Source organism: Tauraco erythrolophus, chromosome 10 (assembly GCF_009769465.1).
Source record: "Tauraco erythrolophus isolate bTauEry1 chromosome 10, bTauEry1.pri, whole genome shotgun sequence".
Taxonomy (NCBI): domain Eukaryota; kingdom Metazoa; phylum Chordata; class Aves; order Musophagiformes; family Musophagidae; genus Tauraco; species Tauraco erythrolophus.
In genome coordinates, this window is record NC_141474.1 from 6,320,825 (window position 1) to 6,437,497 (window position 116,673).

The 116,673-nt window shown below is 47.7% G+C and overlaps 5 protein-coding genes across 11 annotated transcripts; 1 reads left to right on the plus strand and 4 right to left on the minus strand.

Moving 5' to 3' along the window:
• Positions 1 to 2,590: 2,590 nt before the first annotated feature.
• LOC104375990 (regulator of G protein signaling 8) lies at positions 2,591 to 26,023 on the minus strand. 2 transcript variants are annotated; one of them, XM_086617259.1, is made up of 6 exons: positions 25,919 to 26,023; positions 19,227 to 19,276; positions 15,209 to 15,310; positions 14,205 to 14,269; positions 4,492 to 4,658; positions 2,591 to 2,773 (listed from the first exon to the last, which is right to left on the minus strand). In XM_086617259.1, the coding sequence occupies exons 1-6, from the start codon at positions 26,021 to 26,023 to the stop codon at positions 2,591 to 2,593; spliced, it is 672 nt and encodes a 223-aa protein (XP_086473385.1). The 2 variants fall into 2 exon arrangements, with proteins under 2 accessions (XP_086473385.1, XP_009980772.1); XM_009982470.2 differs by lacking the exons at positions 19,227 to 19,276; positions 25,919 to 26,023 and adding an exon at positions 17,224 to 17,249.
• A 14,501-nt stretch (positions 26,024 to 40,524) lies between these two features.
• On the minus strand, positions 40,525 to 56,205 carry DARS2 (aspartyl-tRNA synthetase 2, mitochondrial). Of its 3 annotated transcripts, XM_086617516.1 has the most exons (17): positions 56,124 to 56,205; positions 55,043 to 55,142; positions 53,630 to 53,696; positions 53,236 to 53,337; positions 51,915 to 52,010; positions 50,807 to 50,930; positions 50,130 to 50,176; positions 48,006 to 48,112; positions 47,042 to 47,111; positions 46,282 to 46,461; positions 45,337 to 45,444; positions 44,048 to 44,110; positions 43,715 to 43,867; positions 42,649 to 42,867; positions 42,071 to 42,181; positions 41,788 to 41,863; positions 40,525 to 40,871 (listed from the first exon to the last, which is right to left on the minus strand). In XM_086617516.1, the coding sequence occupies exons 1-17, from the start codon at positions 56,203 to 56,205 to the stop codon at positions 40,684 to 40,686; spliced, it is 1,893 nt and encodes a 630-aa protein (XP_086473642.1). In that variant the 3' UTR covers positions 40,525 to 40,683. The 3 variants fall into 3 exon arrangements, with proteins under 3 accessions (XP_086473642.1, XP_086473643.1, XP_086473644.1); XM_086617517.1 differs by lacking the exons at positions 53,630 to 53,696; positions 56,124 to 56,205 and having other exon boundaries at positions 55,043 to 55,095; XM_086617518.1 differs by lacking the exons at positions 45,337 to 45,444; positions 53,630 to 53,696; positions 56,124 to 56,205 and having other exon boundaries at positions 55,043 to 55,095.
• A 360-nt stretch (positions 56,206 to 56,565) lies between these two features.
• Positions 56,566 to 59,977, plus strand: CENPL (centromere protein L). The gene is made up of 4 exons (XM_086617649.1): positions 56,566 to 56,703; positions 56,911 to 57,162; positions 57,960 to 58,502; positions 59,906 to 59,977. The coding sequence occupies exons 1-4, from the start codon at positions 56,566 to 56,568 to the stop codon at positions 59,975 to 59,977; spliced, it is 1,005 nt and encodes a 334-aa protein (XP_086473775.1).
• A 1,568-nt stretch (positions 59,978 to 61,545) lies between these two features.
• On the minus strand, positions 61,546 to 88,840 carry KLHL20 (kelch like family member 20). 4 transcript variants are annotated; one of them, XM_086617071.1, is made up of 13 exons: positions 88,804 to 88,840; positions 86,591 to 86,651; positions 78,310 to 78,883; positions 73,892 to 74,050; positions 72,634 to 72,728; positions 71,303 to 71,418; positions 70,739 to 70,922; positions 69,416 to 69,559; positions 69,072 to 69,205; positions 67,919 to 68,127; positions 66,199 to 66,305; positions 64,059 to 64,139; positions 63,514 to 63,973 (listed from the first exon to the last, which is right to left on the minus strand). In XM_086617071.1, exons 2-13 carry the CDS (start codon positions 86,611 to 86,613, stop codon positions 63,943 to 63,945), a joined length of 1,857 nt encoding a protein of 618 aa, XP_086473197.1. In that variant the 5' UTR covers positions 86,614 to 86,651; positions 88,804 to 88,840; the 3' UTR covers positions 63,514 to 63,942. The 4 variants fall into 4 exon arrangements, with proteins under 4 accessions (XP_086473196.1, XP_086473197.1, XP_086473198.1 ...); XM_086617072.1 differs by having other exon boundaries at positions 63,514 to 64,139; XM_086617070.1 differs by lacking the exons at positions 63,514 to 63,973; positions 86,591 to 86,651; positions 88,804 to 88,840 and adding an exon at positions 61,546 to 61,606 and having other exon boundaries at positions 78,310 to 78,915.
• Positions 88,841 to 93,744: 4,904 nt separating this feature from the next.
• On the minus strand, positions 93,745 to 112,688 carry UCK2 (uridine-cytidine kinase 2). Its single transcript, XM_086617546.1, has 7 exons — positions 112,590 to 112,688; positions 102,153 to 102,312; positions 101,136 to 101,232; positions 100,137 to 100,279; positions 96,253 to 96,350; positions 94,449 to 94,497; positions 93,745 to 93,884 (listed from the first exon to the last, which is right to left on the minus strand). Exons 1-7 carry the CDS (start codon positions 112,686 to 112,688, stop codon positions 93,745 to 93,747), a joined length of 786 nt encoding a protein of 261 aa, XP_086473672.1.
• Between the last annotated feature and the right edge of the window lie 3,985 nt (positions 112,689 to 116,673).

The following is a 116,673-nucleotide window of genomic DNA, read 5'->3' on the forward strand; positions in this document are numbered from 1 at the left end:
TGACGCCACAGCATCGGGAAGCCGAGCTGCTGTGTTGCAGCAGTTGGATCGCCGGTCGCTGTGCCGTTTTGCGGTCACCGTGACACTGGGAACAACTGGCACCACAGGCTGACCCAAGGGGAACTATTTCAGCCACATCAGCCTGTGCCCTTGGAGATCCCAGCCCATCCTGCACCACGCAGGTGTAGTAAACATAGTGTTTCTTAGAAAGGGGAGTTCTTCCAGCCCCTCTTCAAACGATGCAAAGTCAGTGGCTTCGCGTCCTCCCTTGCAGGTCAAGCATTGAGAGTGTTTCACTGCACTGTGGGGTGGTTTGCCCTCCTCCTTCCCTACCACCTATGGCAGGAGGGGGCTGTATAGGTGATGTGACTCTGTTCCACTTGGTATAGCCTGGATACTACCAGAGACTGCCACTGGATGCATGGCTCTATATCCTTTGCTTCTGTCTTTTAGAGCATTGCACAAGTTTCCCCAGACATCTGTCCCACTGGACCTTCTTTACCAGGTACTTTGTTTGCCATAAAGCTACGGGCCCACGAACACCTAAACTCACGGTGGGTTGAGCCACTGCATGATGTAGACCCCTTGGATGAATCTGAGGCACTTTCCAGTGCCCTCCTTTCACTGACTTTTCCTACAAAACAACTGGAGAATTCTAGAGCTGACCAATCAGGCACTGAAAAGCAGGTTTCTCCACCAAACATAAATTTTGCACTTGCACTGTGTCTTAGAGACCACAGGAACACACCTCCAAAATAAAACAAATGTGCTTACCATCCCTATATTGATCCTAAACCTATTTGTCCAATGTCCTGCACGGCATCCTTAAAAAACGCTTCAAAATCTGCTTCCTACCTGATGCACGGACAGTAACTTTTCATATCCAAGCAGGCTTTTTGTATCTCATTCTGAACACGTTATGCTTAGCTTCAGAATTGAGCCTACCTGGTTTACACCAGATAAGCTAAATCTTCATCATCAGCTTTCTGATGTATCGAACCCACCCACCATCCTAAACTAGAGCAGAGGTTTGCAGCCTCTGATCTGTGGGTGACTGAGAGAAGGAAAAGATCCATGGGGTCACTTCCCAGCCTTTCATAAAACTAAGAAAACAGACCTCTGGTCTGTAGGCTCAAATCCCCGGACAGGCTGTCTGCTTCTCCACTGGAAAATATTGCAAGAATCTGACGGCCAATAAGCTGGAAAAGCAACGCCGTGGAAATGGGGCCGTCGGATGGTATTATTGCACGGCGCAGAGGAGGTGCTGCCCAACTGACATCCGCACAGAGTCCTCTGCTGCAGCTGCCTGTCCAGGCTATGGGAACAGGGCCAAAGTACACCTCACACACCAACCACTTCACACCCGGACACTCGTCCCCCGCTCACCGCACACTTCCCCGTGTCCCGTTTTTAAGCAAGCACCGTGCGGCAGGGTCTGTGTCTTTAGTAGTTCTTTACATGGCATTGAACCCACAGTGGACAATCGGTAGGTAATGACAACAGTCAATAATCAGTAAATAACAAAAATATAATTGCGATTTTTCATGTTACCTCTCCCTGCCATGTGCTGGTCAGGTACGAGATGAAAAACTCTACCTGCCATAGCAGGCAAGTCTTGTGCTCTTCTTACAGCTCAGCGTGGGGCAGATGGGACATTCCTTCTCTCGACTCTTTCCCAACAGCTGGCAGCTTGTTCCCAAGAAGCCACCAAGCCTGTTAAAGTCTCTGGTGGCCGGGAGCCTCTTTGTGTTAGGTTTTGGTACGGTGCCTAGCACAACGAAGCCTGAATGGCGACTGGGTCCCGAGGCTGAACTACAGTACAAATAAATGATATTAATGAAAAATAATCGTTCACACTAGACAACTTGCCTGACCAGGTCTAGCGAGAGCTTTTGGGATTACCTTCCTCATGGGAACAACTCAGCTCCTTGACAAACATATGGAAAATGACTCTTAGTCTCCATCCCTGGAAGATAAGGGGCTGTGATAGGGTGGTGTCACACAGCAGCTGGTGTCATAAGGTGTGCAAACAAAATGGAAAGGTGAGTTGAGCTCACTGATGGTTTCCGCTCCGGGAAGAGCCCTGAATCATGTGCCTTTGCTTTCTCCCTCCCTCCCTTTGGTCTCTGGATCCAGACGCCAGCAGCCAGTGTGGGAGACGATGCTTCGGACTGGACTTGGCTTCACGAGTTTCAGAACTGCCCTTAGGGCCCCTCCAAACACAAGGGAGAGGTGAGAGCCAGGGAGATGGATGGATGGATGGATGGATAAGTGCAGAGGCATTATTTACACACAAACTAACATAGTAATTTTAAAGGAAACCTGCCTTCCCAACAGATGACCACATGACTAGAGAGAATTATGGGCTAGAGAGAGGCAACAACTGCAAGATGCTACTGCTAACCAAAAAAAAAGCACAGAAACTCAGAGAGTCCTAATACCACATCTGGATCACGCTCCGGAAGCCTCCTCTTCCCCTTCTCCCTCTTTTCTCATTCCCACTGCTTTTAATACCAAGAAAAGTTTCACATTGAGAATGGGTTTTGGCTGTTGTGGGAAGCACATGGTTTCTGAGGGCCTCATCGCTGCTCTAGCTGAGCCTCCTCTGGGTTTGAGACAGCAGGTCTGTGTAAATTTTGGATCTCAGGAACCTGGGGTAAGAGTCTTTCTCCATCAGGCTGTGCACCTTCCCCTGAGCTTGGTCAAAGCAAGACAGGGAGGGCTCCTGCATATTTCTTCTTGTCAGCTCCCGCGTCTGGAAGTCTATGTTCACCTGGGAAAAGTAGCAGAAGAGAGTTTGGTACCAAGAGACCAGTTTTCCTGCTTCAAAGGGCATGTTTTGTCTCAGCTGTGGCTATAAATGCAGTGGCAGAACCAAGGTCCTGCCCTGGTCCTTGCCTAACCACCCCCCCAGGCTCTGCAGGGTTTAGGGATCCAGCGCTACGAATCCCGCTCCAAATTTGGAAAAGTTGAGTGAGGTTTATATATTGATCTGAGTACTTCTGAAATCAAATTACTTTTATTCAGGCTCTCAAGCCCAGGTTTATGTAGCACATCCTCTAAAAACGCTGACTCAGCCTAACCTCTCTCCTGTCAACCAAGATGTCTCTAGTCCCTTTTTTCTTCTCTAGATGCGCAGTATAAGGGTGAATGAACTTTTAGCTGGATAGAAACTATTAGGGAATTCTTATTAAATGTTTCTGGACTCTGTTGTTATAAAATAAACTGTTTTATTTTTCCCATGACAGCTTTGAGTTGCAGTATCTCGAGCAGGGACTTGAAAAAATAAACCACCCTGATGTTATGACTGCTGTTTGTTTGCAAAGCCAACACCGTGAGTTTTCCTATTTTCTTTCCCCAACAAAGCAGCCAGGGTTTGTTAGGGTTATGGTTTAAAACCTGTCTGAAAAGCTGTTATTTGTTGTTATTAACCCAGTGTCCAAACTTAAAGGAGTCTCGAAAGTAAAGCTGTCTGCCTTAACTAGGATGACAGCAATGTAGATCAGCTCTCTGCGTCACTCGAGGGTCATTCCACTTTCTAGCATGTCAAAATTATGACAACAGGACCAAATTTTAGGGAAGACCCCATCCAACCTGCGCTCGCATTTCTAATCCAGATTCAGCCCTGCAGTCCTCACCCAGCTTCATGATGAGAGAGTGATGCGGAGCGAAGAGTGCCCCAAGATGCCCACACTGCTTGGTGTAAATCTGGGTGGTTCTCATTGCCCTCGCAATAGCCTTCCTAGACCAAAAGTGGAGTGAACAGAGCCCTTTTAGGGGGATCCCCTCACAGGTACCTGTGTCGTGACAAGCAGCCGTGCAATCTCGCAGGACAACTGCCGTGGGAGAGCGGGTGCAGTACACAACCCTCCTGGTTGCGTTAGGAATACAATAACACAACCCAACATCATGACGCAGGATCTGACAGTTCCCATCAGCCTGTCAGTAAGAGGACTAAACAATTCCAGGCTTTGGGTTGCACCTGCACTTTTTGTTCAGCACTGAGTTATTGCTCCCATCTTTCAGGAGATCTAATTGAGTTGGGAGTTAGTCAGCAGATAAAACACCCCTCCCTGGAGAGTCAACAAGTTAGTCATTTGTGGGATGCTTCTATACAAAATGTCCTGCAAAGAACGAGCCCAATAGCCTGCTCGGGGATTGATAGTGAATGAGAGGAGCGAGGTGAAATACTCCTAGGAAGCTTGTAAAGGTTAGGAATGTAGGTTGCAGTTGCCAGTGAACTCACGGGCTGTGACTAATTCAGTATCGTCAAAGTAGTTGCCCTCACCAGGGGATGAGTCACCACGAGCAGAGGCAGCTCTGGCAGCAGGACGGCATTCCTCTCCTCCCTACCCACTCCTCACCATCACTTCCAGGAGGGAAGACAGCGCTCCCTGACCCCCAGCACACTGCAGGTCCTGGATAGGGTAGATGGATCTGGTCCCTGCGCTGGAGGGATGCTCTGCCTGCCCGGGGTGCTGGCATACCCACCTCTCGAGGAGCCTGCACATCGATGAACTCCTCGAAGATCCGCTGAGCCTTGGAGGCCAGCTTGGCTGCTGAGCGGGTCTTCTTGAAGTCCTCACAGGCCAGCCAGAACTCCAGGTTTTCCTCACTGAATTCCGTCTTCAGGAAAGCACGGAAAGCGGCCAGCCCATCTGCAAAGAAGACATGGAGAGTTACAGTGGGAGGAGAACGAGAGCAGGGAGCAGCCTCTTTAACAGACATCCCTCCATCCACCCCTGCCTACCAAAGACAATTTGATTTTTCTCCCAAGTTCTGTGATCCCTGGACATGTCCATAACTTACACTATTACATCAGCTGTTCTCGTGGGTTGCCACGAAGCCAAACATCATGTGCTGTTGCTCTAAAAAAGCATTTTGCCAGCTAACACAGCAAAAAACTTTCTTGGGTAGTAAGGCACCTGATCTTTGAAAAATTCCTCTTGAAAACATCCAGCTTCAATGATACAGTGTCTTTGCCACAGCATCTCGTGTGTGTTAACGCAGAATTTGTAACGTCCTATCTGTCATTAAGAAAAGCCTTTAACAAAACGTAGCGTTTGTGGACTTGTCTCCTATGTTTTCTGTCACTTCACTTTATTGCCTTGTGACACGTTTTTAGTTCTTATTTAAAGAGAGGAAGGATCTTGGAAAGTCTAACCGTTACAGCTACAATAAAGGGGAGAGGGAAAGGACGCAGCTAATTACTACTTGTCTAGTCAGTGGCAAAAGTGTTCTTATCGCTTGTTAATGCTTAGCAATTGTGACATTTCAGTCATGTAATCTGAGTCAGCGAGGCAGATTAGAAATATGGAAAGATTTACTAGGCAATCTGTGTCCTCTTAAACCCCTGCCTGGGTGTATTTTTGGACATAGCTATTGTGTTTTATTTCCTTTCCCCGAATGGCACCAGCAGAGTTGAAGTAGCTGAAGGTTCCACGCATGCCCTTTCTCCTTCCTTTAGCCCTTTAGGGATAAATTTGGCTCCTAGTTTGTTGTTGGTTTTTTTTTTTTTCCAGTAACATGTTTCTAACTTTACCTGGTCTTTTTCTATAGAGTCTGACTATTTGTAGTTCATAACTGGAAACCCCCTGAGTCAGCACTGGTTACTTCCAAGCAAGCATCTAAAAATATTGATGGAATCAGGAATGCACTCGGCAAGGTCAGGCTGCCCGAAAGGCCGAGGGAGCAAGTGCCTGTGTATGTGGCAGGGACAGCCAAAGGCCAAGGAGGGTTTGTAGGACTTGAACTCCTGCAAGGTGGGGATCCCATCTGCCCCCTTCCTGCTGTAGGAGATCCGGGCAGTGCTGCCTTCCCTCCTTTCTCCCATGGCAGGGGCAATGGGAGCTGGGGTGGAGCCCAAGGGGCAATGTCTGATATTTGGTGTGGGTCGTTTTCACATGTCCACAGCAAGCCCAGGCCCAGGAACAGGGTGGCCGTGTCACAGGATCCGTCACAAACTCCCCTACAGCTTTGTCCTTGTTTTCTTGCCTGCATCAGGTAGGCGAGGAGTAGCAGGAATGTAACACTTCCCTTTTTCTCCCTTTTGTGTCCTAATCTTATTCCTGCTTCTCTCATTTCCAGTAATAACTTTGGACATGGAGATATTTTCCAGTTCCAGGTCCTCATCCTCAAGCCCTAAGAAACAGCCCCAGGTGTTCAACAGAAATGGACAATCCTATTTCTGGCTGCGCATAAGTCAGCGAAGATGTCTGACTGCCAAGGTCTCAAAGGGAAAGGGGAAGAAGATATTAGGCCAGACAGGACTCAACTACAAGCTGAACCCTCTCCCACTCTATGTTTCTCAAAGCTTCTTCATTAATGGGCCCCGCACTGCGGACTGCTCCATCTGCATTGCAAAGAGCACGGCAACCGGCAATGAAAATGGTGCGTCCCATCTCAGCTACCTTTGCTTCTTCTGTGAGCTCCAGGAGGGTGAGAAATGTCTGTATCATACCAGCTTGTCCTACTGCTTCTTAATTAATGCACTGTTAGGAAGAGATCAGGGTTTCAGGCTGCTACCGCAGGCAAAACCAGGGCTTTTATCCATGAGCACTGCAAAGCAACTAATGGTGCAAATTGTGGGTTCAAGCCTGCGGCAATAATGCGACATTAGCCCCGGCGAAGCCTGCAGAGCAGAGAGTGCCAAAGGCATCTCCAGGAGCAGGGTGCCCATCAGGATCCCACTGCCCATGGCTGCTTTGAGCCTCTCGGTGGGTAGATAAATACCGTGAATGAGAGACACAGTTTTAGGGCTGCTTCCTTTCCTGAAATCTAGGAGGCAGAAAAATTTTCCAAAACCTGTGTCCCCCTTAACACCTACTAAATTCACAAGGCTGGCATGGGAGCAGGTGGAGGACTTGAGAATAGAGCAGGGAGCCTTTGCAGGAGGGAACAGAGAGGCCAGAACAGCAGGCTGAGGGGTTTCAGAAAGGAGAAAGCCCAAAAGGGAGAAAGCAGCAGTTCCCCGAGATGTGTGTCATTTTACATATCATCAGCTCCCGGCACATTTGATGTTACATATTCCAGCTCCCAAGCATGCTGTTATGACCATACAGTCTCTACAGGGGTCTTGCTCCCCTTTCTCTATCCTGATCTTTTTCTCCCCTCTCTTTTCTCTACCACAGCCCAGAGCCCCAGCACCAACAGGAGATCGCTTGCAGAAATAGCAGCTTTGCGTGGCAAATATATAATATCTGCAAAACAGAATGTCTGCTAAAAGAAGTGGACTTCTGCGTTACTGATGAGGTGAGAAAGGCATTTGCTTCAGCTCTGCCCTGCTGGGCTCAGGAGGTTTCCATACGCTCTGCCTCCTGCTCTCACGTCAATCAGCTCCTTTTTATCTTTGAAGTAAGTTTAGATGGAGGATAGATAAATAACAGCGTCGGATAAGAGTCTCTGGCTGTTCTCCACTTCTTTATACCCTCCTATCGTGCCCTCCTCACAGCCTTTGGGGAGCTGGAAATGATGAGGCCGGACCTGGGAGGACCTTGCAGAGGTGGCCTTGGATGTAGGAGAGGTCATCCCTGACTCGAGGCTGCCTGCCTCTCCACAGATTTCATCTTTTGGCCTTTGACTGCCTGCCAGCATTTACAGCTGTGCCTGGCAGCAGGAGTGGAGCGACGGGAGCCCAGATGACCGCGCGACAGTAACTCGCTGCCCACAAGTTCATCACGGAACAGCAACAAATCTAATTGAAAGTGCAGGGGGTCAATTAGGTATGGGGACTGTCGCCACCTGAGCTGGAATTTGACCTGGATGTTGACTTAAATCTCCTCCTGCACATGAAGGCTATCAAGGAAGCATCACTCATGAATGATGAGCATTTCAAAGCTCATCCCACCCAACAGGACAGCTTTTTTGCTGGGGCAACCAGCACTGGATTGCAGTGAGGAGGAGAACATCACCTACAAAGTCAGCCTCCTGAAATATTCTGGAAGACGGCTAGAGCAGCTGAGAAGTGGGATTCCAAAGGGATGGTTTACAGAAAAAGCACAGGAATGAAAAGCAGGATTAGAAATCTTCAGATACAGCAGCACAAGATATCCCTAACGTGTAGCCTAAAGGCATAGCCATTCAAGAAGACAGAAATGTACTGGTACAGATGTACAGCCCTTGAAGACAACTACTGGACATGCACTGGTACAGATGTACAGCCCTTGAAGACAACTACTGGACACTTATTCTAGAATTTGACTCAAGAGTGGTGAGCCTTACTTGAAGCCAAAGGAGTAAATCAGTACTGATGGAGCAGATAGGATGAAGGAGAAGAAATGGAGCTCTGCAACTAATTGTCAAGAGTCTGAAAGAGAAGATGACATTTGATTTTTGCTTTCACAGCATAAATGTAAGCTTCAAAGCACCCTGCTCTCTATTCAAATAGACCAAGGGCTTGCAGAAAAGGACTGTCAGGAAGGTCTGTGCAAGTATTTGTACATTATCCATCCCAAGATCTTCTGCAAGACACCAAGTTGGGCAGGAGCGTTGATCTGCTTGAGGGTAGGAAGGCTCACAGAGAGATCAATGGGTCGAAGCCAATTGTATGAGGTTCAACAAGGCCAAGTGCCAAGTCATGCACTCGGGTCACAACAATCCCATGCAACTCTACAGGCTTGAGGAAGAGTGGCTGGAAAGCTGCCTGGCAGAAAAGGACCTGGGGATCTTGGTCCACAGCCAGCTGAATATGAGCCAGCAGTATGCCCAGGTGGCTAAGAAAGCCAACAGCATCCTGGTTTGTATCAGAAATAGTGTGTCCCACAGGTCTAGGGCAGTGTGTACTCAGCCTGTACTCAGCACTGGTGAGGTCGCACCTCAAATACCGTGTTCAGTTTTGGGTCCATCACTACAAGAAAGACACTGAGGCACTGGAGCGTGTCCAAAGAAGGGCAACAAAGGCAGTGAAGAGTCTGAAGCACAAGTCTTATGAGGAGCTGCTGAGGGAACTGGTGGTGTTTAGCCTGGAGGAAGGAGGCTCAGGGGGAAGACCTTATCACTCTCTACAGCTGCCTGAAAGGTGGGTATCAGTCTCTTCTCCCAAGTAACAAGAGATAGGACAAGAGGAAACAGCCTCAAGTTGCTCCAGGGGAGGTTTAGATGGGATATTAGGAAAAAATTCTTCACTGAAAGGATTAATCAAGCATTGGAACAGGCTGCTCTGGGAAGTGGTTGAGTCACCATCCCTGGAGGTATTTAAAAGATGTGCAGATGTGGTGCTTAGGGACATGGTTTAATGGTGGACTTGGCAGTGATAGGTTAATGGTTAGACTAGATATTCAAAGTGTCTTCCAATCTAAATGATCCTATGATTGTATCTTGCAGTGCATGATACAGCTATAACCCTGCAGGTCTCCTGTGAATGAGACAACGACAAGAATTTGTGTTTTATAGGTGGGGACTGCCAGGCAGATCAATGACTATGTGAGGATTTCGACTCAGATGCTCCTGACATCCTATTCAAACGTTGTCCTTCAGGCCATGGAGAGTGGATCCTTTCCAGCAAGAAGGGCTATGGAGGAAGGAACTGAACTGACTAGCACAAAACATGATACAGGTCTTCCAGGCTTCAGCAGCACAAGGAAGAGCCGAGATTAGTGGCTTAAATCATTCAGGCAGACAGCTTAATAACCAAGCATGAGCCACTGCCAGAGAGTAAGAAAGCGATCCACAATCTTATATATTTAATGCGTTCATTTCACGCCATCGGGGCAATCAGCACTTGATGTAGGAAATAAAGGTAGAGTCCTTATGGCTGGTAGAGGAACGGATCGGCTCTATCGGGCATGTTGGGTCCAGGACTGAAGAGAGGAGGCCTCAGTGCTCTGTACAGCACACGTACGTGCTCCGACTGCTGCTTAGCATTGCTTTAGTGAATTTTAACTGCCTGTCACCAGCACAATGCTAATGCTCATGCTGTTCTGGCTTAGAAAGAACCAGGAGTAGGTTGTGATATTCCTGTGCTGTGTAGGAAGAGGAGCAATGTGTAGACAACAGAAGGAGGAGGAGGACAATAAAGTTTGTGCAGAAGAGTAAAGAGATCACAAAACATGGTGGAGGGAGGGGACGGGGTGGGGGGAAATCACCCTCGAGATAGAAATGGAAATTCAGTGCAAAGGTTTTCTTTGTCGGATGTTTCGTTGAAAGTGACTAAGGGTTAAGGACAGACTGTCCTGCTGGATTCTGGACAAATGACAAGCCATGTGCCCAGCCCCGCGAGGGATGCAGAACGAGACATGCCATTGCTTGTATTTCCCTCCAGCCTCCTGTCAAAAGAAATCTCCATCCGGCTGACCAGCCTGTATCTCCTGGGCATGGGTACAGAGCGGGGATTACTCCTCGGTTACTCACACACATGCACACACACTCTGCAGACCACACCGAGCTCCGCTTCCCTGGGAGCCATCACTAATCCACACTGGCACAAAATGGGAAAAGATGCCAAAATCTAGCATGTAAAAACCACCATTTCTGCTCCCAGAGCACCCGGGGAAGCATGCTATATATGATCTGCCTCTTGTTCTCTCAATTCCCTGCTGCAAAGTAGGATCAAACTCCTCTCTCCTGTTGCTTGCGGCGCTCGGAAGCCCTGACCCGAGGGAACACTGCAATGCTGTGCTTGCGTCTCTTGGAGCGAGCTCAGACACGGCTTCTGCTGAAAAAAAAAAATGATCAGCTGGCTGACTCTGTGGTTTCAAGTTGATTTGCTTCACCCATTAGTAAAACCAAGTAGGATATCGCTGCATTGACCTGTTCATCTGTCGACGAAACGGAGCTGAGCTGCATTCAGTGTTGGTTACTCTGAGAGGGCAGGGTGAGGGATGCTGAAGTCCCAATGCCAGTGGAAAAGGAAGGTGGGGGTGTGACAGAGAGCACCTTTCTGCCTTTCCTACTCACAATCTCTTGCTAATGTTGATGCAAATTATTCTTTAAATGACCAGGGAATTAATGTAAGTCAGACCACTGCATACATACCACAGCCTGGGGATCTCTGGAGACATGCAACTGCTTTAAAACCTGGGGTTTTTCAATCCTCCACTCAAAACGCTGCCTGAAGTAGGACGTCAGGATCAAACATTGCTTACAGAAGTCACTCATTAAAACAATCGGGGGAGAGGGAAAGGGAGAGGTCCACTGGGCCAGCACACTTCAAGGGATATTTGACAAAAATGAGCATAATGACACTCTCCATAGAGCCTGTATAAAGCATAATATCTGTTCAGGTCACTTCCATTTAGAAATGTTTTGGAGACTCATTAAAATAGGAGGTTAGGAGGTGGAAGAGTACAAGTTGTTTGCCTTTCCCATAAAGATTACTGAAGCCCCGCAAGCCTCCTCCATGTGCAAGGGCAGCCTGGTCCCTTTGGTACTTCAGAGAGTCTCTTACGGAGCTCTGATCCACTTTCTTGCTCCTTGGAGCTCTTTTTTTGCATCTGTCCAACCGCTTGCAATGCTACCCACAAAGACTGTCCCATTTTCAGCTGCTTTGTCCAGGTCCTGAGTCCTACTTGACCACTCTGTTGGTTCTCCGCCCCCCCCCCCCCCCCCGGCCAAAGAACAGGTTGGCTGGAAAGGACCCGAAACCACTGTAACCATAGAACAGTGCAGGTTGGAAGGGACCTTAAAGATCATCTAGTTCCATGGGTGTCATGGGCAGGGACACCTTCCACTAGACCAGGTTGCTCAAAGCCTCATCCAACCTGGCCTTGAACACTTCCAGGGATGGGGCATCCACAATTCCTCTGGGCAACCTGTTCCAGTGCCTCACCACCCTCAGAGGGAAGAAATTCTTCCTTGGATCTAATAAAAATTTACCCTCTTTCAGTTTAAAGCCATTGCCCCATGTCCTGTCACTACACGCCCCTGTAAAAAGTCCCTTCCTGAAATCAGCATCATGATCTCCCAAAATAGATGAACTGTCCATCTAGCGAAGAAAGAGTTTATGACAGATGTGTCAAGCAGAAGTGATCTACCTGCTGATGCTGTAAGGCCCCAGGGGAAATTCTCCCTGAGCCCAGCTGGTGCCTAGCCCATGCCCCCAAGCATGAATTTCGATTTTCCCTGGAAAACGTTGCTCACCTGGGCAGTCACAGAGAAATTAGGCTGAGATGGTTCTGTCCTTCTCCTGGCTCTAGAAACAGAATATTAGCTAGCAGCTGTTCTACAGACAGATGCAGGCAGGCCAGGCACTGCTCTTCTTACTCTGCAATTTTTGTGGTCAGATAAGGCATGAGACTCCCTGACCTCTCCGACATCAGCACGTGTTTCTAACAGCAAAAACGCCACACTCTTTTCTTCTGTTTTCCCAGCAGATCCTTGGCAATTCTTCTGTGGTTTGGATACAAGTATACATAAACAATTGTACAAGATAATTCCTTTATGGATATACTCTCTTCTCTTCTTTAAACCTGTGTAACTGAAATAACGCTTCTGTTTCAACAGAACTTTTTGTGTTTGCATTGTTATAACCTCTGACTGCCAGGCTAGCAATTCCAGAAACTTCAGGTGCAGAGTAGTTCTAATATATTCCTCTCAAAAGTAGTTTATTATACAACAATTTTTTTTCACTGATCACCAGGCGGTGTCACCATGACTGCTGATAAAAAAAGATTAATTTAAATTTTAAAGATCACCTTCTGTTGCTATTAGGAACTGAATATTTTTCGTTAGTTGTCAGAGAGTTATCAGAACTACTTTCCGTCCTAGAGACAGGAAAAATTCTGATCATTCGTTTATCACTCTATAAGGCTAATTTATTAATAAAACCAGACACTCTTGTGGAGGCTGTTGGACAAAATAATTGAACTAAGGTGTGATTTAGCATTCACAGCAGTCAACTGAAGAGGGAACAATTTGTATAGTGTCGGTACATAGATGCGTAAATTCACTGGTTTTGTAACCAAAGAGCTTTTGCTGTGGCCTGTATCTAGGAAGGAAAATTTCAACTTCTGCACTGGCAAAGGAAGAATAGGGGCTCGAGTACAGAACCGTAACACTGATGTGAGAAACCTGTTCTCCCCCCTCCCCACACAGCCTAGCCTCTTTCACGCATTTTTCCCTTATTGTTTTGAATTTCAACAAAAGAAACATTCCCTCGGAGCCATACCCAGCTACACCATTTTTTTTTCCCCCTAATGGCTGCAAGAGCAATGATCTCAACAAGCTACTGCTGCTAAAATTATATCTTGCTTTTTCTGCCTTGGACAGCCAGCCTGTTTAAAGTTGTCACTTAATCCCCTGCCAAAACTGTTGTCATCTCTGCAGAAATCCAGAAAAATTACACTTTATTTAAAATAATAATATAATTCTACACTTATATTTTAAAATATAAGTGCAGAAAAACCTGAATCTCTGAGAAAGCCAGACAGTTCCTTATCGCAACAAGATAGTTCACCGCCCACATTGACTTCTCCCCAACCTTGACTCGCTCTTGTTTTATTCTCGCAGAAACACTTTAATGAACCTAAGCTGTGAACTTCGCTATCTTGTTTATAATTTCGCAGCATGAAAACGTTGGTGAAGCAGAACAATATTTTCTGAACAGAAGTGATACAATTGACCTACTGAATGGAGCAAGGTGTGCTGATTACACGTTTGCATAAGGTTTCCAGATATGAAATTTTCAGGTTTGCATTGCTAACTGTAAATTAGATTTTGCTAAGGGCTACTGTGCCCGATTTCTCTGCTACAGACCAAGTCGTTCAAGGTTATTGAACCCCACAGAGCGTTGCACCATGGTGCACCCAGCAAAGGCTTCAACACGGCGTAGCTGCACGGCAGCTCAGAAGAGCAGCTGGAAGGAGAGGGAGACAAGCTGGTGTCGTGGATCCCAGAGGACTTTAGCAAGCTGAGAACCTGCCATTTGCTTGTGTGGAAAGATCAGACCCGGGGCACTGCCAAAGGATGGTATGCATGGCTACAGCCCTGGGGTCCTGCCTCCAGTGCACCCCCAGGAGCTGGAGAAGGCTAGACCTTGGGTTTATGACTTTATCAGTTGTGAGGAAGAGAACCCACAAAACTCACTCCCTTGCCTTTTAACCAGGGGTCAAGTCCTGCCTATAAATGACTGTGATGGTTGCCTAGAGGGTAGTGAGCAGCTACACGAGGGACCATTCCTGTGCTGTGCGACGCATACTTTGTTTGCCCTGGCTACAACCAGTATTAAGGGTATGAGGGGGAAAAAAAGGTAAAATTTGATCTCTACTCACATTTATGGGACAAAAGGACATCAAAAGAGTCTGCCCATCTCGTTGCTTCTTCTGTGGACAGTCTTCTGTAAAGAAAGGAAGAGGCAAGTTACAGACAACCCATGGCCAATGATCTGCTCTGGGGCTGTTTGACGAGGACACCAAGGAAGACTGGATCCTTCTCGCCTGACTTTGGAGGTCTACAGTGTAGAGATCTCCAGGTGAGCAAGTCACCCTGGGCTCCCTTTAGAGTCAGTAAGGAGATACCGAGGGGCTTGCAGGGACTTGACTCTCTTCACCTCATATTCCCAGGTAGGCAGGGAAAATAGCCAGATGAGTCACACCCAAAAAAGGACAAATTTTTCCTCATCGACTCTAAGCAGAGGCTTAGGGAACAAGTTCAGATGCAGACATTTACACTGAAAATGCCAAAAGTTAAGTGATATAAAACCCACCCCTGCAGAAGCGTTTATTTCTCTTTCCTGACTTTCAAGGGAAGGTTAGAGTCTCAGCTCAGATGAAGGCAGTGAACGGATGAATCCCCATCCCACTCATCTCAAATCAGTACTTGGGATTGTCTGAAGCATCTACCTGAAGCATTATGCAAATTAACATAGGACTTCTTGGTAGTGTTTAATTAACAAGGCTTAACTAAGGAGGATTGTGACCTGAAATTGCTGGTCACCTCTTATATCCAGTCAACTGCTCAGACTTTGATTTGTGATGACAGAGGGGTAAATTATGTCCTCAAACACATGCAGGCATGTCCCACGTACAGCAGTGGGGACAGTGTGCATGTCCCATCTCACGGGAGAGCTCGTGTCAATGAACCAAGTATTTCGTGAGGCTGTTCCTGCTGTGTCAGCGCTGTTCAGTTTTCCTCCTTCCTTGTGGCTAAAAGAACTACTCAAAGCTTACACAAAGCACAACGAGAGGAAGATGATACTAGAGGGGGTGGTGGGCAGGGAGGAGAAGGACAGAAATGGGGTTGGGGTGGGATGTTGCAGTGCTGCAGCTATACTCACTTCAAAGCCCGGTTGGGCTTGTCCGGAAGAATAGCTGTGAAATCATTATATGAGTCTGATTTGTGAGACAGGCAGCCCAGGCGAGTCCTCATCCCTCTGTTCCTGTGGTCGATGTGGGGGAGCAGGGGTGTGAGCAGGGGAAAACCAAAGAAGATGACCATTATAAGTTTAACCAGAGTGGAAAAAAAAAAAACAACCAGCAAATCCAAAAACCAACCAAAACCAAAAAAAACACACCTCATTGGCTCTGTGCCTCATCAAACCTGTGTCCTCGGTTCCCTCGGCTGTGAGAGGGACCCTGAACCACCTCCAGTAAGACACCAAGTAGACGCTAAGGACGGACACAGCCCCAGCACAGCTGAAGGCTCACCCACAGCAGTCATTCAGCTGCTCTGGTTGGCAAAAAGGCTTTTAAAGGCTGCGCTTTGGGATGGTTTCTTGGAAAGACCTGCTCTGGTCAGGTGTGGGAGGAGAGCTAAAGGGCAGCAAGACCAGAAATCCATCACTATAATCCAACAGCACCAGAAACAGCACAAATACCAGGGCTCGAGGGCAGGAGGGGGCTGGAGGAAGAAGAGAGGGAGTAAGGCACCTGCACCAGTAAGCCTGTGCTGCAGAGCCATGAGACCCCGGCCAGGATCCCAAGCAGCTTCTTTAGACTGAGGGTTACATAAGCAGACCGAAACTGCCTCTTTCCCGACAGGCTTATCCAGGCGGAAAATGGCTTTATTGCTTTTTTTCCTCTAAATTTCAAACCAGCCCCAGAGCCTTCGCTCCTCCGCCAGCCCCTCGCGTCTTTGCCAGCCCCTTCCCAGGATAGCCGGCGCGTCTGCAGCATCCTTCGTTGCATAATCCTGGGATGGGAAGGAACACAAAGGGAGAGGGAAACACATGCGTTATAGGGGTCTGGCGTCCTCTCCTCTCAAAAACAGACAGGTACTGGTTAATGGGTTTACATGGTCTCTAGAAGGACAGAGCCTGTGATTTGCCTCTCCAGCCTGAGAGGCATCTCTTCTAATAGATTCCTCTGACATCAAACAAGACTGTTGTCTCATCTGGACCATGGCAGGAGGATTTAATGACCCAGTCTCCACTTCTCAGGTGCTGGACCCTCTTCCGAGCTGGAGAAAGCCCTTCTCTGAGCCCTGCTGCCAGACAGATGCCAAATACTTTCTGTGTCTGCAGAGGGAAGCATGGTATTTTTCCCTTCCATATGTAATTCTTGCAGAACACTTCAGCACCAGCAACGGAGCCAATCTGTAGCACGCCTGTTTCCCCCGTCTCCTCCCGCCCTTCGGAGAGTTCCTATTATTGCACATTTTAATGTAATCTTAAAGCAAATTAAACGTTAATCAAATGCAACGAGTGTCTCCCTGGCACTGCACAGGCAGCTCGCAGCCTTCAACAAGCATGAAAACCTGGAGACCTTCAGTCGCAGAAATGGTGGCACAACCTCAGAACACGGACCCCCAACCGGTGGTCTCGGGACGCTGCGCTACATAAACCTCAAACGTCAGTGCAAAAATACCGTTTGCAAAGCGTCATCTTCCTCGCTGGGCGTGCTGGACCTGCTGTGCTCAAACGGACACCGAGTCTGCTATAGGATCTTTCCGGTACCTTTCCTGATACCTCCTGCCCCCAACCTTTCTCTTCCCTGCACTGTCTGTTCCAGCAAGCTCACGAATTTCTCAGCAAGAGGTGTGATACGCGTTACCGCAATGCTGCTCAGATTTCTCTCCGATGCCTGAGATCAAGGGACTGCAGCAGGGAATCGGAGCGTACGGGGGACAGAGACGCTGCCCTGTGTCCCACGGAACACCCATCTCTAGGTGAGGACTTCCAAGACAGGACACAGGAGAAAGAGAGGGAAAGAAACCAGGTCTGCAGGAGGTGGAGAGGCAAGGGAAGGGCAGGAGGGGAGAGGGGAGAATGCGGCGAGCTGAAAGGCTCGCCGGACGAGGTAGACAGTGACAGGATGGGCAGGGATGAGGGATGCATCATGTCTTTTCAGTTACCTCCGTGGGATCAGTAAGGCAGCCATTCAGGCATCCAGTTATAGTTAACCCTTTAAACTGGCTGGCTCGGACAGCAGTCGGGGCTGTTTGCAGGAGGCAGGAGTGCAGAAAGGAGGGATTTACTGTTTGATGTCCTGGCACTTTAAAACATATCAAAGAATCCTCCTTAAAAATCATAAAAAAAAAGGAGGGTCAGTTGTTCTCAACCCATTTGATCCTTGCCTCCTAGCGTGGAAGGTCAATTTTTCAATGAAAGATGTTCAGAGTTGAGGGATGATCACGGAGGAGAGACAGCATTTCCTTCTAAGACCAGGACCGCAGGTTAAGTCCAGCTTCAGGTCTAAAGCGATCTGAACTTGGCATCAACAGCTCACCACGGAGCAGCAGGAGTTGGCATTATCGCACTCATCATTCAACACCTCTGAAGGTCTCTCCTCAACAGGCAGAGCTCCAGGCTGACCTTGCTAAGAAGGCCAAACTACCTCTTGTCCCTGTCCCTCCAGGTCATGGCTGATGTTACCGGCCAGGCATCATGGAAAAGCTGGCACTGCAAATAAAATAAGAGGAGGACTTCACGAGTCTGCAGACGCTGGTCCTTTCACCATCACAGACTCAAGCACTCACACAAAAATAACTCAAAGCAAGCATCTCCTCTTTGGGGTGGTGGGAGGCTGCAGGGAGCCACCAAGGAGATGCACAGTCTGCAAAGGGGAGGGAAGGAGGGAGGGACAGAGGGATGGCAGGGTCCCCTGAGCCTTGGCACACAGGCAGCTGGTTGAACAAGTCTCACATCAGAGAGCAAAGGTGAGTTCCACCAGCCAGGAGACCAATGGCACAGAGAGCAGGACTGTGTAGTGAGCAAAGGGCAAAGGTTTCTCCTTCGCCAGGATAGGGCCAAGCTCCAGGTAACCTCCATGTCCTCTTGCCCAGAAGGAAAGACTGAGGAGGAGACAAAGGAACGGATGGGAGCAGAGGCTGTGTGCGAAGGAGCCAGGACCTTGCTCTGCTGGGGCCTGGAGACATCCCAGTGCTCGGGCTGCCCATCGCAACATCCCTTTTAAAATCTGATTACATTAAAAATGCACAAAGCCTCTTCCCAACTAAATTAATGTAACTGGGATTGCGCTACATGTCAGTGAGTGCATTTCCTTAATCCCTACCCTGACCAGCTGCTTCGATGTGCTTTAACTGAAATCAATCCTTGTAATTCCTTAAGCCCTTTTAAATTTCCTTATTAACAGCCTCACCCACATGTGGGGCCACAGCACATGATTTCCTGAAGTCCAGCAGCCCCTACTACTCTTTCCCACTGCTGTTCCAAAGCGACAGCTGGAAGCAGAGCCAGGTGCCCTCACCCTCACAGCCTCCTTTTTGGGGTACTGTTATGAAACAGCCTCTGCTTGCCCCTGCAACAATAACCTGCCCAGCTGAGCAGCACCGGACTTCCCTGAGATCCCAAAGTCTGTCTGACTTCACAGATGTCGAAACCCATGTTTCCCAGGAAGGCAATCCCCCTGCCAGGCTGACATACCCACACGTTTCCCCTTATTGCAAATAAAGCCACTCAATTGCTGCTCTTGAAATATAATCTGTGGCATCTAGTAAAGGCATCCCAGTAGTTGTCCACGGTGAGGTTTTTGCCTCCTGCTCCATCATTTGTCCTACCTCCCCCTCCTATGAAAGGACCCCAGTCAAGGAGAATTGCCAGTCTCATCATGGATGTGTTTTGGGGGTTTCTCCTTGGCAGACAGAAAGGGAGGGGTGCAATTGTGACATTCAGGTTATCAAACCACCCCAGGAGATCACCTAAGCAAAGATAAAGCAGCCATCCCAATAGAAAAAATTAGCAGCACAAAGGTTAGGGGGAAAAAAAAAAATAACCACCGACAAGCCATGACATCTCAGGGGCTTTGAGAGATTAAGACCATTCATTCACATGCAGAGAAAGCCAGAAATAAATAACTGAACACAGAGGCACCGCAGACAGAGGAAAAGATACTCACTGCCTTTGCCCGGTCCCCTCCGCCGGCGGGTCTGCGTGGTCGGAGAGGCTCTAGGGGGAGAGCGGAACGGTCTTCTTCAGAGACAACCCCCTGCACGGGGGGAAAGTCACACTTGGACACCCCTCCCTCCCCTCCTCACCCCTCCCCTCCCTCCCCGGGCAGCAGCAGCGCAGCCCAGAGCAGCGCTCTCACATCCAGCCCAACGCTCCGGCTGCCCCAGCCCGGCAGGATCGGGATGGGGATGGGAGCAGAGCCGGCTCCCACCTCTCATGGGCGGCACCTCCGAGGAACCCACCGCATCGGCACGTTTGGCTCCATCCCTCCTCACCCACCTGGCAGCAAACCCCCAGCTTCTCCCCCGTTGGAGATGCGGGACGCATCCGTACGGGGGGCGGATGGCAAATACTGGCAGGGAGCATCCTGGGGGGGGGGGGGGGGGGGGGAGATGCCTGCGAAAGCGCCTGCTATTGTCACCCTCGGTATGTTGAAATAAAAGCATCCGCCTGCATCGGTTTAATCGGCTCCTCTGAGGTTTAGGGATGGTTGCTGCCCTCAGATCATGGATCAGCAGAGTTGCCACAGAAAGAAGGGATGGGAGAGCTTAATTAAAGAGCCTGGGTGTCAGCAGAGCCAAATAAAATCATTAACCAGCACGGGAGCACCTTATTGCAAGCCATGGGATGACAGAAGAAAAAAAATCCACCTGGCAAGTCAGGGATGTGACCAACCCCTTGCACCCATCTTCCCTTCTCTCCCCTGACATGTGCAGTCCCACTTGCTCCCTGCCCCGCAGCAGGCTCCCCGCAACCTCCCTCGCTGTGCTTGCCCCCCAGTATAGGCTCCAATTCCCTTTTCTCTCCTGCCCCCACACCTCTGTCCTCCAGCAGAGGCATATGAGATGTCCAGAGCACCCCAGTGACTCTAACAACCACCTAACCCACAGCCCCCCAGCTCTGGGCTTAGCTCAGTCATCTGTAACAACACTTGGGTGTCACACAGGCTGCACAGGCACTAATGTGGGTCACTGACTCACTGAGGGCTCAATTCACAGGATCTCCATTGCTTTTTTGATCCTGACAAAGCTGATCGACTGAAAAAATTATAATTATAATTACAAAGTTCTCTGCAGTTAAACAAGTCATTGTCTTTTTCCTGGAAACTTGTAGTCTTCTCTGCAAAAACACTGCTGGGCCTGACATCCCAGTGCTATTAGAAGGAAACACGTCTTCAGATAGCACATTATCACCAGGCAACATCCCTGGGGAAAGACAAGAGTCCTCCAAAACTTAGTACAACAACACAGGGCTCAGTAGCACTGCAGCAGCGACCCCAGCTCTCCATCATCTTGGATCCCCTCCTTCACAGCTCAACATGGCAAGGAAATATTTGCCTTGTTCTCATTCTTCCGTCGCAAAGCCCAGGTCATCCTGACTCAGACTATTCACTTCTCCAGTTATCAGAAGACAAGCACTGAAAAAAATACCACGGCTGATAACAATCCCCTCTCAGGCGAGGCCAAAGGTTGAGGTTCATCTCACACCTCTGGTACAACAGGCTGGTTTGTTCAAGTTAAATAACAGTCAGCTTCAGCCTTTGCCCCAAACCCAAGCCAAATTTAATACATCATCACCAAGGGTTTAACTTCTAACATTACATTTTTGGTTTAATATGTTTTCACACTTCCAGGTTCTCTCTGGACAGTCGCAGGATGTCACGAGTGACAACGTTTTCATAATACTTCCAGCCTCAGATCTCATTTACGCGTAGAGACATGGCAGGGTAGGGGAGGTCAACAAAAGCATTCAATCAACAAAACTCTAGATAATTTTGGTCCGTTATCCAGATACCTCGGACTTTGCTTCAGTCTCAAACAGCTCAGACAGCTCTGATCCACTTACTCCAGATGGGATAGATCAGAGGACCACGTGAGCGCTTCCGCCCCCCCTCCTCCTACTTTTATTCCAGTTTTATATAGTGCCATTTCATAGCCATCACCGGTATGGACAGAGATCCCAGTCCCTATTTCCCCAGTATGTCAGGGCACCCTTTTCATGACCCTGGAGCAATCCATGAATGACTCTGAGGATCACAGAATCATAGATCAACAGTTTTTTCTGGTAGTTTCCTGGGCCAGGTGTGAGTTAACAGAGAACAAAAATAAGTGAACTGTGTTGACACAGGCACTATGCAAAATGTAATTAAATTGCAGATAAAGAGAATTATATCTTTACAGGGTAATATTTTAGAAAGCTTCTGTGCTGTAGGAGAAGAGGTTTAGAGCAAATTCCTTCTCAAATGGCTCTCCGGCTTCTGACTAGTCTGTAGCTTCTATTTAAAAGCTTTTAATGAAATAACTCATTTTGATATGAGGCTTGAATCCCATCCAAAATTTCAAATCTCTCCAAGAAATACTTTAAAGCAATTTCCTCATGACCCGATAACAGCAAACACACAAGCGGTGCACACGTGCAGCACTGGCTTGTTGGGTGTCACTGGACAGGGTGGAAGAGAATTTGCCAGTCTGTTCCCTGGATGTTAATCTTCTCTCCACCATCTTCAGGGTCCTTTTCACCCTCCTTAATATTTTAAATGCCTCCTTGCCTACTCCGTCTGTTTTGTACATTGATCATCATTCAAGTGTTTTTTACTCAAAAATACTTCTTCTGGACCAAACACCTCCACCAGTTCACTTGGTCCCAGATTCTGCCACCCAACTGCTAGATAAAATTGTGTGGCCTGAAGACATCTGTTCCTTCCAGTACGGCTGCCCTCACGTATCCATCCAGACCAGAAATGGCTGGTAGTTGTGTGGCTTTTGCCTCTCCAGATACAGGGATGCTCCTCCCGGGGCTGGCAGCTAACCCCCCTTCTCAGTTTGGAGCTGGAAGATCAGAAGATGCCTATGCTGACTAGCTCATTTGCTTGGCTGACATCTCCAGTGGGGTTTGCCTTAAATAAACTCCTTTACCTTGACATTTAAGCAGACTTCTCCCTGTCTTCTCACTCTTTGCTCTGTTTCCTTGGGGGTCTGCTCCCGCTCCGGGATTCCATTATTTTGTGCTTAACGAGCCATCATGCTGAGCCTGCCACTGTCGCTTCCACTCCTCATTTCTGACCTCGTGGAGCTGTCATATTTGCAGTGATCCGTGCCACAAGGGCTTTGAACTTCTTGGGCGTTGTGTCGGCTCTTACTTTGTGACTTTTCCTGGTTCTGTGCCAGTATCTCTCTTTCCTAGTACTGTGCTGCAAGGAGCTTGTTCAAGGGTGTGCTTCACAACTTGCTAGTCCAAGAGGTTTTTTCCCTAGCGCCAAGAAAGTGCTTCTTCACACTGCTGTGATGTTTGGCAGCTACATCTCCACGGGTGAAGCTGTTCTTTGGTATGTTTTTGTGTGATCCTGATGCCTCTGTGATCTCTCCAGGAGATGCTCAGTGATGTAGGCTCTGTGACTGTAAAATGCCGATTACACGAGGTCGGCTGCCTTCCACAGCAGTCACTGCTTTGGGAATTCAGGGGACCTGCATGCTGCAAAGCTTGCCTTTGGCTCAACCACAAGTCCGCTTCTTCTGTGACCCAAGGGGGCTTTGCTTTTTTGGCTGGAGGACTGGAAGAAACCACCACTCTTGGCCTGGAATGATAATCCTAGCAAATCTCTCATGACACAAAGTGCCATTTGATCTCCTCTGAGACACGGTCATTCAAAATTTATCCAGAATCTAGACTGGTATCTATATGGGCCCAATCTCAAGGTAATTCAAATTAGTAATTAATTTATGTCCAGAGCTTGCGGTTCTCCACCACCTTTTGCAATTAAAGCTGGAAGCTGGCACACGGTGCCAGGCTGCCTGCCTGCTTGTTTGGGGGTCTGGGGGAAAACACACTTGGTCCAGCACGAGGTGGCCACCTTGGGAGGAAGGAGTTACCCCTGACACAGCCAGCTTCCTAAACTGCAAAACAAATCACAGACTTGTCTTACTTGAGAAGACAGCCATGAGAACGGCTCCTCCATCTACAAAGGAGCTCCAGTAACATCAGGAAATATCCACAGACGTAGCTCAGAACATTTTTAAAGGGTTAATTATCCTATTCACCTTAAAGCTCAAACCATTCTCCACATCAGACAGGAAATCCTGGAAGGTGAAACAAGGAGAGCTTGAGTTTCAGGGGTAGGTGAGGAAACCAAGCAGCTGATATGCTGGGTGAGGGGTTGATAAAAGGAGCCACCTCATGTGCTAACGAGGCAGGGCAGGAGACACCCGCTTGAAAATAAAAGCCTGTGTTTAAAAATAAAACTGAGTTACATAAAGCGCGAGCCACGGTTCTGTCTCTGGCTTAGCTCGAGAGCATGGCAGCTACTTAAATTCCCTCCTGTGTCAATGATAAAAGTGTCTCCTGGACATGTTTGCAGCTCTCGGGCATCGCCATTGCTGCGGCAGAACAGATGCCTCCACTGCTAGATGGCTCCTGGCCTCAGCCTGCGCATTCCCAGCTCCCTCCCCAATTCCTCCGGGCAGGCAGGACGCAAAACCAACAGCCAAGCAGCCTGGAAGGCTCCGGGCTGAGAAGGGCAGCACTCGAGACTAGATTCAAAGGGAAGAATTTCCCCTTTAAAGCACTTTATTACAATTCCATAATTGTTCTCTGGGGAAACGTGCTCCCATCCCCAGGAGCGGTTACACAGAGAAGCGCATCGGTGCCTCCGCGCCTGTGTTGGAGAGGATGCCGTTAGCGCGGAGCAGGGAGGCAGAAAGGATTGGAGGTGACACAGAGCTGCTCTGCGCAGCCTTGGAGCCCTCCCAGCGTTCAGCATCGCTGCCGCTGTCAATACGGCAGTGTCTGCAACGCAGTTGGTGTGTATGGCTGGGAAGCCGAGGCACATCCACCCTGGCAGACAAGAGCTCCACGAAGATCCCTACTGCGGATGCTCCGTCCCCTTGCAGGTTTTGATTGAGATCTGATGCTCAGCACTGGCTGGGGAGCGAGGCTTACCAACAGATGGGGTTAATTTTCTGCTGAGAGATCACTCGAGGTGCTTTCAAGCAGTCTGCGTTTTGCTAGCAGGACACTGCAAACCAGTCATTTATTGAACGTTAGAAACCAGCCCCGAGATCGCGGGGTTGCAGTCACAAATCCATTTATGACGGACAAGGTCTGTGTTTCTCTGCTCTTATCGCTGCTGTTTCAAAGGTTTGGGCTTACAGGGCACCCAAGTCCCGCAGCAAGGATTTACTGGGGCTATTAACCACTGTGCAGATACACAACGTGGCACTGGGAGGTCACTCCCACTGCAGCAGAACACCTGAGCACATGCTTAACTTTAAACACGTGAGCAGCTGAACGGGTATTTGTACAATGAAATCCAGAGTTAACCACATGGCTGAGCTGGGATTTCACTTTCATCTCTGGAGGCTGCTGCTCTAGCCTTAATTAAAACATAGATGAAGTGAGTTAGATGGGCTTGTCCTCTTTCTCCAGCAGATGACAGCTTTTTCATAAAAACAGATCTCTCCTCGGGGGACCAGCCTGCGATCATCGCCCGTGTCCTGCTCGTCTGGCTAGAGATGGGCACCGCAGCTCTGCCAACGCCGGCCCTGGTCAAGCCCTAAGGACTGGGCAACATCCCCATAGCCACGTGGAAGGACTGCAGGGCACAAAGCCAGGCTTGTCCTGCCAGCGCAGACAGTGCCGTGAATCTGCTGCTTCGGAGGAGCCTGGAGCTGCAGGAACAAATGGGTCTGACAGCGAAAGCACGGCCCTTTATACAATATGTATGTTCCCCTGATGCAGGAATGCAACTGCGTTCCTCCGAGATCGGGTGCAGCAATAGGCAGTCACAGAAGGAAGATGCTGGCACAATGGGTCTCATGTATTTTTCAGCTGTGCCAAATTACCAGCTCGTTTCCCCCACCACCCGAACAGCAAAGAGACGGCCCTTGCCACCGTGGGGGTCTCCATGAGTTCAGAGTCAGGGCTGCGGGAAAACGAGCCCGCTGGGGTTAGCCCCCCGGTTCTGCCCCCCAAGAGCACACACACGCTCCTGCCATCTGCAAGTTTTCCCTACAGCCTCTGCTCAAGGCAGCTCTCTCGCCTCCAACACGTTCTCCTTTTGCTCCGATTAGTCTTATTTTTAACCAGCTCAGCCTGGGTGTTAGTCACGATGTCGCAGATACCCGAATATTCAAAGGAAATACAATCCACCAAATTTCAAATGGACAACAGCAGCGATGAGGGGGGGAGGGGAAATGAAAAGACAGCTGAGATCTCAGAGCTACAGGCAGCAGCACCGACTGACGTTTCCTCCCAGCATCAAAGGCCCACCGCTAATCCCATTGAAACGGAGATCACCCCAGAACCAGTCCTGCTCCTGCATCAGCCCGGCCAGGGCTGGGCTGGGCTTAACGTAAGAAATACGCTGCTCTTTCCCCGCCTGCTCATCAGAAGCCGTGTCTGCATCTCTTTGACCGTTCCTAAGACGCCATGGGAAGTTTAACGCGCCGGGAGAAGCTCTGCTGTGATGTTAACAGGGGTGACATCTGAGCAGCACCCTTCTCCTCCCACTTTGCCTGTGGAGCCAACCTTCCCCGCAGAAAACTGGGGCAGGAGCGAGTAAAAACCTCCTCCCCTGAGGCCTCGTAACCAAGTGGAGGACCACAGGGTCTTTCGCCAACCACCGTGGACCTCCTAAGCTCTTACCTCTCTTGCAGCGGGCGGCAGGGTGGTGGCTACGTGGCTTTTGGTGCTTGATGGACATGGCTGGTTGGGACCCTGAGGAACAGTGTCCACAGCCTCCTGGTGCATCAGAGAGGGAGAAGGATGCAGCCTGGTCATGGTTCTCTCTGGAGGAGCAGCAGCACTGTGCCACTTTTCCCAGCTCCCTAGCCCTGCATCTCATGAAAAGAGCAAGAGTTGGTGGAAGGAGGGGCGGGGGGGGGGTACGAAAGAAAGGGAAGGGGGAGAAGGGAGAGTGAGAGAGCGCTCTCGCAGACGCACACATGCGGAGCAGACGGAGGTTTGTCTAGGATGGCACTGCCTGACTCGCTCTCGTTATTGCTGCAGGCTGGCTCTGCCTGCGGAGAACCCGCCAGCATCCACTGTTGGCCAGGGGCACGGAGGGGAAAAGGGGTGGGGAAGAGATTTAGGACCTCATGGACCATTGGAGCAAGGAAAACTGCTGCCTGGGTGCCACGGTCTTTATTGTCTTTATTTGCTTTTAGCTGGGAGGAGAAGGGCTGTACTAGAAGGCAAGAAGGGATTGTGGTGGTAGAGAGTTCAGCTTTTCCTTGATGACTCTTTTTCTCCTTTGAACATAAAAAAACAAAAATCCTGAAACCCCAGTCCTCCCCAGCTGCGCTGAGGGGTGGTGTAGGGCTTGCCTGACCCAGGTGACATTGCACCAAGGCAGATGGAACACGGGTTGCACATATCCAAAGCACCAGCATCATTTAAATCTCAGCCTTCCCCTCTCATTCCCACTATCTGGGTCATGACAATGCAGGTCCAAAGGCCTGGCAGGGCTGTTGGAGGGTGTGGAAAGGCACTCAAGCTGTAACGCCTCCTCTGCACACGTCGCCCGGAATGCTGCGTGCTGAGCCGGTCTGCCGCACCCACAGATCCAAATCGCCAGGGATTCAGCCGTAATCCTCCCCAAAGGAGCACCAATTCCTCACTCCATGGATCTTTACCATGTGCTTTTCTAAAGCATCACATGCATGGAAGCACGTGCCCCTTCGGAAGGAAGCGAGAGCTTTGTGCCTTTCTCAGCTTTTTGAAAGATCCCACACCTCTTCCCCTCTTCTGCTCTAGTGCCTTACCGCTCGGGGTGGCTGGGTCTCGGCTGGGGTGCTTTTTGGTCAGCAGGATTAAAACGAAAGCCAAGTCAGATGCTTAAGGTATTATACCCTCCCCTGAAACCCCCGAGTCACCCATTTACTGCAGCTCCCTACTCTAAGGTTTCCCCTTGGTGATTTCAGAGACACATGGATATGTATCCACAGGGCTGCTGTTAATAAAAATTAATGGGTGTGACGCACCTTCGAGACTCACCTGAGATCATACACACATCTACAGCAGAGCAGGATAGGACCCAGTCCTGCTGAGCCAAAATCCAGCACCCCAACCACCTGCCTGCTCAGCCAGCCTCAGGATGTTGGTGCTCAGCTCCAGAAAGCATCTCCCCCACAGGTCACTTTGCCAGGAGCTGTGAGAACACACCTCAACTCATCAGCCCTGGAACAGAAAAGGTCTCACCGTGGATCCAGGGTACGGATGGCTTCTCTGACTGTAGCAGCAGATACCTTGGCCCAGGGGATGATGTTCTGAGGACCTACAACCAGGTATCCCTATTTTCCCTGCAAGAGGAGTAAGAAGCTGAGATTTGATGCTATGTCAAGACCCTGACAGTTTCCCACCAAGGAGAGACCCCAGCGGCACTGGGGAGCTGGATGCCTTTAGGCTGCTGAAGTAGGGAGTAACACCACTGCAGGGGAGGGCGCAGGCATCTGTTTCCCAGCCCTGTGCATCCATATTCCTTGTATCTGTAAAAAAGTCGCCCGGAGTCTCAACAGATGCAAGTCAGCTTTCTTACACCCCAGGCAGGGCTGGGAGAATTCCAGATGACACCCATTCTCTATAGCACTGGTTTTAATGCAGATATACTGCAGTGCGACCTCCCAGTACGTTCAGGGGAGTGGGGGTGAACCATCTTTCAGGAGAAAAAAATAATACCCACATCAGTGTCTTCCGGGGAGTGAGGAGCCATCTGCTCCATGCCCCAAAGTGTGCAGCCAGCCCTCCAGCCACCGGGATGCCTGGCAGGGAGGCAGACCCTCCGGCATCCTCGCAGCCGGAGGCTGGGATCTGAATTTCCAAGGGTGGGGGAAAGGACAAGGCACCTGGGATGATTTGCAATGTGGTGTCCAGGAGTTTTCCGGAGTCACGCCACTCGCAAGGGGACACTGTCAGCACCACCAGCCGTCACCACTGTAAAGGCTTTGTACAGGCAAGGATGGCTTCTCCCTGGGTGAGCAGGATTTCCAGCCGCATGGGGAAAAAAAAAAAACACAGAGGGTTTGTTTTGTATGCAGGAGAAAGGCTAAACTTAGCGAGCAAGATGTTAATTCGCGAAGGGAAAATAGGCCATCTTTATGTAACTGGGAAAAGCTGCAGTGAAGGCTACGGATCCAATGGGAGAGGAGTGAGTGCTCAGGGCCAACGACAAGTGCTGCTCTTCACTCGGCTTTGTCGAGAGCTCCAGAAACTGCATATTCAGCACTCGACACCCCAGAGAACCGGCTTGCGGGCTTTCCACGCTAAGAATAGAGATTTCAGTGTGTTCACTGCTCCACGGCCCGGGTTTTGTCCGGGATTAGAGGCACCGGGGTGTGGAACGCCGGCTGAGTGAGCGCTGCAAATGGCAGCGTCTCTGCACGCCTGGGAGCGGTGCGGGGCTCTCGGCTCAGCAGGGATGGAGAGAGCTGGATAAAGGGTGGATTCATTCACAGCTGCGCAGGATGGCATTAGTGCTGGCCCTCTGCTCGCAGAGGCATCCCCCGTGACTCCCTCGTGCACGAACAAAACCCAAGCGTCTTTCAAAGCCGGCAGCCGGGGCAGTGCCCGTTACTGAAATTAGCAGCTTGTCCTGGCTGTGAATTCCGACGGCTTGGATCCACCTCAGGAACCTTGGTCCTGGCAGGGACAGGCAGCTTCTCGGGCGGGTCGCCTGCCTGTGACATCTCTCCCCTTCCCCTCACACACGTATTCTGTCCTATTTAAAGCAATTCATGAATCCAGTAACCTGCAGCCTTGGAAATATAAACGCCAGAGCTAGCCACTCGGGTGTTTTGCGGATGCCCTGCACCTCGAGAGATCTTCTAGCTCCAGATACCATCACGTGGCAGCGCTGGCACTGGTAGGAAACAGCACAGTACTGCTGCTCCTCCGGCTTTGGATTTGTGACCCTGCTAAAGCCCTTCATGGGCTAAACCGGACTTGCAAATGGCAGAAAAGGCAAATATACTCCCTCAAAGGGAAGCCAAGAGAAAAAAAGCACAGAATTTTGGCTGCTTGTGTAGCCTCTGGTTCCATTAGTCCCTGATCCTGGGGCTGTGTTCCTGGATACCTCTCTGAGGACAGCAGGAGATGATTTCCAGAAAGGACAGTGACTCAGGGCTTTGAATATCTTTAAGGAGAATCCAAGCCAGGGGCAGCATTGAACAAAAGCCATCGACCGCAGACAGCTGTATCGTAACTTGTGTGTGACTGAAGTCCACCCGGGGGATAAGGGAGACCACCACATCACAGCGGACCGATGGACCGAAGGCTACAACCCATATTACGTGTTGTTGTCAAACAAATAGAGACAGAAATGAGTTTTTTGAAACATATAAGGAAAAGCCCTGCAAAATAGATTAACCTCCTGAGGGAAAGCATAGTCTCTGGACTATGGACTATTTCTTGCTAAAATAGGACCTAATAGAGAACTCTTTTGGGAAAGGACTCTTGAGATCATAGCCTCTCTGTCTCCTAAAGTAAATGCCTCTGGGAGCAACAGTCTTGGTAAAGCGTTTCTGGAAAACAAACAAACAACAACAACAAAGGCTTAAAAACCCCCTGGTATTGATTCTGCATTTACCCTTGCTGCAGCAGCAACACACAGAGCTCAGAGGTGAGCCATCATCTTCCAGTGCTCCTTCCTAATCACAACAGAGAAGGATATAACAACGTTCCTGCTGCTCTCTCGTTTCCTTCAGCTGTAGCTCAAACTAACCCGCTGTGAGCAGCGACTCGGTAACGTGTTTTGGAGTCGTATTCCGGCTTTGTGGTGCACAACAACAGGGGACTTCCCATCTGTTGCTGTTTGTTTAGCCCTTGCATTGCTAAACTAACATCTGGGGAAACTGCTGAGCCTTTATTTAAAGAGAGTGCTTGGAGAGGAGACATCAGTGTCTTTACCATCTGTAGAAGACGGTGTGACCCAAGTACCATTTGGCAAAGAACAAGAGGCCCAAGAACTGAGTCATCCCTTTCCACTGCCCAGACTGTTGCATTTAGATGCTCTCATGACACTGGTCGAGATACATAAACGCAATCCAGTCATTTTGATCCTGAGAATTGGCTCCCACACCTGGAGAACCACGTGCCAGCTCTGACTACACACCTAGAGATTAATTCAGCTTTCTATCAGTGCAGCCTAGCAAAAGTCGGGGCCATGCTGTGAGGCAGCAGAAAGTCCCTTATAAGTAGCCATCAGCTGGGAAGGTCTGTCATCTATGGGGCTAGTCCAGCAGGCAAGGCAGCCCCCATAACCAACATCGGTGGTGAGACAGGGCTGGCTCTGGATCTTGAGGTTGGCTTTTACCCTTCTCCCTCTCTGCCAGCCCAACCCGTCACTTGCCTGAGGTCAACGCTGCTGCCTGCTTAGCTTTCACTGACACTGCCTCCAAGACTAGGGACAGTGTAATCCTCTCTCTGTAACCTTCCACCACCTCTCCAAGGGGTTCAGCAGCATCCAAGGGCCCAACGCCTAACTTCAAAGCAGCCCAGTGCCCTAAAGTAGGCAGAAGTTGTTGCCAAGAATTGAAAAAAAAACATATAAACCAGAGCTATGCCAGATAACAAAAAGTTACAGGATTGTTGCATCAGGGAAAGTCAGTAGCTCAAAGATTCAAGGGGAAAAACATCTATATTGAAAATTCGATAGGAAATACGGAGGCAAAAGACAACATCTGAGCACCATGAAGGATCTGCTGCAGGGAGCCTTAGAGATCAACCCTTATGCTCCTGGCAATGTCCACAGGACCAAAGACTCTTTGGATGTCTTATGGAGAGGAGGGTAGAAGGATACTAACGCCTGGTCTACTGGCTTGTTGAAACCTACCTGTCCTCACTGTGTGTTGAAGCCATAAAGCTGTATTTATTAGCCAAGTTGTGCACACCCTACTTGCAGTCTCCTTATGCATGACTAAAGATGTCCAAACAAGGTGACCCACAGAGAGAGGGTTATATTTCAGGATTTTCCATCATCTGCCTTTGCAAAGACACTATTTGCCTGGCAGCAGGCAGACAAGATGTTCCCAAATCCCCACAGCTGCACGGGAAGGTAAAGTTGATCCAGATGATCCTAAGCTCAGACTGCCTACAAAGGCAGAGTGGATGCAAGCTCCAGGAGTCCCGTGGACTTCAGGCAGCACCCAGAATCTGCAACAAAGGTACGATGTAAACAGCCCCTCTGCTCTTAAAAACATCCAGTAGTGGGGACATGATCATCCACTGGGTCTGTAAGGTTAAACCTGAGAGAAATACACCATGAGATAAAGTAAAAAAAAAAAAAACCACAACAAAACACAGACTTTCACAACTACCTAAATATCAGTATCTCTCTCAGAAAACATCAACACCTACTAAAGAAGACAGAGTGGTCAGATGTAAAATGAACTGTCAAAGCACACCTGCATAACAGGTCAACTCCACATGGGCCAGGAATCGATCTTTAGGACAAGACCACACGCGACATCAAAAAGAGAACCCAATTTGTTCACCTGGCCAGCTCTCCCTCATCAGTCTCTGCCTTCCCTGCTTGCAGACAGGAGGAAACAGCTTTTCTGCATCAAAGAGAATCACTCGACACCAGGTCACGAGGCAGCAAGCGAGCAGCGTTGCTCTTTGCTGGTCCAGAAGCACAGACTGGGAATCACGGCAGCATGCAGGCTCTCCTCCAGGGCACAGCTCCAAACCCCCCAAATCGGATGTCAGAGCTGAGACCGCGCCACGTGGAGCGGGACGGAGAGACAACACGTGTTGTGCTGGCTGCACGGCTGTTTGCACCCCAGTGTGGTGTTTGCTTTTTGACAACAGGACAAGTTTGTTGACTCATGTTTAGCTTGTGACCCAGTATAAACACCAGCAGCTTCTGCTGTCAGAACAGCCGGTCGTCTGCTGCTGTCTACAGAGCTGGGTTGGGGTTTTTTTCCTAAATTCAGCAACCTGCATTTATCTTCGTTGCATGGCATCCCAGTGGTTCCATGACCATTTCTCTATTTGTCAAGGTTCGAATCCCAGCCATATCCCTCTCCCAGTCGCCCACAGATTCGCCAAGTTTGTACTAGTTTGTTAATAAACATCTGAAACTACATTTTCTACTCACCATCCAAGACAAAGAAATGATCCTGAGACAAGCATCTGAAAATACATATGTAATTTTTTCTTTTTTTTTTTTTTTTTCCCTGAATAGCATCATCCAACCATTTTGTACCCAGTTTCATCTAAAGCCACGTTAGGCATGACTGCCATAAAGACTTGGTACGTTGTCATGTACTGCCTCTCCCCCAGCAATAAGACCTTTTTATCTTCTCATAGGATGATGCTACTTTGGTTTGAGACGACTTTCCTCCAAAAAAAGCACAGTTTACTTTTCCAGCATCTTCCAGATTGCTTTTGTTTCAGATTCTTTTCTTCTGTAAATGAAAATTAAACTGATCTGTAATTACCCAGGTCCTCTTTTATTCCTTCTAGAAGCAGGTACTGCATGACTTTTACAGCAGTTAGGTGCTTCACCTATCCACCATAACTTGTCAAAAATCACCACAAATTATTCTGAAATCACCTCAGCTAACTTTTTAATAAGATTCCTGACACTCAGACAGCTTGAGACCACCTGATTTCCCAAGCGCCCTCATAAGCATTTCCCCCCCTTTATTCTAAGCAGAGAACTCACCATTTGGCATTATCACCAGCAGTGCTAGTCAGCACTTCTTTCTCTTGAACTTTCTAAAAATGACTAGCATGAAAAAATAAAGCCTTAAAACATTTTGGCCTTCTTGACATTTTTTCAAGAGGTTTCTCTGTTCCCACGATTATCCCACACATACGTTAATAGTATGAAGAGGACCAAGGAAAGGATTGACCTGCTCATTTGTCCTACTTACCGGGACTATGAAAAGGAAGTTGTCACAGTCATAGCAAGTATTTCTTACGTTAAGGGATCGTGATGAAGGAAAAAGCATTTGTCCTGCAGGCTTAGAGATATAAACTAATCCCAGGCTTACAAGAGGCAACCTCTGAGTTAGGCAACCTAGAAGAAACTGATAACGGTGAGTATTACTGAGATAGAAACCTGGGGGAAAAGAACAAAATTAAGTCTCATTTGGCCATGCAAGCACAGTCCAACACACCATGTATCAAACATTACATGAAACGTTATAAATGGCAACAGTTAAGTGGTAACCGTTTGTATAGTTTCAGCGTGCCCTGAAAAAGGGTTTGGATACGTCCATGGAGCTGCCCGGAGGAGGCATTGCCTCTTGAAGTCCCTGCCCGTGCCTGCAACAGGGACTGCGGTGACTAAGGGAACGGGAGGGAGTCATCCATGGACGGAGAAGAAATTGGAGATATTAGCATGAGCAATCCTAGCTCCAGGGAGGGGGAAAAAGAACCAAGACAAACCTACAGCAGCTCAAAAGCAAGGCCAAGTGAAACACAAGAGCTGCCAAAGAGGACATAAAAGCATTAAGCTCAATTAGAAACATCCTACTGCTCAGTAGCATCATGTTCAGGTCCTGACTACTGAAAGTAAGGTGATCACCCTCACTGTTGCTTTTATGACACCAGCGTGGACATAGTCTTCAGCAGACTGTGGTGAGGCTTCTCATCCTCGGTTTTACTTATCCTCCACATATCCTTAATAATTAAATGAACACTATAAACTGACTTTCATGTTAAATGCCATTTTCTGTTTGAGAATTCGTCAAAATGCATAAAGATTTCTGTAACCGCACATTATGTGATGTCTGTTCTCCACAATGAGATGTATCACAGAAGATACAGATATAGATATATAAACACACACTGTGCACCTCCAGCTTTTAGTTCACACTACCGTGAAAGGCTAAGGAAAAAAATGGCAAATCTACTTCATGATTTCAAAGGGAACAGCAACCCCCAGGAAAACGCACAAAAAATCTGTGTCACTGGCTATTTAAAGAACAGCTTCAGTATTTCCTACTGCTGCATGATAGATTCTGATTATTTTGACAATTTCCAGCATTTTTAAATCTTTTTAAGCAAGAGCCACAAGACAGCAGCATGAATTAACTGCACATTATTTTACTTCAAGTCAGCTTAAGCAGTCCTCATTCCTACATTCCCAAATCTCAGTCACTTATTCCTCATCTGTAGTGCAGCAGCTGTTTAAGAGGCCATGCAGAGTTCTGGATCAAAAAACCAGTCCTAGCTGGAATAAAGAAATGCTGCTCACCGGGCGTCCCTCCAAAGCTTTGATCAGCACTGCTGAGGATGCAGCAAGGAGCAGAAAGGGAGGGTGGAAACAACCTGAAGAAGAAGGTCTGCAGGCTCACAACTTAGATTTAAGCAGAAGGTTGTTGAGGTAACATTAATAAAATGCTAAACTCGCAGAAATTGCCTTTCAGAAAGTATCATTCCAGCTGAATGTCATCCTGACGATAAAGTACCTCCTTTTATATTAATTTACTCAGCATAGCTATTTAACTGGTGAGTCTACATTTAATGGGTGTTTATATTCATTACTGTTTATCTCATCTTCCACAAATGAAATTAGTAACAGCACGCCAGATATTTTCTTCATGTGGCTCCTGCAACTGCATTAAAACCAGCCAGCTATCTCCAAAGGCAATTGTGGGCAGAGCTTCCTTCTCTGTGTTTCTGTGGCAGCTGTGCTAAAATTATGCTCCTCTCATTAAAAGAATCATTTCCCCACCACCACCCCTCAAACATTTGCCAGAGATTTGCTGGATGTGTCTTTAGTTATGCAATATTAACAGTGCAAATATGAAACAAGAATTCATGGCTTTATAGGCTCTTTCACTTTAAATTCTATTTAAAGCATTCTTGGGATTTTTACAAGACATCCCAAACATCCAAATCGAGCTCTTGCCTTCCATAATTGCTTTTTTTAAACTTTTACTATGAATATGACATAGTACTTTTGAATTTAAACTCCAGCATTTTTTCCTTATGAAGAAGCATGGGAGGTTAGAGGTGAGTTAGTTTTCTACATGAGCTGCTACAGCGTTTCTGGGATGCTCCCTCTGGGACAATGTCCTGTGTGACCTTGAGCTAGACAGCCCGTCACCCCCCCATCTCTCCTGTTTGTTCTCTGATATGTTTGTACAGAGCCGCAAGAAACGGCATTCCACAATTACCGGGGGCTGTATCACCCACGAGAAACATCACACCCATTTTGCTCTGGACATTGTTGTTTGGCCACTCAAAGCGAAGTGATGCTGTTTGGAAGGATGAGAGTCGCTCGGTACCGCCCTGCACAGAGCCCTGGCACTGTAATTGCTGTCAAATTAGTTCTGTTCATGCTACAAAAAGACAAAAAAAAATCCAACCACATTTAAGGCTTTTCTTTGACAAAACTGTACTGGATGTCTTTTTCTTTATACACAAATGACGATTTAATGACAAGAAGAATTGAATAGATGACAAACGAGGAGCCTGCGTTTCAAGGGACACCATCAAAGAGCTGAAGCCTTCATCTACAATTCTCTTCAAATTGCCAAGCAAACAAGTAAAATTCTCCCAACTGAAAGTGTTTTAAATCCATCAGTCTCTAAATAGAGGATAATATCCAAAAAATCCAATAGCACACTGTAATTGCTGTTCCAGAGCAAGCCGCCACTGTACATGCCCCTTGTACTAACTGTTCCCAGAAATGTTTTTGTATCGTTCACTTTGGTACACACCTGCTTCTTGGGAAAGCACAAAGTGTTGTCAAAGCTTCCTCCTTTCTTCTTCAGGTGCTTTGTGACCTTTCTGATTTTTTTTTAATTTTATTTTTTTTAATAGTGACCAAAATACACTGTTAATACTAGGTTTTGCACCAAAAAAAAAAAGTTATTTAATACCTTTACACAGCCCAGAGCAGAAAGTGAAGGTTGATAGATACAAACAGTAACATGTGGAGGGGGAGAAAAAAAAACAAAGACTCCAAACAGCCTACAACAACATCAACTTTTGGCCACTTGAGCTGTCCATGGGTGTATGGAAGGCCACCGCTGGTAGCACAGGAGATGGGCAGTGATTCCCACAGAAAGGCTGATGAGAACCTAAAAACTCTACAGCTTAAAATTCATGTGATTGAAAAACAGAGGATATAAGTTTGTGAAATGATGAGCAGAACAGAAAATAGAGAAGGAATTTCAGTATTCATTCCTTCTAACAGCCTACATGAGAAGATACCTCACTAAATGATCTGATGAGAGATTTAACTCAACCAAGAGGAATTACTTTTTAGAATAACATATAATTTAACTGCAGAACTCACGGCAACAGAAATACAAGTTTGTTTATAATATGACCAAATTAAGGGCAGAACTGTCCATAATGCTTTTCTTAAACTCTACTTTAGCATCACAGTAAACACAAAGGCTATCAAAACATAACAAGAGAGCTGGAGCCAGTTGGATTATTAGAGGCAAATGTGACAAATCCATCTGAATATATCTGTCACGGAGCTCTGTTTGCTGTAAAATTGTGGCTGGCACAGCTGGCGACTGCATGTAATCAACATTTTTTAATTACATAAAACAACGCTTTGGAAAAAAACAACAAACTAGAGCACAAGCCTAGAGTAAGAGCCCAAACATTTAGAGGTGAAGCCATGGGAAGCTTACACAGGGGATTTCCATCTGCTACAGCTTAGGTGGCTGTCAGTTGTCCGTGCATTTTCTGCTGCTGTTAACACACGGGCCAAAGGGACAGAGAGGGTACCAAGCATCCTCACCTGATGCACACTGACAGTAACAAGCAAGTGTAGCCAAAACAAATCATTGTGCAATCAACTAAAGGTATAAAGAAAGTGGGGGGAAAAAATAGAAACCCTTACATTTGAGAGCATAAAATCTCCCTATCCCTCCACGCTTGCCATTATAGAGTCTTTTTCTGAGGCTGCCTGTATTCACCAGATGCCAGACATCAGTGCAGCATGACCCACCACCATACCTGCTCCATTCCATGCCATACCTGCTCCGTTCCTCCCAGTGGGAGAGATGCCGGTGAAACCCAGAGCAGTGGGGCCATGCCTTCCTGCGGTGGTGGCTGGAGATGTGCAACACGGATGTACAAACCACCACCTCCCGCTCGCAGGCAGCAGTGCTGGGTCTAACATAGTCAAGCTCCAGGAGTACGTCTGTATGCCCACAGCAATAGAGATTCACCAAGCTTTTCTTATACACCACACCTCTAACAAAAGATTACTTAAAGATTAACTCTTAATAGAGGAGTTCAGGACTCTGTCTCTTCTAGCACACCTGACACAGCAACGTTTCTCCACAGGTTTGTCTTGTACAGGAAAAAAGAAAGGAAGGTGAAAGCAACATGGGCTCTGTGAAAGCTGGCAGTCTGTGGTTATGCTGTGGCTTATTATCAGCAGGTGTTTCTGATGGACGTTGTGCTGAAGTAGTGGTTTTAACATCTATTTTCAGGATCATAGGCCAGTAGCTTTTCTCCAGCAAACATGAGATACTGGTCTGCAATGTGACCACTCCTTATTTCCATGTATTTTCTTTGTAATGTCTATCAATTCTTGCTTCTATCAACATACCCAGCTAAGTATGTCAACTAGACTGTAGTTTAAAATTTGTCTTTCTGTAGATCAGGCTTCCACAAGCCCAGTGAAATCTTACACAATGCTCTATTAAAAAAAAAGAAAAACACAAACAAAAAACAATTACTGTCTTCTGTGGCAACACTCACACAACCACTGGCAAATTCAGACACTCGTAAGCCAGCTTCATTCACAAGTCCAAGCACAGATGGCTTGCATGAATTTGGGATCCATCTTTTTCCACTGACCTAGTTGTGGCAGGACTGCAGCAGCTCAGATGACACGTTTCGTTGCATTTTTTTCACTGTAGCTAATCGTAGCTGTGTCACACACTTCTAACTGCAGTAAGTCCTTAATATAGCAGCAGGTAAACAAACATCACACAAAACAGCTTGCACAAGAGGGATGTGTTTGCCTCGGAGACAGCTTGCTCACTGCTTTAACAAGTGCTCTGAAGAAGAACGTTCCAGGCAGTGTTACATTTCTGCCTAAACCTCTTAAAGCATCAGTTACCCATTGAACACTTGATAATAATCCTAATTTAAAGAACTGAGTCTCTTCAGATGTAAACATTTGCCTTTGCAAACGGTTACTAACCAGATGACACAGTGCCCCTTATTTCACAACTGAAAAAAGTTCAGCACATTATGTTTACAGTTACTATAAACAATAGACTGGGGGGACTGAAGAACTTCTAAGAACTCCTCTTATTTCTGTAATTCCATGTCCTCAAACAAGCCTCTGACATCCCTGCTTTAGGAATATAGATTACCCTCAAGCAAATTCCATGCCAATCTTAGGTTAGTCTCACTACCAGTAAAGAAAACTAAGTAACAAAACCCAGCATCCTCTAAAAAATCCAGTCTGAATATATTATATAGCCTTGTAGTGGCTGTATTCCGTTTTGCCACCTACAGGTTAAGGGAACAAAAATATCTAGTATAACTCTCACCAGGTGACTTCCCTCACCCTCCCACCCCCCCCACCCCCCCCAAAACCCAACAAAATTAAAAAATTGTTTTTAAACACAGATCTGCTTAGGGATCCACTTTTCAGCTCAGCTTCTCTGAAAACCGATCCTCATTCCATTACTGACAGCTTCTACTCAAGAAAAAAAGAGTAAACCAAAGGTGAATTAATTTCAAGATAAGAATGAATAGCTCATACAAGGAAAAAATTAAGGAATTCAGTGTTTGGCTAGAATAAATGTGATTACAAAGCCAGGATTGTGTTGGTTATTTGGGTTTTTTCTTTAATAGTATTTAACCACACTCTGAGACTGATGATAACAATCATAACATGATAGGAAAGGATTTAAGTTTTCTTTTATACACATAGCAAACCAGCAGCAAGTCAGTTCTACCGTTACGTGTCTATGGATGGTACTTTTAACCCGTATGAAGTACTTAAAAAAACAACCTTAAGGAGAAGAGCCACCTCCTGTACTGTCTATCAACACCAACAGTGTGCATCACCATGTCATGTTATCCCACAATGTCGAGATTGAATTAGGTGATAACCCCTGGAGCAGTCCAGAATCTGTTAGAATCTGCAAGATCACATCTCCTGCAGAAGGCTGGTGTTCAGTATCAGCTCAGACAAGAATTGCAGTATTCCTTCTGTCCTCATGCACTTCCTCTAGCAGATGGCACCCACTGTCCTTCCCAGCTGAGACACAGTAGCTCTAGCTCTCCCTTTTCTTCCTTTGCACCATCTTCCTAGCTTACTCAGGTAATGTCTTCCTCCTTTTCCTCAGCTTCTTCACTTTCCTCCTATCAATTCTCTGCCTTTCTCCAACCTAAACACAGAGTTAAGAACACCTACTGGAGTGCCTCTGCAGAGGGCTTGCTATACACTACAGAGCAGAGCCAAGTAGCTTGGCCTGGTAGGACAGTGCTAGAGCCCACTCTGTACTCCGTATGGAGTTGCTCCTGCACTGTGGCTGTCCTGGTGTGGGACAGATGAACAGACAGTTGCTTGCAAGGAACTTGCTGCTGCACCACCCATCACTGTAGCAGCAGGCTTGCAGTAGGAGACAGAATTCACAGAAGACTGGCAATCCTGCTGTGCTGTCAGATTTCTTGACATCTCCTGGAGGGATCAGGGTCAAGAAGAAAAACTGGTGGCTCTTCTTATAGAGAAAGTCCAAAGCCAAGCTCAGTCATAACCACGTTGTCAGTTACACTTTATTTACAGAGATAAAAACTTCAGAACTAGTGTTCTGAAAGTGGCAGGACCACAGGCCCCAAAGACAGATCATCTCCTGTCTCACAAGTATTACAGGGACAACTGTTGCAAATGCTGTGAACACTTCTCTCACAGTCTTTGAAGAGAAAACATAGCTGAACATCAACTCCCCGTGGCAAGTTCTGGATGACTCTGAATCCTCCAGCATGAGAAAAGCTGCTGGCTGCACTGAGGTTTTGCAGTGAAGTGTGCAGAGCTCTTGGCCCAGCACAGCACTGCTCTTTTGTAACAGTCCTCAGCTGACGGATTCAATCACCAGCAGCAATATAGACCATCTGCCAGGGAAGCTGACACTATCTACTCCAGATTGGAGGAGAAATACTTCACAAAGGACATGTAAAGAGTGGGGAGCAAAAATACAGATCTCATCATCACTCCAGTATAACACCCCAAAGCCAATCTTAATATCCTATGCTAAAATTATGTTCTTTTCTTTTGCTTTTCTACTTCTTCCCATTACCGACTCCTATCTATTCCCCATTCAATCCTGAAACTGCCATGGTACAGGGGGGTTGCTACTGCCTCCCCATCCTCCCATAACAGTTGATGTATTCTGAACTAAATTCTAGTATTTAGAAGCTGTAACCACATCTGGTTAAACAGATCAGCTTACATCACTGGCTTTAAGTCAGTTTTTCTTTGCCTCTTTTTCTGCAAGAGGCCAGGAAACCTGGATGTGATATGGCTCTAGTTCTTCTGGAGTGACATAATCTGGAGCATTGGCCATCAAGTCTCGTCCCTTGAAGGATTTAGGAAAAGCAATGACATCTCTGATACTTGGAGCATCAACAATGAGAGAGATCAGCCTGTCGAGTCCTAGAAACGGAAAACAAATTGGTGAACCACTTGAGTTATAGCCCTATATTACTTGCTGTGATTCAGGAAAAAAAAAAAATCAAGAAGATGGAGTAGACAATATTACTGAGTTTGAAGAATAAAACTGAAGCAAATAAGGAGAAAAAAATAATCTCAACTAGTAGCAGAGAAACAGACTTGCCTAAAGCGAAGAAATACCTAGTAAAATAAAGCTTCTCAGTATTATAGAAAGTTCTGCAACACACCAAGGACTGCAAGACAGAGACAGCGCCTTTGCAAAGACAGCATAACAAAACCAGGGCAGCTAAGTGGCAGGAACACTGTCAGGGCTCTGCTTCACTGCTCAAAGCAAGCTCTTGATCAACCAGTTCTAGGAGGAATTCAAGAAGAATAATAGTGAGTTATTGGATGGAGGGAAATCACACTGGAAAATCACAGGTTAAAATGCTACATTTTTTTGTGTGTTTTTTGTTGTTGTTGTAATTTGTTTGGGGTGGATTTTTTTTAAAAAAAATGCAACAAACTTGCAAGGTTCTAGGAAAAAAAATAATCTGAAGTCATCTGATTTAGTGAACAAAACAAGTAAGGAAGAAAGGAAGTGATACTGAAGCAGAGGGTGAGGTTGTGGCTGTGACACAGGGCATGAAGCAAAGTACCATGCTGTCCCAGGCCTCTAGGGACAGTACATGGATCCTGTTCTGGCTCCATAGGAATGAAAATAAAGATGACCTAATCTTAATGAATACACTGTTAGTATAACAGTGTATAAGGACCATCCTTAGATCCACCAATATGCGATTTGGTCCTTGCACAAGAACTAAATCACACTACGACACTGCTCCTATGATCTAATATGCCAAGAAAAAAAAAAAAAATCACAAGACATCTGTATCCTGGAGAGCTACAGAGCACTCACCTAAAGCAATTCCTCCATGAGGTGGAGCTCCAAACTCCAAAGCCTCAAGCAGATGGGAAAGCACCTCAGAGTCCTCCTGCAAAGTTACATAACAAGTGTCACTTGGTAAACAATGCTTTTCCTAATAAGATGAAGGAATGATGAAGTCATCCATCACTCAGGGCTGAGAGTTATTTTTCCCTAAGAAGCACACAAGTGTTTCTTTCAGAATCTGAAGCAGTTATTTAAATTAAGCAATCATTTAAATCTCCAAGAAGACATTGGAGACATCTGTAGGTGTTACCTTCAGCACTTTCTCCAGCACAAAACGCTGTTGTTCTGTACTGTGAATTCTGATGGAGCCACCTCCAACTTCACTGCCATTCAGCACGAGATCATAGTGCTGGCTACGGACCTGCAGAAAGAAAGGAAGGAGTACCTTAGCGAGGCTGAGGCACAGCTGCATTTAATACCAACCACCACATAGACACTGGGATGAAGACATGACGTACTACAACACTGCTCTCAGTGGTGTTTGCAGTACAGGTACCAGTCCTATCAGAGGCATGGACTCATGGTGGAAACAGTACAAATCCTTTGTAATTACAAAGTTGATCAAAACCTGAAGCAACATGGGATGGGTCAGAATATAAGACTCATCCCCTTAAGCAACTGTTTCCTACAAGCCCCTTCTGTCAGGGGCACACATGGATATTTGCCACTCAGAGTAATCTGGAAGCCATCTCTTCTAAACATATTCATACAATATGCAGTCAGTTCCATGAAACATCCCTTTCTACTGTAAAAACAGATGCTTCTTGCCCAGCTTTCCAGGACGCACAGCTGTAAACGGGACAGCATGGCAGGCATGAAGTTAGTTACCTTTGTGGGATCAGAATAGAGGAGGCTGGTATCTGAAGGATGAGGAGCAGTGAAAGGGTGATGAGCAGATTCCAGCTGAGTGGGATTTTCTTCCTTGGGGAGGAAAAGTGGAAAATCCACCACCCACAGAAAGTGAAAAGTCATAGGGTCACGGAGTACCAGCCCAGCTGCCTCAAGGAGGTCAGCACTCTCCAACCGTAGGCTTCCTAATGCAGAGCACTGCAAAAGAGAAGGGAGCAAATGAGATGGGGCAATTTTACTAATAGGGAAGTCACTCCAACACCAACCAAAGAAAGTGTTTCATAAAGGCAGGATCAGAGACAGCATCAGTAGTAACGCATTGTTGCTTTAAACACTTCCACCTTGTCTCCTAAAAGACATCACCTTTCTGCTGAGGCAGCAGCAGCTCCAGGGTTTGACAAAGCAAGGCAAGTAAAGAGCTGGAAAGCTCATTTTCTTTTAAATGTTCCATCCTCACAGAACCATCCTAGACTAACTTCAAGCTCTGCACAAACGCGGATTAACTGGAGGAGCACAGATAAGATCTGCACTTGGCAGACAGAGAAATAAAGGCACAGATAGAATGACAAAATTCTGGCTCTCAAGCAAAGCATGGCACCTTGTCATAAACCAAAGCTTGGAAGGCAACATCTGCTGGCAAGAACACAGAGAAGGGTAGGGACAGAATCTCCCACCACTGCTGCTAATAAGCAGCTGTGCTTCACTCATCTGCTTGCGAGAAACAAAATGAACTAGTTGATCTCGTTTTCTAATTTCTGTTTGATGCTTTAAAAATTGAGAGAAAAGGAGGCACACTGATTAGTTCCTGTTTTATATTCCAGCCTTCGTTTCCGTTATGAATTCTTCCCAGAATTTGACTGGGGGTAATAAAAGCAGTAAGTACATTTCATGCATTATTTGCTGTTGCTATAGCTTCAGCTCCAGAGAAACACAGAATTAGATGATGACCTATTTTAGTAATGAGAAGAATTAGACTGAGGTCAGATAACATCGAAGCCACCGTTAGCAACATTCAACTCACAGCCACCCAAAAAATGCTTCCTACCACTTTTTTGTGTTCACCAGCTGCCAGCAGTACCACATCATCCACCTGCATGTTCAGCACTTGGATAAGCTCTAACTGCTGCTTCTCACCAAGAAACTTTGTAAGCACAGACTTCAAGCTTCCATCACGCCTGCAGATAATTTCCATGATTTCCTAAAGAAAGATAAGAGTATGTTCAGTTCGGTGCTGCCCTCTCTTGTCTAGAAGCATCACATGCTCAGGCACTGACTCAGCTGTTAAAAACTGCTCTTCTACCTTCCTCTGCCTGCAAGTGCCTCTATGCACACTTTGTCATCCACCATTTCCAATGCCTCAGCAGTGTTTCTGTCTCACCTGGTTAAACTGGGACTTTGCAGACTCCTTTAATGACTCCAAATCTTTATTTTTAAGATATCTCTGGGAAAAGAACAAGAGAAGACATTAAACATCAGCAAAATATACAGAAAGCCCAACTAGGATTCAGATCTACTGACTGAGCTGTTCCCAAACTTGAAGTTCTTCTGTTTCCAGCACAAGTTCTTATGAGGGCTGTGGAACGGGACAGAACTCGCAGCACTGGGCTGCAGCTGCACGCCTTCTCCATGCTCCTTTCAGGAAAAGGCCTCTCTAGATTGTACATCTGGCTGCAGCTTTTTCTCCCTGCTCACAGATCAGATGTAGCTAGTCAGCAGACTTAGATTATGACAACTGCCTCCAGCATGCAGGAACAAGGCTGGAACATCACACTGTTGATGAGGAAGGCATAGCTAGATTTGGAGGAAAAACAGAGCGAAACCAACTGGGCAGACTCTCACATGCAAAGAATCGCAGTAAATGAGAACCTGCGGCAAGATCTTCATTTTTTTTCAGCCACTAATGTTTAGAGAGGCTCTAGATTCCACTTTTTTTGCTCAAACACACATCTTAGTGCCCTCTCGTGGGAAGCTGGTAACTTGCGTTTTGTGCCAAAATTAAAGGAATCCCATGGTCAGAAAGCCCTACTTCCCAAATAAAAGTCAGCGTTTAGCGGATTTTTTTTTCCACACTGCCCAAGCTGCAAAGATGACCGCAGCCAGAATTAAATCAGCTTCCCTGCCAAAATGCATGGCTGTGTCAGTTTTCTACATCTGTTGTCAGCCTTGGATTTAGTTTGTGACATTCTCATTACAAAACATGGGTTGTGCCCACAAATGCAGCAAAAGCAATCAAGAGAAGGGCTTGTAACCACCCAACTTTTCTCTCACTCACCCAGAATACAGTTGTGTCATACCTGGCTCCATTTTAATCTCTTGCCACAGGGCACAATTTATTATTGAGAGGAACATCAGAAGCCATCCTTGACAAAAGCAAGCTGATGCCCCAAGAGGCTTCCCTAATCTCAAGGGACCTTGCAGCTGTTTTCTTCTGACCCTTCCTGGGGACAACATACTCTTTCCATCACCTGATCATCTCCAGTCCCCTCTAACACTACATCCCCTCTAACATCACCCAGCTTGACATCCATCACAACCAATCCCAAGTTCCTGGAAGGGCACTACTCCTCTAGTAACAGCAAGGAACATCTCCATATCAACAAAGGAATTCAAATTGGTATTTTATTTATTTCACATAAACCATAAGCAGTATGTAAAAACATCGCTTACCACTCCCTGAGGGACACAAATGGCTTTGACAGTGCCCTGTGGATAACTGAGTGCATTCTGCACAAACTGAATGTCCGATCTTCTTAAAAAGTCACTGATATCCACTATCTGAGAAAGGAGAGATAGCATAGGAAAAAGCAGACGTGGTAGGAACATGAAGCAAAAAAATCCTGCACCTATGTCTTAATACCTTCAACACCATTCCCTGGAACATCATTTCTTTGTTCAGTGAAATCAAATGGTTCACAAAGAAATGAACGGGGCCAAGCTGGAATAACCATTAAGAAACTGAACACTGCAGAAACAGAAATGCAGGACAGCCAGGAAACCCCAAAATTGAGTTTGAGCCAGGAAAACCCAAGGTTGAGACAGTAACACCCTACCACAGTGGAGAGAGCTGCATACTGAAAAAGAAACCCCAAAAATTAATTCCTGGGGAAAATATAAGACACTTTCTTGCTTTTTAGCACTGTTCCTCCTAATAAATTTGTCGATGTGCTTATTTCACTTTCGTATTCTTATTTGCTACACAAACAGCGTATACACACAACCCCAGTCAGTCATCTTGACAATATCTCCGGGCCAACAAAAGGCTGGAGAAGCCTGTCTCACGAAGCACGCTCACCAGGAGTACGCTTTGGAGTGCATAAACAAAAGCACTTACGGTGTCTGTGGATGCCTTATGGGCTTCTGCTCCTAAGACAGTCAAGATGCACTGCGTTCTAACATTATGTTGTCTTTAAAACAAAACTTTCTTAAAACATACGTTTTCCCACAACTAAATGATCAAACCCTCTCTTTCCCAAAAAACGATTACCTGTATAAAGCACCAACAACAGGACAGACACATTGGGTAAATGACAGCATTAAGAACCCCAGCCAATCCATGATCCAAAACACTAACAGAAAGGAGAAGCTGCAAGTTTCCAATGGGCAAACCCTCACCTTCATCCCAAAACGAGTGTCTGGTTTATCAGTCCCATAGTCAGCCAGTGCTTCCTCGTAAGTCATGGAAGGGAAAGGAGTTGTAATGCAGCCTCTTTCCTCAGGCCAGGAATATTGCAGGAGGCCCTCTATCAATCTCTGGATCCCAGCTTGATCTACAAATGACATCTCTATATCTATCTTAAAATACAAAACGAGGGGGGGGATTCCACATTAGTTACAGGTTTTGCCTTTGCACTGCTACTTGCAGAAGCTCTTGACTACAAAGCCAGCATAAAAAGAAACCATATACTGCATTAAATCATAGCATGACTGCATTAGACTGAGGCTGTGCTTACGATCTCCCTACAGCCTGATGACTCAGGACACGATCTCCTCAGAGAGCTGAATGAGGTAATGATGACAAGGACAGAAGGAGAAACCTTGAATGAACCAGGCTAACTCTGCCTGGGATCTCAAGGCTGAGGAACGGGACACCCGATCCAGCAGGACAGGAAGAGATTACATCATCAATTACAATCACTGCTGCTACACAATTCCCACACCTACTGCACCTGAGACCGTGCAGTCATCCAAGGTCAGTAACCACTCTGCGCATGTCCCATACTAATTCCAAAGGGCTGTGTGTCAAACACACAGCAAACAACATTGTACCCCCCAAGCAGCACAAGAGCTAGCAGAAACTAAGCTTTCAGAAGGGAAAACAGCTACAAGCTGTTTGGGGTGAGGAGGAGGGTAAAAGGCAGAGTGAGCTGGTTACCTGAGTGAATTCAGGCTGTCTGTCAGGTCGTGAACCTTCATCTCGGTAGCAGCGGGCAACCTGAAAGTACCTGCAATAGGAATTTTACTTGGATAACAATTTAAAGTACCCTAAATTGTGGCTATAGAATTGACTGTTAAAAAGAAAAAAAGAGAGGTCTGTTCCCTTTGCAGCAGATGATCATAACCCTGGTAGTTCCCATCCCCTCAAAAGCATGAAATTTTGAGTGTAAGCAACTGTATCAGCAGCTGTATCCAGCTCCAACCATACCTCCAGAGGCACATGGAGGCTACCAGATGAGCTGTGTCCCAACAGGGCCACATGCAAGCCCTTTTCCCACATTCCACTCCAAGCCTGGACTCTACCAAGGGCCAAGCAAAACTCATTCATAGTCAAGAGCAGACCTGCAATTCACTGCATGAACAACTGTTCTCCCTCTCCTTCAATGTTACTTGGAGGAACAGGCCCAGTTAAAGCTGGATTCCAGTTTGATCTACAAATGGCACCTCTGTATCTTATCTTAAAATAGAAGACAAGAGCGGGGATTCCACATTAGTCACAGGTTTTGCCTTTGCACTGCTACTTGCAGAAGCTCATGCACCCTGAGAACATGCTTTCCTTGTCTGTCCTGTCATCTCAGTTCTGCAGGTTACTCTTGGAGAGGCTTTTGTCACACACTAGATTTTCTGCCTTTCAGGCAGACTGTGCTTCAGATCAGGTTTCCATTTAAAACAACAGTGAGGATTTCAACCTTCAAACAGGACACATTTCCTCTTACTGGGAGGCATTATTGCTGCAAGGCAAAAGGCCTGGCCTAGCTGAAAAGTCCTAAATATTTAAGGATTCCTCTTCCAAACACAACCCCCTTCGCAATAAGTTCTTGGGGAAGTCTCTCAAACTTCTGATCAAAGGAAGCAAACACTGGAGAGGACACGCAGAGAACAGGAGTCCAAAAACCTCTTACCTGTCCAGGCCTCCAACCATGAGGAGTTGCTTGAACTGTTGAGGACTCTGTGGCAGAGAGTAGAACTTGCCTGCCTCCCTTGAGGGCACAAGGAATTCTTTAGCTCCCTGGCATCAAAAAGAAAAAAGCTTACACAGTTCAGCAAATAAGGTGCACAGCTGAAAATGACACCAAATTCTGAAAAGACTGCTGCCCTCTGTAAGCAGGAAGGTACAAAAGTATCTTCCACAGAGAAACTAAAAAGAATTGAGAATTTCTGAGCATGCATCCCAAACTACAAAGAAAAGCAACCACACAAGTTAAAATTAAAAAACATCAGTGCTTGTGTTTCCTAACCTATAAGTCAATTTTTCCACACTACTTCTACAGAGTTTCTTCCATTCAACCAGATGAAGGAAGAGGAGACTGAGACATTGAACTTTCCAGCAAGAGAGGTAAGCACAGCAATTGAAGAATGATATAACAAATAAAATGATAATGAAATGCACAATCTTTCCAGAATTCTCTAAGAATTGCAGCAAACAGAGGCTACCCTTTTCAAGGAAGTTACAGTTTTCAATAGACTGCAAAACACCTTCCTTTACCATCTTTTCCTCCCACTACAGGGATATTTCTACCACTGAACTCTGTTCAACTGCTGAATCCAGTCTAGTGTCAGCATCTTGGACCTTTTTGCAGCAATTAGGTTAAACATATTCAGGACTTAAGTTACACCACATCCAATGTAGAACCTGGGTGGATCACTACTGGGTGTCCTGGTTTTGACTGGGATAGAGCTTCTCTTTTTAGCAGCTAGAGCTCTGTGTTTCGGTTTTAGTTTGGGATTTGTTATGAGAAGAATGTTGATAGAGCACTGATGTTTATAGTCGGTGCATGTTTTGCCAGTGTGCAGGAGCACAACAGGCTGGGGGAGAGCACGGCCAGGACAGAGGGTCCACAACTCCCCTTAGGATTCGAACTTAGACTTAAGGCTGAAAGCCAAATTGGCCAATGAAGTATTCCATATCATGCAACGTCATGCCCAGTGTATAGATGAGGGCTGACCAAGAAGAGGTGCTTTTGCTCTTCCAAGAACTCTCTTCTGAGGGCTCTCTCAAACTCTTGGAGCGCTCTTTCTCTTGTTCTCTTTTCAGGCCTCTTGCTCATCCGGGATTGCAATGTTGGGACTTAGATCTGTTTCAGAATCATTTGCCAGGATGGGACGGGGGTTGGTCACCAGGTGGTGAGCAATTACACTGTGCATCACTTGTTTGTCTATATTATTGTCATTATATCTATATATACACATAAATTATTATCATCATTACTACTTTTAATTTTATATTATTATTAAATTGTTCTTTTATCAACCCAGGAGTCTCCTTCCCTTTTCCCCTTTAATTCTCTTCCCCATTCCCTGGGAGTGGAGGAGGGTGAGCAAGCAATTGTGTGGCATTTAGTTGCTGGGTGGGCTAAATCACAACATTGGGAGACTGGATTCCACAGCAGGTAATTGCACAGCCTCAGACACAGCTATTTTGCAGAATTAAATCTACAAATTCTAAGCTAATGACATAGCCTAGAAGCGCAGGAGAGAAGGATCCATGTTCCCCATTATGGAATCCCACTTGTAACGTTCAAACAGCCATTTGCTCTGAGACACTAATGCACAACAATACACCATCCCAAGACGGGTTTAAATGCAAGAACTCCATGTGTTGGCTGCATCAACAATTCCTGGGCTACAGCTCTCTTTGTGATCATTTTTTAACTGAAAGAAAGGAATGTAAACTCAGAAATTACAATGCCTTGAGTAATGCCACTGCAGTAATCTGCTAGTCAGAAGAAATGCTGGGGAAACAGTGCATAGAGCAAGTTTTTTGGTGTTACAATCTGGCAGTTCCAGGACAGGACTTACATTCAACACACACTCCACAAGACAGCAGCTTTACTCATTTGAAGGTTTAAAATTAAGACACAATATGCCACCTCTCCCCCTGTCACTCCCTCTACTTTTACAAGGATCCATGTATCATATCAGAAATTTGCACGACGAGCTGCTACTTAACAAGGCAACAGCAATGAAGGCAGAGTGGGAAGCGACAATCACAAGAGGCTAAAATGCATTACCAGCAGAATACATACCCCTGGGGTTCTCTTGAAGAGCGTTGGAGTTTCTACGTCCACAAACCCTGAGGAACAAACACATGCTTCAGACACAGCATATGCTGAGAGTAGGGAGAACTAGTAAGACAAAGAGTAGGCTAGAGTAGGGTTAGTCAGCAAAACAGGTAATCCAGCACATTGTGTAGCCTCTCCAAAATCTACAGATTTTGCTGATTCTAAGAATAACTTGTGTAATGGCAGATTCAAAGGCTCTGAGCTACCCTGATGTTCTGCCAGAACTGTTGATGACAGAGGACTCTATATAGGCTGAAAAACTGCTAAGTTCTCTACCCATTTTGAACTAGACTTTGCTTTTCCAAAAAGGACTTCCTGATTTGAAGATAAGCATAAGCCTTATAACAAATCCATCCCTTTGACATGCCTCAAGTTGGGTGACCAAAAAAGGGAAACTACCTGCAAAAGGCCTCTTCTCACTGGATATAGCTCATTTGAAACAACTGGTTTGTAGCATGTGAAGAGATTTCAACATACTTTGTTCTTCAGGCCTGCCAACATCCCTCTAAAGACCCCACTGCAAGCAGACATCTCGTTACTAAGTGGGACCAGTTGACTGGCAATCTCTCCCAGTAATAGGAAACAGAAGGAAGGGCCAAAGAGTTGTTTGCTGCACACTATTCTTCAAGCAATTTTCTTACCGTGGAGGTTACACAGATATTCCCGCATCCTCATCACTATCTGCGATCTCAGCCGCAGGTTATACTGCAACTGGCAGCTACGCAAGTCCAAGTAGCGATACTGCATCCGTAAGGCCTCTGATTTCTGGAGATAAGAGATAATTAGGATTAAGAGACAAAGACAAAATCCAAATTGCATGTCCAATGAAGCTGCTCCTAAAGCCACAGGACAAAAGGGAGAGACTAGAAAATGATGCTCCTCTATTGCCACAACCCACGCATTACCCACAACCTACACAGACAAGCATCAGCCACTGAGAGTGTTTCCATGCATGACAATTACTTTAAAAAAAAAAAAACAAACCAGACATTTACTGTGACAAGAGCTGTCTTGATAAAGCTCAGGATTTCAGCCCTCCTTATTCTCAGTCCACTGCAACAAACTGTAGCAATCCGCGCAATTTTTAAGCAAAGGAGTGGTATCACACATAGATCTAAAGGAACAACTAAATGGTGATACATCCTTATTACAGATAGGAAAATTATAGTGCGCATGATGGGAACTATCCAGGACCTGCCACACAGAAGGAACAGGACCCAGTTCTCACTTCCAACACCTATGTATCAGTTAGTTTCAACAGCACAGAGAATATTTGCAGTTAACAGAGATGCCTCCTCTACATCACGGAGCCCGCACTAAACCTCACCTCTTGTAAGACTGTGTACTTAACAGAGGAAGAAAATCCTCTGGCTGACTAGCTACTTGTCCAGGTAAGACTAAGCACCCCAGCCTTAAATCACAGCAGTGCCTGGGCAGATTCTCTTTCACACCCTCCAAAAAAAGCTAGCATAGCCTGGTTTCTTTCACTCTTCTCTTTACCATCTGTTCTTACAGTGATGTTTGAAAGCCCCATGCACTGGAATCATTCAAGCCTTGTTTTCTGCTTAACTCTAATTAGAAACACATCCTCACAGCTAACAAGCAGCTGCCCTGTTTTAAATACCATCCTTCCCACAAAGCAGAGCTAGGAGATCCGGACGAAGCTCTCAGGTGTTTTGTCATCACTCTGGGCAAATTCCAATTTATTGAAAAGCTACCACTTTGGTAAAAAAAGGAAAAAACAGACACCTTGACGAAATCCTTGATTTCAAAAGGTAGCTTCTTGCAGGTGTTTAGGATCTCTGCAGTCTCCGCCTTCACCTCAATATCCCCTGTTGGCATTTTCTGGAGCATAAAGGCAAGAAAAAAAAAAAGATTCAAAACTTAGGGAAAACAATTGGTCAAAGGTATTTCACAGATGGTTGGGGGAAAAGAAGAAACCCACGTGAGTATCCTCCCTGCCTCCTAAGGCAGTATAACTCGGAGAACTTCTCTCAAGGATAGACTCCTCCTAGATTTCCCTTCTGTTCAGAAAAACACAAGTCACCTCACCAACGATGGCATGTTCTTTCCCAGTAGCATACTGATTTCTACAAGAAATAGAATTATTTTCCTTTGCCTTCTCCTTGAATGAGATACTGAGCACAGAGGAATAGGTGGGTACAGACCCTTCCAGGGCATGTGCATTTGGAGAAAATACTAGTTCCATTAGCTTCAATGAAACTAAGCAATATACATTTTAGTGTGCATTAGCAGCATCACCATCAGTCCTTAACACAAGGCAAAAAAGGCAACTTGTGAGGAACCTCTCAGAACTTCCAGTTCTGAACACCATTTCTCAGAACTAGTCGTCGTCGTCTTCTTACATCCCAAGGGAGTACAGTTTGTTTCCCCCACTTAGCACTGTGCCACATCAAAGTTCATTCAATCCTACAGAACTCTTTCTATTTACTAGGGGAAAGTATATACAACCTTCCAGCAAAACAATAAATGATTAAAAGAAATAAAAGCAAGGTTTGAAGTTTGCATTCTTTATGGACATTTGTAAGTGGTCAGAGCAAAAAAAAAATTATGGTCATAAATCCAGGTTCTCTTTTCAGGTCTGCCAGTGATGGGATATATACATTCCTGACGGATTAATCTACAGCTGATTACAATGATAGCTGAGGCATGCACAACATTAAAAAATTACTCAACCTCTTTCCTACACAATAAGAACAGTGAAATCTATTCTGAGTGAGAAACAGGTCATCACATGTTGTGCAAATTGTGGTGACAATATTTGTTTTCAAGAAAAAGAAATTCTCAACCACACTTTGAAAGCCTGAAAAAGCCAGCCATTATCCTTTCAAAGGCCTGGAGTACAATTTAATTTGTGGGTGTCTAATGTGCTTTGAGGTTCTCCTAAGTTACGTGTCATAGCAGTTACTCCACTTTACAGTATCTGAGTGTAGGCTGTCACGCACTGGGAATCCATGGCAAAGCTATCAGACAAAAACATCCATAATCCCACTATCCAGTGCTCTTTGCCAAAAGGAATGAAAACCCTGAGAGAGCCCAACATCCTCACCGGATTCTCCTGCCCTGGAGGCCGAGAGGACACAATTCCAGTCACTCGCACAACAGACTCCACTGGGGCGTTAGACAGGAGCTTCTTCACATGGGAGTGTGCCTGCAACAAGGTGACAACATCTTGGAGAAATTCAAACAGGACAAACGCACTGTGCTCAAGGGTCTCATTTCATAATGGCCCATCTGAATCCAGGATCACTCCTCACAACCCAGTGGAAACATCATTAATGGTTCTGTTGCGGTGTCAAATCAGGGCTCTGATAACACTTATATCTACTTGTGAGTCAGAGCACTCACTGCCAAAGTTCTTCATTCTGCTCTCCATATCTGCTGGACCCAAGCTATCAAAATAAGAAAAAAAAAATAGACACTCATATTTTAGTAGCACTTACCTCATCCTGTGGAATGATGATCTGGGTCAGTCCCTGGAAATCCCTCAAAACTAGAAACAGGCCTTGTCTGATCCATGAAAAACACAAAAAGGAAAAACATTTTATTCAAGAATTCAGTAGTCTTCTGCTTTTTAAGTCAAAGCACGTGGCAGCTAGCTACTTTCTGTACCTTGTGACTAATCTCAAAGCACTTCCAAGTAGTATATGTACAGATACTTTCCCACATCTGAATCTAATCTTAACAACTTGTTTCAGATTTTGCCCAGCCACAGACAAACAATGTGCAAACCACCAGGAGTGCCAGGACTTTAATTTGAACATTAATCCATGTACAGCAGGGATTCTGAACACATGCAATTTCCTGCTGGGAAACATAGTTCAGACAAACATATTTAGATGAGCAATAAAACTGAAGTTCACATGGATACAAAAAAAAGTCCAACAAAAAGGAGAACATTAGTCCCATAAAAAATTTCACATGAATAATCCACACTCCTAGATCCAGAATTCTAAATCTTGATCTCTTCAGTGGCAGCAGAGACAGCTATCATTGTACTTAATCCATCAAGAAGCTGTCCAATAGAACACGCTCTGGCTGTCTTTAAAAGCAGGAGCACAACGATCGCATGGCAATAATCCTAACTCTGTTGCCTACAACTCAATCCATGACTGTTCAAAGATGAGATGCTCAGGACCTCCTAAATAAAAAAAAAAAATCCACACAGACCATCACTGCAGAACAATGCTGGATAAAAACCAGCCTCTCTGTACTGTAAAATGCAAAGAGTCAACTTTTGATACTAACTGATTTCATCAAAGCCACCAGACCTATCAAGCACATACCCAGGATCAGAATATTTTGGAGCATTGTCCATGCTGTACGCAGGCATGCTTTTCACCCTATGTAAGACTCCATTAGGAGTGACGATATCACACCACCTATAACAAACTGTTGGAATTAAGATTTCACCTTCTGCTTACTACCTTTTGTTAGTATTTGTTTCTTAAGCAAAGTTTGCAAACTTTAAAATTGCATCGTTAGATGCTGTAATTGAAAAGACAAACATAATTTGCTTAAAATCGAAGGACACTATATAAAAGAAATTATTTGCTTGCAGCTATTGGAATTGGTCTAAATACACTACTACTTGTTTTCTCTCCTATACAACAAAGGTAATAATATTTAACTGTTTTACAGTGTTGTAATGAGGATCAATTAAAATTTGTATGAAACTCTGAGATTTTAAATACTGATCTGGTACGGTTCTCAGCTGTTTTAGTCACTCAGAAGCGACTACTGTGGGATATGAAAAGATAACCTGAAGAATAAGAAACAGCGTTTGAATCTAGGCCTAGAGCATACATCAGATCTGGCAAACAAGTATCTCCATTCTGACCTTGGTTTACATTCACCTTTGATACTGAATCCATCCGTAGAGCGTGACCTCTTGTCCCACATGAGCAGAACGCAGCTCTCCACAGGTGTTGGTCCGAGTGGCGAAGCTATTGAAGTCTTGAACAAAAATAATAAATTCTTTTGTGGCTTTTGCAGACAAGCAAGACAAAACAGTTACAGAGTTCCACTCCCACCCACCCCCCCAAACCAACATAATTTAGACATATACAAAGAAATTACTCCATATATCCTCATTATGACTGCTGTAAGATATTAGAGGTATGACATTAAATTATTTTAAACAAGTTTTTTTCTTGTTCCTGTACCTCAGACAAACTTTCATACAGAAACCTGAACACAGTGTTGCTGCAAACTGTTGCCCTGCAGATCCATCCACAGGCACACATTTGAACCTAGAAGATGCAGCAGAAAGGGGGCTTGGCAAGCCAAGACTGAAACATGCTGACACACACCACATAGGTGCAAACTGAACAGCTCCCTACCTACAACTACTGGTAAAAGGCCCGAACCATGATTACAGCAGACTTTCCCCAGACCCCAGTGTGTCCAGCATCATGACTTAGTTATAAAACCCAGCACACCACTTACAGAATGTGCTGAAGTTTCAGGTTTGCAAGGAGGAATTTGAAGGATGCTATTACCTAGACATGTGCATTTAATTATATGAACTAACCTCCCTTGCTACCATCATCACAGCCTTTACAAGAGTAAAGTAGAGGGCATGCAGGTTTATTTTCCAACTATTACGTGAGGCATTCAGCTGCCCCTGTGGTTTACAAACTGTGTGCTATAGAACGATGAGGGTCAAAAAGTAAAGTAAATGCTCAGAGGTGGAAAAAAAAAGGACACAAGACAAATTGGTTTTCATATACTTTGAATCACGAGTCATTGTCAGATGCCAAAGGTCAAGAAAAACATGATTTGGAGAAGACGTTTTAAAAAGCGATCCACGGAAAGTAATTTATCATGCGTGTTTTAATGCCCTGTACAGCCTTCCCTGCCCTGGGTCCCAGGGAGAAAAAGACACCCCAACCCCAGGAGGGGCGGTGAGGACAAGGACAGACGCTTCTTTCTCACCTGGAGCCACCGACGCCGGAGCAGAGGCCGCCCGGTGCAGAGCCCGCCGAGCCAGCGGGGCCAGCAGGCGGGGAAGAGCCATCTTCCAGCCTACGCCTGCATCGGAAACAAACCCGCGAGGCGCTGAACACACAGGCACGGCAGGGAAGGCGCCAGCCACCGCCCTCAGCCTCCCCCCCTCGGGGCAGCGCCACCTCCCGCGGGGCTAGCCAGGGCCCGGAGAGCCCCGGCGGCGGCAGGCGGGCCGCCCCGCGCCCCAGGGCTTACCGGAGGAAGGTCTCCGAGCCACGGCAGCGCGGCCAGCCCAGCTCCACCATCCACCTACAGCCGCCTGCCCCTGCTTCCGCCCGCCTCAAGCATGGCGGCCGGGGCGGGGCGCCGCGGGGGCTGACGGGAAGGGCGTTCAAACGGCGCCGGGCGGGGAGCGGCGCCGCTGGCGGCCATGGAGTCGGCGGACGGGGCGGCGCGGACGCTGCCCAGCGTCGGGCGGCTGTCGTGGGGGCCGCCGTTCGGGCGGGCGCACGGGCGGTTCGAGCGCAGCCCCAGCGGCCGGCTGCTCCTGCCGGCGCCGTGCTCCCAGGTAGGGCCGGGGTCGCGGCGATGGGGCCTGCCGCGCTCCTCGGCCGGGCCCGCTCCCCGCGCCACTCGGCACCGCTCCCGGGCAGGAAAACCGCCCCTGCTCGGGCGCGGAGCCCGGGCCGTGCGGGCTGCGGGTCCCTTTCCAAGTCCCGAAGGCGGAAACCCTCCGTCTTTGTTGGGTTTTAATGTTATTTTTTTTCTTTCCCAGGAAAACGCCGATCCGCAAAGAACGGCGTTCCTGCTGCGCAAGCAGTGGACCTTGTACAGCGTGACCCCCATGTACAGGTTCTCCGGTGCCCACCTGAGGGACTACGCCAGGCTGCTCAGCGCCTTCATTGCTGCCGAGAAGCAGAAGGGGCTGGCGGTGGAAGTGGGGGTTGAGCTGGACATTAAAGTGGCCGTCTCCAACCTTCCAGACCTGAAAGGCAGCGACCAAGACCAGGCTGCGATCCTCGTGCAGGTAAGGAGTCTTCCTCCCAGTGCTGATAATTGTAGTTGAGACCTACGTTTTACAAATTGCTTTTGCTGTCGTAAAACGCTCTGTCTCTTAAAAAAGAAACAAACAAAGCCCCAAAATCCTAAACACTAGCTGTGTGGAATCTACAGGTACTGTAGTATCTGTTGAGATTTAATGAAAGCGAGTCTTGTCTATTTTTAACTGGAACAGAACATCTTATAAGCAAGGAATATGTTTCATGTAGCCCTGGTATGAGAATCTCATTTCAATTTTGAGTTCAGCTCTGGTAAGATCAGAGTAAGACTATAAGGAGCAATCTCTGTCTGATTTCTTTTTTAGTTCAGCAGTCAATTTACTGCAAGAACTTGGACAGGTCAGTTAGCTTCCTGGATAAAGCTGGTATAATCCTACCTCCTGGCCGTAGCTCAAGTCTAACTCAGGTTTCTGAAACGCTTTGCCTCAAGTGAAAGGTGCTACTGAAAGGCCAAGTTCAGTGTGTCAGTGGCTACAGGATGTGCCATAGATTGGCTCTTCTTAAACAGCATAAACTCGGATCTCAGGACTGTTCCTAATGAAGTAAAAAGTGCTTTCCCTGCTGTTTTCAACAGGATTGCATGCATCTTTTAGAGATGTAATAGAAAGACTGAGTAACTGTATGAGCAAGAATGTTGCTAAATGTTGAAAGTCCTGGGAGAAAACTTCTACTAAACGCTGAAAATCATAAAACAACAAAAAACATTTTTAGCTAAAAAAGGTCAAATTGCTCTGTAGTATTCAAATGCTTCTTTTTTCCATCCTAGCTTTCTTCGAGATCATCAGCTTTCCAAAAAATCTCAGAAGAGAAACTGATATGGTCAGGCTGGTTCTGCTGTGTGTCTGGAGATGATTTTTCTCAGAACTTGCCAGAGGACTTCACTTGTTTACCTTTGTTTCTTGCTAATGGGGCAGAGTGTTACACATCCATTGTTGGAAGTTGGTTTCAGAAGACTTTTGACTGCTGCTTCCGCCGTTTAGCCATCAGCCCTCTCCACCTCAGTTGGATGGCAGCTATGTGGACTGGATGCAAAGTGGACAAAAGCGCATCTGCCGTGGAACTTGTTTTCTCTGTCCCCCGTCTGCCTCAGCCTCTGGATATTTCATATGCCATTCATCCCGAGGATGCAAAAGCTCTGTGGGCCACAGTTCAAAAAACCCCAGGAGAAATCACTCAAGAAGAGGTGGATGTCTTTATGGACTGCCTTTACTCTCACTTCCACAGACACTTTAAGATCCACTTGTCAGCTACAAAACTGGTGAAAGTTTCTACAGCAGTTGCCTCAGCACACTGTGAAGGAATTATAAAGGTGAGGTTTGAAGTAGCATGTTGTCCTAACTAAGGCTGGACAAATAAAATAGCTGTACCTGTCTAGAAAAAAGGAAGATTTCATGTTTCTTATGCATAACTCCGTACAGGAAGTTGTTAAACCCTCAGCTTTTATTAGCCATAATTAATTCTGGAGTTGGGGCAGCTATCAATACAGAATTTTACTACTGTGTTGCAGCAGAAGCTACTAATACTAGTCTCGGGCCAAAAATAGGTGTATTAGCTGTGGTATGAACCGGAAAGTTTCTTTGCCCATTGGCCAAAACTGAGCCTTAAAAAGATTCCAAACTTAATCAAAAACCTTAAAAAAAAAAAGTTCATTAGCTTTCTAATATTGCAGTTATTAAGACACAGGCAGAAGACATATAATTAACTGCTATATAAAAATAATTGGTGTGTGGCCGAGCCAAGAGACAACAGATGACCATAAAAGTGAAAACATCTTGCCTAAAAACACTTAATTTGTAACCCTTTTCATAAAGGTGCCGGACTTCCTTAGAGGTATCTGTGATATGCTTTGAAACCATGGAGGATTAATTCTTCCTGAAGTTTCTTCAAGCAATACAATATGGTCTTCTGAGTTAAAGAAGGGTTTGTGTAAATGCAATTGCTTAAATTTAGTCTGTCTGTGATGTGCTGAGTTCATTGTTCTGGGTACAGAGGGGATGTTACAGTCTGGGACCTCACTCAAGCGCCTCTTTCCTGGAGCATGAGTTCATCAAATTAAAGAAACCAAGCTTTGCTGGGAAGCACCTCTCAACAATTTCAGCCTTTGGTTGGACAACTGCAAACCACTAAATGTTAGTGTTACATTGCTTGTTTCTATCTATAGTAGTCTAAAAGTGGATGAAACAACTTTTTATGTTGCAGAGAAGTAAACACAAGATATACTCAACCAAACAGGCTTTCTGAAGAAGCTTTCTCTTCTGGAATGTGTGCTGTGTAAACTCAGTTATGGCTCTTCAATAATGGGGATACAGAGTTCAAGTCAGACATACATGCAGTATGGGAGAATATGGGTATTCAAGGAAACTGGCATAGTTTCCTTCCTGGCCTTCCTACAGAAGGAGGGAGGTAGCTGAAGGAGCAGAAGTGCTAGGGTTCTCACCTTCCAAAAAGCTGGAGTAGGAGCAGGGTGTTTCTTAGGTACCCTGCTTCACACAGGACAGGAACAGAAGTCAGAGGGCTCTGAAAGGAGCAGCATGTAGGCATGTGTGTTTTCTCCATATCCAGGGTCAAAATGGTAACAGAGGTACCTTGCAAGCAACAGCAGAGAAGCTGACTAATCACATGGAACACTTGGTAATTGGTTTCCCACCATTTAAGGGTGTGGAAATCTGGGAACTGCCATTTTTGTTTTGACATGCTTTTTGTTTCTTACAGTTTCTACAAAGCCAGTACCTAACTGGAGTGCTGATGCTGCTGACAGAACTAGCAATCTCTCAGATACAGTGACAGTCCCTTCAGCAAACCTTCACGCTAAAAAGGTTTAATGTTGGAAGACATATGCTGAGAAACTGACTGGAAACTCATTCCTGCAGCACCTTCTTTTCTTTCATGCTGGCTGTGGAAAGTTGGACTCTTACCTCCTGCACTCAACTCTGTAACTAGCTGTAATTCAACATCATGCACAGCAAAGACAAGCGGACATTTTGCCCTTAAAGAAGGGCTACAGTATGAACTTCTAATAGCTTAAGCACCTTTGTTTTATTGTAGTCACTCTGTTCATTTATGTGTAGATATCAGCCAGGGGCTAGGAGATAAACTTTGCAAATCCTTTGATGCAACTCATTGACAGGTATTTCTGTCATTTCAAAGAGCAATTTGGTTTTCACTTAACTAGAGACAGCCTAAGCTATACTGACCTTAGCTGAACTGTGACTACTCTTGGGCCAAAGTCAAGCACACCTGACAAAGGGTGCGTGCTCTACAACCCAGGACACACACATCCAGGTTTCTAACTTCCTTTCTAGCTTGCTAAGGACAATGGGTAAAGGTCACTGTGTTCATCTACATCCCAGTTGGGCTAAGGCCAACAGCATGAGACTGACAACTGCCTTGTGTGTCCAGCCTGTCAGTCCTCTCAGACAAGTTAACACATAAGAAATCGAGGTCTGTGTATAAGCTAGATATTTACTATGCTTTGCCTGATGTTGTCTTGGATGGTAGTCTTGAAGGCCAGAGAGCTCTTGGGTTGGAGCTACGGATGCTAAAATTGTATACTAGATGTCTCCCTTCTCTGAACTGCTCGCTGCTGTAAAGCTAGTGCACAGTGCCTGGCTAGAGCCTGAATGAGCAGAAAGGAAGTAGAATAAGTACATGCTAAGTGTTATGATTTTTGTATTACAGCACTAAATAAAGAAAGTATTTGCTATCTTTTGCCAATAGATTGGTCTTGAGCAAAGCAAAGACCGCCTCTGCCTGATTAAGTACATATTTGTTTGGTGCTTATTTCCAACTATAGCTTACCTGACTAAACTACCAATTGTTACCTAGTAAATAATTCTGTGAGCAGCAAAATCTAGTGTCCAGTTTTCTGTACCATTCACTTGTAATAGCTTCACACTAGCTCATCTAAGGTCTGCTGAGTTTGTGCTGTGATCTTCCTCTTAAGCAGGGATGCAAGTTTTCCCTTCTTTGCCCAAACACAAAATCCTAGGATTTATTTGTCAGGTGTCACTAAAGCCATTCTTCATTTTTCTCTGCAGCAACACAGAGATGAACCAGCCATGCAAACATGTCAACTGCCTAACATGACATAATTGCATGCCTAGTTCCTAGTCTACTTATAATAATCTAGTTGCAGAATTAGCCAAAGAAACATGCATTTGTTTTTAGTTTTTGTTTACTAGTTGAAGATAGATTATTTTTGCGTGTAAAGGTTGCAATCTGTAAAGTGATAACTCTTACCCTGGTAGAAGCAGCTAAGCAGTCTTCTGAAGGTCTTGACAGCTCAGCAGCTATTTAAACTATCACTTCTGGTGCTTTAGTTTCCTTTTATGAAACATCTTAGACAAAGTTTGCTATCTCGATTCAGAGGAACACTGGGTAAAGCAGGAGTAGGAGGTCTGACATAACTGGCACCTGTATTTGATTTGAAAACAGGACTGTTACACCCATGGCTTAGTGTTAAATCTAATGCTCAGCTCTTCCCAATTAATTTGCATAAATAATCTCTAAGACACTAAAATTCATACAGCTTCTTTTAACCTCTTCCTTGCCTTAAGAGCACAAATTAATAGCATGGGAAACTCCAAGGGAGTATATGAACAACAGCCATACTCAGCTTTCAAGAGTGGTACTTTGCTAAGCTGCTCCTTTGCTAAGTATGTGTGGTATCTACTACAGCCTAGCTTAACATATGGCTGAAATTAAAAGCTGGGGTTTTGTTGGTTTGGTTTTTTTTTGGTTTGTTTTTTTTTTTTTTTTACACAATTATCTGCAAATTGGGGTACAGCCTTCATCGATAACTGCAGTGAGGCCAACAGAGTGAGATCTAGTCAGATAGTGTGAATGCTTTCTCCTAGAAAAAGCTGGTTCTGAATGATGTGCATCTAAGCAATTAAGGGTTAACAGCAAACAACCGAGTTTTAAGCCAGTTTTACTTGGACTGATATCTGGAAAAAAACACCAGCATCTATGTCCACACGAACTACACTACAGTCCCCTGCTTTCACCCAAGGAACAAACAAAGAACAGCATAGAAGAAATTTATTAAGATAGCACTATTTATACAAGTTACTCATGCTAGAAAAAAGCATAAATGATACATGTAAACATCTGTTTACAGAATACTTGTTTTCCTTGTAAAGGTGCAAATGATCTTCATATGTAAACACAAGAATACCGACCTTTAGGGGGAAAGGGGCTTTTAAAAAAGTTTTTATGACCCATTTATTACTGTAGTGTAATTTTTACTATGTTCAAGCACATTAAAATGCCGAGTTACATGAATCAAAGTACAAAGTTAAAGAACTTAAGATGTCAGCACTGCCTTTTTCATCTCAAGCACTTACTGTCCTCTTACTCCTTTAAAACCAGATTTAGTAAGGTCCAAAGTTATGTCAGGTGCAAAAGGTCATTCTTTCATACTAGACAGAAACTACAGTACAAACATATCAGAACCTTTGAGTCAACTAGAGTTCCTCCTTCCTCTCCCCCCACCCCTGGGTGCCTCCACAGTCACTGAAACATGACAGTTACTCACAAACAGTCCCTACTCTCCAAACTCCCCCTTCCCTGCTCCGAACAAACACAGGCAAAGTGCATAAAAATCACTAAAAGGGTGGGTACCATCTCATCGTGGTCAGTGTTTTACACCAGGAATTCTAAAGACACAGACAAGAGGCAGGAGGGCAGCTAAGATGGTGCTGGTCAAAGCTTTTTTTCAGCAGAAGCTGCCTGTGGGTCTGCCATTCTAGCAAGAACCTGAGAAGTCAGGATTGATCTAGGCTATTCAGAATTAACAGATGATATCAGTGTCCCAGCTTCAGACAAGAACTGGTATCTAGCAGGCAACGCGAGGAAAAGGTTTTTATAAGTAAGCAACAACTAGTTGTTTCTAGGTTCATATACAGGGGAGGGGAGAGACAAAAGCTGAACTTTTGTACCATACACTGTACAGTAAAAAGGCATCATTTGAAATCCTTTTCACTCTCACCCTTTTTGGGCACTTCACTGATTCAGTCGATAGATGAGAGTTCCAGTTCTACTTCTTGCCTCCAGCAAGACTGAAAAGATACTCAGGGCACCCATCCTCATAGCTCTCCTGTACTCTAAGAGACCCTAAAACATACCACAAGAGTTGGAACCACAATAGCTGGCAGGACATAGCCCTGCCCTAACCACCAGCTTGTCAAAACTCAAATCGCACACGCACATATACATATATATAAAATACATATATATATATGCACACATATATATGTATATAAAAAGCTGGAATTATCGCTGTGAGCGATACAAAGAAAATACATGATACAAATTAAATGAAAAAATAAATATATTCTGTGCACAGAAAAGCTTCTGTGCAAAGGTGGCACCTTGCAGGTCAAGTACTTTTTTTCTTTTTGAAGCTCTCTGTAAATAAGGCAAAAGCAATGTTTTCTGTATCACTTTCCTCTTTCGCCCACCACACAGCTGCCACATCCACTGCTCACAGCAGGAGGGAAAGCAGGAAACCGTCCTCCTTGCCAGACTCCCAGTAGAGCACGTGGTCTCTATCGGCATTGTTTATGCTACGATAACTTTGACAGTTTGGTTTATTCAAAAATGTAGACTATTTAGAAAAAATACCGACATAAGCAACACTTCTACTTTTGTCCAGTGGTTTCCTGGAGTCTGACAACGTGGTCTCCCATTGGGCACACTCTCACAGAAGTCATTTGTATAATTCCATAGAAAGAGTCACCGGCAAAGAGTTACATTGGATCTAGACCGTTCATACTAGAGCTGCAAAGAGGTCCAGTGTCAACAAGTCTCTTCAGTTTTTCTAGGAATGAGAACCAAAGGGTCTCCCTCCCTTCTTGATGCTTACCATATATGGGATTCACAGTGTGTCATTTTGATAACACCTACTCCTCCTCCCAGGCGCCGATAGTTCATCCCACCATACAACCTGCAAAGACAAGGTTTCAGTGGTCACATCGGTTCACCTCTTTTCACGGAGCTCCCACGGGAAAGACTGAACCAGTCCTTGTGACCACAACTACACCATTGTTAACCTCTGGTTAAAGCACACCATGACAGCTAAGTTGGGTAGGACTCATTTTATATCCTTCCAAGGCAAACAGCTGTATTTGCTCATGCCTTTCTCTCTCAAATCAGAAATTGCTTCTCATTTTGACACCACAGTTTTCTGTTACTCGAGTAATCACACTTGCTTTCTCCCTGTCTGGTAACGTACGAGATGGGAAAGAATTTGGCAGGCTGTACCTGACCTTGTGCTACATTTTGGGTAACACAAGAGCAAGGATAGGTTTGCCACTTAGAAATATAAAAGAAATCAGTTGAATTACAATACCCTAAATTCAGCAGATCTAACCAAGATGTAACACGTCCCAAGCACCATCTGTTTCTCCAAAATATGTCACTGAAACGGTGCCTGCGTTTCATATGGAAATCTGATCCCTACAGACGCCCGCATCCTACTCGCTTCAGCTGCATATTCCCCTCTGTGCCACTGAAGTCTGCTGGCAGAAACAGGAGAAGCAAGCTCCCTAAACAACTCCTACCAATGCAATTTATTAAACCTGAATTGCATCGGGAGCATTTCTCAGTCAGGCTACACAAATAAAAATATCCTTCATAAAGCAAGAAGCACAGCAAACAAAAGAAGGCCACAGATGTTGATCAGCTCTACTGAATTCGGTGGGAGAAAAAAACCCACAAGCTAGTACCTTGAACAACCACCTGAACGTCTGCGAATGCTAGCCCAGGCAGTAACTCCTAATTCTAGACATCTTATTACTGTTACTGTCACTGGAAGTAGCTGAAACCATTCAGCTACAGAATATGAAAAGCATGTATTTCTCTCTACTAAAATGTTTTTCTCAGCAGTTCAAAAGGCAGCATCTGTAACTCAGCACACAAGGGGAAGTTCCTCCACTGCTTCTTATGACAGCTGATCTCAGCAGGAAAGGGTTAATCTACTAGTATTACTAGGCTGGAAGGAATAAGGACATCGATTTCTTTTTATGCCAAATTACTAAAGCAGCAGGAATACGAACAGGCGCTTGAAATTCTATACTGACTATATTTGGGAATAAATATACAGGCAACTGCTTTGAAGCGTAGTTATGACTAGAAAAGAAATAGGAAAAATAGTCTTTCTGCTCAGTACGCATTTTTTGATTGGCAATTTCATGTTATTTCTCTCAGCTTGTAAATCAGATTAAATCCTTCTAATTGCTGCCTTGTGGATTTAAAGGGGAAGAACATCAAATGCTCAAAATGTTCAGTTTCAGCTCCTCCAAAAGGCCCTAGAAATCAGAGCCTCAGCTTGAGAGCAAAAAATGAGTAGGCCGAAGTCTACATCGTGACTGTGAGCTCCTTCTGCTAAGGGCATGCTTAGTTTTACTGGGAAGCAGAAGAGCTTCAGCCCAAAATAAAGAGAAGAGGCATCCCTCTCTCAGTGTGGCCCATTTATGTTATGTTCAAAAGCAACACTTAAAAATCAAACTAGATTTTGGTATGACCTTTTGCTTGCTACCCAACAAGCCTGGTAAATCATTTATTTTCTCTAGGTCTCAATAACTTATCTATACACCATTTTGCTACCTGCAAAAGATGCAATGAGACTTTAAGTGTTGGTTAAATCTGTTGGGATTACTCAGATGGGAAAATCATGAAAAACTTGCTCCCATTTTACTTAAAACGGAGTCAATGGCTGGAATTCAAGCAGAAATTTGCAAGAAAATGTTTCTCAACTGCCATACTCATAGACATGAGGATGCTATAAGTAAATGGCATATTGGGATATTTTTCAAAACTTGATTCTCTTTCTTCCACTTTCATGCAAGCCAACAAGCCACAATGTGAACGTTATGGTAGTTACCACACCTGAGTTCTTCGCTACGGTGTATGTCACGTTTCTACTTTGGCTGGGTCAGCTCCAGCTGGGTGACAGCACCTATAGCTGGAGATCACTATTTGACCGTTTCACAAACTTGAGTTACCTCCATGTGTTAGCATCCGGATCAAACACCTCAATGGTCTTCAAGTACGTTGTGCCATCAAAACCCCCCACAGCCATGAGCTGTCCGTTCACCACCGCAAGGCCAACCTGCAAAACAACCATCATGGATAGTAGCTGTTTAGCTGAGACGTCCTGAAAAGAAGGGTTAAAATGAAAATATTAATAAAAGGATTTAATAACCATGTCTGCAGTAAAGGTTGGGGGGAAGGACAAATAAAATAGCCTAAAAAATAATGAGACATGAAAATTTACATGTATATCTCAAAATAGAGAATATCTTCAAGAAAAAGCAGAAGGTTCCCCTTATTAGCTACAAGAACTAGAACTACTTGCATGATAGATACATGAGAACCTAAAGCCTTTATCAACTGAAACTTCTTATGCCTTGGACTGATCCTTCACCAAGTGTGACACACGTGCACCAGAATATCCACCAGCCTACAGCCTGGAATGCTTGCTTATACTAGGAGAAACATATGTAAGCCCCAAGAGGAGCAGACCAGGCTGAGGCTCGGACCGTCTATAAGCACGTTGGCCTCCAGCCTTTCTATTTTGTCTTTCTGTTGAAGCACAAAATCACTGAATTCTCAAAACAGTTCTGTGGTTTAGGAAGACCACTTCCAGTGAAAACATCTTGTGGCATAACAGAAAAAAGCGGACAAGAACACAGCATTAAATGGTCCCTGTTTTGGCTTTCAGGAAATTTGAAAACTCAGGAGGGCTGCAGGCACAGATGCATCTGTTTAGCAGTTTCTACAGAAAGCAAATATAGAAGCAGCTCATGAAAAGTCAACACCTAATCGGTAACTAAAAAGGAGAATGTTGGACAGTGTACTATATGCTTTGAGGACGAAGATAAATACTGTTCTCTGCCTCCAAAACCAGTAGTTGCTCAAATTATGATTCATACTTGCCTCACCAGACACTGAAATACTAACATACAGACAGAATGAATCCACTCTTTACTACATCATCCAGTATCCAATGATAAATATTCATAACATTCGCATCTGCCCAAACACGATGACTAGTTAAAACACTATGTTAATCTTTTCTTCATGTCTACAGAAAGCAGGAAGATTAGCAGCTGATGAGAACATGCTGTCACTCTCCATACTCACGGGATTCAGTGAAGACAGGCAATGTTCTAAGTGAGAGCCTAGAAACCCTGTTCCCACACATCTCAACGCTATGAAAAGACTTTGCTGGAAGTTTGTATCTAAACACATGCTTGCCCAGATCCCCAGCTCTTTCTTCTGGGCAAGTAGGTATGTTCACTGCCTAATTCATCCAAAGAGCATTGCAGGATGAGGCCCAGGTATTAATTTTGATGCTTTTCTCTAACAATATCTCATGCCAAGTATGGCTACTTCACCAAGTAAAAAACCAAAGAGCTCCTCTGTTTCAGGTTTAAGTAGCTGACTCCATTTAAGGGACCAGAACTATTAAAAAAGACCCTCAGACGACTCCATTTCCCCATCCTCAGGCATGTTAAACAGCTGTACATGGCATGACATGACTACCACTTCATTCTCTAGCCTTGTTAAAGAGCTTTGACTTTTTGCAAACCTTTCCCCTCACAGAACGAGAAAGGTGAAGGTACAGAGGAAGCGAGAGAGAAACTTCCCACAATGACACCACCCTGTGCTCTCACCACGTGATTATGTGTAACACACGCAAGCAAACCAAGGCAAACTCACCCCACTTCGGCGGGATGTCATGGCCACAACAGGAGACCACTGGTTGGTTCGAGGGTTATATCTCTCAGCACTGCTGAGCTCTGTCGTATCGTCTCTGCCTCCCACAGCGTATATCATGTCTTGGTATACGGCACAGCCCAGGTGCTTCCTCCTCGTCCCCATAGGTGCAATTGTGTGCCAGCGGTTCTCCTGGGGATTGTAGCGTTCCACTGCAGAGCAAATGACACATCTTTGCATCTAAAGTATTGCTCAATCTGTAATGACCCTACAATTTCCACACACCAAATATGACGAATCAGTTTGTTATCTCTCCCTCTAATGCTTTTCTCCTGCAGAATGTTTGCTATTATCCCTCCTGTCTCCAGCCCTACACAGTCAATCACATTCATAGAATCACAGAATCCTTAGGGCTGGAAGGGACCTTCAAAGGTCATCTAGTCCAACCCCCCTGCAAGGAACAGGGATATCTCCAACTAGATCAGGTTGCTCAGGGCCTCATCCAACCTGGCCTTGAACGTCTCCAGGGATGGAGCATCCACCACCTCTCTGGGCAACCTGTTCCAGTGTTCTACAACTCTCATGGTAAAAAATTTTTTCCTAATATCCAACCTGAATCTACCTCCCTCTATTTAAAACCATTACCCCTTGTCCTATCACAACTGGCCCTCCTGAACAGCCTCTCCCCATCTTTCTTGTAGGCCCCCTTGAGGTACTGGAAGACCGCTATAAGGTCACCCCGGAGCCTCCTCTTCTCCAGGCTGAACAGCATCTTCATTCAGCATCTTCACTCAGGAGGGAGCTGGCAATGCTACAAACTGACCTGCACTATCATCTTGCAGTAGTTTTACCTTTGGCACCTTCCTTCCTACAGCGGGAAAGGGCTTCTGCAGGAAAAAGGATGTGCTTGCAACTGTTATGCAAATGATCAAAGTATTGTATTCAGGACACACTGCCAAATGCAGCATCGAGAAAAAATAGGTAATAGTGGCTCACAAGCATGAAGAGTGAATTACTGTACAGCAAAAAATCATATTTAAAGAAGAAAAAACACAGCAAACTGATTACTAAGATATTCAACAGCCAGCTGGGGACACTGAGGACAAACAGAACCATGACAAGCACTAACTGCAACGAGGAACAGCAAAAGGCATACCAGTATTGAGAGGAGAAGTCCCATCAGAGCCTCCCACAGCATAGAGGAAGCCCCCGAGCACAGCCACTGCAACTCCCAGACGCCTGGTGCTCATGGAAGCCACTCGAGTCCATTTGTTTTCTTTGGGATCATATCTGGCAAAAGGACAAACACCGAAGCTTAGTGAAGCGGTGACACCTTCAAAGGGGCAGGAAGACTGATCTGATTCTCTCCAAATAAAAATCCCCATAAGATTTGTACAGTACTAACCTTATCTCCAGCAAATCTGCATCAACTGCACCCTCTAAGAGACTCTCTTCTCCCTGTGCCCCACTTTTTTCTCTTTTTTTTAATTTAAAAAGTACCTTTCCACAATGTTGAGACAAGAGACACCATCCTGGCCACCCACAGCATAGAGGTAGCCCCCAAGAACTGCTACTCCAACGCTGGTCCTGCAAGTGCTGGTAGGGGCCACATCACTGCTCCACTGATTGGTCTTCGGATCATACCTAGAAAAACACAGCAAACAGCATAAATTGCTTGTCTAGGTACGTTTCAGACTCTCTGATGCTTGGGAACTACTAAAGCAGTGAAACCTGACTATCTTGAGCTTCAACTGCAACACAGCTATTTGTAAGCTGGATAAAACCCCTGAAGTGATGCAACGCATCCAGTGCATGTTATTCCAAGAGCATTCAAACTGCAGCTTGAGGTGATTCAAACTGAAGATCAAAGGTTCAAGTTCATAAGACAGCAGGTTACCAGGGACTGGTTGACGTGTGGTAACTTGCATCTATGCAAAGAGCAGCAGCCAGGTTACTCTGCTCTATGTTCTCTGCAGTTCACACAAGAACTCAGCCAGCACTGGGACTTGCACTGTGAGATAAAAGATGAAGGAACCCGATGGACCTGGGAATCCAGAGACGAGGAAATACAGTGCAAAGCAGAAAAGTGCAGGACATGGGAGATGTAAGGCTCATGATTTGGGAAGCTGGGAGGATGCAAAGAGATACAGGGGAAGAAGGGGAGGGTCAAAGAGATATTTGTATAGCTCCTTGGATTTGTTACAGGGCCATGATTTAGAGTACTAGGAGTGCTCGAGTCATGTGGCTTTTAGGCACAGGGATTGCCACATGCAGCTCCCAGAAAGAGGAAGCTTGACAAAGTTTATTTGACTTATGTCTTTCACAGGTCTAAAACTGACCTACTTTCCTTCTTCTGTGTGTTTGCAAGGTTCCTTAATTCTCTAATTACTACTCCACAAGAAAATTCCAGGATCTTTCCCTCAACATCTAAGAAATGCTTACTGTAACCTCACTTTCCTCAACAATGCAAAACCAAACCAGCAATTGCAAAGAAGGTTAGCCAGGATCATCACCTCTCCCATCAATTATACCCAGACCCATCTCTTACATATGACTTCCTTATACCAACGGCTATGTTTTGTCTCATTAAGCTGGGGATAACGTGACACAAGCTGTTACGCATGAAGTCCTGGTTCAGCAGTAAACCAACCCAATATTGAAGGGGCATGCAAGGGAGGAGGAAATGTAGGTAACGTAATATAAATTTCAGGTTTTCAGCAGAGAAAGAACACAGCTGGCAAAACGCACTCATTTTTAAGAGGCTGCACCCAGATTTAAATATTCAGAGTTAACATTTTGCACATTGGCCTTATGGACACCTACCTTTCTACGCTGTTAAGGTAAGAGGAACCGTCATGGCCTCCCACAGCATAGAGGAGGTCATCCAGAACACTGACTCCAACACCACAGCGTCTTTTGCTCATGGAAGCCACCATCCGCCACTCATTGGTTTGAGGGTCGTAGCGCTCGACACTGGAAATTGCATCCCCGCTACACCAGCCTCCCACTGCAGGAACCAAACACAAGAAACAGTGTCATAATAATGCGCTGAGCTCACCTACTGTACGTGTACCTGGTGCAAACAATCCTTTTGGACTTTTTGTCAGCCTTAATCCAGTAGCCCCATCTCCGAGTTACTCATTCTGAGGATTATAATTAGAAGACTGAATGTGATTTTCCAGAGGATTAGCGTAGGTTTGGAAGTACTGTGGCATTCATAGCACCGAAGAAATCACACAAGACAGTGTAAGTTAACTCGAATCTCCAAATATTAACACACATATCACTTCAGAAATATGTTGAAATATGTAGTAAAGACTCGCCTTAGGGAAGGCAGAGAACACAGACTTCAATCTCCTGGCCTAAGCCAGCAGGAGCTATACATACCTGCAAAGAGCACTTCTCCACAGCGGATGGGTTTGCGTGGTCTAGTTCTTGGTCCTTGCATCAGTGGCCGCTCTTGGGGCAACAGCAGATAATTTTTAGCTTCATCCACTAGATCCCTGTGCAAGAAAGGAAAATATTAATGCCAGAAGTTCACCTGATATCATTCTCAGGAGAAGGCACGAATCAAAACCAATGGCAAGAGCAGCCAGCACTAGTCATGCATTTCAGGTACGCACAAATCCCATAAGAGCACGAATAGTTCTAGTTAAAACGTACACCGTCACCAAAATACTCATTAGCTGTTTACAAGCACTTACACAGTGACAGCAGTAGACCAGTATCAATATTCAGCCAGAGTTAATAATAGGTACTGCTTGCTATAAAACACTGAGACAAGAGATTTGTCAGGCTTACTATGCAGAAAAGAAAAACCTCAACTGCCTCAAGCTAGAACTTAACAATCAGTTGTTTTGCCTAGGAACAAAAAAGGTGTCGAAAAAAGCACACAAATACATAATGCACACACGACCAATAGATGGAGATAGTACTCTTCTGATGAATATTTTCTCCATCAGCTCTGGCCAGCTCACACTGTCCATCCATTCATAACTTGCCACCTGGACTAATCCTAATATTCCAAACCCTTCAATAAAACAAAAAAAGGAAAAAAAAAAAGTCCTCTTTCCCTCTATAAATGTGGAATTCCTCCACAATGAATGCTTTTTCAGGAAGAAAATAGTTTAGCCTATCCCCTGAACTATTTTACATTCAGGACAAGAAAAATTGTGTGGTTTATAGATGATACAGAACTCTGCAAAACTACAAATGTGAGACTCATACCATAAGAAGGGGAAATGAGAGTTTCCCTGCACTAGCACTGTGGGAAATAGCAGACTCTAATCCCAAAGTCCAATTCAGTTATTGAAGTGCAGACTTTTTACATAGAAAAACTACTTTAAGTCCTAATGAAATCATGAACACCATCCAAGTGGTAAGCTGTAATGAAAGGCCATGAGTAGAGACAAAAAAAAAAAGTGAAATGGAAAACAATACATTGAAGGGTATTTTACCAACAGTCAAACTGTGCACTCAAACTTTACTATTTCACTGAAAACTTCAAAGAACAAAAACACTTGCAGGGCACACTATTGACTATTATGCAAACAGTAAACACTTCTTCTTTCATCTCTTCTCCTCCCAGTTGCAAAAGAGGAAATTGAGAGATATCACTCATTTACCATTGACAAATCAGTACAGTTTTAGAGAACTGATGCAAATAAGGCACCTAAATTCAACAAAACCCAATTCTGTAAATAATTGAGGAGATTTACCGGCATTCCTCATCGCTCTTAATAAGCGGATCAGAGCCCACTGTACCCACAAGAAACTTGGGACTCAGCAGCGGTAGACGGACATGCTGCAGGACCTAAAACACAAAATAGAACATATATGGTAAACCACATATACTCACAGAGATGCAAGAAGCCAGATGGAAAAAAACAGTGGCTAAAAAATTTTGATAAAAAATTAATTCCTCTGGCAAGCACACACGTCATTTACACATCCAAACCCTGGCATTCTAGTGAAATGCTGTTCATCTTACAGCACCTTTGCCTTTTTAATATACCAATTTAGATACCCAGCAGAAAACCAGTCTTTGAAAGGGGACAATCCACTGGATCTATTAGCAGCTGAAAACAAGGTCACAATTTAGAACCTTTACAAAATTACAGATGTCAATACATCAGCCTGAAACATCAGTTTAGTTAGAAGTTTTATCAACCATTTAGCTCTCTTAAGTGTGACTGCTGTTGTGCAGTAAACGAACAATAACAAATAACATGCCTTTCACAACGGTTTAGAATTTAGAGGCAGAAGCAAGTATAGACAGAGGGGCCTAAAAAGGCACCCAGCTATAAAAGCATTAAGAGCTACTGTGAGAACAGCAGGTTTTTCTGGTTTGGTTTGTTTATTTAAAATAATTTTCAAAAGCTTTCCACTAAGTAAAGTTGTATTTAACATCTATTTCCAAAGCAGAAGCACTGAGGCAGGCAGACTCTCACCTCTTTTGATCAGCAAGCCTGAGACTTCAGAGGCTTTCCGGCTGACAGCTTTGTCAGAATGAGTGCTTCTCTGTGAAATGGCTTGGCTTAGATGAAGCACCATATTTCAACAAAACCATTCTGACAAGCTCCAGTGTAAGATCATGAGAGCTGAGGCATAAATCAAAACAGCAGAGCTTAAAGATACAGCTCAAACGAAGATGAGCTTTTTCTTATCCACTATGTTTTTTATACAACGCTCAAAGCAACGCAGGCAGGTTAGTCTAGACAGACAACTGGAACAATCTAGTTTGGCAAGCCCTACCTGGAAACAATTCAAGCAAGGCCCTAGTGAAGGCTCTAGCCACTGCACCTTCCAGCCCAGATGAAGGGAAAGTGCAAGCCACGCAACACAGGTGGAAGTCAGAGTCAATTACCGTGGCTTTGCATGCACCCAGAACTGATACTGCTGTGGTGCCACCGTATCAGCCCTCGTTACTCTGTGCCTGGATAAAGCGGTCACGAACGTCACTGCGCTCATGATTACCTGTGGCAGCTGGGGTCGTCTTTCCTGAATGCTGTACTTCACCCAGGCCATCACCGCGTTGAACACCTGCTCTTCACTGCGAACGTTTAACTCATCACTGGATATAATGTCTATGAGCTGATTGGCAGGAAGCAGCATGAACTCCTCACTCTCCATTACCTGGGTAAATGGAAAGGAAAAAAAAAAGAAAGTCAGGACAGTGGCCAAAGCACCATGGCCATTCACTGCTCCAGCACTTCAGTGCAACTCTGAAGTGGATACAGTCCACTTGAATTAGAGTCTAATGGACCGATCCAGTAAAGTGCCAAATACCCATCACTGTTTTGACATCACACATGTGAAGGGTTTGCTTGCACAGAGCAGAGTGCAGTCCCTGGCAACACGACACAGACACCTTTAGCTGGAGACGCTAGTGAAAGGGAATTTTGCACAAAGTTTTTTCATAGGACACTTTTAAAGGGTTAAATCACAGAACACACCGACCAGGTTTCAAAACTTAGGAAAAATAAAGCCCTTCTTTAAAATCAGTCTCCTTGTTTGCTGTGTCTAATATATAAAACAGAAATTAAAAACGTTGCATAGGTGATAACTATGTGACTGAGAAGTGGTACCGGAATAGAGAGGCTCCATTCACAAGAAATTCAAATCGGGATTAAAGTTCCAGAAACAAGTTACCAGTGGCACTGTAGAGAACACGGAGAGTCTTCCTGAATGCTGGTTTGTGGCAGAACAGAAAATATTTCAAGGAGTGGTGATGGACTCATTTGATCCTGCCTCTCTCATTTGCTCTAAATATATGCATAGAGTTTGCACAACATATCTACACAGATGCACTGAAGAGGGAATCAGAGCCTCCTAAGGACTGATTTCTTGTGAAATTCAAGCCACTGACAATCTGCAAACACGTTCATTCCTTCCGAACCCAAGAACCGAGTTTCTCAGGAGGCTTTAGCTGCCCCTGGAGGACCGTTCACACCACACCACAGAGCACGCACGAGTCAGCCTGTGACTGTCTTGAGAGGTCACAGAGCTCACGTGCAGCCACGTCTTCTGCACCAACACCAGGCAGATGGGAAAGATGCAAGAATTGAAATAAAGAGAACTGTAGAAATGGTTTTATTGGTAAGTGCCAGCTTGGCTTCATAGCCTGTAATCCGACAGGTTCAGTGACAGCAAACAAGTGAATATCACCTTGTCCTTATCATTTGCGACCACATTAGAATTTCAGGACTTATTTTATGGTTTGCAGCATAAACAAAAGAAAAATGCATTCTTTGACACAATCATTTCAACAGCAGTCAGCTGTGAAGTTCTTTTAATTGCCTAAAGAAATTAAGTGCTCTGAGTGAATATACAAAAATCACCAAGTACTGACAACAGCAAATACAGTTAAAAGGAACAAAACAGACAGTGAGGTCAGTTACCAGATTTTGGTCTAGGATCCGTGGGCTTCCAGGGGCAGTAAGACCCACAGCAAGCTTAGCCCACACACTGCTTAAGCCTTAGAGTAAGAACTGGGCTGGTCATTAAAGATCTTTATGTTAAAAGGAGTGAGACTATGGCAAAATGCTGATAGACCAGCTTATGTCTAAACTTTTCGCCGACAATTCGTAAGCGCAGCCGCAGACTCTGAAAACAGAGGCTCTGGAAATTTTTGAGTTCAGGATGGTCATCCAGACTCTCCCTTCCACCCTCAGAAAACCCAGCTGCATCAATGGCAAACCAAGTTATTACCACTGTGCAACTCGTTCGTTTACACAGTAAAACAAATAATTATTTAAAATGCTTTGGCTTATTTTGGCTTAATTATCAGGACACTAATAATTATCTGACTAATATTAATGGTCTATTTGACCGGCTTGCTTACTAGACAAGAATCGGATGGGCTTCATTTCCTCTACAGTATTCGTGTGCATGACTGCATTTACTAACAGACAGAATAAATGTCAGAGTATGCAATATGGCATCTAATTTTTGTCTGTTGATATGAAGTACAAGTTGTTCGTCCTTAAGCATATTTTTTCCCTTCACACAGATGTCAGAGACCAAACAAAAAAATACGAAGGCTGTTCTTGTACAGCGGAGTTGTTAAGAGAACCATTTCACATTACATGCACAAGATTCACTAGGGGTTTTAGGCAACAAATTAAATTGAGGGGAATGGAAAACTTGGAAAAACATTTTACCAAGAAGTTAATGATGTAATGCAGCAATACACATAAAAATTAATAGAAGCAGAGGTTAGCGCAGCAGAGGACGTGAAGCAATTCAGACTGCATTCAAATAACTGCATGGATTGGCCTGATGCCTAGTGCTTAATATTTCACATTGCCATTCAGGAAATTCTCATCTCACGTTTCTTTTTGCCAGCTCAGAGGAATGACGACCTTAGAGCCTCTGCAGAGGAAGGCACATTTTTTATCAGTTCGCAGCCTCCACAGCCGAGGATGATTAAGTAGCCAAGTTGCTGGTTTCCATCAGAGATTACCAATCCACCCTCCAGATGGAAAACAATGGTAGAATAGAATATAATCCCAACAAGCAGCACCATTAAGATTGTCTGCAGAGAAAGAGCGGAAGCAGAAGAAGCGATCATTAAGGATGAAGAGCTGCAAAACTCCCAGGGCACTGAAAGGGACACCAAAACCTGCCCAGGCCAAAGGAATAGTGCTCTAATCTAAGCAATTGTTTTCCAGAGGCCATGATTCAGTTAAGTCAATTATAATCTGCATCATCTTTGAGGAGGAGAGTGTTTTTTCAAGTCCAAAACTTTTGCTGTTGTGTGCTTTAACAGGGATAAGGAAGACGGGAAGCTGTCTTCCAGGGACTGCAAAAGAAAAGAAACCCATAGCAGGCAGCTCTTAACAATCAGCTGCATGTATTAGCTCTAAAACATTTAAAACCAAAATTGTTACACTGTTAAAAAGTTATTTAGAGGCTTGTAAGCATGCCCTACTCATGTAATAACAAGAAGAGCACAGATCTAACCACTAAAACGACCGAGCACTGAAAATAAACGACCATCTGGTTACCATCCTGCTCTCAAAAAACATGCAGAAGAAATGAAATGCAGAGCAAGCACAGAGCACATGAAATGGCCAGCTTTTGGGAAATCACCAAGCTCTACAAAAAACAAGCTCTCATCTTAAAGAGCACATTCTATTTTCTAGTCTTCATGGTTAGGAGAGACATATTTAATTGCAACTTTTAGAGTAAACTGATGTCATGTGTCTATAGTTAAATACCAAGTATTGTCTTCAACGTGTTCAACAGTCAAGTTCAATTGTGTTTGCTTCTGCTCATAATTTTCTTAAGTACTACCTGATTGAAATTAATACAATTCCAATCTATTTCCTGCAGGGGGGCAAAAAGTCAGCAAGTTGCAATCAATCACAGCACTTACATACTGCCACTTCTCCGGGGGAACTAAATTAGCATAAGGAGTCGACATGGGAGTTACTCTCTTTGGAAAGGATCTACCTGTGAAGCAGGTGGAAAGAGGAGATTTTTCCATAGCAAGCTACCTGTTCCAAGGGATGGAAGAGCGTAGTTTCTGGAAAAGGGAAGAGATGAATCTCTCTAGTGGGGGAACAGACCTTCATTCTGAGTGCACTCCTAGAGAGCAGCTGCTTCCAAAACGTACACCAATTCTTTCCCTTCCAACCAGGGCTCCTTTCCACATCTAGGTGTAACAGTTAAGTAAAGACCTACTCTTCTCGGGCTATTGCTCACAGAATCCTTAATTACTATGCTGATCCTTCCCTGAACCAGTTGTGGCATTTTTTTTTTTTCCCAAAAATCATCTGGGCAGAATTAACAAGGGAAAAAAGGGTTTATAAAGGTCAGTTACAAAATTACACATTTGAATTACTTTCAAACAACTTCTGCTGAATAACAGATGCAAAACCCTAGTTCTGCTACAGCAAGGGAGTTGAAGACTCCACTGAGGCGGCAGCTGTATGCTCCCCATACACCCACACTTCCAACCCCTAAACTCGATACCCATTTATTTTTTTGGTTCTATTGATGTATTGTCCTTCAACACTCATTTCCCCTCCAATCCTGTAGAATCCAGAACATTTCTGAAAGAGGAGTGAGATGTCACACCACTGTGCAGCCATGTCAGATATAATACCCAACTCCAACTACACCTGCGACCTTGCCTTCCACGTAGTACTCACCACACAACTCCAAGAGAAGAAATGCTGCAGATCACATACAAGCCACCAGTGCAGCATAATCTTGCAAGTACCTCTTCCCTCTTTCTACCCCAATTGGTGGCTGGCACCCATTGCTATTAGGGCATACAGCAGGTGTAAGGCAGGATTTGGAAAGAGGCGCAAAATGAGAGTTGCCCAGGATCTCACAGGACACGTCTGCACATTTTACATCATGATTCCAGCATACTGGCTTCTTACCTCCTGGAAGTTATGCTGTGTGAACTTGTCCGCAATCCTCAGCAGTTCACGGCATGAGTGGGTGTCAGCAAAAGCTCGGATGCCCAGGCAATTGGAAGGGTCCAACTGTCTCTTAAGGAACTCACAGCAGGCCTCCTGGATCTCAGCCAGCTGGAGAAGGCAAGCAGCTGGCAACAAGGTCTGGACATTTCCCTCTTCCACAGTGATCTGAGAGGTGTACGCAAAGTCGATCAGCAGTTCCATGGCCCTTTCGTCGATGTCTCTGATCACTACCTCTGTCTGCCGACTCTCCGCCAGCTCCCCGGTGAACATGGCTCGGAAGTAAGGGCTGCAGGCCGACAGAATCACCCTGTGGGCGTAGATCTTCTTCGCTCCGACTACTAGCACCACATCGCACAGCTCCCGGTGCTTCCGGAGAAGATTGATGACTTCCAAAGTCTGTCGAGGGTGCTTGTCAGAGATGTAGGGCATGCGAGCAGGCTGCGGCACCCCTTCCGGCAGTTTGTTAGGATCTCCAAGGGTGCAACGGCTAGTCACGTCCATTCCGGTCTCTCCTGGTCGAGTACTGGTACACCTGCAGCGGAGGAAGCCATAAGACAGGATCATCATCAACTGATCTATCACCAGCTGTCAGCCAAAGCTCTGGGTCTCACACCGATTACAAGCGCAAAACCAGCAGTGCCCGTAGCTCCACGCTGGAACGTGGCAACGCAGGCGTGATCACGTGGAAGAGGAATCCGTCTCAAACCAAAGTATACCTAGAAGTAAACAAATGCCAGTTTGCAACAGGCTTATGTTTAAACCTATTTTTAGATGCTTTCTGTGACACACCGCTGTAGTATCCAACTGCACATACACATTTATTAACTGAACCTCGTAAAAGCCTTGGGTGGTAGAGGAATATTAGCCCCATTTCACAGAGAGTGACTCAAAGCAGAGATTAGCTGACTTGCCCATTGTCACTCAAGTTTTCTCTGACAGAGCTGGAGTTGGATTTCCACTGCAAATAATTCCAGTTGCACGATTTAACCAAACTTCTCTGTTCTTCTCCCTACGTTTTTGATAGGGTCGCTTATCACTCCGATATCTGAACATACTAAACCTTCACACAGATTTCAGTAACTTCAAAAGGCCTGCAGCCTACCATGAGTATCTTTCAGGTTCACGGGAACACTCAGTTACTCATCACCTCTTCAGTTATTTTTGAATTATGGAGGCTTCTGACTCAATCTACCTTCCCTGACATGTTTCAAAAGAAGGTTAATCTCTCCCAAGAACGGCAGACTAAGAACTGCAGAGGGCAATCAGGATTATCAAACCAATCGGGAAAAAGTCAAAACAACCAAAGTATCCACAACTATCAGCCTACCAAAAAAAAGGAAGAAAAAGTCAAGACCAACTTTAGAGATGAGGAACCACTTGAGAATCATAGAATGGTTAGGGCTGGAAGGGACCTCAAAGACCATCTAGTTCCAACCCCCCTGCCATGGGCAGGGAGTACATAAACCAAGTTTCTGGTACAGAGTAGGAAAAACATACTATCTCCCCAGCTGTGCATGCAGTGTTCTAGCTATCTGATGTCCTTCTTTACAAAAGTTCAGATACCTTTCCTGTATCCTTCACATCCCTGAGCAGATGTCAGCTCTGTCACAGCTTAAGAGCAATGCCCCTCTGCATGGCAGCACAACGCTGACAGATCACGCTTCGCACCACGTATGCTACTGACTCGAGAGAACGGGAAGGCAGTATTGCCCCGAGCCCTTCTACAGTTCTGCAGGGATGAACCAGGACGACACACCTCATACCTCACTTTGTAGAGATGTCTGCCTACATCCCAAGCTTTGCTCTCACGTTATGGCGGAAATCAGTGCTAAACTAGAAGAGTTAAACTCCATTCTGTTTTCAGCAATCAGACTAAATAAGCAGATCAGCACACACTAAAGGCACCGCACACGTAGCTGAGACACCATCTGCATGTTTGGAGTATATCTGAATTTCTGCCACGTCATATGAGCAATTATTAAAAAGATGCATCAGCACCAGTGAGGTATCAATTACTGGAAAAATACAGAAAATCTAGGAAATTACTGCCTCTTCCCACTTCAAAAGGAAAACCATCACTCAGAGCAATTAAAGCACACTGAGCAAAATATCAGAATACTGATGGTTATGAATTACCCAGTGAGTGCACTGGTTGTTGGAGATATACTGAAAGACCCAATACATCTTATCCATTACCAGCTTCACTGGTACACCGGCATTTGTGAGCTGTCACCACTTCACTTCGTTCATACTAAGAGTTAAAAAGAAATCTAACTTCGCTTTGCCATTGCTCAATGTATTTTGCAGCATGCTTGAAGGAAAGAATTAAAAAAAAATAACTCACATCTTTTCCTCTCATTATTATGTCAAATGCAGCTTCTAACCACAGGGAAACCAGTCTCTTCGCAGCAGTTCAAATTATTCACTTGCATCTTAGCCTGTTTTCCCATTCCCCCCACACCCTCTCCTTGATCATCATATTCGGATGTTTCAGGCCATTACTCCTTCCTCATATCTTAGTTACACAGATCCAGCTGGGTCTCCCCTCTGGGTTTTGTTGCTTGCTCCTGTTCAGCCTCTGCACCTTAAATGTCTTGTTTTTTCATCTCTACTCCATCTTTCTTACATCCATCACCGTTCTCCTTTCCTGACACCTCTGAAATCCTTCTGCTGTTACACTGCCTCTCGCTCTCCTCCACCCACTCTTATCCCTCCCAACCCAAATTCACCTTATGGGGTTTGACAACCATTTTCGGAGCTCTGCCAAGTTCCTCAAGAACAATGCAGCTAAGCTCTCCTCACAGCAGCATATGTAAACTAAGTTGAATGGTACCCCTACAAAAACCCCAAGAAACCTTGGCTAAAGATTAATTTACCTAATTGGCTTACTTTCATAGTCCTTAGCAGCTAAGGCCAGAAGGTAAGTAATGTAATCCCTCTACCAAGAGATGGAGAAGGTGGCAATCAAAATTCCCCTATAGAGTCTAGCTCTCGCTAAGCAAGCCAAATGGATTTTATTGTGCATTAGATGTTTCAGGCTATGTCAAACCAATCCCTGGGAGAAAAAAAAAAAGAAAAAACATAAAAGCCCTATTAAGACACATGTCACTGTAAGAATTTCGGACAGTTTGTCTTGACCAGGCTGCCAGTCAAAGCATCTAAGCACAGAACAAGCATTCTTCAAGCAAAAAACCCATTTCACATAACTACAGATTGCAAGAGATGGTCTATGTTCACGACCTCCTTTTGGAAAGCAGAACCCCTTTGTTATGCCTGTAAGCTTTCCTCCAAGATGTCTCCCACTAAAAACAGCTCTAAAACAGATCTCAAAGAGCTTTTTGGACTGGCACAGGTTTTAACTACAGAAAGACGGGATTAAGGCTATGTGGCCCCACAAGGAACACAGCATACCATGTCAATCCCACCACCCAATACTCTTTGCTGACACAGAGCAATGGGGTGGACCAGCTTATGCTACATGACTAGCTGGCCAGATTTAGGCAGTAGTCCTAGTCCTTCCTAGCCAGGACAGAACAGGATTTTTCTGCCCAAATTAGGCTCTGCTGAACATGTCTTTAAACTAACTGGAAAGGAGTCTGGTTAGTAAGAACTGGAGGCATTCCTGCACTGTTCCCACCAGCATTTATCTGAGTGCCTGCATTGTATCCAGCCTCCTTCCTCCAAGACAGAAAGTCCTGGTTAATGATTAAAGAAAACTGAATGGATGGAAAAAAAGAGTAATAATCAAATTAGCACTCCTGATTCATCCACAACTTATCGCTGGGTAATTCAGAAGCTAGTGATCAATGGGCTTGGGAATTTCCATACTGGATCAAACCAGATGCTTGATGTTAAGCACTGTGGGTTGCTGCTATACACAGCCACAGAAGCGTGCATTAAAAGGACACCGTCTGATGGCATGCATCTCCACAAGGATAATAATTTAACTGCATTATGTGTGCATTATGCATATATATGCATAGAGGGTGAAATGATGACTCAGTAACTTAGAGGTGTGAAAGACAGAAGGCAGCACTTGATTCTCACATGGCAGGCTAGCTGCCTCCCCCCAACACACACGCAAAGCTAAGAGCTGCTCCTGAATACTCGGGGTGATTAAGAAGGGTTGAGGATGGGAGAGGAAACACGTATGCAAGGATGAAAAATTCACACTCAGCTATGCAGATATTCTGGGATTAGCTTCCATCAAAATGCAGGGCTGGGGAAATCAGCAAATACAATGGGATTAAGAAAGGGCTGACAAAGGATCAGTTTTTGTAACACACTGCTGAAAAGTACAAATGGGAACACAGGCAGTCTGCAACACTAAGTCAGCTAAATAAATATGCTGCTCAGCCTCCATTTTATTCATCTATGCCAGTTCCCAAAACTTTATTCATTAACACAGGCATCCATGAGACATCCATCCTTAGAGCTTATATAGCAGCTTCTTCTAAAGTTCAAAAAAAATTTCTAATAATACATATCCAAGAAAAATACTCTTAGATACTGTCATAGAGCTCCTTAACTTTCAAGTCAGAGTGGCCTGCATTTTTTTTTCCTTTAAGATAATGCATATTTTAGCATGAGATAACAAGCAAGCTTTAACACAGTTCAGCAGAAAACCACAGGCTGACCCAAGGCCTACTAAAGAAGGCGTCTTGGGTCACAAACACTGACTGAAATCCAAAATCATACACTGCTCTAGCAGATTTCAGTAGCAATGGATTTTAGGAGCAAGTGAAGATAACAAACCAAACCGGTAGCGATTTCTGTCAACGTCTCACTTTGAATTTAATGCATACACAAAGAAAGTATTTCCTACACTCGTTACAGAACTGACAGAACAAAGACCTTTTAGTTGGCTCAGCCAAGGGTGATACCTTCAGTCACAGAAGTAACCACCACAACCCTGCCAACCAAGTAAATGGAAATGCTTTATTGCAGCAATCAATACTCTAGGAATTAGCTTGCTAAAAGTCTAATTATCAGTAAAAATACCGCTGACTCCTTTTCTTACCTTGACAGTGATGTCTAGGTATGCATTCTCAAGGAGGCTCAGTTATGCAAACAAGCAGATAAACCTGACTGCAATAGTATTTCACATTACTCAAAATGAGAACAGCAAGCATCTGGAGTGTCTGTCCCAGATTTAGATTAGATATAAGGAAGAAATTTTTCACTCAGAGGGTGGTGAAGCAGTGGAACAGGTTGCCCAGAGAAGCTGTAGATGCCCCATCCCTGGAAGTGTTGAAGGCCAGGTTGGATGAGGCTTTGGGCAATCAGGCGTAGTGGAGGGTTTCCCTGCCCATGGCAAGGGGGTTGGAACTAGATGATCTTTGAGGTCCCTTCCAACTCTAACCGTTCTGTGATTCTATTTACACTGTTTAGTTTGATTTTCACTGACCAAGACCAGAAAACTCAGTTTCACCGACCAAGAACAAGGATGTCTGTATGCAGAAATATGAGGTCATTACTAGAGTCTTCTAAAATCTCCCTAAGCCTTTTGCAGTTTGTCTTGAGCAAGAGCCCAAGCAATGGTTACAATCGCTTGTCCAAGCAATTGGCTACCCGTGCTCAAGCCAGCTCCTGTACAGCACTGCTGTAACCTGGGATCAGGCTGCCAGGAAAGAGCTGGGTGAGAAGAACCGGGAGGGCCTCCTCACTTTACCTGGGAGCTGCTCAAGCCCTTGTGCCTGGCCTAACCTATAGTAAAGACAAACCTAACTGTACCTGACCATGTACCCCACTCATACTGACCTGCTGCGCTGGCTTCCTGGCTTGACCTCAGCCCTTCCTCATCACTACAGCTTGCCTGATGAGCACCAGACTCTTGGCTGACCCTGGTCCATCAGATCTGCTCTGCCCTCCTTGCTCGGGTACTGTGGGACTATGTCTTTCACTGGAGAGGTCCTCTCTGCCTCGCTTTTCTTCAGCTAAACAATGTTCCCTTGCTGCTCCCTGACGGCGAGAAAGAATAGCCTGCCCCAACTATCACTTCATTTCTAATGCAAGATAAATCCTGTTTGAACATCAATGCATTTTCCCTATGACAATCTTGACAGGAATAGCTGCAATGCCTTTTCTGTTCAAATTGTACTTCCCATCCTCTGAATGCTATACACATTCGATACCCACTCACCACAGTTACTAATACAGTACTGACCAAGTCTCACTTCCCTCTTCTTGCAGTATCTAACAAGACTCTTGCACGTGGTATTAAATGGCTGCAGAGCCCCGAGTAAAAGGATAAAAGGAAGTGCTCCGCCATCTGCTTGGCTGGACTTCGTAGGAAGATCTGTGAGCCTAAAATCCAATGAGGAACCTTTTAGCTTTTTCTGCTAAGACACACAGCAGAAAAACGAGCAGAAATTCTAACAATCCACACAGAGGCCCTTAAAACACACAAGCATATTTAAGAAGTCCACAGCTCACAACAGAGCTGTGCTTGTCAGGCTTAGCTGCAGCAATACAACACATCCAGGCACAGAGATCAGCTGAAAGGTTAGTTCAAAAGCAAAGCCATATAAATATGTCAAATGTGTTATCCATGCTCCATCCTGGCTTGCCACAGAGGGAGGGAAAACAAAAGGTACTGAAAAGTCTGGTCTGCATCCATTATACAAATAAAATTTAAAAAAAAAAAAAAAAAAAAAAAGCCTGAAGTGCCAGGATCAGCACCACCATAGAAAACCTCGACTTCTTCAGCCCCATGCTGTTGTCCACCACTAAAACGACCCAGACCGAGTGGCAGACAGAACTTCCATGGTATCAAGTCCAAGGTCACAAAAGACATACAAACTTCAGCACTTGAATTCTCTGCCTCACTGCCACAAGCAGAAAACAGCAGATATAAAAATAAATTTAGAACCTCATTTTTTCCATTAGAAAAATAAAGTAGAGAGAAAGCAAGAACACATGCCAAGCTAGTCACCAGTCTTATGTCATTTCGCAAAAACATTTTGATAAACAGAGTACAACATAAGAACCTGAAAAGCTCTGGCTTTCTGTTGGTTAAGACTTAAACAGTCTTCGTTGTGGAAGACTAAGATGGAAGAGAGCTCGCCTGCTACTTAATCCATCTTGGAGGAACTCACCGTATAAGTCACACACAGCACCTCATTGTCTAAACTACCTTTCTTATGTTGGCAAAAATACTGAACAATACATAGCCTCAGTGATGCCCATATCATGTCCCAAGGTTTACTCATTAGCTTAACTGAAACAGCAGCACAGTCTTTTTTTGTTGCGCTTGAGGGGTTCGTTTAATTAAACAACCTAGTGTTGCTCTTCAAGGGTTTAAATGACTATTTCTTACCTCCTTATGCAGAATCCAGGCTAATGGTTTCTGCAAATGCTGTAGCTAGAAATGCGCCACATATTCATGTATGGTTAAAATTCCTTGCCTTCTCTTACATGACTGTTTACAGAATTATCCGTAATAAAGTTACTCTACTTTCAACATCCTAAAGAGTGCAGACAGACTAAGCAATTTGCATGAGTTCTCTTTACTTCATTTAGAGGAACTTTGCTTCCACACAGCCTGTATCACATACAGAAATACATCTGCTGTTAAAGTTTTGCCATGGGATTACCATTGGATAACAAAAAGCAACTAGAACTAGCAGACAATCCTGTTTGCCAACCTGTCATCATGCTGATTTACTGCGACATTTTTTTCTCTATGTAACAGATGTTTCTGACATAGCCACAGCAAGAACTCCCCTGAATTAAACTTCAGCTGCATCTTCAGCTCATTAGAACTGAGGCAGCTGGCATCCATAATTAGAAAAGGAAATCTCCTTTTCACCCAAGACCTCAACCCATCAAAGGGACTAAACTCCTTCAGCTGAGAGAAAAATAACACCCCTTAAAAATCAAGTTTAAATTCATTCTCAGGCAATTTTTCATACAATTTGAATACCTAAGTAATTAAATACTGGATTTAAAATATGATAGTAAATGGGGGAAGTAGGGAGGGGGGATGGAGAATTATGATAACTTGTCTTCTGTACTGTTCCTAACAGCATATTCATTTAAAGACATCTGGTCTTGTAAATATTGAAAACTAAATATATCTAAGTAAGGACTAAAGATGAATGTTTTATATTCTAATTCTCCTAGCCAGGTCTTTAAAAATACAAAAAAAAAAAAATATTATGGTCTAGGCACTTACGAAACCAGCTACATGATTTAGCATATTTGGATAAGTGAAGGACAATTGTTTTTCATCTCTTACCTGCGCATTGGCTTTCCGTCCATGCACCGTGAAGAGAAACCTTCACCCTATGCTTCAAGACCTGATCCAAAAGGAAAAAAGAAAAAAAAAAATTATATTCTGAAGCAAGAGAACCTTCTTTCCTCTCTTTAGTCTGGCTTTAGAACAGAACTGACCACATCCATGTACTAATATGCCTTCAAGCTCTTATCCAGCTATAAAATTCACAGCCTAGATTAACGATGTCTGGATTGCAGAGAATAAAGCAGAAGAAAATATAATCATCATTAGAAGTGATTTCACCACAGCTGCATAACGATTCCTTAGGCAAATGAAACACAAACATCATAAAGTCAGTAAACTGTCTGCCTCCCTGAATCCTTAAAATTGTTCTTCCAAAGGAAAAAAAAAGAAGTATCTCAAGTAACAGGGTGCTCACTTCCACTCCTCACTCGGAGCCAGGAGGTATCTCTCCCTCATACGTGTACCAGAGACTTAAGGCAGGCTGGCACCTAATAAACAGCACAGTGCTGCTCAACAGCTACAGCGCAGAGCCAGAATTCGACAGAAGATAAAACTTGTGTCTGGAAATTGAAGATAACCATGTGCCCCAGAGGTAAGAGGGATGCTAATAATGGTGCTACATCTGCAACGATTAATGATGCCGCCTGATGCTCACTACACTTCCACTCCAAATATTCATTTTTTGAGAGAAATAACAGTTGCAAACTGAATAGGCCTAACTAACCACTAACTTCTAATTCTAATGTAGCTTAACCCTTTTCACAAGTGCATCATTCATCCTGATTTCATTTTTAATGACTATTCAATCAGGAATAAACTTAATTAAATCATTATTTAAGCAGTAAACCTAACTTTTTGTAATGTATTGAAAGAAGAGAAGGGTGTTCTGCTTCCGTATTGATATTCACAAACTTCTTCCCATCCAGAAACGGAGTGAGAAATGGGAAACCAGTGAAACTACAGGAAAAGCAGTGACAGAATGAGGCTGAATAACTCTAAAAATAAACAGAAGTAGCACTTAAAATAGAAAAAAACTTAAATTTAGGAAAAATAAAATCATTTTCAGAACACTGAGAGTCTCAGATTGGAGCCTGCATCAAACGATAACGAAATATTTTTTGCACAATTTAAACTATGAAACGGCTATAGCTTTATTTGGCTACGGGAACAAGCACCTTGTTCTATACGCAACATTCTCCAGGTACTTTATCACAGAAACACAACCGGGGCAGTCTGCCAGTTAACGAAGAATAAGCTCAGAATTGCTGTCTTCCACAGTTGCAAATTACTCAGCTTCATACTTCCCTGCAAACGAAGAACGCTAATTCCTCCCGGTTAAGGCATCGCATACCAGTTTAAATCCCAGCTACGACTGCCCGGCCGCTCCCCGAGCAGACCGGGCTCCCGCTCCTCTCACCGGCGGCCAGGGGCTCCCGGGAAAAGCGAACCTCACGGCACGCAACGGCGGGGAGCACCGAGTGCCCCACCGCAAACTCGCATCTCCGCAACTGCCCGTGTGCGGAACACACGCAAAAGCCCTTCAGAACACTTGGCACACGCCGGGAAACGCGGACGATGCTATTCTTAGACCCCGGATTGCATCAGATTTAAGCCCCTTAAAACCCACGTTAAAAGTCGTGGAGGAAAAACAAACAAACAAACAAACAACCACATTTCAGGACAGGGTCCTCGATGTAGCGATGTCCACGGGACAGCAACTGGGTGGAACGAAAGGTTTTCCCAGCAAAACGTGGCCGTGGCTCCGGAGCACCCGCAGGCACCAGCAGGTTCCCCGGGGCGTGCGGCCGCTCCTCCGGGACGAACACCGCTCCCCTCCCGCACCTTTCCCCCGGCAACCCGCGGCGCCCAGCGCACGCCGCCACCGCACAGCGAGCGGCGGGCAGGTGCGCGGAGCCCCGACCCGCGGGAGTGGAACGAGCCGGGGAGCCGGGCACGCTCCTCGGCCCGCCGCCCGCCGCCAGCCCCGGCAGCGGAGGGCCCAGGCCGCGCCCCGGCGGCCTCCCGGGGCGGCGCGACACACGCTGCTGCCGGCCCGGCCCGGCCCGGCCCTGCCCTGCCCCGGCGGTACCCGGGCAGGGCAGCGCGACCGAGCCGACAGCGCACCGGCGGAGCGACGTGGCCCCCCGGCACCCCCACGCTGCAACGGGCGGCGGCCCTGGAAAAGCCGCTCCCCGGCCGCGCTCACTCACGCCGGGCGAGGGGTCCGCCGCCGAGCCACGGTCCCCCAGCAGCCGAGCCGAGCCGAGCCGAACCCGCCCCGCCAGGCCCCTCCTCAGCGGCAGGAAGCGCTCCAGCCCCGCGCGGTTCCGTCGCCAACCGCCGCCGCTGCGTGCCGGGACGCGCCCGCCCCTTCCGTCCCCGCCCCGGGCCGCCGCGAGTGGCAGCGGGAGCGGTCGCCAACCCGCCCGGTCCGCGCTGCGGGGAGGGCCCGGCGCGGCCTGCTCCGGCCTGCGGCCTGCCCGGCGAGATGGCCCTGTCTCGGCGACAGGGAATGCGGGGCCACCGTGCCACGCCGACGGACTCGATAGCCCCATGCCTCAGCCTGCTGAAGGCTCCTGGCCTGAGGGCACTTCCATGGCTACAGCCTCTTCTGCCGGATGGACACCACTGTCGCCCCAGTGCTGATGTTCCTGCGGGGTGGCCACGTCCTGGTGGGGCGCTCATGCCCAGCGGCGCAACAGCCAATGGGCATTTGGCACCTCAATCTTCCAGCAACTGTCAGATCAATAAAGCGTGTTTTTCCTGCAGCAGCACGTGTCATTTTGGTACTGAGGGGATCCAGGCAGCACGAGAGGCAGTGGTGCGAGCCAGGCTGCTGTATGTGCACCTTATGCAGCAATGCTGACTTCGAAACATGATCAAAGTCCCACTGAAAGCCCCCTGCCATCCTCATTTTCAAGCACAATCCAGATTAATATTTTATCCATGCATCACATGAAAAGTGACATGTTTTTCTGTAGACTCATTTACTGCCCATCTCTGAGTAAGGAAGGCGCTGGGCTTTCTTTTAAGATTCCTGGCTCCTCACGCACACAACCATTTCTGTCTTGATAGCCAGCAGTAATGTGAGGGACAAAACAGCAGGCTTCAACTGGGTTAACGTTAAGTTGGGTCAATACTGGCCTCATTGCAAACCAGAGCGGTTTGGCCCATGCAATTCTCTCTTATGAGCAGGAGTGACTGTGGCTGCAGACCTACATGATTCTCAGGATGGCAGCCAGGTGACCAGGGAAGAAGGCCAGCCTTGTAAGGACTATCGGGGAGCCCTGTATCTTCTCGTCTCAGCCTTAATTCCCTACAAGGATCTGAGTAGCCTGTCAATATTCCCCTCCAAAGATGAACAGTAGATAACATTTGTCCCAGGTGCAACAGCATCCGTCTCTTTTCTCCAAGACACAGGCAGCAGTAGCTCACAAGGGTGCTTCAAGATAGTGAAGCGGGGCGGTGGGTCGGTGCTGATCTAAGCTATAGTCACAGCCAGAGGCAAGTTCTTCCCCAGAGCCATCCTGCCCTCACCTTGGCAGCAGCACAATCAGGAGAGGAGAGACCCACCAAGGCCTGATGCACCTCTCTTCCACAGCCGCAAAAGAGAACGCAGATTTTGAGGAAAGGAACTGCACCCAGCCTGGGCAGCCATTACTCTGGTCAGCGTGAGGAAGGCTGCACTAGTCTCTCATGAGAGCATGCCTGACTGCTGCAGTCTATTATGCTGTAAAAGCTTCCTAGATGTAGGACCCATTGTGCACCCGCTCAGCATCACCATCTCTTTTCCCTGCCATGCTCAGCGCTCTTTGGCCACCACGTTAAAAAGTTCAAGCCTTGCATAAGATGAAATTTCTCGGGCAGCTGTGCTGGCAGCCCCCATGAAGGTGGACAGGGACACAGGCCATCACCAAGCTCAGGGACACAGGAGAAGGGATAAAGCTGGCACCAACTCATCTCCCAACCTGGAGCACAGTGGCCCACCAGCAGCATCTCTCTGTACCAGTGAGCCCAGAATTGGACACAGTACTCAGGTGTGGCATCATCTGAGCAGAAGGGAAAGATCACCTCCCTCAACATGCTGGCAACACTCTCCCTAACACAGCCCAGCATACCATTGCTGCAAGGGCACATTGCTGGCTCATGGTTAAACAGGACCCTCAAGGCCTTTTCTGCAAAGCTGCTTTCCAGATGGGTGGCCCCCCCAGCACATACAGACTGATGCACGGAATTGTTCTTCCCCAAGTGCAGGACTTTGCATTTCCCTTTGTTGGACGTCAAAAGGTTTCCATCAGCCCATTTCTCCAGCCTGTCAAGGTCCCTCTGGATGGCAGCACAACCCCCTGGTGCACCACCTACTCCTCCCAGTTTTGTGTCGTCAGCAGACATCCTGAAGGTACACTCTGCCCCATCATCCAGATCTTTAATGAAGATTTCAAACAGGATTAGACCTAGTATTGATCCCTAGGCTATACCACTTGTTACTAGTCTTCAACCAGAGTTCTACCACTGACCACGGCACTCTTGGGCCCGGCCATTCAGCCAGTTTCAATCTATCTCACTGTGTTCATCCAGCCCCATACATCAACAGCTTTGCTATGAGGATCTTATGGGAGACCGTATTCAAAAGCCTAACAAAAGACAAGGTAGACAATATGCACTGCTCTTCCCTCATCTACCAAGCCAGTCTGTACATCGTAGATGGCTACCAGATTGTTTAAGCACGACTTCCCCTTCATGAATCCATGCTGACGTGATCTGCCACAAACTGATTTACCGCTTTGACAAAAGCAGTCTCACCCTCGCCTGATACCCGATGAGTGCTGATGTCACCCTGCCTGTATGGTCTTGTGAGGAAATTCACTTGACTGTCATCTGTTCAAGAGACTAACTGGAAACGGCTGAACTTGTCCATCTTTCTGCTGTCCTGAGAGCACAGAGGGGTTTCACAAAAGCGCCCCAAGCCACGTGTGCACCAGGACTTGCTGTGAGCTGGGTGGCTAGCCAAAAGTCAGAGTCCACTGCCTTCAGCACCTCCTTCTTCACCAAAGCAGTCCACACCAGGAGCTTTGCTCCAGGTCTGTCTTTGACTTGCAGAACTAAGACAATGTTGGCCAAGTGTGCTTCTACACCGGGACTGCAGCCAGCAACATGCGGCACCAAACAGGAGACAAGAAACACCAGCATCCATTTGTTCTGTCTTTATTTACAGGAGGGAGGAGGCCAGTATTTCATCTTGAGAGCTGTCTTGGCTGCTTAAGCCCCAAGAAGCCTCACCAGTTCTGCAGGGCTTCGGTCCCTCTTACCTACAGTTGTACCTAAAATTAGCCAGTGCCAGCCCTTGGTTATGGCAACACTGATGTGCCTCGAGGAGTGTCTGCAGACAGGGAGGGGGAGATGAAGGGCTGCCATGTGCCCCCATCACAGATCAAGAGGGAATAAGTTTGCCCCAGCAGCAGTTACTGGAGAAAGTGTTTCCTTTCTTGTTCTCTTTGTTAAAAATCAAAGCTTGTCTCAGCTCACATGGGGCTGGAGACCGATGGAGCATTGAGTATCTAAGGTCTTAAGCTTTTAACCGCGCAGAGCAAAACCAATGCTTTGGAAAGACAGAAGATCACCAGAGGGAGCAAGGCTAAGGGTCTCTGCTCCAGGCTGTGGGATGCCTGTGAAAGTTTGATTTCAGTGGGGCAAGTCAGTTGCAGCAGCATGGGCCAAACAATCTTCCCTGGCTCCCACCGAGCCTGAGCCCCTGCCCCAGCCCCAGCCCAGCTGCCCCATCTTGCTCTCCAGGCATCCCAACCTGCAGTACAGCCCCACCAGGTTCTTCTGGGACACAGCTGTTGCAGCGCTACCAGGTTAGGAGAGACTAATTCTCACCCTGGGCAAGGGACAGCAGTCCCTAGGCATGGCATACTGCAGAGAGACAGTGTCCTCCACCAGGACACAATGAAATGGACACAGGCCAGGCAAGAGCACGCTCTGAAAAAAAGGGAGTGGACAGAGGGCTCCGGGCATCCAGTTTCACACTACCTAGCTGAGACCTGTGGAAGTCCCACAGAGGGATGATAGACAGCCCAGGGACCACTAAGCACTACTGCCCCTCCTCAGATAGGCTGCTCAGCAGCTGCCTTTCATCATCCGTTGCCCCCTTCTTTGAGAAGAGGCTGGTTATCTCTTAACCATACTTACAGACCCAAATCCTCCAAGAGCAAAAAGGTTCCAAGTGAGGAATGCCAGGCACACCTCTGATGTTCTGTAAGGCAACCTCCAAGCTTAGGGTTGAGCCCAGTGCTTGGCTAGGAGTCCCACCACACACAAGCCCACCAAGCTCCAGCAGGGCTGAAGGTATCCATGCGCCATCCCACCCAAACCAGGCAGTGAGACTGCTGAAGACACAAGATGCCATGTTAATATGATCACCTACCAGGTCCTTGCTGGAGCATGTAACAACAGACCCACACCTGTGGTAGGAAGGGGTGTCAGACACAGAAAAGGATGCTGTTGAGGGACTGAGACCTGGAGGTGCAGACAGTCAGGAGAGGTATTACAAATCATTCTCCCAACTTCCCAGTGGCATTGTGCAGTGCCTGCCAGCCAAAACTAGGCTGCTCTGAAGAACAGCAGGAGGAGACAACCCCAGCCCAGACGCAAAATCTATGCCACACTCAAGCTGTCACCTCCACCACAGCCCGTCCCTTCCCCAGAATGGAGACCACTGCGATACTAAAGCAGTTGTCAAACGCTCTCCCTTCCTTACCGCCTTTGAGGTGAGGATCCTGACACCCACATCCCCTAGGACCCTTTTCCCAGCCCCCTCCCAGCAACACTGAGCCTGGCAAATACCTTACGGCAAGTAACTTTACGTTATTCTGCATTTACACAAAAATAGAGCAATTCTATATTTATAGAGATTTATAGCCGGTTCCGTGCTGGAGGAGTTATTGAGCAAGGCCGGGAGCTGTGGGCGGTCCAGGCTCCCGAGCAGCCGGCTGCTTCTCATTCGGCATTTCCAACATACAAAATTAAAGGCATTCGTCTCCGTCTGGTTTCTTAAATAGATAAGGGGGGAACGAACGGACAGTATGTACAGAGGGGCAGTGGCAGGGCCCGAGCGCCCTCCGCCCCAGCCTCCCGCCTGCCGCCCAGGGTCAGTGGGGCCGGCTGCTGGACTCTGAGGGCTGCCGCTGGCGGGGAGGAGTGTAGCCATTCAGGTAGCCGTTGCTCTGGCGTTTGCTGAGTCCTCCGTTAAGAATGTCCTGGATGTGCTGCACTATCAGGTTTATGGCCACTGTTGAGCAAAAGGGAGGAAAAGACACAGGGAGAGAGATCGCGTTAGGATCACTGCAGATAAACCAGAGCCAAGGCAGAGACCACGACCCAGCTGGTTGCCCTGCTCCTATCCCCTCCTAACAGATGGTGGGGGGCTACAACCCTGCGGGGAGGAGCTGCCCTTCTGGAACTTCTTCCCTCTGCCCCAGCTGAGCCCAGCACTCAAGCCAGTACGGTCAGGCTGATTCCAGCCAGGTGGAGACCTGGGCTGTCCCAGCTGCACGTCTGGTCTTGGAGAAGCACATTTCCTTTCATGTGAGATGAAGCAGTTTTGCCTGCAGGCACTATGCATAGATGGGGTCTGAGGCTTGATGAGAGGAGCATGAACTCCCAGTCACTAATGCTTCAGGCAGGAGCAAAGGGGAAAGGCTCATCTCAGAGCACGTGTGGTAACAGCACTCTCCTGGGTGGCCATGGCCTGAGTCATCTCCGTGGCAGGTCCTGCTACCTCCTACCTAACTCCACCACAACAACAGCCCAAAGCCGCCGCCAGGACTTAACAGCAGGGTCTGTGTCCGCTCACCTTCATTATCTGCTCCTCTGGGAATGATCACGTCAGCATACTTCTTGGTCTGGGAGGAGAGAAAGCACTGCGTTACAGAGAAAGCGGAGAGCCACCAGGCTGGGGCATTGTCCCTGCTTCCTGAGGCAGGTCCTTCCCCTCCCCTTGCCAAACCCAAACCCTCTGGGAGGTATGTCATGAGAATTTTCTCCCAGCATCGCTTGCAAAAGAGATCTGCTCTGGGACACTGGTCCTGATTTATTTTCTCTTGCAGGTCCCAGTCTCAGTTTTCCCCCCTATTTGTGTCAGCTTTAACAGCTGATCGGCTTCTTGACAGCCAAGTTCTACCACCAGTGAACAAGCCAGCCCGTTGAGCGAAGGGTGTTATCTGACACCTCTAGGTGCTTCCAGCCATATCAAAAATCACCAGGACACGCTGGACCATTTCAGTGCTGGATCACCTGGCCCAGAGCTGGTTTAGGAGCTGAGTAACAGCAACAGTGGGTGCTGAGCCTGCTTGACACCCTGGGATGGGATTGCTCTGCAGTTGAGCCCACCACCAGGTTGGAAGCGAGAGCAGACAGGTAAGGACAAAGCAGTTGTCTTCTACCCTCCTTGTTTCACATTTCATCCTCCTACACACTCTTCAACAGAAGAGAGTGATGCAGCATCCGCTGCTTTGCAAAGCTGCGGATTTACCTTGCTGGGGTCTTGCAAGGAGGGGAGGCACCAAGCTGGACCTGTCTCTCAGGAAAAGCCTTTCTGGGATCACACTGGAATTGGACCTTGGTTCCCAGAGCCACATCCAAGTAAGAGAGGGAAAAGGGTGCTGCCCAGGAGCCAGGAAAAGACCTTGTAGCACAGAAAGAATCAGCCCCTCTTACGGGAAGGGGGAGAGCTGGCCACAGAGATGTTTCTGTGGCCAAAGCCTGAGGCGAGAGACATAGGTTCAAGTCCTGCCTGTGCTGCTGGCCAGCAGTTCCCAGGTTGCAGGACTCTTCTGGCTCAGTTCCTTCAGAATAAGAAGAAATTCCTCATGTAACTACCTCATCCACTTGGAAAGCCTCGAGAACCAAGGCGCAGGCTCCTCTCCGTGAGAGCAGCGGCCAGGACAGGTGTGCAATGGCCAGTCCTGCAAACATGCTATTTCACCTGCAAGTTCTGTGGGACTGCAGTGGTCTCCCGCATGCAAAGTCCCTGTCTGCTAAGAGGCCTTGCCTCATTTATCAACTCCCAAAGTCATTTCCTTTCCCCAGGTGGACCTTGCAATCCCGGCCCCCAGCAAGGTCTGTCTGCTCTACACCTTGGTCTCCCGCCAGCCAAGACACACGACCTGCAAGGCCACATCCTGCAGCACAGAGCAAAGGAAGAAGCTCCCCTGCTCTCCCAAGCACCCAGCAGCACTGCACGGTGAAAACGACAGACAGGACAGCCCGAAACAGGAGGCAGACACAGCGGACACTGCCTGGGGACAGGGATCTCCCCTTCCCCAGCTAGATGCAGCCAAGGACCTTCCTCCTGGGCTGGCATCTGCTGAGCTGCCTGGTGTTGGTGAGACCCTGTGTGGGGAGAGGTTTCTCGTGCCGTGTTGGCCTTGCTGTAGGGGAGGGTGATGTCACCAGGAAGGCGGCAATGGCTGTAAAAATAGTCCCCATCTCACCCTGTCCCAGCCACTGCTGGCATCCTCATTTTTGCCAGCGCCTGCAGGGAGGGAGCAAGGTGAGGCAGGCTAACCTGAGCTCTGGGGCACAAAACTGTCTGAGGAGCTGGGCAGGGTATGAGGCATTTTTGGCATGTTCCCGTGGGTGTCACTCCCCTTACTTACTGGCAAACAGAACTCCTCGAAGGCAGGCTTGACGAAGGTGATGTACTGAGATAAGATCTGCTCGAGGTCCCTACCTCGCTCACTGATGTCTCGTAGCACTGTGGGGAAGATGTAAGGCACAGTCAGGAGCTGAGACATGAATCGTTCCATCCACCTTCCCTTCAGTACAGCCTTTGGCCAGCCACCCGGGTATTTTGCCCGAGATCTCTATTCCTGGAAGCTGCTGCCCATGTGCCCAAGCACACTCCAGCCCAGCTACACTTTTCTAACCCACTTCCAACCCTTCCCAGGAGCCAAGGGCTTTTCTTGGTCTCTCTCTCTTCTCAGCTCTGCAAGCACGTTCCAGCTATAACCAGCAGCACCCCAGTCCTGACTCTTCCCAGCCTCAGCCCTTGCATCCCTCCTGCCACTCTGCCTTACCCTTGCCCTAATGATGGGGCATTCTCCCAGTCGTCCCAGTGCAGATGTGCCCAAAGAACAGAAAAGCAGTGGGGTTCATCCACACGCACATTAAGGTGCAGTTTAAACTCAGGTTTGCAGAGGTGAGGAGAGTAAAACTCACCCACCTTGCCAGCTCTGCCAAACTCCTTGTGCTGTCCCCAGCAGAGCGGGATGGGGAGGCGAAGCAGGTCGAGGGGATGCTGGGAGGAGACCATCTCAGGAGGAAGCCAGGAGAGCAAGCTGGCCTCCTGCCTGTTGTGCTGTTCGGGCCTTACGCCCTGTTTGCACGAGGCATTTGGGCCATCGCCACCTCCGGTCTGACGCCACTTCGGCGTGGGCAAGTGCCTCCATTCAGCAGGAATTCAATCCTCAACAGGTCAGAGCCAAAACAGCCCTGTGGCCAGCAGACGGCTCTTGGCTCTCCCCAAGGGGCTGGCTGGCTTCTCCCCAGCGCACTGATGCCTGGTGCTGGGTTCAGAGCGAGCCAAGCCACGTGCCAAGCAGAGCCAAGCCACGGCACCGCCAGCCTGCAGGACCTGCTCGGCAGCAGTTGCCCGTGTGCTTGGCAGGGCCAGGACAGTGCTGTTCTCCCAGCGCTGGTCTGGCACCATCCCCGCGGCTCCTTGCCCTTGGCCAGCAGCTTTGCAGCGTGCGCTTTTGCAGCCCTGCGCAGGGGAGGGGACAGCGGGGAAGAAAGGGCTGGCAGCAGGATGTGTGCCAGCTCCCTGCCTGCTCCAGGAACGGCTCATGCCCAGCCCAGGCTGCTCTAGCCAGCTCCTTGCCTTCTCCAGAAAGCGGGAGCAAGCCCCAGCTTAAACAATACAGAAAAACAGGCAAGGAAAATAGAAAAAAAAAAAAAAGGCGAGACGGAGAGACTTCTGTTTCCCAAGTCCCACACCCTGTTTGTTGGCTGCTCTGGGGCAGGGATGGAGCACAGGGAGGGTGCATTTGCAGCACACCTGGCCTGGGACAGTGTGCAGGAGACCTGCAAAGTGCACAGGGCGAGTGCCCATGCTGCAGGGACTGATCCTGACAGAGCAAAACTCTCCTGCCCACTCCCAGGGCGGACCACAGCCGGACAATCACCCCCATCCCCAAAAACGAGTCAAGCACTCGCTGTCTTGTATCTGGCCCCAAAGCAACGGATCCCAGCAACCCAGGCTGAGACCATGCGTCCTATCTGGAGGTATCACTCTCTACTTGCAGGGCAGGCAAACGTCCCAAGGATGGATCGGCACCCGTTCAGAGCCAGCAGGCAGACATCACTCAAATCGGGCCCAAAACACACACGTGACACCTGACTTGGTCTTTCTTTTACAGAAGCTGGCCAAGGACGGGGCAGCGAGGGACCTCAGCCAGAATCAGCTTTGCACGGATCAGGCTGTTTGGGGCACCTGACAGACCTTGCCCCTTGCGCTCTGGTAGCAGCGTTTTTCTTGGGAGAGGTGCTTGGATGAGGACAGTAACGAGTTGCATGTACTGAACACCAGCACTGTTGATTAACTGAGCTGCCAGCTACAGTTCCAGGTAGCAGCAGCTACCTCATCTCCTGCAGCTGCCCAGCTGAAAAGTCCATTGCTGCAACTCTTCAGGACTTCTGCGAGAGCAGCATGACTCAGGGCTATGTCGCAATGCAAGACACTGATTTTTGCTACAAGCTGCTTCCAGCTACATTCTAGGGACATGACTATACCCTCAGCACCTCACGTACAGGCTCTCCTTTCCCAGAAATGCCAGGGAGACATACAGTAAAAGGATTTGCTGCTGCAATGGTCCTACGGCACGCCAGGAGACTGCCAAGTAGTCAGTTGCCTATCAGGAGGCCGATGAGTTGCCCTAACTAGGAGACACCAGCACCTCAACCAGCCTAGCTGCCCCTTCACAAGGCTTTAGCGATTGATGGTGGGTGGGAGAAACACCCCAAGAATGGCCTGGGCCCATGTAGCCCAGAACCCTGTCCAACAGCTGCAGCACAACAGGGTTCAGCTCTGTATTGTGGTCAGCAGCTGGACGGTCTTGGCTCTTAGTCAACGGGATCTCAACCAGTTCTCAAGCCCTGAGCTCACAGTCCTCCATCAAGTTCAAAGTGACTGAACCACACACTCCAGAGTACGACTGGGATGCACACACGATCGTGTGGCTCTGCAAATGCACAAGGCAACGCCTTGCCTTCAGGCAGCTGATACAGGGCACTGCCAAAAATGTGTGCTACTCCATGGCTGGGTGTGAACCCAAGTTCCTGCACAGTCGGTCTGCTGAAGGGATAAGGCTCACATAGCGGGATCTTGCAAGCACGTGTCTGTGACCTGCTAATACGTCTGCCTGCAATGACTGCACTGTCACCTCCCTGGATGAGTCATGCAAGAACAGTGGGCAGGGTCAAGAAGGATGCGTAACAAGGAGCTTTTAATCAGCAACTGATGACATCCCAACAGCAAAGGCGACTGTGTATCTGTCTGACGGCAGGAGGGCAGGCAAGACCAGTTCGATCGCAGAGCAGAACAGGCTGACGCACTGGGACATAATCATCTCATCACAGCACAGAGGTCTGGATGGTACCTCTCCTCTAAGCCATCTCCTGCATCCCCAGACACCCTGTGGAGACTGTCAGAGCCAGGCAGGGATAGAGACAGCTCAGACAGAACCGAATTCTGCCCCAAGAGTCCCCAAATGCTTTTCTAGTCATCCAGGAGACTCCAGTGCTACATTAGTGACCCTTTTCCTTAAGACCGCTTTGTAATGAACAGCATCTCAAGCCATGCAGACCCTGGAGTCCCTCCTACGTCAGCTGGCCATGCCACCAGGACACAGGGAGTCCTAGAGAGGGATATTCTGGTTTCTAGGGCTCTTTGCCACCAAAGCCATCACCCCAGTGCCAAGTACCACAAAGAGGCTTCATGCTGCGCTGGCTGTGCTTGCACAGACTGAGATGTACAACAAGACTCTCCATCAGCATCATTCACGATGGACACCCTCATGCTCAGATGCCATCCTCAGAGCACACCTGTGCCCCAGGTCCTGAGCAGATCCACCAGGCTCTGCCATCTGACTGAGATGTCGAGATGCTCTGCCTTGCCCATTGCACCCTTCCCTGTTGGTGCCTGCTGACTGGCAGTAGCTGCTATTCAGCTGATGGCACAGAGCCACAGGGTCACATGAGGACACAGCACGCTCAGTAGTCACACCACTGTGTGCATCACAGGAGGAATCTCAGACAAGGCAGCAAAAACCCCACTGAATCCTAAGAAATCAGGAGCAAGGTGCTCTCCGCTGCTATAAGCTGCCCTGTGAGACATTCTGCACCTGGTTCTTCGCTAGCAGCAGCACAGCTTTGTGCCAATTCCAGTTCTGCTCCGGTCACTGTCACCTGCCTCTATGACAGCTGCCCAGATCAGTTACGCGATGTTTCTGTCCCTGCAGCACAAGGCACGTTCGAGCCTCACCTCTGCGGGACAGCCGGGTGTCTGCGTCCGTGTCCACAAAGAGCTTCATGCGGAAGAGATCCCGCACCTCCTGGCTGTAGAAGGCCAGGATGCCTTCGAAGAGCACCACGTCGGCAGGGTAGACGGTCACCGTCTCCTCTTTTCTAGAAGAGGGAAGGAGAGTCAAATATGCTGGGAGGGGTGGGGGAAAACAAGCCAACAGAGGTGGGGGGGAATCAGCGGTGCTCCTAGACACTGCTCCAACCCTGGGACATCACTGCTGCACCAGGGCAGCAACCAAGGAGAGGGCAGATCTACCCCACCGCGGTGACGGGAACCCAAGGCATACGTACGCTTCCTAGAAGGACAAACGGCAGAGCAGGAAGCAGACTAGCCCTGATCCTCCCACCTAGGCCATCTGCTGCTTGCAAGCGTTATGTGTCAAACCATAGCCCAGAAAGCCTATGCATGGGGCTTGACCCACGGGAACCTGCAAGTGCCAGCTCCGCTCCCCTGGGAACTAGGCAGCACTCCCCCGACACCAGAGCGCTTTTGTGGGAAATGGAGCAGGGTCACACCATCCACGGTCACCACAGGCATGCAAAAACAAGCTGAACGCGTGCAAGGGAAGAGTTACAGGAGCAAGAACTGTGGTCCTCCTCCTTTCCTAGCAGTGCCAGGCTGTTTTAGCCTGGAATACTTGTTAAAGCTGCAAACACAGACTTATGGAGAGAGGAAGCGTGGATGGGGGAAGAAAAGGGGAGGCCATAACCCCCCTCCATTGCTGCCTGTACGTTGCTGGATGCCACAGCATGGCTGTGCAGCGTGCCAGACCCTCAGATCACACCTGGATCCTCTAACCAAGGGGCCTGGAGTAGTTAGGATTGAAATTTTCGGTTGGCACGTTAGGTGCCCAAGACCGGGCGCAAGTGGAAGGGCGGATGGTTGGGGCTGGCAGGGCTGCGTGCTGCGCTGCAGGGCGTTAGCAGAGGCTCAGCGAGGCGGGAGCAGCTGTTAGACCTGGAGTGGGAGACAAAGTCATAGACAGGAATCTGGACCGTCTTCCCTTCCGTGATCTCTTTGAGCGTTTTCACGATCAGCTCGTTGTCAAAGGCATCTGAGGAGAGAGGAAACGTTACCCGAGGCAGCTTTGTGACTTCTCCCACCCACTAGATGCCGAGCTTAGCCTAGCCACAGCCACTGGCACCCTGCACTGGGGACAGACAGATGCATAGGCTCGGGAGGAAAGCCCTGCACATCCCGGAGCCCCCGAGGCTTCAGTGCTTCACACCAGCCTGGGATCCAGCCCGCAGAGATCAATACTGTCCTTGTACAGCTGCACTGACGGCCCGGGCTCAGGAAGGCATCTCCTCCGGGACTCCAGCCCTCGGAGAGACTGGAGCAGTGTTTCAGCCTCGAGTCACCGGACAGACAGGGCTCTGTTTGCTCAGTGCTTGCTGCCTCTGGCCATTGTCCTCATGGGGACGAAGGGATAGCAGCTCTGGAATTTCCCCACCAAGCCGGGAAATGGTTCAAAGAGCCCCTGTTGTAGCAACACGGCACGGCCCCTTTGGCGGAGGGGTTTGCAGAGCAGCTGCACAAGACGGTTCCCTCCTTGAAGGAGAGACATGGAGCTGCCAGCTCTGGGGGACTGTGCCAGGTCAGATCTCCCTAGTCCTGAACCAGCTGCACCAGAAAGGTTTTCAAACTGGGGGAAATTTTTGCAGGGACAAGCAGAACATCTTAAGGAATCTGAGAGTTCACAACCTGCCCTTTCTCATCCCAAACACTCCACCCCAGAGGCCATTTCTTTCCCAAGAGAGACAGAGGTTGTACTGCAGGGGACACGGGTGGCCCCAGCCACCCTGCCAGGGATGCACCCAGCTCCACAAGAGCTTAACTAAGCCACCCACTCCTGCCTCATGCAGAGACCGAGTCGAGCATCCATGCAAGGCTCTTTGCTGGTGGAGCAGGGGGTCCCGCTCCAGCCTTTGCCCGCCGTCGCGCGGCAGAGCCCCAGTGCTGTTCTCCATTCACCTGGGTGGTCAAAATTGAACTGGCCTTTGAGCGCTTTGGATTTCTGCTCTGAGGTGAGGACTCGGTAGAAGCTGTCTTGGCTCACGATCACCACCTGTTTCTGGCGGTAGTCCACCTCGTTCTGGCCCAGCAGCTGGACGATCTTGGAGCACACTGAGGACTGAGAAAAGAAGAGCAAAGGAGGCAAGTCAGCAGCAAGTGGTGTCTCAGCCGCCCAGGGAGGATGTCCCCAGGTAGGAGTCATTCCTGGGTACATGGGACACTGCTTGCTGGATCTCCAGCTCAGAGTTCGTGGTCTCCTCAACGGCACAGCCCAAAGCCACTGAGGGAAAAGCGCTCTAGCAGCATCACTGTGGGGCCCTTCAGTGTGAAAGCAGCACCGAGCTCGTTCTCTGCCTCCCTCTCCTCCATCCCCATGGCCTGCCCACAGCTCCTATTCTGGGCACAAATGGCAGCAGGAAACCAGCCGGCTGCTGCCTGGGTTCAGCCGCACTCCCGGAGCCCCTGCGGCCAGCTCCAGCCTGCCCAGCAGCTCCCTGGGGAGCAGAGCTGCGTGTGGCACCAAGGCTGAGTCTCCTCTCTGGGAGGCAGCCTCAGTTCCCCCAGCTCTGCTTCAGCCCAGAAACTCCACCGTGGCATGGGCAGGGAGGGAGAGAGTACTCAGAGAGGGAGAGCCAGGTGGCTTTCATAGGCTAAAACAAAGCCCAGGATGAAAAGTCAACTGGGAAGAGCGCGCTGGGACTTTATCAGGGATCTCTGCCACAGCTGCCAGGGCTGGGAGGAGCAGCCGCAAGCATATCCTGGTGCCTCTTGGCACATCCAGGCTAAGGGCACTGTGGAGCCGGCGGCTGAAGAGCCACGTGGCTCTGACTGCTGGAGCGAGATCCCCCACGAGCGCTGCCGGCACAGGGACCGGCACCTCACACACCATGCAGAGCGGGCTGCGTGCCAGCCACCAGTGCCAAACTCTCTGCTGGCACCGCAGCAGGCACTAGCTGCGTGGCGGAGGGTGACGCCAGACCCCGTCACCACGACACGAATCAGAGCACAGCTTGGGGGTCAAATCCCAAAGCCTGCTTCGGTCCCTTCTCCTTAGTCGCATGAGTCCCTGGCTGCTGCGCAACACAGCGGTGTTAAGTGCATCACTAACCGGCAGCCGGCACGCCTGCCCCGGCCAGCGAGAGCCAAGGTCAGGGCGGCGGGGGAGCATCCACTGTTCGGGGAGGAGCGGGTGCTCCTGGTGCCAAACCGAGCTGCTTCACCTCCTGCGAATCATGCTTGCCGCAGACGCCCCGCTGAGCCGCTCCTGGCCTCGGTTACCACAAAAACTCTCTGCTGAGCGCTCTGCTTTGCAAAAGAGAGGTTTGCTTGCCCCAGCCTGCCTCCCCCAGCCTGCCCGTGGCTCTTTCCAAGCTCCCACCCCTCCACTGGCTCAACCATCTGCTCCGTACCTGGCTGGCAACATCCCGACGCTGAGCTGAAGACAGCAGTGGGGAGAGGGAACAGGGAGGGGAACACATGCCTGGCAGAGGAGGTCACCCCAGCAGGCAGAGGGCAAGGCTGTTTGCCTGGAGAAGCTGGAAGATTTGACGGCATTCCTGTCCCCAGAGACCGTCTCTTCCCCTCCAGGCCAGGCTGACCTGACTTGGCTGTGACCGCTGCGCTGTGAGTCAGCCCCAGCCCTGCTACAGAGCCGATCGGCTCGGGCTGCCCGACCGCAGTCCTTGTGACAAGTTTGGGGTTTGGGTCAGGGACGGGGGCTCCCTGAACATCCCACCTTCTTCTCCTGCCTCTCACGGCTGGCAAGTTGCGCTTCCTGAGCCACATCAGCAGCCCTGCCCTGCAGCAAGCTGCTACCACCCAGAACAAAGCACCACAAGTCAGTGCCAGCCGCTCGCCCTTCAGCACGCGCGGACACAAAGCCGGAGCCCATTCTCCATTTCCTCTGTTTTCCCACTCCTCGTATCCTTCTGCAGCCTGTGTCAGCCCGATTGCTTATCCAGCTGTATCCCACAGGTTTCGCAAAAACAGGGCGTGCACAGTGCCTCTCCTCCACTTTTCCTCCCTGCTCTCTCCCCTGGACGCTGCCGCCTTCCCGTGCCGCCCGTGCAGTGAGCAGACGCAGCGCAGCAGGGACCAGCCTTGGCCACAGCTGCCAAAGACACCAACCTTCCCGGGCCCTTTAGGAATAAACCACCTCCCAGCACAGCTACCCAGACAGATCCCCAGCCTCTAGATCTGCAGACTCCATACGGATCTGCACCAGAAAGTGCCTTCCCCAGCCCAGAGGAGGGAGCAGGGCTCCTTTACTTTGGATCAGGGAAAGTAGCACACTAGTTGCACCCACACTCTTCCCTTGGATCTCAGCATATGGACAGACAATAAAATCATTTGAGGGCATCAGACATTTCCCGCTAGTCTTTCTTCTGCCTTATGCACACTAATCTCTGGTCTACTGATCCTGGAAAGTGGAGAAGAGTCTTTCTCAGCTCTGAAAAATCACCCTCCTGTTCCATAGCCCACAACTCGAGACACTTGATGGTGAGAAAAATCCAAGGAGAAAGTAGCCCACAGCTGGAGACAGGAACACGTCCTCCCACCAGAGCCCAGGACAAGGATCGGAGCATATCCTGGCAGCATTTACCATCCAGCACTCTGGGGTGGCAAGAGCCTCTTGCAAAAGCATCCAGGCAGATGCTAGGGACCCTTCCCTTTTCTCTGGTGGGCTTTGGAGAGCTATCAGGAGCGGTGGAGAAAGATGATCACAAGGACATCCTGCTCTCAAGACCAAGCTCAGGTACAGTATACCGCGTCACCTGGGTGGGCAAGGATGTCACCTCTGAGCTCTGGGAAGAGGCACACGTCACCTTGGTACTGCAGAAGGTGTGGGCCAGGGCACTGCTCACACGTTATACCCGAGTAAGTGCAGTGGGACATATGGACAGCAAGGGGACATGGCACATTCCTCCAAGCCAAGGGTTGCATTCGGCTTGCCTCAGTGGGGCTGCAAACCTCGTCGAAGTCTAGGTGAAGAAAGTTTTTCCTTTCCTCATGATCATTTGTGATGGAAACAAGAACAGTTCGTGAGGGGCATTTCCTGATGCCAGTCTGAATACCTCCTACAGCTGGACAGGCGTTTTTTCCCCTTGGTTAATCAACACCCTATGTTAAGGAGGAAGAAAAACCAGAAACACAGAGGTTACGAATTCCCCTACATGGTGGGAACAGAAACTCCCAGCCTCAGAAAGCGTCCCTCCAAATAAATGACGCATGTCCCCTGCTTAAAGCACTTTCTTCCAAACCAGCACTGCATACGTACCTGTGACTGATGTTAATCAGAAGTGTGAAAAATCCACTAATAACTGGAAGTGATAGCAGTTGGGCTCTGGGGAAGATGCAGATGCCCAGAAAGACTAAGACCAAAGCATGACTGTGAAGTACTGTGCTGGGTTGCTACCAGCCTGGGTGCATGGTAACCCAGGGGACACCCGGTGCTGACACACGCACTCAGCACCCACTTGAAGGGACAACCTGGGATTCCTTCCTTTGACAATTCCTAACTGCTTCTCCCAGGAGAGACGATGACAATTGTTTCTTCTCCGAGAAGCCCAGGACTGCAGAAGCAAACAGAGGATGACTAGAGGAAGGTGAAGAGGATGACTTGAGGAAGATGACATGATGCCATAGTTGAATCCTGATAGAGAAACTCCGGGATTTGAGCCCCATTCCTAGCTCTGCCCTGCGTGACACATCTCATCTGCAGGAAGATGAGAGGCATGACAGGGCTCCTGGCCTCTCTGCTCAACCCCTTCCCCAGATCTAGATTGTCCGTGCACACCTTGCCACGACCCAAAGCGAACACCGATGGTGATTCAGCCACAGTGTACTCAAGCAAAACCCTCCTCCAGAACTTGTTTAAAACTAAATATAGCCAGGACACAGCAACCTCCAAGCCTCCATAGTTGCCAAGCAGACCTTTCTCATGTTAGCCACGTGAAACCAACGGAGGACTTCCCAAGCATGCAGGCAGGGAGCCCCAGCCTCTCTGCCATCGCTCATGATTTTCCAGATGCTGCAGTGAGGGGAACTCGGCTCCAGCTTTGAGCAAACTGGCTGCGCCCTGCTGAACTGCACTCCCCCAGCCTTTGTGTGCTTGAGCCCTGGGAAAGCTGTGCAAACCATCCCACCCCACACACAGACGGCCGAGAGGGAGGTATCTGCACATCACAGCGCAAGAAGCGAGCGCTGAGATGTTATTCCCGAACAGAAGCAGCTGCAGCTCCCCTTGCAAGGTTCCTCCTCTGAGCCAAGCACACAAATACCCACTGTTTAAGGAAGAAGTACAGCTTTATTTTGCCAGGAGGGGAAGACTCAGAGGGCACCTGGGGAAGAACTCCAGCATATTTTCCCAAAAGGAGAGAGGTGGTGCGCAAGGGAAGAAACTCAGATGGGCGTTCAGAGCCCTACTCTTGACGTTTATTCGAAATATATTAATTACATTACATATTTAATTCATATTCACTCATGGCCTACAGCCAGCTGCTCAGATATTCTTGAGGAGTTGACTAATTCCCCAATATTATTATGCAGATTATCCCACAATCCCTCTTGGGTAGCTCTGATCAGCCACTGAATTACGACTTCAGATGGGTATTAGAGAGAAAGCTGATGGACGGTGCTACAGCCAACCACCACGTGAAGGTACCAGGCAGGACACGGCCGATGCTTTCAGCCCCAGGTTTGCTGTGGCAGTCAGGGCAGTACGGGTACTTCTGCCCCTGGCTGGTAAGACCTGTCCTGGGCTAGGAGGAATCCTTAAGCCTTGTGCATGTGGATATGCTAAAATCCACTCGCTCAGAGCAGTCCATCCATCCCCAGGAAGCATAGAAGAGAGGTGTCTACACCCAGCTGCTCACTAGGCTCCCAATACAGCAGCAGGGAAGACCTCCCATCCTCCCAACAACTCTAGACAAGACACCAAGCAAAAGTGACTTATGCCAGATAAAGCGATTCCAGCCCTAAAGAAATACTGAAGCTGCCAGTCCCCAAGGGAGCAGCTAATGGGAGAAGGGCTGTGCCCACCAGGAGAGGCACGTGCTGGGCTCCAGTGTGGAAGGAAGAGAGGCACAGACTTCTGCCATCGCTGCAGGCTGCTCACCCTGAGCCAAGACGCTGCTCACCATGAGGACAGTCCTCCCCAGCAGCACAATGCCCTTGGCCCACAACAAATGCTACAGCCAGGAGCAAGGACAGACTGTGGCAGTCACATCCCACCAGGCAGAGAAGTCCAGAGGTGCCTAGGGACACCACTGCCATAACCCCTTTCCTGTAGGATCTGGATGCGAGCAGGCTTGGCAGGGGCTGTTGATGGCTTTGCATCTGCAGGAGCCTGGCTGGGGTGTCCTCATCACGTGCCTGTGGATAAAACAGTCGCCAGTTTTGGGATCTGGCAGGATTTTCCCTAAGATCACATCAGGGATCACTGAGAATACTTGTTGCATTTCTCTGATGTCCCCCGTAGCATGGTTCCCTTTCCAGGCATCGCAGGGGACTTTTACTCAGTTGGGTCCCTGAAATCAGGAGCCATGGTGATGCTGCCCTCCTCTCCAGCTTATCTCCTGCAGCCCACTAGTTATGGATTTTGGTCTCTTCTTGTAAGAGTATGTTAATTATAGAGGATTAGGAAGTGCTTGGTGGATTGGGGTGACACACAGAACAGATACCAAACTGGGAAGGGTCCCAGAGCATCTATTTAAATGTCTGCCTGAGACTGCAGAGAGCTAGTTCATGACCCATGCAATCCTTTCCAGTCTTAATGGAGCACATCCGTATGGCACAGATGGGACTGGAAACTTGCTATTCTCGTACCGAAAGCCTGGGCCTCCACCCAGAGCCTTCCCAGGCAGGTTCACCATTTCTGCCTTTCCCTTTGCGAGCCGCAGGCCAACCAGTCCCGGGCTGGGATAGCCAGGTCTCTGTTCACTTGCCCTGGGACGCTGCGCATGTGATGAGCAGTCCTGGGCTGGAGCATAAACAGGCACACACAAACACAGAGGATCTGAACACAGATTATGCGTGGGGAGGAAAACAACCCCCCTAACACAATCCCTCCCAAACCACTGGTTTTGGACGCAGGATATTTTTCTCGAGCCTCTGCTGCAAACTCCATAGCCTGGAGCTGGCTGAGCCCACGGGACTACGGCAAGCAGGCTCCATAACAAACTCACACATATTCCACCAGTAACAGGAAAGGGCTGACCCATCAAAACGTCCTGTGTATCAGTCTGATCGGGGCTGGCGCAGAACAACGTTCTACTAGAAAGTTTGATGAGTCTCTAGCATGCGTTGACACCAGCGTTTAACAAGTCGAACCTTGTGATTCAGGGCTCCTGCCAGCCACAAAACGTCACCAGGAAACGGTGCTGAACCCACCCAGGATCGCTGCTGGGTCATCCCAGGCTTCTTTGCCTGGCATCCAGGTGCTGACACAGTGGCAATGACGCCCAGCTTGCTGTGGTAGCCCTCAGCCCTTGCTGGTGGAGGGGTCTGAGGTCTGTCAATGCAAGAAGCACTATGTGGAGAAGGAACTACCTCGTGGGGAGATGCGCTGCAGCTGGGGCTACTGCTTCCCTGGGGACCAACATGCTGGCTGTCCCACCCTGGCTGGGTGACACCAGCCTTCTGGCTAGCTCACTCTTCCAGGCAGCCAGCCCAGCTTCAGACAGTGGTTTTGGTGTTTAAAGCAGAAATGCCTAATGGATTCACAGTGAAGAATACACCTGGCTGAACACACGCTGCAATTTTGGTGCTCTGCAGTGTGGAAACTCTCAGATTGCACGTTCAAACAGACATTCCCAACTTCAGATACTAACTAAAGAGCCAAACTGTGCAGCCACCAGACCATGGTGACATCCATATTCAACCCTCACGAGTTTGAGGGCCGGGCAGCCAAGAAGCACATTCAGCCCTTTGTAAATCTGTCTTTTCTTACAACCTCCTGTTGGAAGGTAGCAGTCAGCACCTCACTTTGCAGCACATGGGGACAAGCAATTAATGCTTCAGCCTGAGTTTGAAGAGCTCTCCCCACCCCTGCAACCACCCCAGCAGCAGATGCTTCTACTGCTGCTGGGAACAAGCTACTCCAGCACTGCCGACAGACCCGCAGGGTTCCAGGAGCTAAGCCAAAACAAGGACACGTGAAGAGTTTAAGGAGGTATCCCAACACTTTCCAGCTCATCCCAGTACTCAGTTTGCTCAACTTTCCTCCAGCCTGCAGCCTGGCTGCCTGCCTTGTATGCTGCAGTCCTTGACAGTCAGGAATCTCTTGTGGGAGGGAGGGAAGAAGCTGTTAGCACAAAGACGATGGGTATAAGAAGGAAATAAGAGCTTTAAGCAGAGTGCTTGAAAGCATATAGGATGAAAGAAAATGCTACAGCCAGCCTTGGAAATCCCTCTGAGGAAACAAGGCGGTTGCAGTACTCGCCAGCTTTGGCACAGGAGGGGGTCTTAATGCCATGTCATCTCCTCCACATCAGGAGACAGCAGCAAGCTTTGCCTGGGCTGCACAGGGCTTGGATCTTGGGTGACGGTGGGAAAAACACTGCCTCCTAGAAAGATTTTGGGAAGACGCTGTCCCAGCTGAGCTGACAAAACAGCCACCATGCGACTGGCACTGCCCTTGTGGAGGCTGCAGCACCACAGCCTGCCCAGGACCTCTGCGGCTGCCTAGTTTTGTTCCCAACGCAGTCCAGATTTCTTTTAAAGGACAAAAACAGGAGAGCGCTCAGGTTTCTACCTCCTATTTGAGTACTGAAAGTTGCACAAGCCTCTTGTGCTCGCTAGGGAACAGCGGCCTGCCTTTGAATTTGAGTTCTCGCCAATTTGCCTTTAAGAAATACCAGCCAAACGGTCCCCCCAGCTCTTTGGGGAAGGCTGGCCGGTTTGGATGCCAGCCTCCCCAGGGCACCACGTGACATCAAGTCACAGCAAACTACAAAGAGGATGCTTTCCTTCCATAGCCTGAGTATGCTGGTACACCGAGAGGGATGGTGGGGACAATCACAGAGCGTTTTCCCCCATCTTAGACTCAACAAAAGCAACAGTGGCAGGAGCTGGGGGGGCCCTTGGAAGGCAAATGCCCTCCGTTATCTTTGGGCTGGTGTGCTGCCAAAGGGGCGTGTTATGACAACAACCCTCAATTGGTGTGAAGGTGAGTCAGATGGGTTTGCTGCTTTCCCAGTGGGAAAGGTGCCTGCTTCACTTTCCTCCTAGGAGCACTCCGTTTTCACCCAGAGCCAGCACACCAGCACGGCAGCCCCTGGACTGGATTTTAGCTGCGGTCAAGCCCTTAGCTGAGCAAACTGCACCAGCCCCACCACTGCTTTCCTGGAGCATCCTGCGGCACCAAGCATCACCCAGCACAGGGCATTGTCACTAGCCAGATGGGGGACAGCCCCACTGCGCTCCTCCCTTGCAGCTGCGTCTCAGTAACATAAGAATTTGAGGATCCGTGTCCACAAGCCCCAGATTCTTTTATTCCTGTTGCTTCTGCTTGAGTAAGCTTTTTTTCTTGCTGGCATATTTCTTGCAGCCTTTTCCCACAAACTTTATACTGATCTGCTGGAGTCCCTTCAACGGGCAGCACTGCACAGAGATTTTTAGCAGCCAGCAGTCACTGGAGGAGGGGGCAGAAATCAAAGCTGAGAGACAGGAAAAGCCAGTTAGTACATCTCCCTTGCTAGAAAGAACCATTTCCCTATTTTTTTTTTTTCCTAAGGTAGCCTGCTGCTATTAAGCATTTTCACTTTGAAGTTGAGAACAACTGTGGCGTACTGTACTGTAATCACTGCTTTTGCCTTGTGGGCCAGAGACACAGTGTTCAGAGACACAACAGTTCAGCAGTGCCAGACACAATGTTATTGGGACAGCTACAGCGAGGCAGACCCACGCATCAGAGAGCAGACAAACCCAGCGGGTTTGAGTCACCAGGAGCTGTACTGCAGGAACAATCCGGCTTTGGTTCCCAGTGGAGGAGATTGCATCCTTTCTCACCATCCCTCCCCTGCTATAGCTGGATTCCCCCCCCCCCTTGCAGTAGCAGCAGCGGCTCAAGAATCAATAGGGTACTTAAAGACATATTCTTAAAACATTGTTATTATGGGCTAGAGGTACAGAAGTTGGGTTATGCCATCCTTCAAGAGAGAAAGGCCCCCTCCCTTCCAACATGAAAATCAACCCAGAGAAACAAGGCTCTGTCTTCCTTCTGTGTCGGCCCACATTCAGTTTCCTTAGCAAGAAATATTTTGAAGGTATTGCTACTTCCACATCCATTCATGCCTTCTGAAACGCCTCTTAAAAACACAGGTAGAATTTCTGTGCTAGCCTGCATAGGAGAGCCGATTAGCTGTGGATCTGGTTTTACTGCTGTTAAATAAGGAGAAAAAAAAAAGCAATTTTCATATCAGGATAGAAAGAGCCTACTTCGGGTTAAACCAATAAAGAAGAAACGACTATATGAAATAACTAAAAAATAAAAAGAAGCCGTAAGGTTGCCCGAGTTGCCCTGCGCTGCAGTTTGGGTGTAGCAGCCCTCCAGAGAAAGCCGCATTGACCCCGGCCGGAGCGGCTCTGCCCGGCGCGGCGGCCCCGCAGCCCCCCGCCCCGCTCCTACCTGCCGCTGCCAAGGACCATCCCCTCCCGGGCGCAGCCAGGAGGTCGTTCTGCCGCTGTGAGTCAGCATCTACTGCAGAATTCCCACTCCTGCTACCCCAAAGTTGGACAGAAAAGGGCAATCCCATGCGGGACCGATACCATTAAAAAAAAAAAATATATATATATAATAATAATTTAATTACATCGCACCCAACGCACCCTGAGGGTCTGTCGCGGGGCGAGCAGCCCTTGGGGACGCTGCGAGTGAAGGGGTGACCGAGGGGAAGCGCTCCTTAAAGCCATGGGAAGAGAGGATTTTGCAGGAAGCGTTGCCGCCTCCATCCCGGCCGGGCCGGGGCCGCGCACGCCCCGCGCAGCCCCCAGCCCTGCCCGCTGCGCTCCGGCAGCCCTCCCGGCGCGGCGGAGAGGAGCCGGGTCCCGGCCAGGGCGGGTGAAGCCGGCGCCCACCCCACAGCCCCCCCCTCCACGTGCCGCCGGGCTCCCGCAGCCGCCTCCCGGGGAGAGGCCTCGGCAGCCCCCGCTCCCCCGTCCTTCCCCGGGCCGCAGCGTGCGCCGCCGGGGCAGCGACCGAGCCCACCCGGCCCCGCTGCCGCCGCCGCCTCCCGCGGCCCGGCGGGGCCCCGGGGCAGCGCACGTGGCGCGGCGGCCGCTCGGACCCGCCGCGCTGCCATGTGGCCGCCGCGCCCGGCGAGCGGCGCGGGGCTCCCCCTCGCCACCGCCACCCCGCCGGGGCTCCCGCGGCCCCCCGCCGCCAAGCCCGCGCACCTTGCCGCTGGCCGTGCCGCCGCTGACCCCGATGAGGAAGGGCTCGCCGCCGCTGGGCTGCCCGTGCTCCTCCAGCCGCTGCTCGCTGTCCCCCGCCATCCTCCCCTGCTAACAGCAGCAGCGCCGCCACCGCGCCTCCTCCGCCTTCGCGCTCCGTGCGGGGCTGGATTTATCTGATGAGTCAAGGGCCTTCCTCCCCGCCTGCTCGCATCCCCGGCGCTGCGGCTCTCTGCCAGGTGCCTGCCGCAGCTGCACATGCTCCGGCCCAGCCTGCCGGCGGGCTGCGCGGCGCGGAACGGCGCGGAACGGAACGGCGGCCACATGGTCCCGCACCGCCGCCCTCCCCCGCCGCCCGCCTGGGGACAAAGGGGATCCGCCGCCCGATGCAGCGGCCCTCTCGCTCTCGCTCCCTCTCCCACCCGCTCCCTCTCCCCGGCGGGTTGATTTGCCCCTCTGCCCGATGAGTCCCACTGCCCACTCGCCATCGGGCTCCAGCGAGCGCTGGGAACACACCAAAGGGGTCCCCAGCAGGACCGGACCAGGGCTGCCTCCATTGCATGCCCTCCACTCCGGCTTCTCCCACCCCACCCGAGCCTTGGTCCTGAAAGCACTTAGGAATGCTTTATTAACGACCCAAGACCAAGAATAAAATTATGCTTATGTCTTGGCAAACAGGACCTGTCTGGGAGGAGAAGCGAGCGCTCTAGAGGCAAGGATTCAAAGTCAAAATGGTCTTGAGAAAATGGGAAAGGCTTGGCAAAATGTAGGGAGCAAGTCCATGCGGGCAGGTGCCGAGTACCGTGCGTAGGTAGGAGTAATCACCCGTGAAAACGCAAGATGGGAACCTGCTGCCTCGCCAGCCCTTTTACAGATAAAGATCCATGAGTACAGTGGATCAAAGAGTCAATGCTGCTGTGAAAAAGGCAAACATCCCACTGGGATATCATAAACATAGGCAGGACGCGGGAGCTAACGCTCTGCTGGGTACCAACGCCACTGGGTGCCACCTTTCGAGAAAGGGGAGGCCTGATGGAGAGACTCCAGCGAGGGTCTCAGGAACAGGCTGGGGTCTGGCTTTGCAGAAGGACCCCAAGAACCGTGTGTGTTTAGTCTGGGGAAGAGATGGCAGTGGGGACACATGATAACCGTTTCCAAATACATAAAAGGCTGGACAGGAAGAGAATACGTTTCTCTTACCCCTGGGGATTTTGACAAATGTTGCCAGTTCAAATTGCAACAAGGGCAATTCAGGATAGATATTGAGGGACATTTTCTAAGTGTTAGAATGATTAAGCCCTGGAATAGTTTGTTCAGGGAGAGTAAGGACTCTCTGCTGCTGAGGATTAAAACCAAAAACCCACTGGGCAAGCTCCTGTACAGAAAGTTTTTAGTAGAGTTGATTCTGCGTTGGGACAGGGGGTGGCCTAAGCGATGCCCTAAGGTTCCTCCTGTCCCTGTTGATAGGACCGTAAGTTTCGGCAAGATCTTCAGCTTCCCACTTCAATACAGTGGAAAAGGTGCCAAATAAGGTCCCACGTCCCAGCCCTCATCACACAGGATGTGAGAGAGGATCTCCTGGGACGATGTGGCCCCTCTCCACCCACCGCTACCCATTGCCCTCCAACCAAGCTCCTGCAGACTGTGGATTGTAGCATGGGAGCATGGCACTGCACGGCTGGTGCCAGAGGAGGAAGTGCTATATGCGGATGAGAACTTCCTGCAGGGAGGAATTCCAACGGATTCCCACGGCCCCATGCCAGTTTCCAAGCGCTGACCGAGGGCACAGCTACTGTGCACACCACCGGGCTCCAGGAGTTATTTGCAGCTCTTCTTTCTCACCCCCACATCAACACACCTATACCTGAACGGCAAACCCCGCTCAGCACATCGTGATCTCCGGGTTATTTCGTTCTCCTTGTGCCTACGCTCACTGCTGCCAGCCTCTCTGCTGCCCTGTTTGGGGACAGATCAAAACCTCTGCTGTGCTGAACCTGTTCCTGACTGCACTGCCCGTCCACCTTGGAGCCGAGCATCTCTGCAGGATGCCCGTCATGGCATTTCATCTCCAGTTCCCCTTCTAAACCAGACGCCTGACACGTGGCAGGAGCAGCCACTCTTGTAGAGGGAAGGATAAGTAAATGCCTCTCGAGGGGCGTGAGCTAAGGATAGTCAAGGCTTATTTATACAGAACACAAGGAGAACTTGCAAAGGTCAGATTAACTGCTCTTTCCAAACCAGGCCAGAGCTGTAAACTGGAAGTGAGTCAAATCCAAGTCCCAGTTAGTTTTAGATGGCACCTTTCCTCAAAACTTATCTGAGAATTTTACACGCTCTTCTTCCTAGTTGCTGGTCACTAACATACTGCGCAAATGTTGTTCTGTTTGAGACTGGAGACTTTGGTATATGACATCTGTTTGTACGTGTCTCTCTAATCTGATTTCGAGTTTACTTTCATAGATATTTCCTCTGCAGTATGTTCATAGATTGCACTGGCCCCTAACTCATGCGTCCAGAGCTACGTATTACGCAAATGCTTTCCTTTTTCTCACATCCCAGGCTCGTTAGATTGAATCAAACTGCACCTGACGTGCTTTGCACGTTCATCAAAGCACAGAATGCTGTTTTAAAAAGGAAATGCCATTGAGTGCAATATGCCTCCTGTTGTCTGAAAAAAACCTGCTGATAAGGATCCTGGTATTATTCAAAACGACAGGATGAAATGACAAAGAGCCCTTGTCACCTCTACCTCCAGTTCAAAGCACGGACACGAGAGAGGAAAGAGGTTTATGTCACTGACTGTCTCCTCCTGGCCTGGCTTCTGCCCCACACGTGTTCTGTGAAAGACCATGTTGAGTATCAATAACTGATATGATTTCCCATAAAAGAAACTGTTTCCAAATACTGCCTTGATTGACACTGATACATCTCACACCCAGGAAAGCCAGGGAGCTTTAAAGAGAGGGAGAGTGAGCGGAAGATGGCATACAGCACAGCCAAGTGCATGAGGTAGCTCACAGCAGGACACAAAACGTTATCATGGGTTCTGCCACATCATCAGCCATTAATACCTTCCTGCTGCTCACCCTGAACTGAAATATCTACCCTTAATTTCATCCCAGTCTCCCTGATGGCTCTCACTCCCACTGGACTGCCGTTGCTTACAGCCAAGCTGTGCTCTTGGTTCTCCCCAGAACTTGAAGAAAGCTCCCTGTGCCTGGAGGCAGCACCGGGACTTTCCTCAGGGCACTGAGGGTGCTTAGCTGCAACTTTCAGTGCTGCTTGACTCATTTCGTAGCCACTTGCACACGTGTGGCTTCTGTGTTTCCTTGTATGCAAATGTCACCAGGCTCCGGAGGATTTGTTTGCTGTCTAATCTCACACCCTCGCTTACTGCTTGTGCTGCTTTCTCTGAACTTTCTGAATAGCGTGTTTAATTTAAGGGCGACGGCGAGGCTTTTCACCTTTCTTATTTTTCACTCCACTCTACACGTGTAGTCCAACTGCACATCGCTCCTCACTGACGGCAAACTCCTGTTACGTAAGGACAGGCGCAAACCTGCCCTTCCCTGCCTGCCCTGTTTCCTTTTCTGTATTTCTGCTTTCTAGGTCTCCTTACCCCATTACAACTTGTGGATTTGGTCTAGTTCTGTTGCTCCAGCTGTTAACTGCCAGAGCCTCAATAAAAGTCAATTAGTCTTTCTGCTAAATCCTTGCCATTATTTCACTGTCCTCATTAGCGTTGTTCTTAGTCTCTCCCCACCTGTGAATATTTTACACACAGACAGCAATGTAAGATTTATTTCCCTGCTTCCAGCCCTTTGAACCGCTGAACGCAGCACTCCGCTGGTGATCGTACGAAGAGCGTGCGGGCCACAACGAATCCTGGTAAAGGGCAGGCAATGATATTTGTAAATATTTGATCCCAGAAAACGCCTCCTGCTGCCATGCGCTAACAGGATATTCCCCCATTGGCGAATTAACCCAGGGCACCATTTTAGAAACCAGGAAGGCCGCTCCAAGCCAATCCCTTCGTGACTGCAAGGGGTACGTTCAACAAAAGCCAACGCCTTGTGCACCTTCCCCT

Coding starts and splice junctions, on each gene's coding strand:
- LOC104375990 (XM_086617259.1), bottom strand. CDS start 26,023: ATGCACCAGGAGGCTGTGGACACTGTTCCTCAGGGTCCCAACCAGCCA. Junction 19,277..25,918: donor TGCCGCCCGCTGCAAGAGAG/GTAAGAGCTTAG, acceptor CTCTCCCCCTAG/AGCCTCTCCGACCACGCAGA. Junction 2,774..4,491: donor ATGTGCAGGCTCCTCGAGAG/GTGGGTATGCCA, acceptor TACTTTTCCCAG/GTGAACATAGACTTCCAGAC.
- DARS2 (XM_086617516.1), bottom strand. CDS start 56,205: ATGGCTCTTCCCCGCCTGCTGGCCCCGCTGGCTCGGCGGGCTCTGCAC. Junction 52,011..53,235: donor CTCCAGGGCAGGAGAATCCG/GTGAGGATGTTG, acceptor TTTATGCTCCAG/AAAATGCCAACAGGGGATAT. Junction 45,445..46,281: donor ACACTCGTTTTGGGATGAAG/GTGAGGGTTTGC, acceptor CTCCTTTCTCAG/ATAGTGGATATCAGTGACTT.
- CENPL (XM_086617649.1), top strand. CDS start 56,566: ATGGAGTCGGCGGACGGGGCGGCGCGGACGCTGCCCAGCGTCGGGCGG. Junction 56,704..56,910: donor TGCCGGCGCCGTGCTCCCAG/GTAGGGCCGGGG, acceptor TTTCTTTCCCAG/GAAAACGCCGATCCGCAAAG. Junction 58,503..59,905: donor ACTGTGAAGGAATTATAAAG/GTGAGGTTTGAA, acceptor TGTTTCTTACAG/TTTCTACAAAGCCAGTACCT.
- KLHL20 (XM_086617070.1), bottom strand. CDS start 78,915: ATGATCCTGTCTTATGGCTTCCTCCGCTGCAGGTGTACCAGTACTCGA. Junction 66,306..67,918: donor TGACATCCCGCCGAAGTGGG/GTGAGTTTGCCT, acceptor GTTGTTTTGCAG/GTTGGCCTTGCGGTGGTGAA. Junction 64,140..66,198: donor CCGGATGCTAACACATGGAG/GTAACTCAAGTT, acceptor TTGTCTTTGCAG/GTTGTATGGTGGGATGAACT.
- UCK2 (XM_086617546.1), bottom strand. CDS start 112,688: ATGGCGGGGGACAGCGAGCAGCGGCTGGAGGAGCACGGGCAGCCCAGC. Junction 102,313..112,589: donor GCGGCACGGCCAGCGGCAAG/GTGCGCGGGCTT, acceptor TTCTTTTCTCAG/TCCTCAGTGTGCTCCAAGAT. Junction 100,280..101,135: donor GACTTTGTCTCCCACTCCAG/GTCTAACAGCTG, acceptor TCCCTCTTCTAG/AAAAGAGGAGACGGTGACCG.